This window comes from Chaetodon trifascialis, chromosome 19 (assembly GCF_039877785.1).
Source record: "Chaetodon trifascialis isolate fChaTrf1 chromosome 19, fChaTrf1.hap1, whole genome shotgun sequence".
In the NCBI taxonomy this organism is placed as follows: Eukaryota; Metazoa; Chordata; class Actinopteri; order Chaetodontiformes; family Chaetodontidae; genus Chaetodon; species Chaetodon trifascialis.
The window spans coordinates 11267072-11408763 of NC_092074.1; the positions used below are offsets into that span (position 1 = coordinate 11267072).

A 141692-nucleotide genomic window follows, 5' to 3' on the forward strand; every position below is an offset into this window, starting at 1 on the left:
TCCTAAACGTTTGTGACTGACTGTGATTAAAGCTGCAGATTGCAGTGCAAGGTGCCGCTCTAATCAGTGCTAACACACTGCTGGGTCACATCCAACATCTGCTTTGTTAACTCACCTAGATTGCAAGGTCCCTGTCCCTCGTGGTATCCTCAAATTATCTTTCTCATTGCTCCCAGCATGTCCTCACAGTGTACCCCTCGTTGGTGCAAAGTCTGCACTGATGTGCAGTAAAAAAAAAAAAATATGTCAGGTCATGTCCAGCCTGAGGGACAGCTGTGTGGAAAAAGTAAGAAAATACCTTTTGACTTTAGCCTTTAACTTGCTCTGACTTTCCTGATATGGCCCTGAAAGTTTTGCAGGACTGCACTTCTTTTAAAATATTGAATTTTACGCTTTCCTTTGATCTGAAGCACTTTGAGCAGCATTTGCATGAAAGGTGCGATACAAATAAAGTTTATTATATTGTTAAAAAAGAGCAATCTGTTACATCAAGTATTGTTTCTGTTGGAGTTACTTATTTTCAGAAATAAAATTTTCTTGAGTATTCATTTCGTGTCTGCTGTTCCCAAGATACTCCTCACAGATATTAAAGGAGGCACAAACTGTATTTGACTTTTAATTTTCCAGAAAGAAATAGAGATATTAGACCACACTGATGCTGTTACTGATCCGGAAAGACATCTTAAACTTCTAAATCTATTGGATTTTTGAAAGAATTAGTAGTTAAGAAAAGAAGAGAAATAGCAATATTATTTTTTCTACTCCTTTTGTATAGAATGAACATATACATAGTGGATTTTTTATTTTGTGCTTTCTTTTAATTCCATTAATGTACTGGCTACCAGCAACGGGCTGCATGTTTAATGACATTCCCATCAGCCTCAGCTGTGCTTTTTGTTTAATGCTTATTAGCAAATGTTAGCATGCTAACACGCTAAATAGATGAGATTGTAAACATGTTACCTAAAAAGCATCAGCATGTTAGCGTGGCAACATGTTTACATGCTGATGTTCGCGTTTAGTCAAAGCAGTGCTGTGCATCACTACTGATCTCTCACTGTCAGGGTTATTCTAAGTGTATTTTAATGATCTCTCAGGTTAATTTATTTAAATTGATGGTGAAATTGTAAACACATGAACTGTTATCCTCTGAGCACCAACCATATGCACACTGAAATATTAACTCTTGAATTATTAATTAAAAATCTGATCAAACGTGATCATTCTCAAAAAAAAAGAAAAAAAATTATCGACTTGGGGTGCAATTCATCACAGCTGACTACTTATATGTCAGCATCAGGTTCATTATCATCACCTGCAATTAGGACCATGATTCAAATGAAGACTGGAGGCGGTGGTAGTTGACTTTGAGCTGATGTGTGAAACTTGATTTTGTCAGCAGGTACAAACTGCTCTGCAGAGAGAGACATGAATCAGCAGTCGTGGCTGCCAGAATGACTGACAAAGTCACTCAATAACGCGGCAATAGCTGCTGAAGGTTGACACTCATGTCACATCAGATAAATGTTGGGTGTGAATAGTCATGGAGAAAGTCGGTTCAATCTGGCTGGCGTCACACATTGGCTTTGAATGGTTGGTGTTACGATGTTTTTTTATACATTTAGACTAAAGTGGTGCCAAGATTATGCAAGAATATTCCTTTGTTCTTTCTATACTCTTGTGTTGGAGCATGGAAACAAGAGGAGACTCTTAATTTGCCATATAATCAAGTGGAGAGCCTTTTAAATCAGGCACAGTTCAAATATGTCAGGATGCTTGTCACCTCTGCCATGTGAGGCTATTACTCTCAAACACTAATACATGCATTTAAAATGTGTTTGTCATTTAATAACACTGTGTTTGTTCAGAAGTTAACATGCAGCAGCAATGTCCCGTTTCACCAAAAATGCACCCTTTGTGCACTCAACGACGCACAGGGAGGTGTCACTTTCTCATATCTTTACAGTTCACCTCAGCGGTGGTGATATACTGTACAGTCAGACATAAGAGCAGCGGACCCGCTCATCCACCTGCACTTTAAATCATTTCTGACAGTTTCATGATTAGAGGGGACATCATCTCAGGCACATACTTTCCTCCCTCCTTTTAACCTTACTTCACCGGCTCTCCTTGCATTACTTTACATGTTCCATTAAAGGTAAGAGGCTGTGCAGGTTTATGGTTCTTCGTCTTCCATAAGATGTTGGGGAAAGATTTTGTGCAACAAAATGCGCAGTTTGGGCCTGCTGTAAATAGGTTAAACAAAGCAAGACGACAACAATGGATTTTATAATGAATGGGAAGGGCTCAACCATAAGAAATTATACGAATGATCTGCCTTTATTTTCAGGATTGGGTTTCATTTGTAACCCTTACCTGTCCTGTCGGTTCCAGTTGTGGAAAGCATACATCAGGCTAGAAGCTGTGGATGTTCCCTTTTCCCATTACACTGAATCAGCAGTGTATGAAACAAGCCCATCTGCTGCACCGCCTGCTCCTTTTTGTTGTTACACACACTTCTGCCCCTGAAATGTGGATTCACTTTTGGTATATGTATTGATTGTGAGTGAGAGAGGCAGGCTGCAGGTTGGCAGTCGCACGTCAGCAGAGAAAGGCCGCAAACAGTATTCAAAATAAGAAAGTGATGCCAACACAGGGATTAGAACAAACAAAAGACCTAAGATGACTTGACCCACTCGAGTGCTGCTGGATGCTCCCCTGCTCGTCGCAACAAATTGTCGCTGTAACCTAGCAACACCACGCGGAGTTTAATTAGAGCAACTAGATAGTGAGCAGCCCGCAGTCAGATGGTAATCTCCTTTAGTGCACTCGTGGTTCTGTTGTTGTCTGGACTGTTTCATGAAAATAAATGTTTTGTGTCAATGGCACAGAAATATGGAGGGTTTAATTTGAATCTTTTTTTTTATTTTCACCAAAGAAGTTCTCTGCTTATGAGATATTCTCTGATATTCAGTAATGTATTTTACTGAACAAATGAGCTTTTCAAGTATATTCCTATGTGAAACTAGCTGAACAGCCCCCTGCACTTAAAATATTTTTAAAGGGCCCCTGCCATGTTTTTCAGTGATTATATTGTTAGTGAGCATTAAAACAAATGAATTCAAATTGAATTTTCTCATGCTGTTTGAGGACCCTCAGTTTATTTATGCCTTTCTGATAAAAATAGCAAAAATGAATCTAAATTAGCTGTTTGATTGCTCCTATTGACGTTATAAATGTCTCACTGCTCCCCTGAGGGAACATTTAATATTCCTCAAAGAGTACAGAGCGACTAATTACCCAAATTATCTCATTGGCTCATTAGGTTCAGATGGCAGTTGACACTGCTCAGGCACTCTGCTCCAATGGTAGAAATTATGCTGTCAAAATGTCACTCATGCTGGGAAATAAGTGTGCTACTAATCAGACTTGGAAAATTAAATCAAGACTCATTCAGTGCTTACAGTATGTATGCATCAGCATTTTTTTCCACAATGTCTTCATTATACGTCCACTCACAGCAGGTTTTTTTTTTTTTTAGATTATTCCCATTAAACATGTTCAGAAATTATTTTTAGAATGTCCACAAACGCAGCATAGATTATGGATTATTAAATCATGACTGTCAATGTTAATGAAGCGGGTGATTGGAACAGTAACGGTGTTTACTTCACTGTCCGTCATAGTTCACGATAAACGCGAGCACATTCATGCCGGTGCATTTTTCCAAAATTGACTGGGAGTTTTCTCATTTGCCCTCCATGAATGCATTTACAAAAACAATTTGCAAAAGAAATATCAGATTTTACTTCCTGTCTCAAAATGAAATGACTGAATTTCCCTGGAGTTTCTGTTTCTGAGCCAGTGTCAGGAAACGAGGGTCCACCTGCTGATGATAAGCTGGTGATGTTTACCGTGTTCTCTGTCTTAGTTTAGCATGATAATACGCTGACATTTGCTTCTTAGCACTGAACACAAGGTGCAGCTGAGGCTGATGGGAATGTCATTAGTATTAGTATTGAACAAGTTCTAATTGTGACCTGTTGACGAAGCTAGAGGAAAAGTTATCACAATTCATCCTGAGGGGAAATGAATTTCTGTACAGAATTTTATGCCAATGCAATGTAGATGTTGAGATACTTCAGTCTGGACTAACGTGGTGGACCAGCGGACCCACAGGCATTGCTATCCATATAGCCATGCCGCTAGTGTGGCGAAAAGCTTTCACTTGGGGGCATTTGATGGGAAATTTACTTGCATTCATGTTTAATTTTGGATGCCCCAACAGCTTCCCTGCAGCTCCATTGTCAGGTGTGTTATTTGACATCCAAGGAGAGTTTTAGCAGATATTCATGGTCCTCAAACAAAGGAGACCACTGGTTATGGTGACCTGTTTCCCAGGAATTGTTTCCCACTTAGCCAGATGAATTATACTAATAGACCTCTCAGGCAAGGTAGGTGAGTAAAGGCAAGATCATATGTATTGATTCTTGTGTTCTTGTGGCCTTTAACGCAGATATTATATGATATAACAAGGTTATTGCCATGACATTCAGTGAGTATGTCATTGCTCCCCACAGGAAGTAATGTGACTTATTCTTGGGAAAAATAACAACTTGATACAGTCTCATATTCTACCTCCAAAATCATTCGTGATGTGCAGCCTTCAGCACTGCACTACTTCTTCCTCTAGATAAACTCAGGTCACGGTCTTTTGCCTCCAGTTGTTGCTTTACGAAAGCGTAATTCAATCCATCCAAACTGCTCCCACAGCTTCCTCAGCGTGTTGACCCTCTCCAACAAAAACAAACATATGAGCATCACGCTTACTGCCTCTGAAATCATCTGCCTCCCCACACCCAGACTCTCAGACATGAACACGCCTCGCACTCACAATACCGAATGGCACTGATCACCACCTCAATCGACACTTCATATTACAGCCATCTGGACCTGAGAGCTCCTCAGCAGGAGTTCTTGCCATTGAAGCATGGAACAAACAAACAGTGTTGAATGCTGGGATCAACGCTGGACAGACATTTATGGATTAGTGCGCCCGCTATGTGTCAGTACTACAAACAAGACCTCTCTAAAGCGGACGATCATGCTCTCAGACAGCTGAGAACATCCAAAGACTTTCACGACACCAATGATAGATGTTTCAAGTCACACAGGGAGATAATAATTCAGCATACAGCTTGTGGGCCCTCCATCACCCCTTTGAGTCCAAATTTTGGCTTTATGTCTTTATGCTAGCTCATGGTTTGATGTTTATGTGAGCTCCATCAGAGTTTCCCAAGATAGTTCCCCTAAAACTAAGAGTCTGTCCCAAGAAATTCCATGAATACTAATGCTCTGATCTCTCGCCTCGTAAGCCCCCACTAATGCCCTTTCTGGAATATTCCTTGCCTTTGATAGGATTAGAGTTGTGTGTTTAGCAGGATAAAACGAATGAAGCACATAAAGTGCAAAGGCTGCATTTATGGGCCAGCCCTCACCAGAATTTAAAAGGCGGAAATATCAATTGAAGCCAGAGGAGTGGACTAAAGATCGATTTTAGCACTTCCCTTCATAATGTAAATGACAGTGAGGGAGATGACATAAATCAGTCATGGAGAATGACTTCGTTATGGTGGCAATATTAATCATTTTTAGTTCAAACGTGAATTTATGCTTTAAACATAAACTTGGCATTCAAAGTCTGATTTTTTTGCATCCTCCTCGTGTAATTTAATGAGATAAAAGGATATTTCATCAAGCAAAGATATTAATGTATATGGTCTAAAATTAAGGCTCATTAATGGAAAGGAAGATATATATATACATAATGTTGCTGGGCTAGCAGTTTCTTTTTCCAGCTTCCATTAGAGTCCCATCCTACTTTTTAACAAAAAAATTGAACTGCAAGCAGTGTTTTTTTTATCATTTCTATGACTTTCACCATCAGAGCTTCTTTCAAAGTGGTTATTTGAATCAGCTAGCTGCAAGAAAAAAGAGTCAAGAGAGCGTAGAAACTAAAAATCTTCATTTTCGCTGTATGGCTGCACATTTCTGAGCAGCTCTTCTCGTTCCCCAAGAGCTTAATAAATTTAAGAGCGGTAAAGTCATCCACATCTCATTACCACTTTTGTCTGGTAAATACTATTATGAAAGCCCCCGCTTGCTTATTTGGGCAGTTGTAGAGCCTCTCCTCTGGAGCACTTTGCGCTAATGAAAAGGTGTCATGTTAGCTCAGACCATGATGGATTGAACGAACACAACCTCCTGAGAGATCTCTGGCACGGCTCGTCGTAGGGGGAGATTGCCACTGCCAGTCCGAAGAGAGGAAGCATGTGTCTGCCAGAAAAAAGGCCCAGCGATGTGATTGATGCCGCTGAACCACAACCTCCAGGCAAAGCTCAATCTGGATAAGCCGCTCGTTGTCCCGCTGGAATCTCCAATATCAACAATTTGCTGATGGAATTTGGACGAGTGAACATGATAATGTCTCGGTCTCATTTACAGAGTGTTTTGGATTTTCTCCACGGCGCATGGTGGTGTCGAAATTTTTTTTTGCTTAGAAAATCAAGTGTTTTGGGACAGATGAGACACTGTGGTGTAACAGCAGCAGCCATGCTATCTGACTGTTATTGACAGTCAAACCAGGGATCCTTTGTGATCAGAGACAACTTTTCGCCAAACCCATAGCATCCTAATTAGCTTCCCAGTGCTGTAACCAACTGGCTATCTCACTAAAATCCCAGTGAAAATTTGGATTTGGCCTCTTCGCTGCTGCACATTGGCTCGGTCACTCCCTCCCCGGACAGAGCTTGCCAGAACGAAGCTCTTTTTCCTCCCGCAAAACTTTGCAAATCAATGGAGAGCGCACATGATCCGCTATCAACTTTGACCAGCTGTTAAACATGAAGCAGCGAATGCTGAGGCCAACTGGAAAACAGAGTTTGGTTGAACACACACACACGATATAAAAACGCACGTCTACATGGTGAAAGAAAGAGACCGGGGACACAATGAGCTTGTGTGAATTTTCAGGAACGTGAGCGCCTTCAGGGCTGCACGGTGGCGCAGCAGGTAGTGCGTGTGCCTCACAGCAAGAAGGTCGCAGGTTTGATTCCCAGGTCCCGGGTCGGGCCTTTCTGTGTGAAGTTTGCATGTTCTTCCCGTGCATGCGTGGGTTCTCTCCGGGCACTCCGGCTTCCTCCCACAGACCAAAAACATGCTCATTAGGTTAATTGGTGACTCTAAATTGCCCCTAGGTGTGAGTGTGAGTGTGAATGGTTGTGTGTATGTGCCCTGCGATCGGCTGGCGACCGGTCCAGGGTGTACCCCACCTCTCGCCCATTGACAGCCGAGATAGGCTCCGGCCCCCCCACGACCCCGAAAGGGATAAGCAGCATAGAAAATGGATGGATGGATGGTGAGCGCATTCAATATTTTCTATCACTTAGATGGAAAAACAGCTTATCTTTATATTATTGGCCTTGGTCTCACCTCGCTTTCAAAGTTCAATGTTTAAATGCTGTCATCTAGAAACACATAGAACTTGTATCTTGACCATGACTTCCACCAGAAGATTTAAACTCAGCTCTCATGTGTATCACACACTTTCTCACGCTGAAAAGAAGGTGAATTAAACCTGACGCAAAGTAGAAGTATAATTCAGTGGCGCGCATCCTTGTTTGCAGCAGAAAGCACTGAAAGCTCACCCATGACTCATGCCAGTGTAGCCTTTGGCAGTGCGCCACATTAATCGCCAGGGTAATGGGACATTACATTTATAAGACAGGCCTATTGACCAGTAGTCCAATAGGACAGAGGGGCAGGACATACAAATCAAAGCTGTCCAGCCTCATATTGACCAGACTGTCCACTGGAAGCGAGATTCATTAGCTGGATGAGGGAGGAAGGAGACGTGGGCAGAGCGCAGGAAGTCACGGGGATTGTGTTAAGCTCAGAATCTGCCAGACCTGCACAGAATTATGCTTGAATATGTAAAGGGCAAGACTCCAATTAGAAGATAGTGCTTTTTAATAATCCTTCACGGTGAACCAGATTTCAGTCTACAGATGAGCCGTCTGCGTTTCGGCGCCTTTCATCTCGTGCATGTCTATATAGGGTGGAGGTTCAGTGGCGCAGCAGGCTCCAGTGCCTGATAAGTGATGGAGGTGTCTGCGGTGCTGACCTGTCGACGGCTCGGGAATCAGAGCGCTCCTCTGTCTTTCTTGTCATTCTCCATTACAGACTGTCCAGCACTGACGACGAATGTAATGTCGAGGGCAGAGTTTACACACTGATAATGCTCAAAGCGTCGAGGACCTTCACCGGAGCTCACCATTTATAAATGTTGCGCCTATTTTTTGCGCATCAAGTCTTGGCAATTTGATGCAAAAGAGGCACACTGTACATGCACTCATACACAGTGGCCATCACTAACTGAGCTGGCGTATTCTGTATTCTGCTGCCTGTTAAATCTCTCTCTCAGACTGCCGTGTGACAGGAACAAGTGGCGAGCTTCCCCATTAGCGAATTGATCTTACAGTTGAAGCTCCATTCTTCTTCTGTTTTTGTGTAATGTGCCTAATCGGCAGCTGATACATCAGAAGTAAATGGCCTCCAGTCACGCGAGCAGATTTCTCTTTCGTGGCGCCTGTGTTTTTATTCCCCCTCAACAAAGCAGCACGAGAGACGACGTTTATCGTTTCTGCTGTTCATTGAGGAAATCAGAGAACTGTGATGACTGTGCGCTTCGCTGCCGAGTGAGAAGTTTCACAAGCAATCAGTGAAGTGGAGCTTTAGGAAAGAATCGACCACGACGTGGTGAAGTGAATGTTAGCACAGGAGGACTGCGCTCCATCAGGATGCTCAGCTGCTAATAGGCCGTTTTCACTCAAGACATTTCGACATGCCTCAGAAGGAAAAGCACAGGTGTAAATAAAACATTCACTGGTGGCTGAATTCCATTTAGCTGCTTCAGTTTCAGGGTCCTTGTATTCATTGTTACGGCTTACTGGAGCACTTGAATAGAACAGAGGCATCATTAATGTTATCAGTTACCCCTGTTCATTTGGTACCATGACAAGTCACATTGTCTCCTGTGATGAAAGACACAGGTCAGAAGGTCATTTATTAGTCCTGTGTGTCACACAAACAGTGAGGAAAAACTAACAAAGTTAGATATTTGTGGTTTTGTTTCACACATTTGAAACGTTTTGTCTGCTGTGAAGCCAAACAGCGGAACACAGTTCATTAATTAAACATTAATTTCATTATTTTGCCATATTGTGACATGAAAAATCCAATGATCTGTGTTTTAGGGCTTTCAGGTCCCATGTGAGGTTTTTTTCTGGCTTCTTTTCGCTCTTTGTACACTTAATGAATTGATTGTTTTTGTAAGTTTGCAGGCACTTTTTCCTGTGACATGGGACTGTTCATCTTACTACATGCACCTGAAACTACTGCACCTGAGATCTGGATTAAATTATTTATTTTCTGACACTTACAGATGTACCAAACAAATCATGATTCATTTAAAAATTTACAACATTAACCCTTCCTATAATTAAGAACATGGGAATCACGTTTACCAGCCAAGTTGTTTAAGTACAGGAGTGGGCTGTGACTGTCCCCTTGTGGGCAGAGTAGAGAACATTTTATTGGTGTTTTTGGGCTATATAATCAGGAAGTTACAGGTTCTGCTGTGCCAAAGTGCCTTTGAGCAAGACAGCTGAAAAATACAAGTCTGAAAGTATGTGAAGCAGATCTTATTTCTTGGTTAAATGTCATTGAACGTAAACTTTTTGTATGTAAAACAGCAGAATCAGAATCACTGACCTATATTTATGAAATGCTGAGCATATTAGATTTTTATTTCACATTATTTGCCTGTTTAATTGGCCAAAATGAAGTTTGATTTCAAGCAAAAAGCCATGTGTCAGTGACTGAGCACAAGCAGCGGATCATCATATTAATGTAAAGTTTGCCCCGTACAGACACCTCCTCACCGGCACGACATCAGGCTGACTGATGGAGAATCTGCACCACCTTCTCTCCGGTAAAGAGGATGGGTGGAGGACAGACGGTGTCACCCTCGGGAGCAGCTTCATCACTGACAGCATGTTACAGGTCTGTGAGGCAGACAGCGGGGAGGAGCGCCGGGGCGAGCCGACAGCAGCCCATCACCAGTAAGCATTGATCATCCTTTACCGTTTTCCGTCTCTGCTCTGTGAGGACTAAACGGCGTCGTTGGCGCGTTTTTTACCGCGTGTTTACTGGCGTTTATTTCCCGTTGCTGTTGTGTTGTCGGCCTGTGGCGGTGACAGCGGTGCGTTTACTGCGCCTTCACCGCCGCTTTGACGCTGCGGGGAGGCTGCGCGGTGAATGGTGCCCAGCTGGATCCCCTCGTTTTATGAGACGATTCACTTAAACAAATAAGTAAAGCAGCTGATATAACGATCTACAGGAGGTTTGGCTGTGAACAGCTAATTCAGTGTCAGCGCATCAATACATTGGCAGCGGCTAGTTTAAAGGGAAGCCCGTTGGGCTCGGTTCAATAACTCACACTGACCGGTGATTAAACCGTGGTGAGGCTTCAGACGCAGATCTGACTGTTCTGCAATTGTTCTAGAAGATGTATTGATTAAGAGACAGATAGATAGATCCCACTAAAGAGCCGCTTAATAACCACAAAGCCTGTTGTGTATCAGACAGAGCAAAGCTTTATTTATTGTGTGCCAGGCTAATAAACTGACTTAAGGAAATGTTGAGACACAACATTTCCAGTGTCTCCAGTCTCCCCCTGCCTCTCTTCATGTCTCATAGGTGACCGGAGCTGGTTTGGATGGTGTCCTTCACCCCATCAGAGATGCTGCTTTCAGATGCTCATGGAGAAATGTGAAGGAGACTGAAAACTGACGGTGCCACTCAAACTACTCTGTGAAGGACAGGAGTAATTGGTCTGCATCAAGGCTGTGTGCTGTTCTGCAGGTACAATGTGTCAGTGTTGGATGAGACATCGCCCGGTCAATTGTACAGAATCAAACAGCTCAGTGTTTGTTTTTGGCCTGCAGTTAATGATCATTTTCCTCAGCCAAAACTCAAAAATATACAGTTTACTATCGCATAAGACAGAAAAAGCAGCAAGTTTAGTTTTAGTAGCTTTAATTTTACACCTAATGACTTTGCCAGCTGTAAAACATGTTGAATACAATGTGTTTTCATTATGATCTGTATGTGTGATTGGTGTTGACACGCTTGAGTCAGCCCGACCCCTTCTTACCTGTTCCCACATCCAATTTAGTATATTTTTTGTTAAAGCAGTTGGTCTGGGGTCTACTGTAATAACCCCAAACTTAAGTAATGTGACTATTTAAATGATATAGTGTACATTTTTTGTGTTACATATCATGTATTTGTTCATGAGCGCATCACATGTGACATCTAAAGTGGGGAATATTTAAATTCCAACAAAACACAAGGATTAAATGATTAATCAATTGTCAAAATACTTTCATTTGTTCTGCTTCTAATTCTTTTATATCATTAAGCAGTGGGTGTAATGGAAAGAAGAAAGATGAAATAGTGACCAAATTATCACAGATCTTTCTGTGCAAATTGGAAAAAAAACTGGGTCAGCACACGTTCAGTCCCCTCAGTCAGTCTCACAGCCTCCTCTGATTTAGTCTGGGTTTCTTTTCCCTCTCTGAAGACGCGTCCAGCCGTGAAGTGAGGGAGCCCTGAGGCAGAGCTATGGGCTGCGGGGGGAGCAGGACTGACGCTCTGGAGCCTCGATACCTGGAGAGCTGGACCAAGGAGACGGAGTCGACGTGGCTGACCAGCACGGACACTGAGATCCCCCTGTCGTCCATCCAGAGCATCCCCTCGGAGGGCTCTGAGGCCGGCTTCACCTCTGAGAAAACAGCCAGCCCGGGTAAGAAGAATGAATCACGGCTGAGTGGATCGCTGACTGAACACTTCATCGATCTCCTAACAGGAACAGACAGTAATTTAACAGCCAAACACATGAATGATACATTTATGGTTGTATAGATTAGTGCTTAATTAGATTCCCACTTTGATTTTTTTATCGATCTTTGCACCAAATCCACATCCATCATTTGTAATTGCTGCATTATGAGTGTTGCATTAGCAGAAATTCAGTTTTTTGTTCAGTTTCATACCAGTCTGATATTTGCTTTTATTCACGCTGAGCATGTAGAGTTCAGGCTTTGGGTCATTTGCTGAAAGTAATTTGGCAGGATTAGCAACCTAACATCAGACTGAAGCGTGACAGCTGCAGTGTACAGTATGTGTTGGTACATCTGCTTTTCCCTGTAGGAAAAAAATCCCACAAGTGTTACACATTTTGGAGGCATGATTCAAAGAAGAATCCATTGTGCACAAGGAAAATCAATCTGGAAAATGTGTGACAAGCTCAACGAGTGGGTGCCCTCACGCTGTAGCGACGGATTGTGAATGACATGAGGACACTTTGCTTTGTTCTTCTTCTCGTATGCTGTTAGTCACTACCTGCAGCTCCAAAAACAGACCATAATTCTGCTCTTTGTTAATTTGTCTGTTGCACTGAATTGCGGGTGTGTTTTCTTTGAAGCCGGGAGGCGATGAATCAGGAAATGGGCGTAATAGGCTGCATCAAAAGCCACTGCGCTCAAACGCGACTTGGCTCTCATGGTAACACATGCAGCTCTTTGTGAACGCAGGCCGAGGAGCCTTGATGTCATTGTGAAGACAAACTCAGTGACGCTCTGCTCCGTGGAGATAAAACAGATCCAGAATTGGGCAAGTTAATTAGCAAACATTAGCTCCACCGTAGTGCAGCATGCATGTGTGAGATGTGTTTTTTATCACTACTGTGCAGAATTTTCTTTAAAAAATTTGAGTTCGCATTCACACATGAACAAGGAGGACGCAGTCTGTGCAGCTACTTTATATGTAAATACATTTTAAAGACATCAAGGTACCGTGTGCACAGACTGCAGGTGTGTGGACATCCACGTTGAGGATTCACCCCCACATCCAGCTCTCAGACCTTTTTGCTTTGAGAGCGACAAAGCTGAGCTTTTCTTTTGTTCCAGTTCCAGATTTCTTTGAGGACGGCCTCCCTCTACCCGCTCAGGCTTACCTGAAGGTCTGCTCGGCCGTGTCTGAAGCCAGTCTGAATGACGTGAAGCCCAGCAGTCCCCCTGCAATACTGGGTTCTCCAACCAGGGAGGCGGCGTTATCTTCATCTGGCACCACAGTGCAGCGCACAAGTGTCCTACACACTGAGGAGATTGTAAGAGTCTCTTTAATTAGTCCAGTTTAGAATATCAAAGCACCTTTTCTTTTTCTTTTCTGTTGATTTATTCAAAGTAATGAGTTGTGGGAATCAAACCATCTTTGACATTGCTTTCATATCTTGCTCACACGTTACACTAATTGATTCATGGACCATCCGAAAATTATCAGCATAGAGTTTGTAGGACCCTACTAGACATATTTCCACATTAATGAAGGTATTTTTTTTATTCATTCTTCATCACTATCAGACAAAATGGCAGGACAATCGCATGTCGACCAAGCAGGTGACCATCACGGTGACGCAGAGCATCCATCAGGTGGACAAGAAGGGGAAGGTGAGGAAGTCCCTCACCACCTACGAGGTAATGAAGCCTGTGGAAAGCCTCAAACAGGCGGCCACACAAAACACTTGAGCGCAGGGGAGGCTGGAAGAAGCCAAAGACTAACGAAGACAACTGTGAAATGTCAGCGGGTAAAAGTGAATTATTCCAGTATTACTTCATAAATATTTTAGTTTTGTATGTGACATTGACACAGGACGTGTAGTTGCTGCTGTGCTAGTATGGCTCAGGAAAGTGAACTTGATTGTGATGATTTGCACTCCTTACAGTGAAGCCTGGACATGCAGGGGTTTGTGATGACAATGTAAAGAACTGTCTTAGTACATCGTGTTGTTTTGCGCAATAAAGTGTTCAATTTTCTGATCTAGTCGTTCGTGTTTTCTAATGACTATTAAAAACGTTGATTGTCCTTGTTTTTGATGACTTCATAAAAGCTGCATATCTCACACATCAGGTTCACCAGTTTTAATGGGATCAGTGTGTTGGCACTTTTGAGGAACAAATAAAACTTTTCCGGGATCATCACTCAGTATGTACATCATATGTAGCATGTAGCATCTTCTCTGCTGCAGAGTGACTATGTGCTCCTGGGGGATCGGTGGCTGTAACAGCAGTTCTGAGGTCAGCTTTGCGTTAAAGGCACGTGGATCTGTTTTTGATGGTCGTAATGTATTTGTCCCGATCTGAACGCTGGCTCTTCCTTGTCCATCCACTCCTCCGCACAGAAGTCTGGGAAGAAGAAACGGATTTCTCTTTGTGCCGACTCGGCAGAATCTGGAGGGAGGGGAGATAAAAAACATGATTTAGTACATTTCCTCACTTGTCAGCACACTGAGCCTAAATCTTTAAGCTTGCATGGAATGGGCGACTAAAGTCTGAGGTTTCTAAATTTACGGCTTTGTCTGAAGTCTCCCGTTCACTCATTTCACGCTCAAAAAAAACGGCGCAGCACCAACACAGTGCACAATCCAGTGAAAAGGGAACCGATTGGACACAGCCTAGGTGATCTGTTAATACTGCCTTAATATTTTTCAGCAAATGGACCAAGATTTATTCAAATATTTGCAACACAACTTTCCTAGAGAATAAAGTTTCAAGCTATTTGCCTTTTTGCCCCATAATTACAGTTACAGTGAGAGTTTGCCAAAGCTAAACATGCTAAATCTGCAGCATGTGAGCAGACAGCCCACGTGATAATGTACAGGCTTAAGACACATAGAAATCCACGACACTCAACACGCTGCCTACCTGAGCCATGGGTCGTGTTTCGTGTGTCTGTGAGTCCAAACTGGGCCCTGATGGATGCAGGCGAGGTGTATCTGGCTCTGAACACTTTGGTCGGTCCCATCAGTTCTCTCCAGTGACATATGGCGTCCTCTCTGGCTAAAACGTACGCTCGCATCGGACCACTGAGGGGAAAGAATTCAACAATATAACCAATCAAGCATGTTCTGCTCCGTGTGGCTGTTACAGACATTTCATTTTAAACACGGGACACTTTCTAACACTGAGCTGACAGCTCCGATGAGATGAAAAGTGACTGCAGACACCTTTTGGTAATGCGGTGGGGGCGTGCAGAGCTCTTGTGAGCAGGGTACAAGATAATTTTCAGACAACTGATTCAGGGAGTGCTGTACTAAACATGGCAGACCGCTGACAATTGAGACTCCTGTTGTGAATGTTTCAGAAAATGATTTATTTCAGCAGCAAAGAGGAACGGCAGGTGGGTTACACAGTATGGAAATTTCTCCATTATTCCATTTCAAATCGATCAGAGAGAAAACAGAAAGTATCCGAATGCATCAAAGCATCAGTGGTGGTTTGGGAACATCTGCGCTGGCTTACCTGGACATGAATTCAACAAGCCTTTGGTAGAAGAATCGCCCTAAGAAGCAAAACAAAAGCAGGTTAAACAGAGATTTCAACATTTTGACTCAAAAATAAACATCAGCATTATCAGAAATCATTTCCAGTTATCCTGCTTCTGAGTCACTACAGCAGAACTTTGCTCATTTACATAAATGTGAACAGCAGCTGTGGCCTCACCTGAATGTTCAGCATAAAACCTCTGTGAGTCCTGTCTCGTCCACACGAGATCTTTGCATCTAACAATCGCAAAGTTGTTGTCCAGGATTGTCTGGTGAAGAGTCTGAAAGACAGAAAAACATTGAAATATGTTTGGATCTACACTACGTGTGTGCAGATTTCTTTCAAAATGCAGGAACAAGGTATTTTTATTATTATTATATCATCTACTGTAGTAGACCTGCCTGGAGGGATGATACTTAAAACCAGTATTCTGATAAAAAAAAAAAAAGATCATTCTCCGGCACAGATGGCAACAGAGGTAAACTGCTCCAATTTATTCTGCTGTGAAATGGGACCTTTCACTGATGGAATATTTCATGACTGACACAGCTCTCAGGTCTTTGAGGCCGCGGGGCTTGTAAATCTATCAGGACAGCAAATGGAGCTTCACCTTCACTGTTTGAATTAAAGAGCGAATGCAGCAGGTTTAGGCCCTGTCAGTTAACAGGCCTCTCCTTTATTATTTTATTTCATGCTGAGCTAAAAGTAAAAAAAAAAAAATGAATAAAGACAAAGACAATCAAATGTTTTATGTATTCCACAGTCTAAATCTTATGGCACTACTAAATTGGGACATGATGTGTAATAATGGGACACTGCAGGGAGTATCAGGGACATAATCAGTGAACATTTTGAATTACATTTTGAACATATGTGACTATGGAACTCACCAAGAAGCAACGTGAGATATGAGAAAATAACGATCCCCACCTTGATGTGTATTGTCGGTGGTGTTCAAACTGCTGAAGCAGTGTACTTGAATGTGTTTGGAGACAGACCTAATGTCTATGCTAACTCTCAGCTCACCTCTAACATCACAGGATGAGCCACAGCATCCGGTTTGATGACCGCCAGGGTGAGCTGCAGCACTTTGGACAGACTGCGAGCTGTCAGCAACATCGCCTGCAGAGAAGACACAAATCAAAGGCTGCTCACGCTGTTAGCTGTGGATGTGACAGCTAGCTAACTGCTATTAGCTTTAGCCAACGGTTTGAACGTGAAACTGAAAAAAGCCACATATATACAGTGCAAACATAAGCCGAAAAAATCCGACCTTCGACAATGAAGTAACTAAACTGTTAAAGCTCACAAGTATTTCCTCCAGCTTCAGTTACAGATACAAACCTCAGTTTCTAAGCCCCTGGTCACTTTGAAGAGGAGAGGAGCGCCGCCATACTGCCGCGAATATGAAGCCGTTTCTTTAATATGAAGCCTCCCCTTCGTGTCCGCACGTATATGTCCTTTTTATAGTGGTTTCTGTAACCACACACTGGGATATTCACGTGATTTTACACGTTAAACGGGCGAATATACGCTGAATTACCCTTCGCACAGCTCAGTCCGCTTGTAAATACTGTCCCCAGAAACTGGAGAAGCACATTCAGTTCCCACTGCCGGAGTGACGCCAGGTAAAAACTCATAAACTCGTGACAAAATATTTATGTATTTCACAGCTCGGTTAATATTTGTAAAAGTTAAAACATACATGTGCTGTGCTGTGCGTGTGACTTTATGTTTAAAGTAACTGAATCACCAGGTTAACACACATGTAATGCACTTATAACGCATCAGAAACTACACTAGTTGTGAAGTTTGGTCCAACTCAAATCCTTTGGGACATCGTTTGGGAGTCTCTTTATAGTAGAAATAAAGCGGACTGTGTTTCTGGTTTCCTTGCTCCACAGGGACAAGGTCACTACAAAACAACACAATTGGATCTAACTGGGATTCAGTGAATCGCACAACGGCACTGCAGCAAAGTAGATTCCTTCCATATGAGTGCTTGAATTTCAGTCCTCAATCTGAATGACACTGTACCTCTTCACTGCACTGAGCTGCAGCCCACCTTTGCAATGTCACACTTCATGAAAGAGGTACTCAAATATTTAAAAAAGAAATCTATTTATAATCTGTAAAAAAAAAAAAAGAGTCAGAGAGAGAGAGAGAGAGAGAGAGAGAGAGAGAGAGAGAAAGAAAGTCTATCTACAAATGTTCTTTATTTTTACTATGCCTGTTCAATAAGCAAATAAATTAATCAATTCTTGTGTATTATTCCATCCATGACCAGGCATCCATCATTAACAGGATGCCCCGTGTGTTTGTTCCTTTGACAAACACAGTCACAATGTTCCCATGTATCCCATTGGTTTACACTTTACTATTTGAAAAACATGTCTCGGTTCATGAGCTATGAATCTTGCAAAAACTGTTCTTTGTTCAGTTCTTATATTCTCTTTAAATATCAAATCCTAGAAAAGATACACAATGTTATAGATTGCCTCATTGGGGCTTTAAGGTGAATTTCCCCAGCGCTTCAGAGCTTCATGAAGCATGAAGCTTGTCTAAATGACATCTCTTTAAATCTTGGAACTGTAAAGTTGAGATTATTGAATAGATGCTCATGAGTAGCTGATATGACAGCTACAAGCAGGGACTGGAGCGAGAGAGATTTCTGTCTGTGGAATTTCATCAATGTGGGAGATCAGACATACAGTATGAGTTACAAACACGGAGCACATTCCAGCAATGCAAAATGGCCACACCCTTGAAAAGAGGAGGTTGTGTGTGTGTGTGTGTGTGTGTGTGTGTGTGTGTGTGTGTGTGTGTGTGTGTGTGTGTGTGTGTGTGTGTGTGCACGCGCGTGCGTGCGTGCGCGTGCATTACTGTGGGGTTTGACATTCAGAGAGAATAGGAGGGAAGAAAGGGGGGATGGATGTCCCACATAGGTTTCTCCCACCTGCCCATGTCATGTGACTTGGGGTGACACCACAGCTGTTACCACCCATGAGGGGGATGGAGAGGACAGGAGGAGGTGTTGGGTGGGTGAGGGGTTGAATGGGGCAATTTTTTTTCAGGATATAGCAGAAAAAACCACGTACCTACAGACCATGTAGTAAGTCTTGTATTATTATGTGTTATTATAGGAGGACATACTCAGATCCTTTACTGAAGTACCTAAAATATTCCATTGCAAGTAAAGTCCTGTAGTCAAAATCCTACTCAGTACTGTCAGCTAAATATACTTGAGATAGTAAATCTAACAACTAGTCTTTATGACTTACAATTTAAAAGAAATCACATATTAACACTGGTGCAGCTCTGAGCATGTCAGTGTAGAAGCTGAGGGTTTGTTTTAATGACTGTATATACAGACAGGTCATTAACTTCCTGAAGGGTCACATGAGAAATCTGAAGTGTGCTGCGCAGCCAAAGAAATAGATCTAAATAATGAGACAATCTGGGTAATATTTGCAGTGTATTTAGTGGACTGGTGGTGGTTGTGTATGTGTATATTTTGCTGTTTTGGAGAAAAAAGGTTATTGCAGAGTGCGTGTCTCATATTTATTTTGAGAAGGATGAAGCCAATCTAACATTGTTCTCCTGCAATGAAACCTTTGGCTCTTTCCAACTTCGACTTTCCTCTCATCTTTGCATGTGTTATTTTTAATAAAACAGGAGAAGTGTTGCGAGTAAATGTCTCTTTGGTTGAACTGCTGACAGCTCATACACATCTGAAACAGGACAAGGAGCTTCAATTAGATACTGTGTTTTTGGAAGTGATTGCAAGTCCAACAGGTTGGGATCCGCTGCTTAAATCTACAGTGAATAGTGTTTTCTAAACTTTTTATTTATAATTTAAATCTGAAAAGCAACTACTAACTACTCCTGTCAGAAAAATTTAGCCGAGTAGAAGTATCAATTGACATAAAGTGGAAATACTCTTGGGTAAATGTACTTAGTTACACTCCACCGGTGACTCTGGTTTTATGTAATTTGATGGATGACCTGTGAGAGATGAGGTATGAAGGTGATGGTTTGTTGCTGCTAAGTCAAATCATAAGTGAATGTTGCAGCTCTGTAACGTAGCTCCTATCTACTGATGTACATGAGTGACGGAGGTCAACAGATGGTGGTGAAGATTTTGACTCCAGTTACTCACTGACTGCTTCAGACAGATGCCAATTGTCTTGTCAGAGCCGACTCAGGACATGCGGGATGCAGATGATAACAAGAAAGTTGAATCACAAGATGTAATCGAGCCCAGATTACATTGTGTGTCATCACAGAAGCGATTCTGACTCATCGGCTCAGAGAATTCACAGCAAAATAGAGCAAGTATCAACCTGTGTAGTTCAGGAGATGTTTTTAAAAGTGTTTTAGGATCTGCTTGCCTTAATTAGAGCCGAGAGATGATGGGACTGGAAATATTTAGGAACTCAGATGTTCATTATCTTCTTTGGTGCTCTCTTTCTCTTCTGATGATGTGAATGTCTCTATAGTTTAAAGAATGGTGGAACGCGTCATTTGAATGCATCTGGGAGCTCAGATGATGTGTTGTTTTAACAGAACAAACAGGACTCAGGATGGACGACGGACAAAGCGGCCCACCGTTGTTCTCTGCTGACTCTTCCTTTAAACATCCTCAGCTGGGCGGCTGATTCAGCTGATCCCCCGCTCTCTGCCCACCATGAAGCCCACCGTCACCCCTGTTGCTGCTGCTGCTGCTGTTGCTGCTGCTGCTGCTGCTGCCTCTCCTGCAGTTGTCGTTCCCTTTTGGTGGGGAATCAGGCAGCTGACCAACGACCCCCACGGCCACTTTTAGTGTCCATAGGCCACTCCGCATACATTCATCCACCAGGAGCCACAGCAGAGGATGACATGAAAACATGTTGAACATACATTAATATGTATGTGATGGCAGACAAGCATTTGAGGCGAATAAAACTCAAAAAAGCGTCTCCAACATACATTTGCATGAGCACAAGTAGGTCAAAAAGGCAATGCCCCCTAAACTGGCATTTTAGTTACTGTAGATGAACTATACGTCAGGCACAGACACTCTGAATTTCGACTCCTCATAATCGGTGCCAAACTTAATAATTACTTTCGGGAAACTTTCTTGGAAACTACAGACCTGTGATGATATATTATGTTGCGTAGTGCATTAAAACAGTGTTCTAATTGTAAATTTAAGCTGTTGTCCTCGTTTGTGGGCCTGTGAAGCTCTATGAGAAAGGCTGCTCATGCTGGATTTTTCATCGAACAACCACAGCGCACATTTTATTAAAGAAGTTTTCACCTGATTTGTGAGAAAATAATACATACTCTGTGTTGACCTCTGGTGTGCACCTATCCACCACATCGCAGCTCACCTGTCACCAGGTCACCCAGAGGCCGCCTGACTGTTATAACGGGGCCATTTAAAGGGTGGGGGACACAGGCCCCCGACATAACACCCAGAACCCTTTTATGTCCTGATTGTTTGATTGGTGAGAAAAGTAAGGGATGTGTTTCCTGTCATGACACCTCTTGGGGCTTTAGCAACAAACCACAGCCTAATTAGGGCGCCATATCTCAACCCATATGAATGAAACCTATATGTGATCAAGAGTGACCACCTTTTGTTTGTCTTAATGTGCTGATGTGACCAGTGTGTTTTTTTGAGTTTGGATGATTGTTTTTGGTGAAAACAATGTGAAATTGTGGGTTAGACTGTAACCAAACAGCTAAATCAGCTTCTTAATCATAAGACCTGAACTGTATCCCTGGAATGAGTTCACTCTCTGATCTAATGACCTCAAAGCATCTAAATCCTCCTGCCTCCTCTGTGGATCGCGGGAGCGGTCTGTTTCACCTCTCCATCACCTGTTCTCTCTTTTAGCCTAAATGCCTGTGACCTCTGACCTTCCTGCTCCATTGCTCCACCACACGGGACCAGGCTCTCTGCAACAGCTGTGTCAACCTCAGGCCTGGCAACTGGTGTGCCCAGGGAAGGACACAGAGTGGCATTAATGTCAGACCATGTAATGAGTCAGCAACATGGCACCGTCCGGCCTCCGTCAGGATCAAGCGGTTCACTTTTACATGCTGGTTTCTCATTGAAGCATCCTTCACTGGTTTAAAGATTTTAGGTTTTACTTTCTCATGCTGTGTGATTATTTTTTTTTCTTACATGCTGCATATATTTGCCGCTGTGTTAGTACATATAAACACCTAAAATCTACAGTATCTCTGATATTAGTATATATTTTCATTCACTGTTTGCGAATATGTTGAGCTGTTATTTGTGAACTTTACCCCACTCTCTAACATCTTAAAATACATTTTTAGTCCTGTGTTTGCAGAATAATCTTAAAAAAATCAGACTTAGAATGAATGTAATGTAAATGTAAGGTTAGCTCTCTACCTCCTGCAGAGTTTCCTTTGTAAAACAGGGGGTTAGTCTGTGAGGTTGTCCCATCCCGTGCATGTGCGGGACCTGGTCTGGTGTCAGCTGCCAGTTTATTTATACCAATAGAAATCCATGCTATCCACTGTTAAAGAAACTGCTCTGGGGACTGACCCCAGGCCTATCTTCTACCTGCTGTCCAGAGGGAAATTGTTTCCTCCTGCCAAGAGAAGCATGTTGTGACCTCCCCAGAAGCAGTGGGACACTGGCAGCAGGGTGGATGGGTATGACAGAGGGGAACAAAGTGATTAGCAAACGGGGGCCCCGGTATGTGAACACGGGTTAAAAATAACCTCGCTGACCCAATTTGTAGATAACATGCAACACAAGCGCTGAGCTCCTGCGCTGTCTTCTTCCCATTTTGGCTTAATTGTTCTTCAAAAGTAGTGAAATGTCACACTGAATCTCACTCTCACATCAGATCATGATCATGATTTGTGAGGTTTTTTTTATGGGATTCGTTGAAACTATAAATGATCACCAGAGTGACTGGGATGGATGGGCTGGAACTCAAATAAATCAAACAGAAGAGGGGTTGACAGATAAAAAAAATATGACGGAGTAAGATGAGATCTTTTGCATGATGCGTGACACATGATGAAAGAGAAGCAGATGATTCGGTGAGAGTCTGTTTGCTGGTAAATCCTCGGCCTGTGAGCCAGTATGTGATCAGCTGTCCATTAAGAGGAACAGCAGGATTATGATTTGTGTCTTAACCATTGTGTCCGGTGTGAGCGACCAAGAATCCACTCAACAATGAAAGTTATCTGATATTCCTAGCTCCCAGATATATCTGGCAAGGCCTTGGCGCATAGCTGGCATTAGTGGAAATGTTGCATTTGTGATACACCCTGGCGAGGGGCCATGGGAAATATTGAACAACTGTCGAATTTAGACAACATCCTGTGGCGGAGAAAAACGGGAGCTACAAAGATGCGATGGGGTGGCTATTTGTGGACAGCGAGTGCCTCGAAAATAGCGAGACTATTAGGTTTCAATATAAGCCCCCCTCTCTGAGCTCGAGCTTTCTGTGAATGAGGCCCGGGTTCCTATCACACCCAGCCCCAGCGCTGATTTTAGAACACAGGTGTTGACCTTAGTGGAGCGGCTTGTGCTTGCAGCAGAGGAAAATGAACCCCTGAGCTGGAGCCTCTTCAGTGTTGGCCACTCTGTGATCACACAGATCCTTCAAAATGGTCATATAAGGATCTACAGATTCTATACAATTACTTTGGAGATAATAAGAGCAAGTAAGGTGTCTGATCCTCACCGGCTGATGAGAGCTGAAAAGTTGTTGCAACACTTAAATTGGTTGATTACTCCTTCAGCTCAGCCATTTCTCTTGATTTCTCCATTCCCATAAATGTTACATTCAGTGTTTTGTAAGCGTCATGGTGGCAGGATGGTCACCCTGTGGCCATCCCGGAGAATTTATTGCTTGGTTGTTATGGTGCAGACCCATATAACTTATTCACACTCCTCACATATCATCGACTCCGCTTCATTAACACAGGTTTACCTTACTGTTTGTCAAAGGATTTGCCACATTTGGTTGACCGTGTTTCCTCTCAGGCAGTCACCTCAAGACATCATGTCATCACATAGAAATGGCTTTTGTCAGAGGCTACTAAATGCTTTGACAACAGCGAGCGTCACTTTTTCCAACACTGTAAACGATACAATGAAACTGAAGCGAAGCGCGGAAACCAAACAGGGATGAAACTCAACCTTGGCTTCAGCTGTGGCTCGTGGCTGCTGTAACTGCTGTTCTGACTGTACCCCCAAACCCTATAAAACACGCCCATCGTGCAGTTGCTTCCTTGTTTCTCTGTATCCCTCTCTTTTTCTTTTTTTTTTCCTCCAAAAAGGAGCCATTGACATTCGGTGTAAAATAGAGGCAGGGTGGGGTGGGGGCTGAGCGGAGGAACGGTAGGGGTGTAGGGTGTCTCGAGCCCAGTGTGAACAGCTGAGAGGTGTGATTTCACAGGCTGGCTCCCCCCTGTCAGGGCCCTGATTGGGCCGGACAGGAGGCGCAGGAGAGGCCCGGGCTTCTAAAGGACACCAACAGGTGGGAGGCCGCTTTGGAGGGGGGCGCTCCTGGCGGGATAGAAAAGGCCGATCTGCAAGGCCTGTCGTGGGCACATCCACAGGCCAGATACGGAGGAGGATGGTTGATCGCAGGAGAGCTGAGGCGAGCAGAGGAGAGGGGCAGGATGAGGTTTACAGGAAGCTGAAGGGTAGTTTGAGCTTTGGTTGGTCAGAGTTTGATCTTTTCTGTGGTGACAGAAAGTGTTTTTGGTCATAGTCCTTTTTTACATCTCTGCCTTTTGGCCACTTTTCATGAGAGGCTTTTCTTTTTTCTCGGTTAATGTAAAAGGTTAACTGGGCTAAAATGGGCTTTACAATGACAAGCAGAGGTTGCAGACTTCTAGTCCCTCTGGTTTTCTTTGATTTGTACCACCAAGTGAGTAAACTCAGGTGTCAAACCAGTTGTTCAATGTCTTCTGTAAGTTTTACGATAGACCGAGCACACTGTGGCAGAGGCTGACACCTCCGTCAGGTGAGGGGGAAGCTAAGGTGTGATACAGGAAAGAATCAGGAGCCATCACAGTCTAATCAAAGTAGAAGGGCGAGTCTTTCTAAAGGCCATTTGGTTCGGAGCTGCTTGACACAGCAGTGGTTAGATATACCCAAGGAGGTCACCACCAGACAGTGTAGGAGACGCCGCCTGAACCCAGCGTGGCCTCAGGCTCAACTCCAGCTACGCAAGAAAACCACCAGAGGAGACGCGGCAGGTTCAGTAAAGGTGAGTGGAAACATTTTCAATGCATTCAAGCTCAGTAAAGTTTCAAATGTTTGTCCTTTTAACACTCATTTCTTCACACAGTTGTTAGGGTCCACATAACTTGGCATGGCATAGTGTTTAGCAAAGAGGACAGATTGTGACCTTTGTGTGCTGGACGTCAGAATTCGCCTCGCCCTCCAGAGTTATTTAAACACAACAGCGTTCAGCACATTGGCATCAGCCATCAAAGAGCTGCAGGGGCTGCTGGTCAGCAGTGTTAACGTTAAATTCTCTAATACCTGTTGTGAGGGACATTTTCTTTCAGCACTGGGAGGCCCTACTTTTTGCTTGTACTGGAAGACAGCAGTCGGAAAACACATTAAAATAAAAATCAAACATGAAACTTCCCAATCTGTCAACCCAAACTTTGAATTTCTAACAAGTTTATGGCGCAGATGCCCAAAGCCGCCATCACGTGTCCTTCTTCGCTCGCTCTGTCACAGTTAACCATTGTTAAGCCGGGTTGCTCCCACTACTCTGCAACTGCGACTATGAAAGGGTGCTTTGTGTCTGAGGAGCGGTGAATCCAGTTGTTGCCCCTTGTGAGGACATGCTTCCTTATATCCCCATATTAATACACCACTTATGGAATGTAAGGAAGTGTGTGGTTTCAAGGGGACTTGAGCACCAACCGCACTGGGAAGACACTTCTGAGTTGATTATTTAAGAGCTCTAAAAGATGGAGCTTCACTGAGCGCAATACTGTCTGAGTGTGTCTTTGTTTTATGAGGTGGGTGGGTGGGGGATGTCAGGCTGCGTGTGTGTGTGTGTGTGGCAGGACAACAGGTGAGAGGCCTGTTCCCTCTCCTTCAGCTCAGGCACGTGTGCAGTTAGCATTACTCCCAGGGAGCCGCTGATCGGGTCTCAGGGACTTCTTGAAAAAATTCCTGCCCTGCCCCAACGGCTGACAGTGAAGGAGGATTGACAGACCACAGCTGTCACCCATTATAGCAACCGCAGGACTCTCAAAAAAGGAAGAGGGGAGGGTGGGCAGAGATGTGGAGCTGTCACTGAGGGCAAAGGTTTGCTCCTGTAGGCTGGATTTGGAAGGAAATAGGGCGATGTCGCTGGCTGTCAGGTTTCCCAAACCTCTAAATAGGACCTATCTGCTCGGTAACATGCAGATTTCTGTGCTGTAACTATGCAGATTATGTCAGGAGTGGTGATCATTTTCTCTCTCTGTGTTCCACCAGGTAAGACTGAAGAGGACATGACGGCCTGGCTGTTTGCAGACGATGTCCACCATCTATTTCCGCTCTTTCTCCTCTCTCATTTCTACGTCCTCCAACCCCTGCAACCTTCCCCCTCCACCCTCCTCCTCCTCCTCTTCACTGCATGCCCTCTCCTGCTCTCTCTCGCTCTGCCTCTTGCAGCTGAAGCAACACGCCTTGCTGTGGCTGGTCAAACGGAACCAAGTCAGGTGTTTCTGTGAGGTTTGGTCCCCTTCAACCAGCTACTGCGTCGTGAATTCAGTCAGCAGACACCGGCGTGGAGTCAAAGGCACAGTGGCATGTGCTGCACACTTTAGAGGCGGTCGTCTGTTGATGATGATAGATTATTGCTTTTCTTCAGTGGTTTGGTGTTGGTTGTTTCCTGTATGCCGATGGATGTTAATAAAGGATTTATGGCAACATGGTGGTGGATTAAGCATTTCTTCTAAACATTTAGAGTAAAAAAAAATATATAATTGTAAATTCCTCATACAAGCCCATTTTAAGCTGTTTTATTGTCTTTGTTTAGTCAGAATGGTACAATATGTTTCACCCAATCACCCAAATTACACTATATCTATCATTTGATTAATTAGTGATTCATACATAATAACCATGTTTAACTAAAAATAACTCCACTGAAAAGTCAAACTTGATCCCTTTAAATGGAGATGAGGCTCAGTAAGACTTGTTAACTCTACTAATAATTAGCTTATGATGACTTCTGTCCAGATGTAGCCTGTAGTCTTTGTCATATCTCCTTCAGTATAATCAAAAAGGCAGCAGAGAAAGAAATGATTAGAAAGTATTGTTGCTCAGCATCCATGATTCCTGCAATAATAATAATTATGTTCTGTGATGTTTTGTGTTTTTTATGATAATTTACTACAGGATTTTTGCTGGAGCCCAACAAGACAGTCTGGATGTGTCCATTTAAAGACACTGTCCTGGTGTTATTAAAGTCCTATTTTCAATACCCATATTTCACTCCCATGCACATGTTCGTTTATTCTAAAGGGGGTTGCAGGAATGTCAGCAAATCCCCCAAAATGTAATAAAAAGAGTCTTTAATATGGGTTACGCCTCCATATGTTGGTATGATAAAATGCATGTTACGTAATTTGTACTTTAGGTGGTAGCCTAAAGCAGTCTAGCTCTCAAAATGGTAATCATAACAGAAAAGTGATGGCTGTATATTTAATACTGACATCACACACACACACACACACACACACACACACACACACACACACACACACACACACACACACACACACACACGCACACACAAATGAAATTGTCAGATTTCAATTTGTTGCTGGAGGCTATAAAACATACAGAAGGATTCGATCAACAATGGCGGTGAAAGGGCTTCAGGGGAAATCTATTCTTAAATTATAATGTTACCCTGAATTGCTTGGAGCACAGTGGCAGCGCCGTCACTTGACATCTCTCCAGCTAATGCTTGTCCAGGTCCTGTGTAAGTGTGTGTGTGTGTGTGTGGGTGGGTGGGTGTATTTCAGGCCTATATGTGTAATGAATAATAAATATTTAATTTCCCCAATGAGAGATTTATAAGATACATCTTTTCTTTCCCTCTACACAAAAATGCTATGCAGTGCAGGGAGATTTACTTTTAAATGAATAAATATCATAAAAGAAAATGAGCCTCTATAGATATGGATGAAAGTATAAGGTATTGAAATAAATCTAAGTAAAGATGACCTTAGTGAGAAGAAAGTTGTAATGAAAATGTGTTGAATGGTGTCAAATCAGATTAACATGTAATGTAAAACGAAAGCTTTATAACAAACAGCCGTATATACGAAAATAATTCGTAATAAGATATTAACTGGAGGCTAATTCAATCATTTCCATTTAAAGCCTTTTTAATAGAGGCGATATCAACACTACGTTCTTCCACAAGGGGGCGATATACATTTTCCGGGGCGGTAGTTTCTGCAGCTGCGGAGGAAGTGAAGCGGCATCGTAAACATGGCTGACAGTGGAGAGACAGGTGAGTCCGGGAGTGTGTAACAGCTGGACTTTATCACTTTTGTCAGCTATTTTAATGACTTTACGGTGGAGTACAGCGACAGAGTGGCTTGGTCTTATAATTCGTGTTTTGTGGTCTTTAGCTTTGCCTTGTAGCAAAGTTAATTTCCTTATGCTTGCGTTGCTAACGTTAGCATCTTGAGCAAGTAAACGGTGCCTGTCACTACCGAGTAGTGAAACGGCAGACATCGCGATGTTATTGCATCATATTTTCGAGTAGTCTTTTTAGGTTCACGGAACAAGCAAAATGTGTTTCTTAAGATGCCACAGTGCCGTGCAGATGATGGCAGCCGACCGGTTCTGTGATTGGGATCGTTAGCATGATGCAAGTTCAGTGACATGTAGCTAACAGCATCGCTAAAACCTGAGGAGTGATAAACTGGTTAAATAAAGGCTGTTTCTGTCATCACTTGCCCGTTATACATACAGTGTGTGAACACAATGAACACAAGTGTGCGACAAACTGATGAAATCATATCATCATCTTTTGGTCATTTTACAGAAGAAGGACCTGTCAGGAAAGATGACATTGAACGAGCAAAGGTTCGTATGTTATCGAGTCTTGTCACAGTCTCATATAAGGCTGCTCATTTAAGGCTTGTAGTGTCATGTTTTTCCTGACCTCCCCTTCTTGACCTAACAGAAAGAAGGCAAAGAGCTGACCAAAGAGGAGAAGCAACGACTGAGGAAAGAGAAGAAACAGCAGAAGAAGGGCAAAGACAAAAAAGATGACAAGGCTTCACAGGACAGCGAGAAAGAAAAGAAGCCTGTTGTGTCAGCTTCTCCAGCTCCCCAGCCCCCAACGCAACCCACTACACAGAAAGGTGTGTATTATATGGACAGCATGTTGGATGCATGGAAGTGAATCACATAAGTCACATTTGAAATCATTGCCTGCAGCTTACAGTTACTACACCCAATTTTTGTCAAGGAAAAGTGTCTAAATGTGATCCATGACTGCAGTTAGTTGAGTCTGATGTGTCTCCTCCAGCTCCTCCAGCAGTGCCTGCTCTGGTTCCTGTGCCTGCCTCAGAAAGTCCTGCCTCGGCAGACAAGCCGGCTAAGAGTAAAGCAGAGTTGAAAGCCGAGAGGCGAGCTCGGCAAGAGGCTGAGCGGGCCTCCAAGCAGGGCAAGAAAGGAGAGGTGGGCCAGCAGGCCGCAGTGGGCAAACCTAAAGCACCACCGAGTGAGCTGCAGCCAGGTACTATGGTATCAGCACAAGTCGTGACAATGTGAAATTATTCAATATGCATTCGAGGAGGTCACACTTTTCGTATGTTTTCAGTGGTGAAGAGGCTCCCAGAACATGTTCAGGTGGATAACCCGGAGGTTTTAAAGAAGCTGGCAAAGAAATTGGAAAGACAACAGGTTAGCCACTTTTTATGTACCATCTCTAAAAAACGTGAATGAAGAGAGTGTGCTTTTGTCTGATTCAGTCACAAATGCTGTGAACAGCCTATGTGTTGGTATTTTAGGTTAAATCTTGATCACAGTAAATATGAATTCATTGTAAACACCTTGAAATGAGAAGATAAAAGGTGCAGATTGACATTTAGGTTATGCTTTATCATTCGTCTTTGTCTAATGTTCTGGTATTTACAACAAGGACAGATCTCGAAATGTTGCCAATAGTCCTAAAATACAGAGTGTTATAAGGCAGCAGTGTATTCTGTCTGTCACTGCAACCTCACATAACCGCATGTGATTGTACCTAACGTTTTCTTTCAGACCCCAGATAACAATGCTGCTACAAAGGTCAAGGTCTGACTTCCTTAAATGTGTGCCATTTACATTAATTTGTCTAATTTTGGTCTGTCAGCTAACCTGTAATTGTTACTGTACCGCAACACTGCTCATTAATTGAGAAGTTAAGCGCGTAAACGTCCTGTTTGGTCCATTGAGACGGGAGGTGTGAAGGTGGGATGTGTTTGTCTGAGAAGTTGTTTATTGTTTGTTTTTGTTCTTTGTGTTCGTCGTCAACGCCGAGCTGCTTGCTCTGCGGGTTTATGCTTGCACTCCATACTGCTCTACTTGTGTTTGGAGACAATTTACAACACAATCATACTTGATGAAGTCATGAACATCAGCAAGTCTTTGTGAATTTTGTTGCAGTGAAGCCTTTCGTTAGTGATACAGGACTTTTGGCCCTGTGGTTTTCCTCACAGACGTAACTGTTTATTGAATCATGCCCAGGCTGTGCTGTGCTGTGTGTTTTCCTCATGATTTAACCTCTGAATTACTGTGCTTTGATGACAGTGGACTATAATCTGCTTTGTTTCAGATCCCACTCCGGTCAGACTATGGCTACAAAGTCAGCCTGTTTTCTCATCTCCACCAGTACAGTCGCAAAGCCCCTCTAACGCAGCAGCTGGGGTAAACTGACAAAATATAGTGGTATAGTGGGTCATTTGTGTTGTCTGAAAGTTTGATTTATGTGGTGCCAGTAATTTATCTCCTAAGATGACCTTAAACCTTACTGACTGCCTGTTTTTTGTCTGTTGCAGCATTCCCTCCACCGTGATTCATCCTGCTATTGTTCGACTGGGTCTCCAGTATTCACAGGGCATTGTGGCAGGATCCAATGCTCGCTCTGTTGCCCTGCTGCATGCCTTCAAACAGGTACAGAGTGCAGAGCATTTAGCCTGAGTGCTTTCCACTAACACCGCAACAGAAAAGCAAGGTTTTACTCCTCTGATTCTGTTTTGAATCCAGCACAGTGGAAGTGCAGTGGAACAGATATTGGACACAGCATGCATAGCTTTAAATGTTGTCACAGTGTTCGTGTTCTGTAGTGGCGCCTGGAGCCCTAACAGCACTGATGTAGCATCGCAAGGTGATATGTGATTCTGAAAGTAGTTTGATCAGTTAGCTTCATATGTACTATTAATAGAATTAATTAAATATCCCAGTGGCCGTATTTTGTGGCATTATTATTTGAGATAAAACAGGGCAGGTAGACTGCAGGTATTTTTTTTCCTATGATGGCAAAGGCAAGACCTGTCCTACTGCCCCAGACACTAATGGCGCATTTCCATTACACAGTTCCAGCTCTACTCGACTCGGTTCTACTCTACTCTACTCTACTTGGTTTGGTTGAGTTTCCATTACAATTGAGTACTTCATAGTACCTCCTCAACGTAGGCAGGGTCGTCATACCACGGCTGCGCGAAACTGCCATGACGTCAATTTATACGCAACACAAACAGAGCCGACAAACAATGGAGGACATCGAGGCGATGTTGTATTAGCTGCTCGGTTTGTGGCTTTTTGTCACACACAAAGTCGTCGACGGACCACGGTGATATTTTACGAGCAGCCATTTCCCTCGAGTGAGAATAAAGAATAAAGTCAGCGGTTGCTGTTGCCCGGCGTTACAACGGAGGGGGCGGGATTGTTTTTCCAGTGTTGGACGTCGCAGACCAGTGACGACACTCTTCGGCCAATCAGTGGCCGACAGGCTGTTGACGTCACACATATAGTATCGCTTCTACTCGCTTGGAACCTCGCCAGAGCAGGTACTAAAAATAGTATCGGGTACCAGGTACTATCCCTAATGGAAACACAAAACAACCGGGTAGAGTCGAGTCGAGCCGCGCTAATGGAAATGTGGCATAACAGGAGCTGACCAGGGGGCTCTGAAGTAGGAACAATTTACAACAGCCTAAAGAGGGGCCAGAGAAAGGGCTGGATTTTCAAAATAAATGGTAAAGGGGAGCTTTGTCAACACTGAAGACTTCCAAAATAAAAGTCTGTAACCTCTCTTTCTTTACACATATACTGCTTATAAGGCTTAGACCTCAGCTGATGGTTTCCATTATTCCAAATAAAATGCTTGAATGACATCTCAGCTCCCTCTCTGTACACTGAAGCTCATTTAAGTCTCTACACTATAATTCTCTTTGCAACACCCTTCATTGCCTAAACTATATTTTGCCAGCTTCATCCCTTTACTCTTATTACAACTCTTCATACTGCTTCAGCTGCTCCTTCTTTCAAAGTTAAGACAGCATTGCTGTCCAGCTGCCAGCTACATATACAATCCAGCCTCCAGCTTTTCAGGCATTGAGGTTTAGCTCCCGGCTGTCCGTCCAGTAATGCAGCTCAGTGTCAGCTTTTCAGCTTTGCTTTCTCTTGCGTGAAGTTGTCATCTTTTTTTATTTTATTGTGGACCAATTTAAAGTAAAAAACCTAAAATCCTTTTTTTCCTCTTCAGGTAATAAGGGACTATACTACACCTCCAAATGAGGAGCTATCTAGAGACTTGGTCAACAAGCTGAAACCTTATATCAGGTACAAAAAGTGTTCCAGCTTTCATTGTATATCATCACCAGTTCAGGCTCATCACTTCAAGTTTTAATACTAACTCTTACCCTAAATTGTCACTTCATACATTTAATAAAATGACTGTTAAATTCCACAGTTAAACACACAAAGTGACTCCTTTTGTCTTCTTTTTCTTGCAGTTTTTTGAATCAGTGTCGCCCTCTGTCAGCCAGCATGGGTAATGCAATTAAATACATCAAGAAAGAGATCTCCAATATTCCTAGTCAATGCAAAGAAGAAGAGGTTATTGTTGCACTTGTTTTTCTCACAATGTAGCCAGAGGTCATAAACTTAACGTGCTTAAAATACTTAATGTTACTGATTTTCAGCTTCCATCTTGTTGCCCCCTCGTGCATTCTCTCTTTCTCTGTTTAGGCGAAGAGCAAACTGCTGAACTGCATCGAGTGCTACATTAATGAGAAGATCGTCCTTGCTGCTAAAGCCATTGCCAAGTACTCCATAGAAAAGATCAGTGATGGAGATGTCATCCTAGTTTATGGATGGTAAGCCACGCAAAGCTGACAAGCAAGAAAAAAATCATTGAGCCGTTCCCCCGTTGCCAAGCATTGTTTAAAGTTATTGCTTAATATCATGCAAAATAAATGCAACCCTATCCCACTTATTTTCAAGCTGCTGTGACACTTTCTCTTCCCTTTTTCTTGTCTTGCCCCTTACGCGCCCACCTTCCTTCCACATTCTCTTCGAACATCGCCGCCTCCCATTTTTAGCTCGTCACTGGTCAACCACATCTTGTGCGAGGCCTTCGAGAAGAGCAGGAAGTTCCGCGTGATCGTGGTGGACAGCAGGCCTCGACTGGAGGGCCGGGAGGCCCTGAGGCGCCTGGTCCAGAGAGGCATCAGCTGCACCTACGTCCTCATCTCAGCCGTCTCCTACATCCTTCCAGAGGTAATTACAAAGCATTCACACATTAGGGCTTTAGTAGAAAGAGCAAGACATTCATATTTACCCAAGCAGCAGCCAATGGTTTCCGTTTCAAATGTCTTGTACTTGGACCTCATAGGTGTCGAAGGTGTTCCTTGGTGCTCATGCTCTGCTGGCCAATGGTTACGTCATGTCTCGCGTGGGGACATCACAGATAGCTCTGGTGGCCAAAGCCTTTAACGTGCCTGTGCTGGTGTGTTGTGAGACGTACAAGTTCTGCGACAGGGTGCAGACGGATTCCTTCGTGTCCAATGAACTAGGTATCTTGTTGGATTTGTTGAATTGTGACATAAATATGAGTGTCTGTTTGTTCGGTGTAACTTGATTGATTCTGCTTTTGCTCAATTTGACCTTTTTCTTTAAATTCCTTCCAAACACTCATTATTAAAGATGTCATTATCAGCCTAAATTCATCTTCACCTTTCCTTTCCAGATGACCCCGATGACCTCATTGTGACCCGCACAGGGAAGACCCAGCTGGAGCACTGGCAGGAAGTGCCCTCTCTCGGCCTGCTTAACCTGGTGTATGACGTGACGCCGCCTGATTTCGTGGACCTAGTCATCACAGATCTGGGAATGATCCCGTGCACCTCGGTCCCTGTGGTGCTGCGAGTGAAAAACGTGGACCAGTGAACGACCTCCTGCCCGAGCCCAGAGGCTGTTTCTCTGCATTTTGATGGGGGAGTCTGTGTGCTTGAATGCTTGCACACAACACAAAATATCGTGCTGTTAGCATGCAATAAATATATATCTGAAATGGAATACGCTTTTTAAACAGAGTCCATGTGTGTTTTTTACAGTGGGAATGGAAAATTACAGATTTGATGAGGGTAGGTCTGTCTTTTTTAATACTGGGTATGGGCTCGATGTTTTAATAGATTGGTGTTATGAACTGTTTCTTAACAACAGAACATTTAATTGCCAGTAGTCAGAGCAGAACAATTCCACTGTGGTTCACAATGCACTCCCATATTCAACCACAGCATGCAATTTTAAACTAGCCAGAAATGGTTCCCTAATTACAGTTCAAGCTGCAGGATCTCAGGAGGAATATTCTGGCCTGCATAAATTCTTCAGACTGTTTTTAATGAGCTGATCGATTGAACAGGAAAAAGAGGAGTGAGACATTAAACAGGTAGTAAAACTTTTTTTTTTTGACAAAGGAGCATTTGTTACATGGTTCTCACATGCTTCAAATTTCACATTGTCAGAAATGATAGTTTTTAACAGAAAGGGAAAACAAAACTTAGAATGAGCAACAGTTTATCCACACGTTCTCATTGTCCCCCACAGTATTCCTTTATTAATTCAGGCAACAGTTGATAATCAGTTTTAATATGCAACCTGTCAGGACTGCTTATGGCTGTATGTCAAATGCATGTATGTGTATAACTCAACCAAAGCAATGCATGTATTGTTTTCTAATACTTTATAATAACCCTGAAGAAACATGAGAACAACTTGCCCATCAACATCTAGACATTTACAAAATCACCACATATGACAGACGAACAAAGACACAAACTTCAGCAGATTCTGAAGTGCAGCTCGACAGTATGCACTGAACATTTTGAGCTTCATCTTGGACTCAAAACGTGCAAGATGAGGTAACAGCAGGTGACAACAAAACATACTGTAGTATTCATGTATTCTACTAGATGAATACTTCCATGTAGCAGTCAGTGTAACTTAACTCTATTAAAAGATCTTTAATAAAGATTTAATGAATCTTAAAGCAACAAGCTCAGTTAAACTTAAAGTTTGAAAGATTCACATGATTCATACAATGAACTCAGCAGCTTTTTGCTCTGAATAAACTACATGTTAAACATGCAAAGAACCAATAGCCAAACGCTACACATCTCTTCAAATATGCTTGAGGATATGTAAACAGACAGTCAGTGCATGTTCGACAGCAAACAGCAAACAAATCTTCAGAAATTTTCTGAAACACACTTTCTTCATTAATATCTTGTGTCAGTTGGCTTCTTTCAAAAATATAATTAAAGTGTCTACAGTGGGATTCTTGTGAGAAATTTAGAACAGGGAGCGACATGGGTTCAAATTCATTTTCTCACTAAAATCCCTGTTGTTGCATAAGAAAAAGAGTCAGTATCAATTAAAATGCAGCTACCTCACAGGTGTAAAAGAAAACAAAGCATAATGTTTAAAAGAAGCCTGGGGCAACCTCAGACTTTGTGTCAGCATTTTCCCTTTCCAGTCAGTTTCAGCTCAGCAGATCGCTGTCGATGAAGAGGTCTTCTGCAGTCCAGCCTCAGAGTGACTTTGCCTTACGTCTCTGTGTGACCCACAGCAGGAACGAGACCACAACTGTAGAGGCTCCAAGAGGCCCGAACACCTGCAGAGCTGGGAACTCTCCCTGTTGACAATGAAAATAAATGCATCACTTCAAATAATCAGAGGACTCACGTGCACTAGTATTAAACTTAGTAAAGAAGTACATAAATAAATAATGATCCAGATAAAGCCGCTGACCTCCCGAAGACACTTGTACCCATGATAGTTGTCAGCACAGCTGCATTCAAAGAAGCCGGGGCCATAGGGGGCGCAGAGGGAGTTCTCTGGGCAGTTGATGGCTGAGGATTGTCAATTATTATGAGAACAGATGTCATGCATTGCACCAGAAGGCTGCTGCAGTTTTGGATTTTATGCGTCACAGTGGAAGATTAGCAGAGGGGAACTTACACAGCTGTCCAGTCTGGTTGCACATGTCTTTCTGGCCCTCACAAAGACGACTTCCCTGTTTGACCTCCACCTTTTCCCAAGAAATGTTGCCTCCTGGACAAACTATGTCCTGTGGCAGAATCCTACAGAGACACAAAGACAGAGCTAGAAAGAAATAAAACTGACTTCATATTCACGAGCAGCTGTCACAGCTTAGGCTCAGTGTACTTACATGTAATTTAACTGAATAAATCCTTGAAACGCTGTGTCACTGATGTTGACGATGGGATTGAGTGAGAGGTCTCTGCGAAGCAAAAATATATAAAGTAAAAAACTTTTGGAAGGACAAAGATAAGTGGTTCCATACTGATATTATGAATGAGATGTGTATAGATTCCTTCCACTGAATGCTCTAATTATATACTTGTGTGGAGTTCATTTGCTCCCAGAGTTTTGGTCTCATTTGCTGCTAAAGATAGAACCTTTTCCAAAGCTGCTGCTGCCTCTGAATGTTAGCACTGATCTTATCAACCCTAAGATTATTCCGAGGCATCGCCCACACACGTTTCCCTGAATGCAACAGTCCAAAACAAGTTATCATATGAAAAAGACACATATAATCGTGCAGAGAAGTGATGAGCACACGTCTTCTTCTTTGACTTAAAAATAACTCACAGCCACTAAGACAGGATCGTGTGGTATTTTGTCTGTACTCTGTGTGTTTTGTAAATGGTATAAAACTGTATTTATTGTGCGTTACATACATCATTAAAGCTGTTGATGCTCCCTGGAGATTGTCCACGTGAGTTAGTGAACAGTTGGACAGATCCAACCTGACACAAACAAAAGACCATGTTGAAACATTAACAAAACAAACTTAACATTATGTAGATCTTTCTTTAAAAAGTTGCTGAGGCATGCACATTGTAATTGGTATTAAATAGGTCAAATGCTACATTATTAGCACTGTACTATATGAAGATAAAATTCTTGAAAAAATAAATACTGAAATAAATCATTACTAGAAATAAAAAAAAAACATACAGAAATATTTTTTTTCACACTTTATTTAATATTTACTTTCTTGCTCAGTATCTTTTTATGCTAATGTTCTGTACGGTATATGTTAACTTCAACTTTTACCACATCTTATTGTTCACAGGTCATTTATAAAGTGTAACGCCTATATTTCCGGTAGACCTTGAAGGTAACATTAAAGTCTCACCCGATGATGTGTTCAGGGTCGCTTGTGTTATCATTTCTCAAGCAGCAGCGTCCGTCTATCCGACCAGCGGATGAGGAGCAAAACTGACCCACTGCGGTGCCATTTCGGACTGCACCGCCGCAGAGCTCACATACCTGTGATTACAAATCATTACGAAGGAAAAAAGGGTTATAAACTACAATATTCCTACTCATCGTCGCGGGCACCAACAGCCGCTGTACGTCGATCAAAACAAGCTGCTTTTCAATGATATGTGGATGCGATGTGTCATTAACTGACTCGAGTAAGGCCTACACCTATTATATTGCCACGTCTAAGTCTTACCTGGAGCTCAGTCAGTTGATAACTTGCGTAAAAACATAAATGAAATATCAAAACAAGCACTACAGGTTTCAGCTGGCTGCACCCAGCTTTCATTTTCATCGACTGAGGTCATATGATCGTACTGTAGCGGACACGTGACAGGAAGCTGGACACAATTCAGATGTTTAATTTAATTCAGCACTGCAATTATACGTACATTGAATTTGTAGCTTTTAATGTAATATCAACTGCTTATGCAGTGAAAATAATAAACAACAGCACGTAAGTACATACAGTAAGCATTTGACTTTGACTTTATATGTCCAAGTAATTCATTTCGCAGCTCATAAAAAAAAAAAGCTTTGGGTTAATTTATTGTTTTAATTCAATGAATAAATTATTTATGTAAAACCTCCGAAGCATTAGAACATTTTTTCCTAATTCAAAACATATTTTATCCGCCGAAAACCGCCAATGAAAGTAGGCTGTAATATTATACATATATTATATATATGTATAATATAATATATCATATTTTCCTATTGAATTACATTTCTGAAATTGTTGACAAAATCGACGCATTCTTCTTCGTCTTCTTTTTTTTTTGATCATAATGAATTCTGACTGCGCTTTCACTGTCAGTTTGGGCTGCACCAACTAAAGTGTGGACTTCAAGTTAGACAATTTTACGAGATTCAAAATATGGAGGATAACCATGCTTGTGGCATATTTGTAGAAATATATAATTGTTCTTTGTCTTTAACTGTAAACGGTGTGACAAAGTTTATGCTAGTACTCTCTTTTTATTATCATCCGTGAAGAGTGGTACACACCTGGCTGAAAATGAGATGGTTTAGCCCAGAAGAATCGTTGCAATGCCTCTTGATGGGCAACTAGATACACAGAACACAGAATGGCTTGACGGCCCAGACACATCTTCCATCTCTGCCGTTTCTATCACATTTTATCTATGAGTTTCCTCCGTCGCCGTCTAGATTTTTCTTCAGCAAATGTTGGAGGCAGGAAGAAACAAGTAAAACCACAACAAGTGCATCTACCAACCCTCATATTTCGAAACGTTTGCCAACGGCTCTGCGACGCTGTGCTGTTTGCAGGAACCAACAGCACCTTTTATCCGGAAACTTCATCTGGTTACTGCTAATGAACAGAGTTGGCTATATACGTTGAAACTCAAATTTTACAGTAGGTAGTTTTAAGTTGTCTCAAATTACCCAAAAGTAGGTGAAAGGGACATTTTAACGCCAATAGCGACTGTGTAATTACTTAACACTTGCAACATGGCTGCTGCGGGAATGGCAGTGAGAAAAGTTTGACACTGACGTGGGAGAAGTTTTATGCGAATGCTAGTTGGCACATGAGTCATTGGCTAGATAAGAAAGTCGTCAGTGGTCTCCTCCAGCCTGGCACCGCTTTCCCCGGACTTCCAAACCAGTGGCTGAACCGTGAGAGAGCCCCCTCCTCCTCTGGAGTCGCCGCCGACACTCACTGCAGTGGACTTTGTGGGGGAAACCGTCTTCTTCTCCATCGCAAGCCGTGGTGGCGTGTTAAGGACTGGTCGTCGGTCAGCGGGCTGTGTTCCGAGCTAAAATGCATTTTTCCATACCCGAAACGGAGGTTCGTTCGGGAGAAAATGGATCGACGTATGTGGTGAGTGTACTAATTTGCCTTTTTGTGTTATCCGCTTTCACTTTAGCCCGTGTTAAACGCAGGCTTCAGCTGGCCACAGGTCGGGCTAATGTCAACGCAGCACGAGCTGCTGTGTTTACCGTTAGAAACGATCTGATGGCACGAGCTGTGATGTGTCACCAGCCTGCCATAGAAACCAATGCAATGAAAAGAGTCAGCTATGCCACCAGTTTACCACAGAATGCTTATATTACCGTGTTTAAAATGACACCGTGTAGATAGGTGATTAAACTTGAATCAAAAGTAGAGCTTTTTTGTAAGAAAAAAAGTCAACATTCTCTGATTGCAGCTTCTTAAATGTGAATATTTTCCAGTTCTTTGCTCCTCTATGATAGTAAACTGAATATCTTTGGGTTGTAGACAAAACAAGACATTTGAGGACATTTTGGCTTTAGGATCAGATCAAGCAACTAATCGCAACAACGACTGACAGATAAATCAACAATGAAAGTAATCGGTAGTTGCAGCCCGAATTTAGGGAATTAAACCAGGAGGAAGTTGGGTGAAAGTGTTTTTGACTTTCAGTGCATCTGGCATAGACAAGCTGTGGACTGAACCAGCAGGGATATAACCTCCGTTTTTCATCATGATCAACATTATATTTGGCATTGGACTTAATTTGGTTGATGTTGTTATGTGGCTGAAAAATGTTGCATGGTCATGTTGTCACTTACTGTCAAAGCCACCTGAGGAGAATTAAGTGGGGCCCAGTCCCTGATTCTCCACCTCAGGCACAACAGAGTCCCATTTGTTTTAAAGGTTTGACTCAGCACTTAAATTCTTTCAGAGATTTGCCACCGTGATATCACAATACTCCTTGTTATGTTGAGAAAAATACAGCCAGCATAATTGCTTTAACTTCACTGTCAAGTCCCTGAACTAACAGTTAAATAGAGTCTAAAATATAGCAGTCTTGACAGCACAGCAAGAGCTGCAGTAATTTGCAGCTCCATCATTTTGCTTGGTTGTTGTACTGCAGGCTCCCATAGCCTAACTGCATGTTTATTTTCTTTGATTCTATTCTGTTTCTGTGTGTTTCTGAATTGCCATTGTGTTTGAGAGGTGCTACGCCTTGTTTTGCCTTGACACAGTGGCAGACATGCTCTGTAGAGCTCGGAGAGGATACTTCATGGAGGTTGGTCAAGGACAGCTGTAGTGAAGCATCATCAATATGAAGCATTTTAAGCTTTTGTGGATGTTGCGCACCGTTTTCCTTGTAAACCATGAACAACAGTCATGGACACAGTTGAGACCCGTGCTAATGGGTGGCAGAGGCAGTATTTTTTTAAAAAAAATTTACTGACATCTCTAAATGTTTTCTCCTTTTCTCATGTCGCTTGATGATTTGGACAAGGGCATTGGTGTGAATGTGTGTCTAAACCAGACCTGTCTGTGAACACACAAGTTGTTACGTTGCTAGGGAACAGCTTGGGTTCAAGCTTATTTCCTGTCAGTTTTGGATATGATATGAACAAACATGGGTGACGACAAACAATCTTGGATCCTTTTAGAAAATACAGTCTATAGTTTTCATTAATAAACAAGATTTAGTATCGGATGTTTTTCAGAAGAATGCAGCCTCTCTCATATTCACCAGATGCTTTGAAATAACATCTGCAACATCTGACTTCCATGTGACATCACACTGGCAGTTCTCAGTGTCACACACCTGTGAATAACTATTCTCCATCTTGACTCCATGTGCTCCACAGAGGAGGAGGGGGGGACCCCTTGGAATAAGTTTCATTAATATTTAAGCATGTCAGTGATGTCAGTGTGTTCACTGTCCATGCTGCCTCAAGAAGCACACAATTTGCTGGAGAAGTCGGTATTAGATATGCAGGAATCTGATTTTGATCTAATCTAGTTTATTTCCCGTCCACATTGTTTTGCTTAAACCTTCTCTTGCAGTTGAAAGTCAACACGTTTCTAAATTGAGCATTCAGATGCCACCTCTGGCTCCTTTCCACCTGGCTGAGCACATTTCTAGCATGCACTGCAGTGGGAAGTCGAAAGTGACGGGTTTTCACCTCTCAGCCAGCAGTCCTGTGACTGTCATTGTGACCTTCCTGTTACCAGCCCACAGGAAGGGACTTTGCTTGATTATAATGCTGAGAGATGGGCTGTGTACCTTCGAAGCAGTAGGCCACAGAATCTGCAGAGTTTGCACATGGCTTTTTAGAATAACAAGGCCTGCATTTTTTCTTTTTTTGATATGGTGCGACTCCTGTGCAAGCATGGACAAATCGAGTGCTCACAGAGAGAGAGAGAGAGAGAGAGAGAGAGAGAGAGAGAGAGAGAGAGAGAGAGAGAGAGAGAGAGAGAGAGAGAGAGAGAGAGAGAGAGAGAGAGAGAGAGAGATATGTTGGTGCTACTGTAACTAATGGTGACTCATTTACTTCCAATGAGGAACAGGTTAGGACTTAGACATGAGCAAATTCATCTGTTCCTGTTTATAGTTTTGCAAAACATGGAAGTCATTCTCAACAGCATGCCTTTATCAGCCTGCATCTGACAGTGAGCAATATGTAAATAAACTTAGAGGCACAGAGATTATTCTTAGATGTCTTCAAATAAACACCTATCTGAGAGTTCCTCAGATTGAATCTGATTTCGTCCTACACATACATCATATTATGTGAAAGTAGGGAGAGTAAATATGCACATCCCACTTAGGTGCAGGGGTGTTGGAACTGGGCAGTGATAAAAACAGTAACCCCTGCACACTAATTGCAAATTACAAATTTATTTAAATAGATTTGTTTGCAGTTGGATCTCAGTCAGGTCTTCATCAAGTCAAGATGTTGTTTGACCTGATGAAGATCCAAGCCGGATCAAAATGTACTATATTTAAATAGATTTTTGGTTTGGAGTTGGTGTGCAGAAAAGAGCAATAGATCATCGTTGTTATATTTAAGGCAGTGCCCTGTTGAACTGTCCCTGAGTTGAACTGCTTACAATTCACAAAAAGATGAGGATCATTTTTGTGTGTTATCAAGCTTAGCCAAGACATTCTGCATACTCATTCTTCCTTCCTGCCTGGACACTGCCTACATACACATCTTTGAGTTCTTTTGTTGGCCTTCCCCCAAATTCTTTAGCCTTCTTCTTTCCCTGTGGTACTATGGTTTTGTACTTGCTTTGTTTTCCTATTGATTGGTAGTGTAGGTCAGCAATAGCATGTGCAACTGCATGCAAGTGTGATCAGAGGCCTGTACCATAAAGCTGGATTACGGCTTAGCGAGATAACTTCAGGCTTAACCCTGGCTTTTCGGTACCATAAAGGTGGCTTACTTTCTATCGGGCTACGTTGCCGTGGTAACCTATGCTGAACACCTAACCTGCTCCGGAGCAGGATCAGTTCAGGATAAGAGCTCAGCAGGTATAAAAGCCCCACCTACTGACCAATCAGTTCTCTTGGAAAATGGCCTGTCCGTTTTATGAGAACCCGGTGGATCTTGGTGCACAGCTTGTGCGAAGAGCACTCAGGCGCGAGAGAATATTTAGAGATCGCTGTAATTGGTTCAAATTGTCTGAACAATCACTGTACGAAAGGTACAGGTTTTCGGGAGAGGGGTTACAATACATCTGTCAGCTGCTGGAGCCTTACATCAGTAATGTAACGCACCGCAACCACGCGCTGACAGTCCCACAGACAGTGTGCATTGCACTGAGGTTTTTTGCCACAGGTAATATATTTCTTAGTGATGTTTGTAATTATTATGATGTCTTTAAATCCCTCGTTGGATGGGTTACAAGCAAGCCACAGATAAAATGCCATTAATCAATTATTTGTTTAAGTAAATCATGGATTGATTGATTCATTCATAGGTACTTTTATGTATTCTGTTGGCGATGCCGAAAACCTCGGGAAAAACACAGTATGTAGAGCTATTCATAAAATCGCGGGGGCCCTGACTGAGCTTGTCGATGCATTCGTGGTGTTTCCCGGCCACCTGCCCACGCAATGCATCAAAGAGGGCTTTTATGACATCGCAGGTAAGCAAGGTTGATGTGTAATTTGCATAATGTAGACTAAGCCCTGGGATGTTTGCCGTTGTATATTGTATTGTATATAGCCTCCAACATGTAGGCCTACATATACATATGCTACATGTATAAGATAAAGTAAGCGTACTGACCACTTTGAAGTATATTTTTATACTTATGTTTGATTTGCTCCCATGTTCTCTTTGCTCCACTCGGGCTGCATCTGAAATAATAAGGCTACAATCACATGCCATAACGAAAAATTTCATACACACATACATTTATGGAACACACAGATGTTACTGTAGTCAGATATACAAGTGCAGTCATAGTGGGGAAGTAATATTATAATGACACTAACTTACGCATTGACACAGTCGGCGATTTTTTGCCAGCAATCCTTGCGCCGTTTGGCAGCTGCAACTGTGTTGCTTTTTGCCTGGATTATTGATTTGTATTCCTCGTATTTATTAATTATTATTGTTTGCTCCTCTGTAGTGAAATATGCGGCTCGGGCTGATTTTTCCATGTTTGCGATTGGTCGCATGCAGCAAACTCCGCCCTTTTTATGTGAGCGCGCACAGATCTAGATTGGACAAGCCTGAATTGAATTAGTGAGTTGATAGCCGGCTTTATGGTACCGAAAATCCGGAGGGCGGATGTCTCGTTAAGTGAAGCCCGATAAGTAAGAGGAAGCCCGGCTAGGTTAATCAAGCTTTATGGTACAGGCTTCAAGACTCTTCAGAACTTTTTGTTGTAGTTGTTTTGACAGATGACCCACCATGTTGGCTATAAATATTCACTGTGACAGAAGGGGAAGGTGATCAATGCACGGATAGTTTGTGCTTTGACACCCAAATGGGAAATCACTTTGGCAAGCATATAGAACGCACTTCCTGGTGCAGACATAGTCATTAGTCAGTTTCTTTAGAGATTTAGGTAACAAGCAAGAGTAAGGAAAGGAGATCAGTCATGTGCATATGTTGAACAATTATATTTATGATGTGACAGCAGCCACTGATTGTTTTTAATCCCACAATTAGCCAAACCTTGAGTAATTGTCAATAGATGCTGTTGTGGAAATGTTCCTGTAAAGAATGAAGGCAATTTTAGTGTTTTTGGCTGAGCTGGCTGGTGGTTCAGTAGACTTGTGTTATCTGAGAAAAACAGTAAATTCTTTGAACAGTTCAATGGTGCTGTTCTGTAAGTGAGCCGGAGTTTGGGCAAACTTCAAATATTTTTGACTTTCTTGAGGATATAACTAGAGTATCACTTTGCTATTCTTGTGGTTTAGCATCACTCCCAATGCTTAATGAGGCATCTGACATGAGAAGTAGATTTGCTTTCTGGGATTGGCTGCAAACTTGACGGCAAGCAGATATTTGGATTGCTGATTCCAAATGATGGTTCTGTGAAGGAGTATCCAGACACGTCTCCTTTTCTGTCTGTCAAAACAAACAAGGGCTGTCTCTGAGAAAGAATTAAAGATCCCTCCTGTGATTGTGGTTTCTGGTGGCTTCTGCATTATGCAGGGAGAAGCTGTTTTGATTGGAAAGGCAGGTTCTGTTTTCCCCCTTGGAAGTCAGTGGGCTTTGATTGAATCCAATTCACACTTCATTTGTTTGGTCCTCCTAATGAAAACAAAGCGAGGAAACACTCAGTGGCAACATGAGATGAGATGGAAATTGAGGTTGTTTTGAGGGAAATCTGCATTGAAACTTGTGTTCAGGGTACAGGATGTTAATTGTTATTGCTTCCGTGTCTTTGTGGTTTTATTTCTGCACTGAATGTATTACCCGGCACCTGCTTTGGACTGATGCACTGAAAAGTCCTTCATTAAATTAAGCTTGTGTTCCGAGATTATCTTTCCGTATATTTGTCTATGTTTTCTTCTAAATATCTGCATACGTATATTTAATTATTTTATTGGGGCATTTTCAGGCAGACACATCAATACAAGCATCTACACAATGTCAGACCTTCACACAGTCTTTCTCCTCACATTTTAATTGGTGGCCATTCTTTCTCACAGGCCTACAACATCCATGTCAATGGCGTGCTGCATTGTCGGGTACGCTACAGTCAGCTTCTTGGCCTCCACGAACAGGTAAGTCTTCAGCCATCACAGTATAGCCATCGCTGTCAGCTTTGGACCAGAAGTGACTGGTCTGCATGTGTGGCACACTGAAAGCTGTTTAAATGCCACTACATCCACCCAGTGTGACCTTTCTCTCGTCTTTGTGTCACACGGTCGATGAGCCAGCCTCCCATCACTTTGAATCACGAGCACGGCGGCTTGAAGTCTTGCGCTGTTATTCCTCCAAGAGTTCAAACTATCGCATGTAAATAGGCAGCATTGTGGAGGAGGTTGGAGGGGGTGGGCGACGTGGAAAGAATGTTCTTGGCCTTTCTTTCACTTCACCTGCTGGGAAAAGGAACTTCATCTGAAAAAGAAATGTTGTTGGAAAGTGTTGAGTTGCCTGATTTTAAGACATTTTTTGGCCTCTGCCTCGGTGAAGCTTTACACAAGAGCCACAGCTATTTGTTAGAGCTGTCATTAGGCAATTAGTGTATTCAGCACCTACTTGTTTTTCTGTAGTGCTGTTTTTAAAATGAATTTACTTGAGAAAGAGCCAAACATACATTTTGTTGGAAACAACAAAGATGTTGCAGAGATATAGATGCATTGTTTGTTTGTTAGAGATGGACTCATACTGGGTTTCTACCTGCAAGCTCTTTGTGCTATAAAAACTACGCCACAGCATGTAGCACTGTGTTACAGAAGTGCCCAGTCTCCTGTTTTCACATATTAATAAATAAACAAGCAAGGGCCAAACTTTGCTATCTCCATCCTCACTCTGACAGTTGCCGTTGCCAGGCAACAGGGTGTGGGGTAGACACACTAGAATCTTTAAGAACCAATCCCACATGGCCTCCTGTGGCACACGCATGACCCCAAAACACCGGTGATTCCGGGGGCTCACACGCTCCACTCAGTTGTGGCTGAGAAAATTTGAATGTTAATTGTTTCTCTTGTTTTGTCGTCTATAAAGACTTGTAATAAGGTCACACTTCCGCAACATCCGGAGCTTATTTAAAGCCGTCAGTGAAAACAGCATGAGCTTTGCTTGGAACGAAGCTGTATGAGCTCAGATCAACGCTGATGCATCGGTTATGTGCTTGAAGTGTATGGCTATGAGAGCTGATTTGTATGTGTAACCAGTGCTCGCTCTGATGTACTGAAAATACCAAAGAGCAATGTGTTGAGGTGACAATCACCTCTCCTCCTCTGGTACCCTCTGGGGCCTACCTTCATCGTGCCATATGTGCAGGACCTGAGTGTTTTATAACGAAAAAAAAATGTGTCAGTGAATTCCTAATGACGAGTGTGATTCACAGCTTTTGCCTACAGCAGCATACAGGTTCAAATTAAGCAAATGTGATGTGTGGTTCTTAGACCTGTGAGAGCTTAGTTTAAGACTTTCACGGTTCAAACCTACCAACCCTCAGATGATAGAAAATGGGAAGAAATGAGTCAAGAAGCTGGAAGACAAAGTAAACTTGGAATGACTAGACATTCAGGGTCCAGATGTGTGTGTGTGTGTGTGTGTGTGTGTGTGTGTGTGTGTGTGTGTGTGTGTGTGTGTGTGTGTGTGTGTGTGTCTGTCTGTGTGTGTCTGTGTGTGTCTGTGTGTGTCTGTCTGTGTGTGTGTGTGTGTGTGTGTGTCTGTGTGTGTGTCTGTGTGTGTCTGTGTCTGTGTCTGTGTGTGTGTGTGTGTGTTATGCACGGAAACTCCTCTAGCTAGTCGTTGAAACAGGGCTTAAAATAAACCTGTGATTCATCTCAAACAGCATGAATGTACCTCTTAGAAAAATGAATCCACATCTCTTTAATTTAACAGAGTGCTACTCTGTGCTGAAGGATATTGGTTAAGTCATTAAAATATGTATATATCTGGTTTCACAGATGTTCTAAATATGAATAAAAAAGTGAACGTTAGCCATCTGCCCCTCGTCAGATTCCTTTAATTGTCTAAAGAAGTGTAATACAGGTTGCATTGTCTGCTGTTCAGCAGCCTCAGCTTCATCTTGTGGGTTATATCAACAGATAAAGAAGGAATATGGCAGCAATGTGGTGCCTGCATTCCCTCCAAAGAAGATCTTCACACTGACTCCTGCTGAGGTCGAACAGAGACGAGAACAGCTGGAGAAATACATGCAGGCTGGTAAGTTATTCATGCTGAATGGACTTTTTACAGAGGGCTTGTATTGCATTTCACCTCATTTCTGTCTGAATTTAAATTCCAGCGACAATGCGGTAGTTTTGTCAGGTTCTAAATTGGATACTCTCCTTCTCTGAATTGCACTACACATATCCCTGACAATTTGTTTTCCCCTTTTAACTATGTTGGGTGGGGTGGGGGGTACATTGTGAAAGGGGAAAAAAAGCAGAACAAACTAAGACTAAAACGTTCCTTGAAATGTTTGCTTCTCCACAACAATCACAAGAATGGGTAGGCTTAGTGTCTGTGGGGAGTCGAGCCATACACTGGTCTCTTCATGCCACATAAAAGCATATTAGTGTTTTACTGAAGAACTGATGATCCGAGCACAGAGTGAGCTGGGACACTGAGCCAAAGCCTCACTAGACAGAGTTGTGCTGACACACTTGATGAAAAAATAAACCCTTAGTCAGGATTTCAGGTTTTTTTTTAAAAGTTTTATGGTTTTGAATCCTCTAGTGATGATGTGTCACCTCTCGGGGAAAAATACTTCTCTCTGAATTAAAAACTGAATGCCATAAAGTTATATTTTTCTGGTGAAGAGACACACTAATTATTTCCTCAGTAAATATGACTCATGATTGTTTTAAATCATGTTTGTCAATCCAATTGGAGTTTCATGTCCCAATTTGGGAGGTTTTCAGCATATTGCCCAAATTTTTGTTAACAGGTCAAGGGTGAACCTTTTACACACACACACACACGGATAAGACTGGCAGCAGTGCAGTGGGTTTGTTTTAATCCTCTCAGGCACTGGCAGTTACAGCAGAACAAGGAAGCGTTGTTCAAGTGTGTATTTGCTCATAGTCTGGGAGCATACGCACACAGGGTGTTCTTGGCTACACGTTCGCTTGGTTACATCATGGCTTTTTACATAGTTATGGAAAATGAACCACCACAAACACAATCTGTTCTGACGCAGATGGCTCAACCTTGTCATTTTGTCAAAGGGTTAGACTCATTTGTAAGAGGACAATAATACACAGGCTGACACACACGGACGCACACTTATCATATTGTAATCATACACGGTTATCATGTGGATTAAATGTACAGCTCTGCATCTGAAAACTGCAGTTGTTCATCTCAGCTGTTATTTACCAAATCTGGGGCCAACAACATGATGAAACTGGTTTGTAGTCATTTACAGTTTTAATTGAGCCTCTGCCAGATAACAAGTTAATAAATTCTTTTACGGGCCTTCCTTCATAAAGTGCAGGGTGTTTTTTTGCATGCAAAGCTAAATTGCCTTGACAAATGTCTTGAAAGGTCAAACCCATTCACAGGAACAAAATAAAACTGTGTGATGAACTGTGTGATGAGAGGAAAATGGAGAAGAATTGAGAAATGGTTGTGCCTAAGGAGGTTTGTGTTTACATAAGTGTAAGACCCGAAACTAATTGCCGAGTTATCATTTTAAAACCAGACATATCTCTTCTTGACTTCCGCCACTCCTTACATTTCACTCATCAAAGAGATGACTCATTTTGAACTCATACTGCCATTTTGGTTTCGCTAAATTCTTTTTCTGATTTTTTTTTTTTTTCTTTTTTTACAGTGCGTCAGGATCCCTTGCTTGGAGCCAGTGAGATGTTCAATAGCTTCTTAAGGAAAGCACAGCAGGTTGGTAATACAGATAGCACTATGCTGTTTTCTTTTGCACCAACATGGTCACCAAGCCCTTGAGGACGCAGGGCGTGCTCCTCCAACCAAAAGGCTGATGCAGTAATTTCTCAGTTAGTAATTACTTCAGGCGATGTGGTCGAGTGAGGTAGCTGTGTTTTTAACAGTTTGTCGCAGTTTGCAGCAGCGTTTGCTCTTATCCTCGGTTGTGTCATCTCTGCTTGTAAAGTAGTCGGTCAGATAAGGATTGACTCGCATGCAGAAATGTGTAAAGTGGTTACATCAGACTTGAAGCTAAATAACAACATGGTTGTACAGTGTGTGGGAGCTGGATCCATCTGAACCATTGTGTCATAAAAAATGAAAAGTGAGCCTAATGATTCATCCCACCAGATTTGCTCTTTCTGTGGGACTAAAAATGCTAACGAGTGTGAGCTGAAGTGCACAGTGCTGGTCGCACAAACCCTTGGTGTGTTGCTGCTGCCTGACAGAAAAGGCTATTTCAAAATGACTTATTCAGAACAGGTAGCGAGGTTTGATTCGTCATCCTTCAAGCCATGACCTGCATTGCCAGGAGGGCTGTAAATCCAATAACCTTCATGGACAGATTCATTGGTCTGCAGCCACGTCACACCCATTCTGCTTCTCCTCCTCTGCCTTCCTGTCTCATTATAGTCTGTGCCCCCCCCCAAGTGCCTTTATGTATGGTGAGGACAGCAGGTGCAGAATAGGAGATGAGTTGCCACCTGCCGTTGTCATTTCATCTGCACCTTTAGTGGTGGGGATGTGCTTGGAGACCCCCTGCTGAGGGAACAGGCAAGATGAGAGATGATATTGCAGAAGTGGTGAGAGACTGTCTGACAGACAGGAGAAGCTGGGGATATCCAGTTTAAGATTTCATACTTCTTGATATCAGCTCAGAAGCTATTAATTAGACTTTTGAAATATTCATAGGCTTTAGCAGTTCAGTTTTCTTTCCTTTACTTGCTGTTCATTGATTTCTGAGGGTTTTTTTCCATCATTTTGTTCAGTTAAGGAATGAAGAGCAGCACAAGCACAACAGTCCTAATAAACACGGTTTTTTTCATGCCTGAGAGCGGCGAAATGAATGGATGGGACTGCTAGAGCTGCAACAATTAATCGATCAGTGGAAAATAAATCTGCAATCGTTTTGGCTCCTTTTTTAAGAAAAAAATGACCAGCTCCTCAAAAGGGAATATTTGATTGTATGCTAAATATCTTTGACTGTTGGTTGGACAAAACAAGACAGCACTTTGGACACTATGTAGATGATAAATAAATGAATGTTGGAAACAATAATCTGCAGAATAATGGATAATGGAAGTTAGCTCCAGTGCCGGCATCCCCACTACAAGTTAGTCAATATGAAATTTTCGATTGCAGACGGCTAAACATTAACTTCTGTTCCCTTTGTTAAGGAATTTAGAGTTCCTTTAAATTTCAAATTAGGAGTTTTCATGCTGCACTTTTGTTTTTGACATGCCTATGTTTTTGTTTTGCTTTAAATCAGACCCCCATGTCTGCCTAATCTGTCTAATCTTAACATGCTTTTATCATAAAATTGCCTTTCCTAGGCTTTATGTCTTGTTTGATTCCAATCTCGACAATTCAGCTGCACTCGCAATATCTTTCCTAATGTCAAAAGTTGAACAGACTCACTGGATCAAACTACAAGAGGAATATTTTTCCTGCCCATGTGACTCGGTGTGATGTTGTATCTGACTGACAGGAATGAAAATGCGTAGCTTACCCATGAAGCTGAAGAAAAGCCTGTTATGTTTTGTGTCCTTCCCTCAGGAGACGCAGCAGATTCCCACAGAAGAAGTCGCTCTAGACATCTGCCTCTCCAACGGTCAGAAGGTTACCGTCAACATTCTGACCTCGGATCAGACGGAGGATGTCCTTGATGTAAGTACGGGAGTGCATTTTGTTCTTGTTCTAACATTTCTAAGGGAAATGGGAAAAAAAGTGTGTTCAGGGTGCTGCCCAAAAGTGCAGCATGGCTGAATGTTTCAACCCAGTGACTAATGCTACAGTACATACAGAATAAGGCCTGAAATCTTGGTAAAGTTTACATCATTTGAGGTCTTTTATGGTTGGTTATCAACCTTCACGCTGTTTGTGTATGTTTAACTAGAGGCACTTGATGTCTGCAGCTCATAACAGAGCTGACAGATAACTTGGTTTTCCTTCAGGCAAGCAGTTCTGATGCAGACTCTTCTGTAAGCTCTGATGTTTTAGACACGACATACACTGTAGCAAAGCAAATTAAGTCACACAATAATTTATATAGACCCACTTTGCCAAAGCAGAGATCAAAGGACTTCATGAAGTCACGGTGGATTCAATCTAACTTATGAAAAATCACAAAACACAATCAGAAGAAAGGAAAGGAAAGGAAGCACACACACAAAAACAGACACCTTGACTAATTTCTAGCCTTTTTTTGTAGTAACCAGACCTTTTAGTACCATAACCATGCACACTCTAAACTAACTTATCACTGTAAACATGCTGATGTTTCATCATGATGTCCTCTGTTCCTCTTGGCTATAAATCAAGCTTGTTAGAGTGCTCTTAAAGTGCTCTAATGAAAGTTTAACCACAGCAGGTCTCAGAGCACATCACAGTCAGAGTGCATGTGTGCGTGCGTGTGTGTGTGTGTGTGTGTGTGTTGGCTTGACAACAGTTGCACTCACACTTGTAGCATTTGTTTGTTTAAACAGCAGCTCAAAGAAGAAATGGCAGTGCTGAACACACATAAGCAAACATTGATTTTTATCACAGAGAAAGCCATTGTTCTGTGTCAGAATGTAACAATAACGCAACAATAATTACAGCAGAATTTGTTTTTGTTTTCTAATCAGAAAACAGTCAAGCTGCTCGGATGAATTTCGTTCTTCATGGATAAAAACACAAAGTCAGCATCAGCGTACTAAAAACCAAATAAAGTCAGTCAGTTTTTTTGTTCTATTATTCTATTTGGCAAACAAAAGGCTCTTGATAAGTGGAATCAGACAAAGCCCATCCATCTTCTTAAACCTAAAGGAGTCAATATTGATCCTGTTTTAGAGGACAAGACATTATTGTGGCGTTTTAAAGTTGGTTGTGTGTAAAATATGATTGTGGTAATATCCCAGTTTTTGATCTAATTCCAATCTTCCGTTACCTCATACTGAGCTGCTTTTTCATCCTGTCTGTCTTCAATTTTAGCTTCATTTGTCATAGCGTAGAAAAAAAAAAAAAAATCAGATGACGTTATGAATGAATTGAATTCGAGCGTGAAAACCTCTCTCTCTCTCTCTCTCTCTCTCTCTCTCTCTCTCTCTCTCTCTCTCTCTCTCTCTCTCTCTCTCTCTCTCTCTCATATCTTTGTGCAGGCTGTTGCAACAAAGCTTGACCTTCCAGATGACCTTGTTGGTTACTTCAGTCTCTTCCTTGTCCGTGAGGGTGTGGATGGAGGGTTAACATGTAAGTCTCAACACCACTTTCCAAAAGAATCAGAGGAATGCAAGGAATGAAAACTTCTCAACTTTCCCTGACATTACTAAGAGAAAATATTCTGTATAATGTCCCATTTATGTGATTAATTATTGGTTAATAAAAGTGGGAGAGAGAAAGAAATCCATAATTCATGACTGCTGGAATGTATTTTCAGAAATTTCTGCATCATAAAGGCTTGTTTTTGTGAAACACTGCAGCTGTAAACCATCTGATAACCAGCCTTGTTTTATCAAGGCAAACTAAATGTGCTGCACACTTGGCACTTTGATAAGATAATGTAAATTTAAAATACTTTGTCAGGTCAGCCAAGGGCCTTTCTCAGAAACACACCAACCACACAGCTGCGCGGACAAATGACGATCTTCCAAACAGATAAAGAAAAGGAAGTCTGAGTTGGAACTGGGAGCTGTAATGTTTGTGATGTTGCACTGAACATTAACTTTCTGAGCAAACAAAGGAAATTATGTCTGCAATCTCACGCTTTTGATTTTAATTTTGTTTTTACTCTAAATTCCTGATAATGAAGTGCACAGGCTAGGCTCTGGCCACAGTTGAGCAGCTCCGTTAATCTGCCTCAGCGTTTGGAGATTTACTGTAGTTTAATTAGAAAAGAAGACCTGCGCCGCCACATGAGGGTTGCATCTTGTATCGTTCCTGCTGTATCTCTGGCTTGAATGCGTAATTCAGTTATTAGGTGCTCAGAAGCTGAGAGCCAGGCTTTTGTGTGTTTTTTGGCTGGTTCGGCTGCACGCAGTGTTTTCAGGTCAAGTATTTGTTGTGGCTCCATAATCACTTGTGTCACGTGTCAGCTGCAAAATGACATTCACTGGCCAGCTTCTGATTAGTGAAGTCATTTTTCCATAAAGACTGCAGGGAGGGTTTCATTACTCTTTCAGCAGACTATCCAATTTGGAAGATTTAAGCAAACATACATTGTTATGGCTTGAGGCGAACGTATTTGTTTGGGCTAGCCTAATTAATTGTGCTTATATCTGGAAAACATGATTTTGTTACATCTTTATATTTATTGGGCACATTTTGTGCCTCAAGTAAACTATTATTTCTCTTTTTTCCAACAACATTGTGCCATCATAGCCCTTCACTCTGAATGCATGAAGTTTTAAAAGTCAAGATAGAGGAGGAAGACAACGTGGAATAGATAAATACTTAATAGATATTTTATGAATCCAGATGCCAAACTGCAGTGTTACAGCAGCAAAATCACACACAGGAACCACAAACTGTGCTGTGGGATGTGACTAAAATCTCATATCCAGGTAAATAAAAGGTGATGACTGATATTTGGTTATTTCTCCTTTTATTTAAAACCTTTGTGCAAATTTTTTAATGAAGCATGTAACAAAACATGACATATGGATGGTTTTTATTAAAGGTAAATAAGGATAATGGTGCTTCAGGCTGTTATGGGGACCAGTGCACGGCATAACCAGCAAAGTGCACTTTTCTCGTCCACGTCAGACTTTTCATGTCCAAAGCTCGTCCACGTGACAGAAGGTAGCCCCTCTTTTATGTACAAGCCCCTCGTTTTGTCCTGGCTGATCTGAGTCCTCCTGTTTGCAATTACCCCTTTCTGTGTCGCATTCACTCTCCTCCATGTTTGTTTGTGTTGCCTTCAGCAAATTTCCTGCCTGGATCAGTGCCATGCAGAAGAATGCAAAGCATTGTCCGAATGATGAAGAAAAGAGTGTGATTTGCGACACAGCTAAACAAACGATAAAGCATAGTATGAAATGAAGTGAATCCTCATATACACGCATATCTGTAGATGCGTGTGTAAACACAGGATCTCCGAAGTGACTCCTGATTGGTGCATGTCAGTTAGATGCTTTGGTTAATCCTTAAAATGTATGGAAACGCCCATCATGTCTGTTAGTGTGAAGCAGTTTGTTTTCGGTAGCGCAGCTCAGTTTGCTTTATGTTACCATGATTCTGTGCCTGTTCCTCATTTTCCTCATTTAGTCAACAGCGTCACAGTTTTTCTTACCAGTGGCCCAGCAATTTAGCCACAGATCATTTGCTGGCTTTCAAGCTCTCAGTTGTCTCATGTTTCTTTGAAAACATGTTTTTTTAAGTGTAGTAGCAGTAACAGCACACCAGCACTCAGCGGTGGCCGACACATTTGTTTGTGAGTAACAGTTCGAATGCAAATCACAGCAGAGTATTTGCATCTGCATGTGTTGTCACAAGGAACACCACAGTGGCACAGGCATAAAGCTTTCCACATCAAGACGTTTCAGTTTTCCAATCCCCTTTTTTCCATTTCATCACAGCCCTGTCGGGTCAAATCCCTCCTCGGTCCCAAAGATTCTCTTCTCTCGCCTTCCACCTGCCAAATAACCCCCCCCCCCGCGCCAAATCCATTCCAGGCTGAAAATGGTGCCAGGTGAACTTGGAGGAAACTGTAAATATTACAGACATGTTGTATATTCTTGGCACAGTTAAAGTCTGAAAATCTGTGTGGTATGAAAGAGAAGGGCCCGTGTGTTAAATATGACTCAACTACTAGAATAAATCCGATGCAGCAGGCTTCGGATCAAACAAAACTGGTGGGAGTATTGATGCAACAGGACAGCTAGAAAAATTCAATTCCTCTCTGACAGGCATTAAGTTTCCCAGAAGTCTGTGTAAATCAATATATGCTGTAAAATATGCAAAGACGTGTCAAGAAAAACCAGCATGAATAGCAGTGCTGGTTGTCTTAACCACATTTCTTTTTTTTTTTCTTGTGAAGTTTCCTTGTGATGACTCAGTTCGCATGCCGTTTCAAAAATGTTCCAAAACATTTTAAGCATTCACTTCGTATCTGTTTTTTTTAATTCCTGCAGAGATCACCAGGGTGTGTGTCTACCTCCTGCACACAACATCACTGCCCATTAAGGAGTAAACGCGCTTTTAACAAACCTAATGGCAAACTAAAGCGCCGTTCAGTCGTCTGATTTGTAGTCTCGTGCACGTTCACTGGTGCCTGAAAACCAGCAGCAGCAGCAGCATCAGCAAGCACCTGAAATCTCCTTCACTCTCCTTAGGGAATGGGCCGTGATGAAGCAGCTGCAGATTAGGGACAAACACACAGCCATGAAGCCCATTATCTTTTTTTCACATTTGAATATTTGCATAGACACACAAAAACTCTACTGGGACCTGCCCAGATGGAGATCTCCCATCCCTGGTTGTCTGATGTTACCACCATTATCCAAACGTCCTTGGGACTTAACTGGAGCTATGCTTGTTCCTTACTCTCTCTCTCTCTGTATTTCTCTGTGTCTCTCTCAGTTGTGAGGAAGCTGCAGGAGTTTGAGCTGCCTTATGTGTCCATTACCAGCTTGCGGAGCTCTGAATTTCACATACTCCTACGGAAAAGGTACCCACCACCTGCCCACATCATGACTTTGAATTTCATCACGTCCTTCCCAAAGCACTCTCCTACACATGTAATTATAGCTGTGATTCATTGGCCAGAGTATTCATGTGTTATTTATCTAATCCTGTAAAGAAGCAGGTCAGATATTTGCTTTTTGGTGAGCAATATGTGATGCTGTAATGCTGTAAAGCGTTCTGCTTTCTTTTTGCGTTCTGGCTGTCGCTCCTTTCACTCCCTATCTGCAGTGAAGCACTTGTTCTTAATGTGTCAGAGCAGCAGTTAGCCTAACCACAGGCTGCTTATCCGACTTCACCATCTCCTGCAAAGTGGCAGTTAATTTGGAAAAGAGACCTGAGTCATTTGTTCGCCGAGGACGATAGTTATCGTGACCAGACAGGTGGTGCATTTAGCGTCATGTCGAAAAAGTCAGGGATTAGACGGGGACAAGAATCTGATGCTGGTGAAGCGAAGCACTGGATAAGAAACAGATTGCATCAAATTACATTGTTAATCTCCTCACTTCCTAAAATGACTGATGTTGCAGTTTTCATTTACTGTCTATAAACTGAAGTTTTCAAAGTTAAAAGGTAACTTTTACAGCCCAGTATCTTCAACTGGTCATACTGTCAACAAACAGAACAAAGAGGAGCCAGACCGAAGCCAGAGGATGATAAAGGAAATACGGAAATGTGATTATTTATCTTGCCATAGGTTCGAGGTCATGTCATTCAGCCCTGCTTCATGCCTCATGCTGCTCTTCCTAAGTAGGGCTGTACCAAACTAATTTATTTTTTCACATTCAAAGCTCCTAATGAGGTTTTCCAATGAAGCAGCTTCAAATGTCTGTTGTCATGGTTTATGATGTCACCACCCATAAAAGGAACTCCTTGAACAAAATCCCTCAGTATGAATAAATCATCTTTCTCTGATGAATATAACTCCTCAGTTGCTTCAACATAAATTATTTAGGCAGCAGGTTAATCCAATAAAGGCATAAAATAATACAGGTGCGTGCCTCAGACACTTTTTTGACAGCAGTGAAAATGTTTTTGAAAGGCTAAACAGCAACAAATATAGACAGGAGCAGAATATTTCCTGAGATAAAAAGGTGAATTTTGGAATTCTTTTTTTCAATGAATCATCAGCATTGGTCAAAAACGATCCTGTTATTATATGTAAACTGGACTGTTGGACTGTGTGGATGCTTAGTGTTTCCCCGCAGTTAGAGAATTTACTCGAAGGTGGTTGGCGCTGGTTGTTTTTCACACACCAAGCATCCCCAGCTGCTTGAAACAAGACTCCTTCTGTAAACAGTAACCGATAGCGTATCCTTAAACTTAACTGGGCGTCCCACAGCAGAGCTCCTGTGGTGTATTCGAGCAACAGTTTAATAAAACAGTTTAAAGTTAAAAATTGCCCAACTGTAGCTCTGAGAGAGAACGGGGTCAGCGCTGCTTTGTGCGGCATCTGTCATCAAGTGCTGCGTGAAAAATCTTCCTGGGTGGGCCACCCAAACAAATTCTATCCATGGAAAATAATGATGTTGCTTCCATATCAAGCCTGAAGTTGGACTGCTCCCCTCCTCAACATAACATTTTTCTGCTTCCTCATGTGCCTGCTCTTTGGTCACCCTGCCTCCCGCTGACTGAGGTACACAGGATGTTTACTTTCTTTCTGCCTCAAGGAAAGTCTTAGTCCTCCTGACCTAGTTTCACTGTGGAGTGTAGAGCAGCGAGGGAAGAATGAATGTACAACTCACAAGTGGAGGTGGAGGAAAAACAGACCCCCAGTGTATGAGATCCAGAGGAAGGATCAGGTCAAAATGAATGGAAAAGCTCCGGTTCATTTTGTTTGTGTCCAGTGAAAACATTGAATCCACATAATGCCGCTGTAATGCTGACATTTCTAAACTGTTAATGCGTCAAGAGAATTCAACCGCATGTCTCAGCTTCCAGCGCACTTTTAATCGAAGCCAAAGCAGCAAAATGAAAGCAATCACCTCGCGCACACATCTTGATTCCGCTGCTCGTTTTCTCTCGTTACTCCTCCTTTCACCATCCCTTAATCTTCTTCTCCCTTGTTACCTGCTTTGAGTTGCTGATGCAGCCAGACAGCATGCTTCACATCTGCTCGAACGACTCTCTCCATCCACTAACACCCCCTGTGTCGTGCAATTACAACACGTTACATTTCACGCCCGTGCTAAAGTGCTGTGAGGCATGAATGCGATCTGAATTTTCGCCGAAGAGCGAAAGAGGATAAAACATTCTGCGCTCTGCTAAATCAGACACTTCTAATTCTAAACTGAGGTATGAAACCATTGTCAGTTAAATAAAAACTTTTCACATCCAGGGGATGAGATATACAAGCAAGCGAAGTATCTCAAATCACACTGAATATTTTTCACACGCTGAAAATTATTTACCACTTAAATCTTTTTTTTTTTTCTCCATCGAGTAAGACTGATCGTTTTGCCAGCTGTGACCTTTTCTTCTCTTCCTTCACTCTTTTCTGTACTCAGATTTGGATCATTTTTCTGTGTAAACCCAGATCCGACCCCTCTCCGTAAACTGAATTCATGCATTTTGTTAACGTCACGCTCCACTCCTCAGGCTGCCCTCAGGCACCCACACATCATCTCTCTGCATCCAAGCACCAGCCGTAGCCTCCAATCTGACTACGCCGTCTCTCTCTCGCAGCTGTCCTTCAACCTCGACTGAAAGTAGTGCTTGAGTTGAATGCTTCCACCTGCTCTCTCACTGACATTGAGTTGAGAAATTTATTTTATTACTAGCTCTCATTTAACAAAGCGTCAACGCAGGTGCATATTTAACGTAACGATATCCAAGTTTGTGCAGCTGTGTCACTTTGCTCACTCTACTTTAAGTCCACATATAGATTAGTAAAGACTGACCGAGCCTTTTCTTTCTGCAGCTACTGGGACATGGCGTACGATAGCGACGTCATGGACAACAGAGTTGGCCTGAATTTGCTATACGCCCAGGTAAGGTTTCATTACTTTGGTTAACTAGACTCTGTCATTTATTTTCAGCAGCAACACGGTGTTAAAAACCAGCTTTTTTTAAGTTAAATTCACCTTGAGCTGTGGAACCGAGCAGAAAATTAGATGAGATTGTGTCTGTTACGTCTTTCGTCTGCTGTGTTTTATTGAGCTCTCCTGGCGCCTGCATCACATCTGGGAAACTAAATCCAGCGCCACTTCATCCCTGGCCTTCCAAATGCTTTGTCGGTCCCCCGGGCCCCTCCATTATCTGATAGCGATGTCAGCTTGTTTTGACTTTGCAACACCTTGACTCCTGTACCTCCTTTGTGTTCCTCTGATCTTATTAGTAGCGGATTCCCTTTGCAGCGACAACCGTCATCTGTTGTATGAAGCATTTGTGGGGCTGCAAGTTAAATTAGAATCTGCTGAGTGTTACCTCTGAGAAGCAGAGAGAGGGTATAAAAAAATGATATCAAAGAAAAAGCATGTGCATTTGTGCATGTTTCTGTGTAATTATCTGCTGGCTTACACTATTTACATGAAAAGCTCAGGGAGTGATTTGTCCCACATGTACCAAAGGAAATGCGAGAGCATGCTTTGTTTTGTTCGTCTGTGCGCATAGATGAACTCAAGTTCTTGTTTTTGCTTCACCAGACAGTGTCTGACATTGAGCGAGGCTGGATTCTTGTCAACAAAGACCAGCACAGGCAGCTCAAATCACTGCAGGAAAAAGGCTCCAAGAAAGAAGTAAGCAAAGGCATCTCCTACTTCTATGGCATCTCACACGAACCCAGCTGATACTCTGAAATGTCTGTGTCCGAGGATAAATCTGTAGACCACAGAGAATACTGCCTCCGGTGCATTCTCTGCTGCAATTAGCCTACTTTTTCCCATGATATGAATTTTTAATCACACAAATCCAGTAGAGAATTCAAACAGATTTTCTTCAGGGATTAGACAAAGACAGATTTATTTATTAATTTGTTTATGAAAAACTAGTCATCTAATAAATGATTTTGTATCCTATTATTTTCCCAGTTCATCCATCTAGGTCAGACTCTCAAATATTATGGCTATATCAAGTTTGACCCTTGCATCACCGACTTCCCCGAGAAGGGCTGCCAAGTCATCGTCAGTGCCGGCAACAACGAGCTCAACTTCCACGTCAAGCTGCCCAACGAACAGATGAAGGAGGGGAGCTTCAAGGTCACGCGCATGAGGTGTTGGCGAGTCACGTCTTCTGTAAGTGGAGAGAGAGGACAAGTGAATTCATCGTCAAGTGTGCCTGTATCTCTGAAGCTTTGTAATAATCAGATTGGGATCGCTCCACATTGTTAGGCGACCGTGAGCTGGCAGAGGTAGAGCTGCAGCAGCTTTGGCTCAGAGTCCATCTCATACCAACACGAGCTTCCTGCGCTTCCATGTCGCCTGCTTACAAACCTCCTCGCACCACTGCACCAGAAACAAATGGCATTAGTTTTTACTCCTGCTGCTCGCTAAAAGTGCTGACCTCCACCCCATCCATCTTCATCAGTCCAATTATCCAAACATGCAGCCCACACAAGGATGGTGCTTTATCGATCTGGCAGCCTCACACATAGAGCAGCATCCTTTCTTTGAACTGACAATTGGCTATTGGCAAGGAGGGAATGTGATGGCATGCAGTTCATGGATGCACCTACAAAGCTCGCTCTATATGCGTCCATACAGTGCTGACAGCTCCTATAATACAATAAGAAATGAACAGACTTTCAAAAGTAAAATCCCACAGACTTTCAGGGAAAGGTAAGTTGCACTGTTTCACACAGACCATATGCTTAAAGCACGATTTAGACTGTTGCCTAGCAACTGAATTGATCAGTAAACATGAGATGCTGTCAGGATCTGTCAGTCCGCTCAGCAGATGACAGCGATTGATTGATCGGGCCTCGGTTCGATTCACTGCGATTAATCAATTCAGTGTGTTGCACTGTCACAGGGAGAAAAAAAAAAGAAGGGAAAATGTCTCCTTTTTGTATTTTGCTGCAAATATTGGAGGCAGATGACTCAATCAGTCACAGTCAGATGGGCATTTCTGTAAAAAAAAAAAACAAGAACTAATTACCACATGCATAAACAGTCCTGCTGCCAAACCGATGAGATGTAAAATGAAAGGATAAACAATAGACTGGAACAACAAAATCATAATACAACAGATTCTTAAAGGGAACCTGTGAAAAGTGCTTTACAATGTCCTGGACGAGCTCTTTCAAGTGTCAAATAAAATAACCCTGATGATGTCATCAGGGTTATCTCGGCTTGTGCTCGCAGCTTTAAATTTTTAACAGAAAGTCAGTGTTCTAAACTGGTGCTGTAGGGTTTGAAAGAAGCATGCATTTAGGAGGCAAAGAGGGTCTTATGAAGAGTCAGGTCCAGTTGTATTATGGGAAATGTAGTACCCAGTGCTTGTGGGTGGCTGTGACTCAGGAGTAGAGGTCGGTGGTTCGATATCCGGCTCCTCCTGCATGTCAAAGTGTCCTTGGGCAAGAAACTGAAGCACAGTTGCGTGTGTGCGTGCGTGCATGTGTGTGAATGTGGTGTGTGTTGTTAAGCGCTTTCAAATTGACCAGACTAAATTTATCCCCCTGTAGCTGGCAAGAAATCCAGAACAAATTCCTTGTCTAAAGGATAAAAAATCTCCATAATTGTCTCCCAGAATCTGCATAAATTCAAACCATCCTGCACCACGCAGCTGCCTTGAATCTGCATTTTCTTCTGCTTCCACCCAGTCGGTCGTCTTGAAAAGAGACAGCTCGACGATCTATTTTCACCTCTGTGAATGGCTGAGAAAAGCACTACATGCAGCTCTACCCTCATACAGTCATTTTCAGACTCAATGCAAGACCTCATTTAAATGGAGATGGGGGGAAACAGTTCACTTTTTTCGCATCGCATTAGTGTTGGAGCAGCACAGTCATTATGTGTATCACAGAAGCTTTTATGAGTCTCCCAAAGTTAATTTGCACAGAGATCTGGACACATGGCAGCACATCTAAAATTAAAATGCATCTTGGGCCGTCTGATTACAGACCGAGCCCCCACGCTGTCCAGCAGGGTGGTTAATTCCTGAGCTCGTTCTCAGAGGTCAAAGTCATTTTAATGAGCCCTTTCCTTTCCAGCAAACTATTCAAAACATCTCATTTGGTGCAGTGCTGCAACCCCCCTCGTAGTCGCATCTCAAATTACATCCGGAAGAACATTTCTAAATAGTGTATGTGTATGTGTCAGAGCTTTGTTTTTGCCTGTATTTCTTTATGTTACATTTGCGTGTGTGTGGTGTTAGCATGGGAGCTCCAGCTCGTTTGTGGCCCACAGGAAATCGTCTCAGTGAAGAGCACAGGCTCCATTAAAGAGGAATGAGGGCTCGTCTCCAGGGAGCTGTGTCTGAGCTTCACAAATTCTTGAAGGCATTTGAAATTCTGTATTTGTTCGCACTTCTTTCTGTCTGGGCACCCGTGTTAATCTTTTAGCATGTGTCTTCTGAAGAGTTGGCTGCCTGTCAATGGTGATGCAGCAGCTCAAGAATCAACAGAAAAATGCTGCTTACATGACCCTCCAGTCATGAAGTACAATTGCAAGCTGGAAGTGTGTGAAGAAATATGGAAATGTTTCTTTTCCATGCACTTAGAACACCAGAAGACAGACTTGAGTCCACAATAGAATAAACCTAGTTTTTAATTGGACGATAACAGCTCAGACAGTCCAAATCAGAACTCTCCACATCTCTGTCCGACTCTGCAGCAAGTCCCGATAGCCAACGGCACCACCAATCCCTGCAGCTCATCCAAATGCGAGGTCAAGCTGGAGCTGGCCTTCGAGTATCTCATGAGCAAAGACCGCCTGCAGTGGGTCACCATCACCAGTCAGCAGGTGAGAAGTAGCTGACGGGGGTCACTGTCAAGCATCCAGATCAGCAGAGCGTTGAGTAATGATTGTATTCCACATTTTATTGACTCTCATTGTGTGATTTCAGGCCATCATGATGAGTATCTGCCTGCAGTCTATGGTGGATGAATTGATGGTGAAGAAGTCGGGTGGCAGCATAAAAAAGGTTTGTGACAAGAAAAATGAAATCCTTCATAAGCTCAATGGCGTCCTCAACAAAATAACCACAACCTCACTCAGATTTGCAGAATTCATTCAATCATTCATTGATTTTCTCTCACAATTTGAGACAAAAGCCCATAATTTACAGGATTCCTCCTTAATAATATCCTCTTCTTCATTTCCTCTGCTGTCCTCCTCCCTCTAGATGCTGAGGAAACGACACAACGGCTCCATCCACCGCCCTGACAGTCAGCAAGCTGTGAAATCGCCCCCTCTACTGGTGAGGAATGGGACAGCGTGCCCTCAGTTTGAATCAGATTCTGTGTGTGGAAATCAGGATTCATTTGACCGTGCATGTTGTTTTTGGCTGCAGGACTCCCCCGACCCGAACCGTGAACAGATCGTCAAACTCTCGGTGAGTGTATTTCATACTGTGAGGTCTAAAAATAGCAAAGCAGCACGCAGCTGAATGATGGGTAGTAATATCACGTGCTCCCAGAGCCTTAAACACGCACTCATGAATCAGTGTCAGTGCAGAGTTAAGCATAATATTGATTGTTCCATTCAGACCAAGCTGAGCTCCGTGTCCCTCCGAGGGATCAGCGCCTCCAACTCGGCCAACGACATCAGCGGCAATGATTTCCATGGCAACTATGCTTTCGAGGGAATCGGGGACGATGACCTGTAACCGCCGCCACGCCCTCCCCTCCCTCTTCATTCCACTGTCAACGACTGGGACAACAAAGATTACAAGCTGAGCTGAGCCGAGCCGAGCGGACCACACACGACGTCCGATTCTGCAAGATTGTAGCTTCTTCCTGGAGAATATCGCTGCCTTAAGCTCTCATTTGATCTTTGACGGTGTCCTTTCTTTTAGACTCTTACAAACTCATCTTGTTTAGTTTTTTTTAGTTAAAATCATCACATTCAATTGAAACTTTGTCCCCTATCTTATTAAACTTGTGGCAGTGTTACAGTAAAATAGCACGTGAAGCTGCAGGTACTCAAACAGGGAGGCTTTCTGTATGTAACTTCAGTTTCATCCACAGCATAAGTGAAGTTCTTTGATGCAGTTAAATCCTTGAGGTACAAAGTAAATGAATATATTGTGAACAACATGAAGAAAACCTGCTAGATCCTGGATTCCTCCCTCAGTGGCTGCATGTTCCTTCCCAAGCAGAGAGCCAAATGTTTAGTTAGACCTGGCACTAGTGATAACACAGCACAACTGGACGTGGGCGGTTCTCCAAAACGACCCTGGGTCCAGCGAATGCGTCGAAATCGATCTCAAAACTGTAGACTATCCAGAGCAACCGCTTGCTTCTGTGGGTGATCAATGTTTGGCTTGGCTACATACCAAAATGTCATGTTTTTCTACTGTTAGTGGACCTCTGTGTGTCATGCGACTCATGTGCCACGTCCGTAAATATCTTAGCAAAGGTGCCGGTGGTGTTTTCAGCTTCATGTGAGGCACAGTCACTCATACTGCCTTCAGAAATAGTCTGATGCCTTAACTTTTACTTTTTAGCCTCGCGGGTTGCCATTGTACAGGATGTCGGTTGAAGCCTAAACGCCAGCCGGTGTTAACTAGAATCTTGCAGAACTTGATAGATGGTTGCTTGGGCCGAGCTGCTTGCACTTGCTGCACCCATCATTTTGCACAGTATTACAGGTGGAGATGAATGTTTGAGTGGAAGCTTGAGCGTGATTTTTAACATTGTGTGGAGATTTTTTTTTTTTTTTTTTTTGGTTCCCAATGGGCTCTTGTAAATCCATCTATGATTTTTTTAAAACCAATTTTTTAAAGGTTTCTCATAAATGCCAAATTATAGTTTACTAAAGCATTTTGCACAAAATAAACATAAAAATTATGACAAGGTCACTTTTTATATTATGTACATGCAATTAAGTATTCTGAACATTTACTAATATCTTTATCATCAATAGCTTATTGTAATCAAATAGATCAAATGTAATCTACGCTGTATAGAACAAAAAGTTTAAATGGACTAACATTTATCATTGTTTACATAATGTTTATAGGGACTTTATTAGTTAAAATGGAAAGTGTTTACAAATTTTGCATCTGATTTTCTTCGTCTTTGTTCTTTGTGGGGCGAGCGGCGGTGTCGTGGGGAGCATTCTTCGGGGCTTCAGTTCATTGTAATTTGTATGTGCACTGTGCCAATCATCTCAGAGGATTCAGCTGAAAAGGTGCTTTGGTGAAGTGGCCAATGCGATCACGGTTGCTGGAAGTGGAGAGAAGGCAACAAAATGAACATATCCCGCTATTTTTGAAGACATGTCATTCCATTTTTATCGCCGTGTCAGCGCGTTTCGAAGCCTCTTAACGTAAATCAGTGCCAGCCTATCGACAGCTTTACTCTCATTGGTAGCCAGAACTGTAAACAAAATGTTCTCAATATAAATGTCTTGTTCTTTCACTGCTGTGCTTCTTCTTCTGTCTTCTGTTGCATTTCCAGTAGGGCGATGTGGACGGCGTCATTCATGTCTGTTTTCTCTTATCTGTGTCGGTAAAAAGTACGTGGAAGCTGCAAGGTCCTGGATGTTAATTCGTGTGTCGGTGTCAAATGACACTTTAAAGTGCATTTATCATCAGCATCACTTTTACAGAGAATATCAGATTTCATGAAGATTGAATTGATTCATTCCACTACTTTTCCTTTTGATTTTTAGTGGTAAGGTCAGTGACAACTGTCATGATGCTACAATAAACTCTGAAATTAGGTGAATCTGTGGGTCTTGGCTGTCAGTTAATGGTCCGCTTCAGTCATGTTTGCACCACTATGACGTGTTCTGTCAGCGGCAGCTCTGGGTCTCAATTGGAAAGTCATTTTAAGTTTGTTTGAAACAGGAAAGCTTTGATTCTTCATCACTCTATATCCAATATGTGCCTGATCACAATGTATCAGCTAATATTTAGTTTTCACATACACCGACAACATGTGCTGTGTCCCACACTGCACAGCTCACAAACGCTCATCAGCGCCCTCTGCTGGACAAACTATGTGATGGCATCACAGTTTCTAAAAGACCTCAAATAGAACTTTGGCATTTCTCCACGACATTTTCTTCCCATTGAGCGACATATACGTTGATTTATTGGCCTGACCGCTTCATCAGTCAGGCTCTACATACCTGCATTTGCTCCAAAAACACCTGTTTGGAACATTCTACAGGTAAACAGGTTCATTGGAAACAGGTGACAGTATCATGACTGGGTATGAAAGGGGCGTCCTGGGAGCTGAGGCTGAGGGAAAGACCAGGGTTGTAGGTTATTTGGTCATAAAAGTATAGGTACCAGCCCTGCCAAGTATAAAAATGAGATGTATTATGTGAAATGCAAGTCAGAGGTTTAAGGAAAAAAAGAGATCCAGTCTGTTGTCTGACATTCAATGAAATGAATTCCATGTGTTTATTTCAAAATCCTCATTTAAGGCATTTATGAGACACTGCATAAAGACAAAAATGGACACTTGGGGGATGTCGGTACGAATCAATGGGTTCAATGCTCCATTGTGTCATGGCAAGTTGGCAACCTGAAAAATATCTCACTTGCATATAATAGTAATTCAAAAAGAGTCAACTTCAAATCACAGTCCCTATTATTTTTCCCATGGTAACTAAAGCACATCACACATCCAAAATAAAAAAACAACTCTATATATTAAAGTATGCACTTCTAGCAGTTGTGTTACAGCCACGTTAGAAAAATAAAACAACTATTACACACTCACATGCTTACTAATAGTGTCATCTTTTTTTTTTTTTCAAGTAAAAAAACACAAGAATGGGCTAATTTCACAGTCGTTAGGAAACAGTAATCAATAGGTGGTTCAACAGTCTCCATCAGAAAACATGACACGTTTTCCCCTTCATAACCTGAACCTTCCAAATGCAACTGTGTGTATGTGTGTGTGTGTGTCATTGTGCTTTTTCTTTACCGTAATCGCCAAGTCAGGGCCTCAGAGCGCCTTTTGATATGCTTGTGCATGCACTTTTAGTGTTAAAATAGCTAGAAATCAATTTGTTGCCAACACCTCCGTCTTCCAAATGACGTTTCATAATCCTGAGGGGTTTGGGAAAAAAAATGACAACACCGTTCAAGACACTAGAGATTATTCAGTTAGGTTAACACAACCTAATTCATCAATGCAGTTTATCAAGGGTAGAATGATTCCAGTACTATTAAACCGCACTTTGCTAGTAGTACATACATTAGTAAATTAATGTGAAGGCATGCTGTTACCAGAGCGTACGCCCAAATGCAAACAAAGCACAATATTGGCCCTTACAAGGACCCATCTCTATTTAAAGCTGCACTGTGTCGTCTAAGAATACACTTAAACCTTATTCCTTGTTAAAATAACCTCATGAAGGCAAGTCAGGTCAACGTGATGGCAGGACAGGGAAGAAAACTGACACATTCAAGTTATTTCATGAGATTTTTGGTACAAAACAAAAAAAGTTTGACCAAAATTTCAACCAAAACAACTCTGCAATCGTCCCCTAATCTAAAGAAGTGAGTGTGGACGACACAGCGCAGCTCGACAGCCTACGCAAACAGTTCCATGTACTGAGGAGTATTTGGTCGTGTTCTCTGTCCGTCGATGAAGAACCAGATATGTGTTGTGATATGAGGGGGAGACGTCAGGACGTGGTCCATGAGACGGTCCATTCGTCCGGACACAAACGAGAGGAGAAGACAAACTGAGCACACTCATCCGCCTTACGTCATCCAAAAAAGGGATCAAAGTATGTAGAATAATAGTTTATCATAACTGTGCGAGATTCTACGAAGAAACAATTAGCAGCCTCTGAAGACATCCGACGAAACACTAAAAGACCGATACACACTGAAACAATATAAAGGCTCTGTGAACAAAAAACTGCTGGTAGCTTAGTTTTGCTGAGTTATATTTTATACAATCTCAAGTTTGTAGCATGAGTGTATTGTCTGACCTCCCTCCCTGGACATATACTGCATATCAACCCCTGTTTCCTTCCTGTGAGTCTGACCGCTGACGCCCAACCCTTTCCTCACTTCCTCCTCTTCGTCGTTTCCAGTCATTGGAACTTTGACCCAGCCGTCTGTGGCCAGGCCGTGCTTCTTCTGATGTCTCTTGTAATTGTCCCAGTGGCCGGTGGTGTAGCCGCACTCCTGACACTTGTACGGCTTCTCCCCTGTGTGCCGAAGCATGTGCCGCTTCAGGTTCATGCTCTGGTTGCAGCTGTAGCTGCACACGGCGCACTGGAAGGGCTTGGCGCCCGAGTGCACCCGCTGGTGGCGCTTCAGGTTGGCCAGGTTCCCGCAGGCGTAATCGCACAAATGGCACTTGTAAGGTTTCTCGCCTGTGTGCACTCTGTGGTGGCGCTTGAGGTTGTCGAAGTGTGCTGAGGCGTAGTCGCACTGTGGGCACTTGTATGGTTTCTCGCCGCTGTGAGTTTTCATGTGGCGTGCCAAGTGGTTTGGGTAGTGTGTGAGGAAAGGGCAGGCGGCGCAGGTGTACACCTTGTCACTGCGCTCGCCAGGGCTGTTGGGAGATGATGAAGTGTCTTTAGTCAGCATTTCAAGGGTACACTTGGCACAAATCTGGGCTGAGGAACCGTCCTCGTCCTCCAGGATGATGCCACACAACCGGCAGGTGTAAGGGAACAGTGAAGGGGGGAGGGCGGCGCTGTCTGCTACGCCCCCTCTGGTCACCCTGCTGCCACCGACGCCTGGGGTCTCCAGCAGAGGTGGAGGCTGGTGGCCAGGAGCTGGGTTAGAGGCTGGAATGGGTGGTGGTGACGCCCCCTTTAAGCTGGCAAATGCCGACAGGTAGTCATTGTTCTGAGCTCCCAAACTCAGGTTTGAAGTGGGCCGAGCAACTTCTGAAACTTGACAAAAACATGAGAGAGACACCTGATCAAAGAGTGTTATCACGCTTCAAGATCGCCTCATTCAAAAATGAAAGAAAAACAGGGATGATGAAACAATTCAGAAAGGAAGTGATACATACCCTTGGCTGAAGCACCAGACACTTCCTCATTGGGCCTCTGCCCAGTCACATGCCTCTTCAGGCTGTTTTGGCCGCTGGCAGGTCGTGGCGGGGCGTCCTGTAGCGCCCCTGCAGAGGGCACGTGCATGCGCTGGTGCCTCTTGAGGTTGCCGAGGGAACTGCAGGCGAAAGAGCAGCTGTCGCATTTGTACGGTTTTTCCCCCGTGTGAATGCGCAGGTGTCTCTGCAGGTTCACCAGCTGGGCTGAGGCGTAAGTGCACAGGGGGCAGTTGAAGGGCTTCTCTCCGTTGTGCGTCTTCATGTGACGCTTCACGTGGTTGGCGTAACGCGAGGAGAAGCCACAGAGGTGACACGAGTGCAGCTTGGGCAGTTTGTCCTCGGCTGTCAGTGCTTTGTCACCCATCCCATTTCCCAACCCTTCGCCGTCAAGCGGCACGTGGGAACCTGAGCGAATCCCGCCGATGCTTCCAAAAGGTGAGCAGAAGTCCGTACTTTTGGCTTCCCTGGAGGCTTTGCAGCACCTGAGGCAGTATGGACCAACTAGGTCTATGCCAGGCCCCAGAGGTTCATCGCGGAGCTGACCGCAGCCCCTGCAGGACAGGTAGGGGGGAAAGCTGGGCTCCGACTGGGCCGCTCTGCCCTCGTCTTCCCTCCCGTTGTCAGTTGTGCTGTGCGAGTTGTCTGTTTCACTTTCCATGCTGAGCTGGCTGTAGGCAGGGCTCTCCTCATCACCCAGAGGATACACAGAGAAACCGATCTCAGCAGCTACTTCTGAACAGGGAAGACAAACAGGGAGAAAAGCTTCTTAGCACTGCGAACGTTTTCAGCACAGCAGCTTCACAATGCTCTCTCCTCTGTACTGCTCTCATTAAAACTACATTTCACACCGAGACAAAGAGCCAGTCACACATGAACACAAAACACTGTTATGATGCCACATTCAAATCAAACCACATCTCAGAAATCTCACTGAATGACTCACAACTGTCAGACAAACGCTAAAGAACGTACCCTCGGCCCCTCCACCACACTGCCTGACTACACTTCAGGACGCAGAGAATCTCTCTTCTCTGCTGGAAAAGTCGATTTCAGACAAACGTCGGATACTCACACGGCTACCGCCGAGGTCAACTGCGTTTGAGCTGTTGTTACGCCGTCTGAGGTTTTCAGACAAAAATGAAACAAAAGACACATTCCCCAGAAGGTAGGAAGGAAAGCTTCACGGCGCTCTTCGGCCTTAAACGTGCGCTTCCGAGAGGCAAAAAGAAAAGCAGCTTCCTCCTGAGACGTGGGGCAGGATGTGAGGAAGGCGAGCGTGCGGGCTGCCCTTTTATCCTGCCCCATGGAACCCCCTCCTGGATGATTACCGAGCCTAATGATAATGATGATGACTATAATGGTGAAGCTGCTGCTGCTGCTGCTGATGATGATGATAATGATGATGAGGGTAGATGATGTAGATGATGATGATGATGATGATGATGATGATGATGATGATGATGAGGGGGAAACGATAATGGCAGTGGGGTAGTGGGAGCAGAGGCAGATGATGATGATGATGATGATGATGATGATGATGATGATAAATAAATGCCCTCTTGTAATGGTGTCCTTGATGGTAATGGTCCTATTTTTATGACCATTATATAATAATGGTGTCTCAGCTCCTACTTTTCCATTTTTCTGATCACTCTCTCTGACAAAGAGCCGTGCTGGGAAATATGGGCTGGTACTTCCATTTCTCTTATTGTCGCACAGAGGGGCAACACCTCACGCCTGCGAAACAAACCGAAAACCCACCCATCCTCTCTCTCTCTCTGAACCCGTTCCCTTTGGTTGTGAAACCATTAAAATAATTTACATGGCGGACTCATTCAATGTTTTCACAGCGCTGACAGGAAGTGAAAATGAGGGTTTGTACAAAACATAATGATACTATCATCCGTTCACCAGGCTGATGTAGTTCAAACTGTGGAGTAAATTGAAATGCGCTGCGATGGCCAGGCTGTGATTCTCCCGTTCCCTTTACTGTGTGGCCAACAGACACATTTTCACCACGTGGGATGGACTCATATAAGGGGGATATAGCATTGTGGGATATACTAATAAAGAACAAACACAAGCAAGAGGAGGCGCATGCAACGTTTGAAAACCGCTAGACACTAAAACACCTGGTTGACCGACAGACTTAGCCTACTTACAAGTGAGAGGACGGATGCAGTAACCAGACAGGCAGACAGACAGGCAGGCAGACAGACAGACAGGCAGACAGCAGCAGCATGGCCCGCCTTTTAAAGCTGCAATGTTGAACACTTTCATCAAATTAAAAGCCTGTTTTATGGCCAGTGTTTCTCTGCAGAAGCTGGTCAGTGTATTTCCATTGCTTAGGTATCTCACTATATGGCACTTTTCACTGTTGGTGGCGGGGTCCGCCATTCCTGCGCCAGATTCTGATTGCTTACCTGCACACAGGGGATTCACAGGAAGCAGGGAAGCGTGTATTCCTGCATTACTGTTTTTGATTTAATCCAACTGATATCAGCCTAACAACGCATCACAGCTCTTTTAAACTACACGCTAAAACCTTCGGCGCAACCAAGCATATTTCGTCAACCAGGATTCTGACTTTAAACACTTGATAGAAAGAGAAAAAAAGGTGGATCACGAACCTGAGAACTTTTCCAGGCCTAGAATCTTGCCGTCATGATCGGGATCACCAAACTCAAGGTCTTGTCCCAGAAGGAAGTCCGTGTCTAAGCTGAGGTTTCCTGGAGCTTCAATGGCTACATCATCTTCAGAATCCACTGCAGTCACAGAACGGAGCACATCAGCCACACCTGAAGCCTAATATTTCACCGAGGGGTTCTTTTTTTATTTTTAATCATTTTTGCATGGATATTTCACTTTTATTGGCAAACCCTAAAGGCGCTGCCACATAAAGCAGAGAGCAACATTTCAGAGAAACTCCACAGCCCTGAAGCGACGTGAGTTTCACAGCTTCAACTCAAATCACTGGCAGCCTGATGGAGAAATCATAAAAGCAAATAGCTGTTTTATTGCCTTTAAATATTAATGGTTACAATGACTGCCAAGTCAGCGGCAAAATATAATTGACTTAATTACATTTTATGTACAGATGGTCTACTTAGAAATAGAAACCGACGTCTTGAGGTCTAAAATAAGACAAATTATTACAGATGATTCATTATCAACACTGAGGTCGGCTGAACAACGCAGATGGTATTCAGTATACATGTTCAGGGCTCTATGAAATGCATTGTAATTTTTTCCAGATTTCTTTCTAATTTCTTCTGAATTCTGTGTTTTATGAGTTCAGCACATAAAATTTCAAATATGAATATCACCGAATTTCATGTAACACAACACTGAACTATTTTTCATCATGCAGATCTTGCAGCCCGAACACACCGAGTCAGAGCGTCTGACAGAGGCGACTCTCACGTTCGGGTAACACTCCTTATTTACGATGCTTGATAAGAAACTGCCGAAGCTTTTTCATTTTTTCCAACAGAATATCTGACTCCTCGCAAACGGTCTTCAATAAACTCGCCTCTTGCATCTGCAGATGTGGCTGCACTTCTGAGAGTTTGCTGAGGTGATGAAGCTGCACATGACTCTGTGTGCGTGACACCAAACGTGGCAGCATAGTTGGCAGTGAAAAGCCTCTGATTTGTATAAACTACATCCACATTGTGGCATTTTCCATGTTTCACATTTGATTCTGTCTTTACTCCATCTGTGTTTTCTGCATCGTGGAAATCATAGGGCCCAACGTGTTGGTTGTAAGGATTTAAGAAATCTGCATGCAATAATAGATTATGCGGAAAAAAAAAAAAAAAAAAAATCACATGAGAATTTGACAGATATGCCAAAAACAAAATGTTATTAGCTCTTCTCATTTGGCAACTAAAGCTGTTGGCATCCCTTATCGAGCCATATCATCTATTACGTGCAATTGTTTCCTTCACCCCACTAATTTTAAATGGAGCAGAATTACACATGAATTAATCTGGATTAGTCAAGCATTCAAATATGGGGTGTATGAAAACACAATTAACCAGGTCATCAGTAATTGGTTTGTATTTCTGCTGCTGAAAGTCCTTTCAGTCCTGCCACAATGCCATTCGTTTAACTAAAAGGAAAAAGTTGGATATGATCAAGGAGGAAAAGTTAATTTACTACCAGACAGTGCACAAACAGCAGCTTATGACCAAAAAAAACGATCCGCTGACAGTTGACAGATGGAGGTCTTTTGCTGCAGTTACGGCTAATGATCCCTGAAATTCTAACTTGGTCTCTAAAGCTCGATGGCATCCAAACAACGATCACACAGCTGCCGCTATTCACAAAACTTCTACCAGGCCGATTCAAGGGCATCGCGCTCGGCAGCCCTTTCTGGCAAATCCTTCGGAAAACAGCATCGCGCTACCAGCCGGCGCTCGTTTGAGTGTTTAACATAACGACAAGAATCAATCAAGATTGTGTGAGACATCTCAAAATCAGATGGCTATTAAATAAGTGGAAACAAAAGCTAGCTGGTCATGTGAATGGAAAAAAGCCACAGTGCAGCAAACCCTCGGATGACTGAAAGACAGTAACATTATTTTGGTGGCTTAAGCACACACTGATCAATAACAAGTGATGAGAATGTTCTATATGTAACAGCTGATAACATCAATTAGTGACAGACTTCAGCTGTGTGTGTCGTAACGATTACATTTAGTGTGTGGGCGCAAGAAACGATCCATCTGCTAATTAGCAACATTAAAATCCAGCTACACTGAGACGTGCACAGATTGAGAAGGTCGTTTAGCGTGCACGGGATGGCAGCACATGCGCTGTGCACCGAACAGCTTCAACTCTGTGTGAAGCAGCTAATTACTAACATGCTATCAATCACTGTAAATCACCTGCTACACAGCAACACTGAAGAAAAGAGCAATTTGCTCATGCAGTCCACGCTCATCGGAATGAGCGCAGAATGCGACATTAGGTTTAACTGCATTACTAATTAGAGCACGGTGAGTCAGTGCGATTGACGTGAAATGTTTCAAGTCCTCCAGCAGCGACGCCTGGCGGCTGGATGTGAGCTGAGAAATGGGACACACCTTGTAAATGACCAATGCAAAAACTCACAGGGACTTATTATGAAACCGAACCGTCAATCCACAGATACTGTCTGTAGTTAACGTGCATCAAATTTCCCACATTCAGAAGACCTCTGAGTACCTACACTTGACTGGCTGTGGATTCTGTTGTTTTTTCCTGGGCATCTTCCGGTCAGCCTCTCTCTTTGATGCAACGTCTTCTTGCAGACTTCCACGACCATCAGCTCATTCTCATCAGCTTGGAAGATATTCTTCAGTATTTCTACAGACGCATGACAGATCAAATCAATCAGTATGCAATCATTTTTCATGATTAATGGTTTAACAGACTGATACATTTCATCAAGTATTCACATTCAGGAAGCTAAATTGATAATTAGTTTTAGTTTATTTTCTGTTCATCTAATAACCTTTTAATCAACAAAGGCTCTGAAATCTGTCTACACACAGAAGATCACAGATTTTTGTAACTGCATATGATCAAGTCCCTCCCTGAGCTGAACAGAATGACAGTGTGCAGTCAGCAGTGATGGTATCATTACAACAAATGCTAACACTGCTCATGCACAGCACATACATGCTATCTTCGTCATGTGAGTTTTCCCTGCATTTCACGTCTGTTTTCACCTGCTTCTATCATTTACAGCAGATCTATTCTGTCCAAATGAACGCAGGTGGAGAATATTACAGTGTAGTTAACAAGCTAGCAGTTTATTCGTAAATAATGACATGATCACTCTTGAAGGTAACTACCTTTGCAGGACACACATGTCATTTGCTTCATCTGGACGTGAGCTTGAGTATTCAAACACAAGGTCCGCTGTTCAGCAGTAGCCATCAAGCTTCTTTAGCAAAATGGCTAACACATTAGCTCTGTTACTGCCATCCGACAGAGAGCAATCAAGCGAGTCAGCTAGCAATCTTAACTAACATGTCCTCATGTAGCATACAGCTAGCTAACGTGCCTTTACAACAAAAAATACAAGCAATGTTTGGGAAAACTGACTGCACGAAACCTAGAGAGAGGCTGAACAAAACACGTCCTCATCAGCACGTCGTAATGACTGACAAGTGTCATCTTCAGTAAATATTAGCCACGGGTAAACATGTTAACCTATAGCTAAATTAGCCGAGTAGCCATCAAGCTAACTTACCTAGAAAACGTAAATATTCCTGGCGATTGAGGCGTTTTTTATCGTCTGTATATACGCCATGAGCCGTTACGTGTGTTTTCTCAAATGTACAACGTCTGGAGATCCGCCATTTCTTCATGAGCTGCGGTGACAAAGAAAGGCAATTAATGGTATTTTTCATAACTTAATTGATTTTCTGATTCGCCTGTGATCTAAAGGCAGCAACAACATTAAGACTTCCGGCTGGAGTCCTTCAGAATAAAAGCGACATCTGCACTAACCGTAACCTAAAACTTAAGTTACTACAATATTGCGCACATTAAACTGTTAATATTAATGAGATCTTTCTTTATTCTTACGGGGTCACTTAATCTGTTGACGTCTAAGTAGAAAAACATACAAATTCAGGCTTATGCTGTACTGTATAATGGAGTGAATTTCATACAAGATAATTGGACTCTGCTTGCATTTTTTCTTTTTAATTTTGGGTGCCATTGATATTTCATTTTTCGGTGGTCTAAAAGAATTTGATGAAAAATATAATAATCAAATATATAGTGTACTGCAAAGACACAAGGTGTAGTAGAAAAGCAGCTGTACAGCTGAGCAGTTCCTGGTGAAGATTTCTGCTCTTTACATGTGCAAACTTTAATGCCACCTTTTGCTTTTTGTGACAATATATTTTGGGAGACAAGAAAGAAACAACTTTCATATTATTTTAACAGTTACTAGTAATATGAGCTTTGATTTAATTGTTATGATTATTAATACCAAAATGAGAGTATTGTTGAAGGTCTTCTATGTCTGCTGAGCTGTTGAGCTCTGGGTACACCTGGAGTCAACGTGACTCAGGTGACGTCAATCTGCCCTTTGCTCTGTTTGTTCTGCCACTATTCAGACCTGAGTTCCCTTCTGCTTGTTAAGTGTGCCAACAAGTGAGATATTCTTTAGTATTTGTCCATGTGATAATGCCAAGTATCTGTTTAGATCCATTTAAAAGCACATATGCACACATTTAAAACTCCAGTGTTTACCTGATGTACTCTTTGTGTTTGAACATTGAACTTTGTTCGAGGCCAATGAGAATTTGAGTGACATCTTTCTCTAGCTGTTTAACTATTACAGACCTACCACCTGACAATGTTAAAGAGGAAGTTCATGTCATGTGTTTCTGTCAAATCTGTGGCCTTGCTCTCCATTATTCCGATGCTTCGTATTTATTGTCCCGGGCTTTTTAGAAATTGTTTGAAGTCTTAGCTTTTATTCTGAAGGCCTGGGGCGCATAACGGACGTGTTATTCTTGGTGGCGGGACGCATCTTGATTCCATTGTACGCAGCTGCCTTCCGTCTAGTGAGGTGTTTCCGTTTCCGAAAATAATTTCCGGTTTGAATACCGCAATGTATCACTGTAGTTGTAGTTCTTATTAATATAGAATCTGAAATATCCATATTATGACGATTCTTTTAAAGTTCTGGTCCTGTGAGGCTGTTTAAAACACAAGTTTGTTACTCAATTACAATTACTCCTACAAAAGAGATTAGCAAAATTAGGGGGGAGAGGGAAATAGACAATTTTCTGGAGTATTTACACAGCAAAATATAAAACACATCCACTTCCATTAATGTCAGTTAAAGATTCACTGTAGTGCAATGCCTCAAATATAACAACATTATCAATATGCATGAAAAATATTTTCAAAAATGCAAATGTTGCATTTTTTTTTACCCGTCTTGTGATATTTTAGGTCACTCTGCCCTTTACAAAAGAATAAAAAGTTATAATGAGGGAGAAGACTTTCATCTGTCCCACCTTTGCTTAAAATAAACAGGTTTCTTTTCATTGTGAATCCACAGAATGGATGAATGCAGGGCAGACCCACAAATTAGAGTGCTCTGTTTGAAAATGATATTTATACAGCTTCTTAATAATATGCAATTGTACAGTGTATGCAGAAAGGCCTCCCAGAGACTCTCCTCCAGCACATTATGGGGACAGCATAAAACATCATAAGCTCCCTTTACACTTCCTGTTCAGTAACACAGACCTAGTCTCAATAGGGCCTTTAAACTAGGCTACCCTAAAAGATATAGGCTGTCCCCATAAAAAGTTAAACTCACGGGGAATTTAAATAGATATCACACGTTTGATGCGTTATGTATGAGTGTGTGTTATTTTTTAACCCTTCAGATAATAATTACCTTTTTATTTTTCTGGACTTAATCTCATGAAAAAGTTCAGTAACATGCGCAGTAACATGCGCATTTTTATATCAGATTAAAAAAACATATTCTGCCACCTCCTGCTTGGGACCAAAAATAAAAAAAAAAAAGTTATTTGAGCACACATTTGCCATCTTTTCTTTTTTGAAAAATGGGATTGGGTATTTATGAATAGGAGATCCTGGGATTCTGCGTCATCCCATTGGTTCATGTCACCGCAGTGTGCCTCCCCTCAGGCCGCCACAGCAGAGCCGTCGGTCTCGCTGCTGTGCCGGCGGAAGGCATCGCCTCCTCACCGCGGATCTCCTCTCCTCGGCTCCCCCCCCCCCGCCCGCCTCCTCTCTTTGCGCCGGACCGGACCTGGCCATCACACCCAGCCTCTCTGCAGCCATTGACATGCTTTCAGATGTTTTCAGTGTGCAGCAGTAAAGAGGAGGAGACGGCAGGAGGAGGGGAGGGGGAGATTTCTCTGCTCCTGTTTGGTCCTCAAGGGGAGGAGCCAGTTGTTGATTCTACGCTGCAAAGACAAGGCGCCGTGCAGAGAGGTAAGAGACCGTTTACGTAATAGAAATTATTATGCGTTTTATCTGCAGACTTGTCTAAGGCGCAGTTATTCCGCCGCGCTTTTCTCGCTGTCACTCCTGTCTGTGAGGGATATCTGGAGGTGGAGGTGAATGCGAATACGCAGCCTATTACACATGCCACTCCCTGCAATAGCATACTGATGCCCTGGACAGACCTCTTTAAATGATTAAAAATGGAAGCGTGGAAATGATTATTTTTTTATTTCATGTGGAGGTTAGTGCAAGGCTGCCTTTGCTTCGTCCGCTTTTGTAACATCTTAAATTTGCATTTGCATCCCAATATGTAGCCTACAGGCCTGCTCTTATGGTTTATTTGGATATATGGAGAAATGACTTTTCTCATTTGATCTGCAGAGTTAAATCAGTGAGTTAAAATGCACTAAGACATACAGCACTGTTATGACATACCGCACCATAGGCTGCTGTGATATCATGTAAAACCTAATCCTTGAACTTAGCCTATATTGTGGTTATTCAATAACATAAGCCTACAGGCTGCCTGAGGTCACTGAGACTCAGTGTGGAGCATCACATGGTGCAGAAACAGAGGACTTTGGTCAGGGATGCCGCTCTGTGTGTGTGTGTGTGTGTGTGTGGGCAGGCAGGCAGGCTGAGGTCACTCTCATGCCTCTGAAACCCGCATTGCTGATGTGGGCTTGTGTCCAGTGAAGAGACATTTAAGAAGGTGGATCATCAGGTTTCCCTCGGCTCGCAGCACAGCTCCACATCAGGCTGACCTCTGTTCAGCGAACGCAGAGCAACAGCTTGTTAACAAGTGTCCTCCACAAACGCCGCCAACACTGAGGAGATGATACGCCTGTGATAACACGGTTCATTCAAAGGACAGAATCCAGAAAAGAAAAAAAAAAAGGTGTCCTGTTTGCTCCCTGCTTTGGCGTTTCAGAGGAGGGGGGCAACGCTCCGGGGCAGATGCTGGTTGTGTAATAATCCCATCTGTCATTGTCATTTTTGTCTGTCATGAAGAGGCAGGGTGACTCACTACAGGCTCTAACCTATAGGCAGGTTATCAGGAAGGTTGTAATCATGCGTATACATGTGTAGGATTGTACTTACTTGCATACTTAAAGAAAAATCAGTGTGCTTCATTATAAATAGTGACTTGAACATCCTAGATGGGCAACCTGAAGGGCTGCTTCAGCAATTTAAGAATCGCACTTGCACAATGTCGCGTGAGTCACAAGAGATGGGTTTAAATAAAAAACGAGTGGTCAAAATCAGAGCCAGAGAGGCCACGCTGACATGACTGTTTGTCCCCGTGTGTGGGTCAAGCTGCACAAACACTGGATTTTAGGTTTCCACAATGCAACATCAGTTTCTTTGACCTTTCCTGCCTGCTCTTTCAAACTTCATGCATTCACTTTGTAACATGTTTGAGAGCGATCCAGCCACCGGGACACTTGATGGTGACATCGTCAGGGTTAACCTGTTAACAATGGGTGAAACTGGTGGAATTGCCCTTTAAAACCTTAACGCACTAACTTCTCATCTGTATATTTTCTGTCGAGGTGTGTTTGAGCGCACGCTGCGTTTGTTGTCAGATTGAAACTGCTGTGAATCAGCGTGCTGAATCATGTCAGTAGGTAAGAAAACGAGACTCCAGCCAAAACCTGTGCACATTATGTAACGATGTCCGGTGATGCCGTTTGCCAAGGGGCTCGGTTTTCTTTTGCCTGTTGGAGCTAAATTAAAAATGAGACTGAGGCACATGGCTGGAGCTGTTGGTTTGTTGTGCACTGGTGTAGCTCCATGGGACAGGTGTCACTCACCCTAAAGGTGCTTGAACAGGTCACAAGGTCAAACAGTCGTCTTGTTAAAGTCCTCCTCACACGCTGTTGAGACGTTCGTGATTTATAGTTCCGTCCCCTCTTACGTTGTGAACGATAGGCTCAACAATGATAACTAGTCCATAACATTATCTATAAATTATTATCACATTGTTAATTCAGTGTGCAAATTAAGAAGAAATGGTGTGGATCTCTATGTCTTTTAATCCATTTGTGTGTTAAAAATGACACCCCCCGACAGTCACTGCAGAGATGGAGAGGATTTCTCTCTCAGGGCTACAGTGGCTTCTTTTTCTCCCATAGGATTTCTACCCTCTTCAGTGGTGTGGCTGCTTAACTCTCAGAAGGACTACGTGTTCCCCAAACATGCAGCAGCAGGTTGTAGAATGACACATAACTTCATGAATAACTTAGCTTTATCGCAGTTATTCAGAGTCATTAAATCTGATGTTTTAGGCGAGTCTCGCATGGATGGAGGGTGAAAAAACCTGTTAGAATTGCTGATTAAGTTCTTTGTGCTGTGGCAGGAAAAGAAAAAAAAAGTTCTAGGACAGATTTTGTATTTGTCCTTTAATTCTCTGTAATCCCCCTGAGGCGCCTTAAGAATCTGAATTCTTGTACAGTCTGTGTTCGTTCTGTGGCCAAGAGCTCTCGAGAAAAGTGAGCGAAGCATCAAAGCGTCCTATATAGTAAAGAGAGCAGGTCAAATCTTTAAGTGTGTCTTTGGCCTCAGGAGCAGTTTACTGTATATGCAGCACGCACACACACACACACACACACACACACACACACACACACACACACACACACACACACACACACACACACACACACACACACACTCACTGAAGAGGAAAGAAAACCATTAAGCTGTAAACTGAAGATGTGCTCGCTCTCTTTCCGAGCAGCATCTGTGTCCATCCATGGAGTGGTTAACTGTGCTGTCCCTGGAGCCTTCAGCGTGTTGACATTAAAGACAGTAGGGCTTCTCTTTGTCTTACTCCCCCACTGTCTCATCGCTGAATGTGTTTAGCCACGTGAACGGCGTTAGCTCGGATATTAGCCTGGATGCTTTTTTGGCGGGAAATTCTTGGCTTTGACATCAGAAACCAGAGATGGATGCCACAATGTGGACTTTTTTGAACATTCTGTCTCAATGTAGTTGCACTTTGTTCAGCAGTTAATGACCCTTTGGGTATATTAACCAGTGGTCCTAGAGGACAGACAGCATCTTATCATCAAGAAGTTCCTCGGTCCATTTCCATGTCTGTATCCACATAATTCAAATGAGCATGTGCATAATAACATTTGTGCCTGTGTGGTCTTTGTGTGTGCCGTTTCTGATGGATGGGAGATCTAATGTGAGATGATCACGATGATCTCTAACAATGCAAGGATGCTGCGCACAGATTGGGAGCAGGATGACTGGAGCGAAAGAACATTATCAGTGATCAACGAAGGATTCGGTCAGACGTTGAAGAGAAAACAAAAGGACAACTTTCGTCAGCCCGGGAAGCAAAAAAGTGCACGGCCCGGCATTTAGCCTCAAATTGACTTGCCAGAATACTTTTCCAGATTTCTAAGGGCCATAACTGACCCCAGAACTAGTCTGCTAACTGGAGCCAATTCTCCCAAATCGGCCCAAGTCTGAGCCCGTAAATCCCCGTCAAAGCTGGCAGCCGTGCACACACCAGAGCCAGCGCACATTTGGTCCTTTGCTGCCAAAATGCAATGTTTGTACAATGTCTATAGCAATGATTTTTGCCTTAAAATGAATTAATTGTACATATTTTTCTGTGAAATTTGGCCTTCAAAGCATCAAAGTTTGGATTAACTCACTGCAAAGTTCTCGTGTGTGTTTGATCAGTTAGGCTTGAAGATGTTTTATTTCATGTTTTATATGATCTGATTTGAACCGCCTGCACAAGGTTACTGCCCGCTTCCCTCTTTGTGCAGCAGAACAGTCGTTTTCATTCAGAACACACTGATGGAAAACTTTCCCTCACAGTGACAGCTTATCTAAGTTGTTAGGCGGCGAATTGTGTTGTCTAATTACTCGGCTCTCCGTCTTGTCAGCGTGGAGCAATAAGCCCTGGCTGGAGCCCACTGAGCTGTAATTTAAAAACACTCAATTCTGTGTTTGTCTATTCGTACGTGTCTCGGTGTGCCTGTGTGTGTTCGAGCGTGTCTGCATGAACGTGTGGAGACAGCGTGGGGAGGTCTTTTGAGTGTGTCCCGTGTGTGCTTTTGATGTCTTCATATGTGGGGATTAGTTCTATAAATACAGCACAGCGATGCGTTCACGGCAGAGGTCGGCGCTTTAGATCCCGTGCTTGTGCTGAGAAAGTCAGTCCCCGTGGAGTCCGCGGGGGAGGGAGATTCAAGCGGATGCACGACGCGGAATTGGATCCAGAAAAGCTCCAAAAAAGACATGCGGAGGGAGGACTGAACGTTTTCAAATCATTGCTGGGGAGTAGTTTTGTTATTAGGGATGACTTAGCTCAACACGGAGTGCCTCCACTGCTTTGTTTTCTATTCTCAAATCTGCAAACAGAGGAGTGATCTGAGCCTGAACTACCGGAGAAGACTTTTCATTCACTGAATGGTGGAAAAAGTGAGTTAGCAGTGGACCAAATGCTTGTAACTGATGGTCAGGTGATAGAGAAGATACCGTTAAAGGGATGAGGACGTGCACTTCACCTCACTGAAGAATTTTAAAGAGCTGAAACTGTCACTGTTCGTTTCTCAGTGTAGAAAACAGGTTGTAAGAGCTGTATGGATGCTGTGGCAGTGACTTTGACCTTGTATCTGTGTCGTCTGCCTTCACAAACACCTCTCCTCTCAGTGGTTCAGATTGCTCTGGTGTTCTGGCAAATCACCAGTGTGTTATTTTATTTCTCATTTATCAGGAATCTTTGTTTCACTTCTAAAGATGTTGATGGGGTGCTAATCTCGTCTTTTAAGGCTTTATTTTTTTGCGAGCTAAAAATGCTTTTTAAGTATGTAGGATCCCTATTTAGTGATTAGTGACACTTTGCGCATCAAGTCAGTCAATTAAGGGAATTTGGGAGGTGTTCAGGTGTTTGCTTTTGGCTTTCGCTTTTTCAGTTTTGGCACTCCAAAAGGAAAAAGTTTGGACACCCCTGGTTCAAATGTTTCATTTGTTAACTTTGGTTTTTAAAGAAGTTTCCTATCAGATCATTTCTTGGAAGATGTTTAAATTTCACTGCCACAAATATTAAGTCTGCTTTAACAATAATTCCAGCATGAAATGCAAAAAAAAAAAGTTTGCGGTGCATGTTGCGTTTTAGTACTTTTTTTATTTTATGGGGCACTTGCCAAATTGTATCTCAACAGAAAAATGCAGCGCTCCAGTAGTTCCAGCAGTGCTCCAGTGGAAAGAATATCTTGCATCGAAAATATCAACACTAATCATCAGTTTATGGTGCCAGCTTTTCAAAGGGCAAGAGTGTCTTTTCTTCACTCTTAAATTATCATATATAATGATGTGCTGCTGCAAGAGGAGCCTGCTATTCATGTCGATTTTAACATATCCACAGGACTAGACGTAAATACAGCTCTAACTCTCACTCTCAGTCGGGCTCGGCAGGCTCTGCAGTGTTACATAAATCCAGAGTCTTTGTGCATCCCTGTTAAAAGAGTGATGAAGTATATAGCTCCTGTAGCCTTATCCTGCCTCTGTGGTTGATTTGATGCATTAAAAAAAAAACAAAAAAACACCGGTTTGGCTTTTTCTTCGATTCCAGAATTACAGAACACAAAACAGTTCTTTAAATAGACGCTGATCTGTAATCATATCATATTTCATGGCGTGTTCCATGGTCTCATTTGACGTAGTGGCAATATGGAGACACATTTTAATTGGTCTGGGCTTGCATGAATCACCTCTTGCTCTCTTTGCTCTCTGGTCCTGATTATGAAAGCTCACTGCTGCCTAATGGAGACAGAATGAGTTGTCTGTGCTGTCTATCACTGCCCGTCCCCTGCCTCACCCTCCATCTCCCCCAGTCCTTTCTGTCAAACCAGTCACAACTCTCTCATCCGCCTGCTCTTTGTGTCTCATGACTGTGACCTTATTGCTCATGCTAAGGCCGTATGACGGGCAGGCCGAGGCTGCAGAGAGGCCGCGGGTGGGGATTTTAAATACAGATTCAGGAGTTAAATGGCACAGCTTGTTTTTGAAGTGACTGGTTTTGTGACCATATTGAAAGGTCAGATTTTAAAGTTAGCTCCTGGTATTGTGTCCACTCACGATTTAAGAGGAGGTTCAGAGGCATCTATTGGCAGAATACAATGTACAGTAGCCCAGAATGGACAAAGCAAATACAATACAACCTTGGAAAAAGAGTGGTGAGGCAAGGGGCATTCAGTTGCTTGCAATCTGCAACCTCACCACTAGATGCCACAAAATCCTGCACACTGGACATTTAATACATAATATATAATTTTATGTGGAGCAAATGCTAACTGGTTGCTAATGATGATGAAGATATAACAGGTGAAGTATGAAAGTCCTGTTTTCTGTTGTTGCTCTGCATAACATAGATAACATTTATATTCATGTGAATGAGAATTCAGAAAGGAACCAGGCTGCAAATTATGGTTAAAACTGAAGTAAGCTGCTGCCACTTAAGAGGAAAAGGCCAATTGTTTTTAGTATTTTATTACATTTTGTTACCCAGTTGTAAATTTGGCTTGTGACCCCTTAAAACAAAGAAATGTCTTCTTGAAACCCCTCATCACCACATGTCTAACTGCTGTGACCAGTTCAACCAAAGTGGGAATGTCCTTGCTGTTGCTATATTTGAATAATTTAAATAGGAATAAGTGAAAGGTAAGTTAAATCACTCAGAAATAGGCTTTTCTTGGGACCTGACCCCAGGTAGGGAACCGCTGGTGTAGATCAGCATCCCAAGATTGAATTAATGTGCAATTCCAAAATGATTTAAAATATATATTCTTTTTAATATAAAACTGTTTTGGGATTATAATATATATCACAATGTGGAAGTGTGTAATTATATTTCAAATATGGTAATTAAATTGATGTTGAATGCAATAAATTGTGTTCCATTGTAATCCTTTGCATTGTGCGTCGGATTTAGTGGCATCTAGTGGTGAGGTTGCAGATTGCAACCAACTGATATACCCCTCCTCTCACCCCTCTTTTTCACAGCATGTAGGAGATAATACGGTGGCTACAAAAAATCCGAAAGGCACCATCTAGAGTCAGTGGGTCTACACTAATGAAAACATATGTTAAGGATATTACATTTATTTATTACGTGATATTACATTTCTTCCAATAGAACTTCCTAAATCCTAAAGAGTGGACCTTTAAAACTTCACTAACCAATTTTTCCATTTCACTTTCACATTTTTCTCATTTGGACAAAAGAAATGTGTGCGACTGCAACACATTATAATCAAATCATCTCAATGCCATCCCACTGAAAGCTGACGATTATACTGAATTATCGCCTCTGATGCGTTCAGCAGCTCCACTTTTCATCTACGGACTTTTTTGTACAACAACATGTTTTCTGACAAAATGGCAGAATGCACATCCCATTATTTCTGATTCACTGTCATTTAGTCATGACTGCGATGTTTGTCTCCAGGCTGAGGGACTGCTCGTGGTGAAGACGAGGCCTTAAATGATGAAGGACTGTGGGCCAGTTCAGGACTAGCTCAGACCGAAGGAACTGCGGCGGAGGTGGAGAGGAGGAAGAGGAGGAGGGAACGCGGACTGAAGAGACAAAGCAAGATCACATGACCAGGTCTCGGAAAGGCTCCAAATTAGTGATGCTCCCCTCAGGCGGGGATTACCTCCTCCCTGTCGTCTACCTCTCCATCTCTCCTCCCGCTCTTCCTCCCACATACAGTGGAGCAGCCGTCCAGCTTCAAGACTCTGAGCCGTGAGAGCTCACTGCGCTCACCCACCCACGTACACGTGCACACACACACACACACACACACACACACACACACACACACACACACACACACATACACATACACCCCCCTCACTCTCTCTCCCTCACACACACACACACACACACACACACACACACACACACACACTCTCTTCTTGCATCCCGCTCATGGTCGTTGGCCTGACCTCCTCAGCTGCTGCTCCCACTCTAGTCCCAGACCATGAAGAGGCCCAAGCAGCAGACGGGGCCGCTGAGCTTCCTCAGCTTCTTCAGCAGGAAGCCCAAGTCGGAGCCACGGCCCGAGAGGCCCGTGGAGCCCTGGCCCAAGGAGGAGGTGGCCATCACTCTGACCCCGAGCGAGCACCCAGAGCAGGTGAGGCTGAGGCATCCAGCGCTGTTACTGTTGTCTGGGAGCGAGCGAAAGTGAGGAAGTGATCGCATTATTTCTTCTTGTTTGTTTTGGCTTCAGGTAGACATGGTGAGTTTAGTTAAGCTTTTTCCATAAAATGTTTCATTTTGGTTTTTGTATGTTCCAGTTTCAGCACTAGTTTTACATGTTTCGGTTCAGTTTTTCTTTATATTTTCTTCCTGGCTTGAAGGGAACCTGCTACTTAAAACCAGGAAAATGTTAAAATAGTACTGTGACTGTCTACTTAGCTAAAACAGAGTTTAAATGATAGTATACCGGTTATTTTAAGAGCAATCATGATAAAAAGTCCTATTCATAATAATGCATTGGCTCATTGCTAGTCTTTTATCCCGCTATACGTATAGTGAGGAGATTTAACTGAAATTTTTGACCTTGAAACATAAGACTGAAACATGTCAGATGTCTGGTTTTGTGGCCAAAAATCTGAATGTCTCACTCGTTGTTGCGTAAGAAAGACAAACCTGAAGTGAGGCTGTAGATCATTAACTCTGGATGGATTAGCTTCTGCTTGCTGCCTCCCTCTCCCATTCTGTTATAGCCCAAATCCATTAGAGTGTTTATTTAATTAATTGGCAATTTCAAGAAATGATGTTGCCAAGATACCAAGTACACCAAATACAAAAAGTATCCACCTGCATACACTCTCAGAGTCCTTTTCACAAGAAATGTGAGGATGTTTCATTAGCTTCCATTTGAAATAAAACAAAAAAATCCTCATCATCAATGTTTTTAATGTATGTGATTGGATTTTGGCGAATCAGCAGCTGTGAACCTGTTCACAGGACCTCAACCTCACAGCAGAAGAGGCAGGAGAGTCAAGAGTTCCTGGAGGAGAAAGAGGAGAAGGAGGAGGTCCACCAGCAGCGGCTGAGGCAGGCGACGACGGTGCCGCCACGGCCGAGTGCGTGGGCGGGGTCAGCAGCGGCTCCACCGGCGTCCTGTCCCTCTCCTCCTCCAGCCAGGAGCAGCTTTTGGACGAACACCTGGAGGAGTGCCCACTGTGCCTGCTCAGTCAACCGCGTTGCCACTTCCCACGACTCTCCTCCTGCTCCCACCGAACGTGCTCTGACTGCCTCCGCCAGTACCTGCGCATTGAGATCTCAGAGAGCCGGGTGGGCATCGCGTGCCCGCAGTGCCCCGAGACTCTGGCGCCGCTGGATGTTCGTGCCATCCTGGATGACCGGGCGCTGCTGGAGCGGTTTGAGGAGTACCAGCTGAGACGTTTCCTGGCTGCTGATCCAGACACACGTTGGTGCCCTGCGCCTGACTGCAGGTGAGAATCAGACCACCAGAAAATCGTAAAAGCTTTGTCCTGCATGTTTTTTACGCTGGAAAAAGTCTCTTTTCAAAATCAGGATAATATAATTTAGTTCAATAGATTTTGAATGCACGACTTTTTCTTGCAACTTTGTATTTTTCACTGTTGTATAGCTACTTCAACTCAACTTCCACCACCATCGTTAACTAACTTTGAGAAAAGCAGATTGAATAAAGGAGAGGAAAAGGTGGAAGTAATGAAAACAGCGTCTTCTCGAGATTGCCTAAACTTGTAGAAAAATGTACTTTTTTATTGACATCTTGAGTCAGACAGTAGCGACTCACTGTAATTACAGAAAAAAGAAAAAAGAAATCAGTGTTCAATATGGCAGCTCTTGTCAAACCCCTGTCATCCCACCACCAGCCTTATGTAAAACACAAGACTGGAGCAGTGTCAGAGTGATTGACTGAGCTTTGAAAAGATGAACTGACAGCATGTGAAAGCTCACTTTGAGCTTTACATGCATCCCAAGGCTGTTTAAAATTTTGATGCAGCCAAGATATTTCACAGATCCTGAAGCAGAACAGACTGATTGTGAATGATGAAGTAAGCTTCTTTGCTTTGGTAGCTTCAACTCTTCAAGAATCCAGTCCAAATGAGGGACTACACACAGCAGCACAAACACAGTGCATGGTGCAGTGGGAGTGAACGGAAGAATCTGAGAAGATCTGAGACTGTTTTACTGTTTTTAGGATGACGCGTCGCGTAGAGATGTTTAAAACACAGCTACTGTGATTCAGTGCGGAATCACAACAATCATATATCACACAGGGAGACATTCACTGTGGGAGAGACAGATGTGTTTTTCCCATTGAATGCAGCCTCCATAGACCACAATGCAATGCAACCACAAGTTTCGCACTGAGTTTACGCTCATGTTTTCTTTGTAACACACGCATGCACTGATCCGTTGATGTATCGCCTCCATGCTCATGGATGGGTAACAAGATATGGCTGCTGATGAGAAATCATAATGTGTGTGTGTGTGTGTGTGTGTGTGTGTGTGTGTGTACATGTTGTGTGTGGGTGTCGGGTGAATATTTGTGGTCAAAAGCACGTATGCACCAGAGTTCAGTGGTAGACTGTCTGTCTCCCCGGCTGTCAGAGCTCACAGTCTGCTCATGATGAATGAGTGCAGCAAAAATCAATATGCCAACCTGTCTGATGCTGTGGTGAATTAAATAGAACAGAGAAACAAGAGATCGGATTAATCTGCAACAGATCTGCAGAATTTTGAGCTTCACATATTGAAAAAAAATGTTTACAAGTGGTGGTCTGCAGTGTTATGAATTTTCGATGATTAATAGCTTCCACATTAGAGATTCTTTGAAGTGTCGACCCGTTATGTAAACTGGTCAGTCACAGTTATGGTTTGTGTATTCCCATGTTCCCAATATATACACATTCCTGGAGGTCTTAGGGACAGGAGCTTAGCTGGAGATTATGTTGGCTCTGAGACAGCGTGCTCTGTGTGTCCACACGCTCGGATCAATCGATGCGTGCACATTTTGTCATGTTTTTGCTGCATATGTGAGTCTGCTGGAGGTGGTTTCAAATGAGGAGCTTAGCATATGCAGACAGGATCTGCAGCACAAGGATTTCATGTGGAAATCTTTCTGGGCCTACGTTGATGTCAAAGACCGGGACTTTTATCCAGCATTGCTGTAGTTTGACATTTGCGGAAGGATTTTGGTATTTTCCCCAAAAAGAAGCTTGTTGAACTCCCCTGACTAACATGACTGACTTGAACTTATGTCAGTTAAAACACATAACCTGTACTATTTTCAGTTTAAAGTATTAAATATCCAATAAGTTTAAAAATGTATGTGCAAGCAGGATTTTGTTGACATCACGACTACAACCCTGATTCCAAAAAAGTTGGGATGCTGATTTATTTATGTTTTACCCAGCAACCCATAACTTTTGGGTCGTAGTATGGAAGCCAGTCACGGTCCAGTTTGCAACTTGCACAAGTGTGTTGAGGAAACTTTGAAGCCTCCAGTGCGCACACGCTGAGAATGACCTCTTCAGTCATGCAGGAGACATCTTGTCTCTGGCAGTTGAACTTCTGAAAGGAAAATCATTTGCATATTCAAAGATAAAGGATTTGTCAATGATGAAGAAGGAGTAGATTGAGCTTTTAAAGATGTTAATTGATATTTTCTGTGGACAACCATATAAGAGAAATTATTATTCAAAGCAGAGTATTTTTAGATGCCTTGAAACTTGTTGGAGTGGGATTGTGTGTGTGTGTGTGTGTGTGTGTGTGTGTGTGTGTGTGTGTGTGTGTGTGTGTGTGTGTGTGTATGTGTGTGTGTGTGTGTGTGTGTGCGTGTGTGTTTGTGTGTGTGTAAGGGTGTTTAAGAACTAAATAATCTAATTATTGCTGGTTTGTTTGACAAAGATAGATATCCGCTGATACCTGGAAATTCATAAGCAGGTCCGCGCCGGCTTTGTTGTTCAGCCAAAAGGGCCTGACTTGAAAATCAGACGCAGCCAGTTTAAATGCAGTCTGACACCAAAGTGGGACCCAGGCAGCAGTCTAATTATCGTCTGATGTGTGTGTGGCCTTCAGCCTGTCTGATTCATCTGCCTTTGTGACAAAGCTGCAAACCACATCAGGCTGGAGGTGCCAAAGGAAAACGCCTGGAGGAGCATTTCAAAAAACTTCACAACACAGCAGCTCTGCCTGGATCCTCGAGCCCCCTGTGAATCACTCACAGTTACTTTCACTTGTATTTGATCATTAATCACATGATCTTTTGAATATTGAAATTTATGTTAATGTCCCCTCTGAGGAGCGAGATTAGGTCCACAGACGCCAAGCTCCTTCTTATAATCATAATGACTGCTCAAGATCTGAGGATGGTATATTTCTGGTTCAGGTGCTGAACTCTGGAAACCAGTCCCACAGACAGTTGTATCTCTCTTTGAGTTGTGATTCACTGAGGCACACAGTCAACAGATGTAGCTGCTGTGTGCGAGCAAAACCAACAATGAACAATTCATTGTGTTTCACCAGGCTGAACACATGAACAATGCAAGGATCAAGCAATGGATTCGACTCCCTGCAGCATTTTAATAGAGACTCCAGACAAGCAAACAAAGCTGTGATCTTTAAATGAAACTGTGAGTCTCAGCTGAGCACGTTAGGACAACAGGATGGAGTAGTGAGTGGAGAGAACACCTGGATTTAAACCTCCATGATGCCTCAATTAACATACTAATGATGTCCATTTTTTACCTGCAGTTTCTCTCTCTCTTCAGCTATGCAGTGATAGCTTACGGCTGTGCGGAGTGTCCCAAGCTGAGCTGTGGCCGTGAGGGATGCGACACGGAGTTCTGCTACCACTGTCGGCAGTTGTGGCACCCCAACCAGACGTGCGACCAGGCCCGGCGCCAGCGAGCCCGCCACACCTCAGGCGGCAACGATGCCTCCACGCTGTACGTCTTCAATGAAGAACCCGGAGGAGGTGAGACCTTCTTTTGTGGCGGAAATCGGAGGACCTTTGAGGTTATTTCATCCTTATCACAAGTGCCAGATGAATATTGCAGAGCGCGTGGCCGCCCCCTAACACTTTGACTCTGTTGCTGAAGATGCAGAGGAGATCAAAGCGTGCCCTCGCTGTGGTGCCTACATCATGAAGACCAATGACGGCAGCTGTAACCGTATGAACTGCACTGTGTGTGCCTGTCAGTTCTGCTGGCTGTGTATGCAGGAGATCACCGACGTGCACTACCTCAGGTACTCGGCTCATGAACACATTATCATACCAAAGCAAATGCCAACATCTAAAAACCATGTAGTTTTATTTACCTGGGGAACCGGCAGTGAAACAAGTAGCTGATTAGTTGTTAAATTGAATAACTGCTAATAAAAATAATCACTATTTGCTTTCCTACAATGAACTTTCTTGGTGTTTGGGACATATGCAGTGAGAGCCCTGCACAAAAATACAAGAGAAAGAGCAGCAGAATTTGATCCTTGTCTCACAGCAGCATGAGGTGAGAAAAATGCTTGGTGGCACAAGTCCAACTCCAGCAAATATAAGATACTGAACAGCTTCTTCAGAGGCCAAAGACTCTATAACTAGCCCCACTGAAATGAGCATACCCGTGTTCACACCTCTATTCCATCTGTACATTTGAAAGCAGTATCCAGTCACAGACAAAAACCGGGCCCGTCAGCAAGGCACAGACAGTATGTCATTGTTGAGAGGCTGCGCTGCTTTAAACTGTTCGTCTGGGCTTCCATTGATTTTTCCAGTCCTGGAAGGGAGTCGCTGCTGACTTGTCATCAATTAATCAGCCCTATCTGCCTCCATATTTCCATGCGGCAGAATATGTAACTCAAGCTACAAGACTAGCTAGAGGCTGATTAGGTAAATTTGAAGTTCATCTGTCTGCCGGTCCAGGTCTGTTTTCTAACTACAGTGTGTGAAAGGTGCATATATGCAAGAATTTTTGATGTATTGATCATTTTTATGTCTTCAGTTCTGTCGCCTGAAGCATGAATCACACACACACACACACACACACACACACACACACACACACACACAGGCAGAGTTTCTCTCTGTGTGAGCTGCATTGTCTTTCGACCTCCATCCTCCCTGTCTGTTCACAATGTTTCACAATGCAAAATCGCAGTGAACGTCCTCTTGAAGGGCAAAACTTTTAGCATCTCACTGCAAATCTGCCAGTGCAGAGCAACAGAGCACAGTCCTAATATCTCATCATAATTCCTCCCACACAGGCTTTTACAACCTCAGAGTGACATTTGCTACTGTGATTCAAACGCTTGCTTGGAGAAAAAGCATGGCCCTCAGGAACTGTTTGTGTTGCTTATATTGTCACTGCTGCTTTAATTTCTGCTTCATTAAGACCAAACAGCATTAGTCAGTGTTCTACTGCTTTCCCTGGCAGGAAGAGTAACGCCGCAACAGCAAAGGCTCATACAAGATTAACGGAGCACTTTAAGGCAACGCTTATTGCACCTAATGTCACATCCAGAGACAGAAAATGTGACTTCTCGTAAGCGGACTTTTCCATTTATCTAACAGCAGTATGTCAGATAAATGAGTCTATGAATGGTAGCTGTAAATGGTGGTAATTGAGGGAGAAAGTTATAAGTAAGAGACAAATGCAGATGAGGTCATTCAGTCGGGGTAATGATGTAATGACAGCAGTGAGACAGACAGTTAATGTTGTCACACTGTTGCATCAGCGCTTATTCATGCCACTTTGGTAAAAACTAATCATTCAAAATGGTTTTGTGTTTGCGTCAAAGTTGGATGAGGCTGCATGAAAGGTCATGTCCTGATGGAGGGGGTTATTATGAGTCTTTGGAAGTTTGCACATAACCTTTTTTGTATATTTTGAGAATAAAGTTGGGATAAGACCAAATATCTAACTGAGGGTGATGGGAATTTCATGAATTTTGCTGCTATTTGTATTGGCAAGTAGTAAATGTAAATACAGCACACTAGATGGAAAGTCAGGTAATCAAGGTTATGAGAAATGATTGTGTAGGAACCTTGAAAATCTGTAGCAAATTTCACAGCAATCCACCGAATAGCTTACAAGATATTTCACTGAAAGCCAAAAATGTCAACCTCATGGTGGCGTCTGGAGAAGTCTGGAGATCATTAAAATCAGTAGCATTCATCCTCAGGTCAGTACAAAACGTCATGGCAGTCCACCCACAAACTGACAGAATTACATTTCCACCCACAGAGCCATGACGCTCACATGGCTAAAAATAAAAATCTGATCTCCCCTGTTGTGTCTCTTGTGTGTCTCAGTCCCTCAGGATGTACATTCTGGGGGAAGAAGCCATGGTCTCAAACCCGCAAGGTTCTGTGGCAGGTGGGCATGTTGCTCGGAGCACCGGTGGTCATCTCCCTTATAGCAGGCATCGCCATCCCAGTCATCATTGTGGGCATACCAATCTACATGGGCCGCAAGGTGCAGACCAGTCAATACATCTTGTGTCACGTCAAATCAAGGTTTGAATGACTGGTTGAGGTTCTGTATGATTCCTATTACCTGACATATGTGGTATTTCTTCCCCTCCAGGTCCATGGTCGCTGTAAGAAAAACAATATCTCAGGAAGTAAGCACTACTTGACGGTGGCGAGTGGGGTGATGATGTCAGTGTTTGTGTCGCCGGTCATAGCAGCAGTCACTGTGGGTAAGGAGCAAACAGCAACATGGCCGCCCTCTGTCCTGCACGCTGAGACGAGCCACTGAAGTTTGGCGTCAGCTCGTCTCTGCAAAATTAGTTGTGAATTAGTTATAGAACTGTATTTTTTAAGAAAGTTGATAAAATCACCACAATATCCTCACATAGCACTTTAGGTCAGAGACTGAAGAGACCTCGTATGCTAAATATGCTAAGTTATATAATAAAAATATAATAAAACTGTAGTTTTATCAAAATTTCTAATATCTGGGGAACAGTATTTATGTGGATCAAAAAGTCATTAAAGATAAAGATGATCCACATGGCTGCTAGCTGGGAAGCGTCTCCCATAATCCCCTCCATAATAATGAGTAAGGACTGGAGGATCAAGAGCGAGAAGCCCCCCCTCTTTTCACATGCTGCGCTCACAATTATAGACCTAAAATTAAAGAATTGCTTTGACATTTTGGGAAATATGCACATTTGCAGAGAAAAATGACACCACTCTCATATGATGCTACCACCAAAAAGCCCGCCTACCAGCACCTGTAAGGCTAACTGATTAACACTTTGTCTCATTTGTATCTGTGCAAAAGCTGAAGTGTAAAAATTGTGCATTTTACCTTCCATAAAACCACAGCGTGACATTTTTACACTTAGTTTTTGAATAGATGATCTGCCAGTTTCCCCATGTTTCTAGTCTTTATGCTACGCTAAGCTAACCAGCTGCTGGCGGGAGCTTCATATTTACTTTACAGGAATGAAAGTGGTGATCTTCTCTGTAAGAAAACAGATGAGCGTATTTCCCAAACAGTCAAACTATCCCTTCGATAAAATCATGAGTATTCAATGTATGCAAACATGCCGCTTGATGTCATCACCACGCTCACATAAATGAGCATTTTGATGACTCATGCAACTTCCTGCTGTAGGTAACATTTGCGGCTGTGCCAGAACCCCTTAAGGCTTCAGCAGCCTCTCAGCTTCCCTCTGCAGTGTCAACCATCACTGTACTACACATTGACAGGCCCTGCCTTTGCACACACACACTCAGACACATTCAGCTGCACTGTACTCTTCACCCTCACCTCCTACCCCTGCACATCCGACCCCTCCCACTTGCACCGCTGCCTCTGGTTCATTTCATCTCATCTGTTTTGAGCTTTCACCGTACTACAATTGATCTTTAGTTTCTCATATTTCATTCACAGCTCCCTGTCCTGTCATTTCTCTCTTTTTCCTCTCTCTCACACACACACACAGCCTCTCGCGCTCACTCCTCTCTTTCCGTCAACTGTTAGGCTGGCAGGCTCATCCTCTTGCCCTGGTTTCACCCTGTCGCTGAGTCAATAGCGCGCCAGCGTTCCCGCTGTGTTAATGATGTCCCTTTGTTTGGTCGGCACTCTGCTTTGTGCTCCCGAATTCCTATCTCAATCACAGGTTGCATAATCACACAGACCCTCCCTGCGCTGTGTGATCGCTGCTCATCGAGTTTGAGGGCTTGTTAAAAGTGCTTTTGTGAAGGTTATGAAGGAGAGTGGGGCGAAATCGAATTTTTTTAGGGTTGAAATGGCTTTTTTAGAGGAGTTACGCACTGCTCTCTTCTCAATATCTTTCCATCTCTCACCATAACAAATGCTTCCAATTTCTTTTACAAGACTGTCCTGGACAACATAGCAGCACCACACGGAACAAAAAACATACAGTATATTATAGACTTACAATGAATTAGATAAAATAGAAGCTTGATCGCAATGCACATAAGATCAAAGGGATGAAATAGCTAGAAATACGTCATAGAAAAGCAGATATGCAGGAAATTAAAATTCTTAAAAATGAAAAAACAGAAAATGGATGAATAATGCTGGATCGGCTCGTCTCCAATTAACAGAGACTTGGTTTAAAAGCCTGCAACGAAAGAGGTTCCTGAAAGAGGGTGATCTTGGAGCATAAGCACTAGGTCTGAGTATTATTTAGAACAACAGAACTGCTTAAATGTAGAGGTCAAGATGCCAGCAATAGCGTCATCCTGTCACTGTTTCAGCAACTTAATTCTGTGTGCAGTGGACAGGGAAGCAGGAGGGGCTCCCCCCTGTGTTTGATTTTGGGTATTGCAGGAATAATGGTAAGGTAAAAACTGTGTAAAAGGGCGCTCCACCAGCTAAACATGTCCTAAAACTTACATCCAAACAGAAATCAGTGCACAAACTGTAGACAGATGATTGGGAGAAATAGACATGTTTTTGTTTTTCACACTTTTCTGTTTTCCTGCAGGTGTGGGTGTGCCACTGATGCTGACATACGTCTACGGGGTCGTCCCCATGTCGCTCTGTCGGAACGGTTGGTGTCGACCGCAGAGTGAACCCCCTGAAACACATAAAATCCAACTGGAGGACTTGGCCAGCTGTGAGTACAGGATTTACACATTCTTGGACACACACTCATTTGCTTTCTTGCCAGATGATTGGCAGTTAGCTTAGCTTAACATAAAGACTGGAAGCAGAGGGAACCAGCTAGCCTGGCTGTGTCCAAAGCTCGAAAGCGCCACTCTAGGCGTGCCTCTTATTAATGTGTTGCATCTTGTTTGTCTTGTCCGTACACAGAGTCATATAAACTGACAAGCTGTGGTTTAAGGGGATTATTTCTTAGTGAGCAGCAGCAGGACTTCCTGTCAGGCACAACAAGAAGACAGTGACTGTTACTGTTTGTGTGGTTCGACAAACTGACAGTATCTGTCAGTAAGCTTTAGAGTGCTGGTAGGCGATGAAAGCCAGAATAGCTGTTTTCCCACATTTCTAATCTTTATGCTCAGTATAGCTCATCTCCAGGCTGGAGCTTCATATAGGCCTAATAAACAAAATGTCAAAGCAAATGAGATGATATGACTGTGTAGTTAACTTAGGTTAAGGACTCTTAAGTCTGCATAAGTACTAGGTGCATTGTGATGTTTGCTCCAAAGTGCGGCCTGATCTGATGAAGTTTCAACTTCTCTTATAGATCTTCTATTCTCTCATGTAGTCAGTGACCACTGGACAGGTCAGAACAACCCAACGCTCAGCGACACCAGCGTCCAGGAAGTCAGAGTCAGTGTACAGGAAGTGGGCGTCCTCCCCAGTACAAGCACCACGCCCCCGGAGCTAGATAGCTACGAGGAATTGGACGAAGCCACAAAACACCACGGATACACCCAGCAGGACAGCCGCTCAGACTGCGAGGTGGTTATTGTGCCTGACAGCAAGGTCGATGACACACAAGCGCTTCCTGTGAGGTAAATGCTGCGTCTGCCTCCTGTTCTCATCCACAACTTCAGTCCCGACTGAAATGTTTCAACCAGTATTGGATGGATTGCCATGCTGCTACCATGGCTGTAGGCTCTTAGTCCTGCTCTTTAATTGTTTTTTGGGAACTTTTATGAATGTAATACATTAGTTTAAGCATATAATTCTCAAATCAGACTCATTTTGATTGCCTGGCTGCCTTTTATTGATTTTTTTATGTGTTTCTACTGTCACCACAGGGATGGAACCAATTTTGAGGTCCGTGTGGAAATTGAGACCCATCCCAGAGGCGCCCGCCAGTCCAGCCTAAGTAGCATCCTGTCTAGCCGAAGCTTGTCGGTGGAGTCCCTGGGACACTCGCAGTCCCAGTCCCACGACTACCTGTGTGCCTCAGAACTAGAAGAAAGACGAGAGGGGGGAGGAGGAGAAGGAGAGGAGCAGGAGGGAAGAGAGAAACCAGGAGGGGAAGCAGGAGGAGACGAAGGGACAGTTTACCCAGTCTTTGAGATAGACGGTGTATGAGGTCCTCCAGTGCAGGCTTTGTACTTGATTGAAGATTAGTCAGGTTGTATGGAAAGAAACACGTGCTGACGTGTCACCGGACTGACCTGAAAATCTCTGTCCAAGACCACCTCCTGCTTCTAAGACGGGCCCTCCCACCAGTTGCCTTCTAGCTCCAGCCTCTAAGGAAGACGCGGGTTTAGAGAGAGCAAATGAAAAATGCGAGTGTGTGTGAGAGTTTGTGTATGAGACAAATAGCATGAGACCATGACATAAAAATCGGAGGGGGATAAACTGTAAATCAGACGGGATCCAACAATGAATCAAAAACACACGTGACTGAGAGCATGTTAGCTGACCCGTTCAGTCTGTCTTTTTCTACGTTGTCCTTTCTGGAAGAGACTACCTTACTCCCCCTCTATCTTAAATCTATTTCATGAAGCCCTCTATCTGTCTCGCTGTACTCTCACACTTCTTTTAGTGACCTCACCTCCCTCCTCCCTCTCCCCGTACAAATAAAGAGACCCCACACAAGCATGATCTGTTTTATGGGTAATTAAGAATCTAACAACTGTTGTGCCACCAAGTAAATATCAAATGCTTCTCAGGCTAAGTTGTAAAACAGTAGGAGGGGATTTTTTCCCCCCTTAAAGAAAATCTCCAGTACTTTTTTGGTCACATGTGAATTGGGCAACTTTAAACAGACGACGCATGCTTCACTGTTATTCTTTTGTGAAAGAAGGCCATTTGGAAATGACATCTGAAATCTACTGAAGCCTGCAACTGTTGTTCTTGATTGGAGTAAAAAGTGCTCTGTGACATTATGGCAGTGATTGAATTGACCGGGCGGCTTTAAATACCATTTATCACAACTATTAATCTCAAATCCACAGTCTTCCATGGAAGGGGGACAGGGCAGCGGTGTCACTTTTGCTCTGTTTTAGTGCAGCTTTTAGCCTTCAAGAGGCTATTTCCTTTTAAACTGTGGAGGGAGACGTTGCTTTAGTTTGTAAAAATGCTCATTCTGAGGCAGATGCTGTACGTATGCGTTAGTGACGACGACCACGTGGCAGCGACACTGCAGTCTTTTTCTGAAGACACTTGGATTTTAAAGTAGCTGCATGATTCTACTACTTGCTGTGTATCCAGGATAACACATGAACACACACGAGTGGATTCACACATGCACACTCACACACACACACACACATATGCCCACACACACCGCAGTAAAGTGTAGTTGCAGTAGTGTGCGCTGCTGAGAGCATAAAATATAATCTAAAGACCCTCTGAAATGATCACAGAGCACCAAAATTACAACAGCAGCATGCCACCTCAGGCTAAACTCTAATAGCCCCTTCTAGAAGATTTATGAGAATTACATGACTATACATGCTCTGCTTAGCTTCCTGAGTGTGAAATACTTGTGAGAGATGAACTCGGACACGACGTGATAACCTGTGCTGGGTTGTGGAGAGAAACTGAATAAAGATTTCACCATGAAGGACACAATGCATGTTTTGTATCTGTCACACGTTGAGTTTTCATCAGGGAAAGTTCAAGAGGAGAGTCGTTACCTGTTTCCTGATGTGGTGTTTTGCCTTTACTATATTACAGGAGAAGCGCAGACAGGAAAATGGCAAGTTATAGTAATCATCTGAGGCCAGTGGTTCCCAACATTTTTGGCTTGTGACTGTTTAAATGTCTAGTTCAACTACACTTTTTTTGGGGTGTGTGCAAATATTTTCAGACGTAAATTCATCCAGAAAAAAGCAAAGGTTAGAGGAAAGTCTGAGAAAAATGAAAATTGTGCATCTGAAATGTGTGTGTTTTTTTTCCTGCTTTCCTTTACTGTTAATCGTCTTGTGACCTTCGGATACATGGCACAACCTCAGTCCCCAGCACCACAGTCTTAGACCACTAGGTCTCCAGGACCCCCTTTTTTTTGACATGGAAAACTAATCCAGATATTAGCCTAGTTAATTTTGTTACAACAAAACAACAAAAACTGGTAGTACTACTGATATCCCCAGATATTACTATGCCTGTGCAATATGCAGTGGGTAACATCAATGCTGTAATAAGTGGTTGTGATCAATAGAGGGCGCCAACATACAAAAAAGAAAACTTCAAGCTTGGTAGTTAGTTGCTCATTTGTAGTCAGTGGTGTTAGAAGTAATCAGATCTTTTACTTAAGTAAAAATAATAATGCCAGTGTAGAAATATTCTGTTACAAGTAAAAGTCAATCATTCATAATTTTAGTTGAGTAAGTAAAAGTACAAGAGTAAAAGTCCTTATTATGCAGAAAGTCCCATTTCAGAGTAGTGTGTGTATTATTGCTGGATGATAATTATCGGATGCATTAATGTGTACATCACTTCAGTGTTGCAGCTGGTAAAGGTGTTGCTTATTTTAATTACTTGATGCTGCAGAGCCCTTGTGATCAGGTCTTATCCTATAATAATACATCATAATTTATTTGTTGGTTATATTTTGTATTATTATATGTATTATGTATATATATGTATTAATACTCAAAGTGCAAGAGTAAACGCACTTACTTAGAATAAAAAACAGGGAATGATCGGAAAAATAGCATTAAAGAGGCTTTTACTATTATTACTATTATTAATTAAAAACATGAAGAGTGCGTTGTGTCCGATGCAGGTTAAACATATTTAACACGGTAAAGGCATAGCAGCCTCTTTTAGAACAAAACAGTGCACAGTTTGAATAAACCACAGAGAGAAAAAGCTCATTAGCATAAACTCATTAGTGAGTGTAAGTTCTGTTCACTGCCTCACTCCACTAATGATTTTCATTAAGGATCCTCCGTCAGACCAACAGGAGCCTCCTCGTGCTCATCAAGGTTGGGAGGACACGCCCTAAAGTTTGGAGCGGTGCAGTAGGTGCACGTGCGGGTCCTCAGTCTCTGTGGACAGCGCAAACGGGAGACACTCAGGGTGGGAACTTGTACCAGTGAGGTCTTCCTTCGCCTTTTCCTCCTCTCTGGCGCATCCGCCGTCGAGCTCAGCCTGCCGTATTTACCGCCCTGTGGTCCCGGAGACTGGGGGAATCCACCTGCCGGAGAGCAGACACACCTCGGGATGGATGCCCTCAAATCCGCCGGCAGAGCGATTATCAAGAGCCCCGGAGTCCCGCGGCACACATGGGGAACTTCAAAGCACGAAAGTGAGTGAGGCAGTGTGTGTGTTTTAATGTTTGGATGTGGTACAGTGCTGGAAAGGTTTGGGCGATGTAGCAAAGGCGGTAAAATGTACCAGGAGAGGGTTAAGAGGGACAATATGTGCCTGTGGCGGTTCGTGGTAAGCTAACGGAGTGTTGACGGAGCTTTTGTTTGTCTTGTTGTCAAATGCAGCTGAGCTGGATGTGCTGTGCTGTGAAAAGCACAATTACAAGCTGAAGCCTCTCACATAGTTCAGTCAGCTGTAATTTCTTTACTTCACTTCCTCCTGAGTGATGGCGTGTCCCAATGCCAGCTGTACCAAAACAACTGCAGCATAAATTAAAACTAGCTAGCTAATTCGAAGTGGTGCCGAAAAATAGTCGAGCAAAGAGCAGTCGAACTTTTTCCCAATCGATTACTCGTTCTAATTGTTTAATCAAGCAAAACCTGCCAAATATTTCCCCTTTCTATCTTCTTAAATTTAGTGTTTTTTGTGTTTTATATCGTTTTCAATCGTAGATCAGCGGGTTTAGGACTGTTGGACAAAGACATTTTAGGATGGCATCCTTAAGTGTAATTTTTTAGAGTAAATGGTTAATTGAGTCATCAATAAAATAATAAACGCAGAAATTGATAATGAAAACAGTCATTTGTTGCAGCCCCAGTTTGTGCAATCAAATCCTACAGCTGCAGATAAATATAATGAAGTAGGGTAGTTCTCGACCCAATGCTGAATACTTTAAGGAATATGAATTGGGACATACACTAAGTCTATAAATCCAAAGTAAGTAATAGATGAATTGATAAACTGCAACCAAATAACAATCAGTGAAGTACTTGAATATTCAGAATTATTTGCTGGTAGTTTTTCACATTCTTCAGAAAATATTATACCTAGTGTGCCAGGATGCTCCTCGGGTCGACAGTGTGAAGTGATTTAAGGGTCAGAGCAGCAAACCTTGTCACACCATCAGTGACGAGCAGAGCGAGGGGCTGCTCTGCTGCCCGCAGCTGTGCTGTCTCGCCCGAGTGTGAAGTGTCGTCTTGAATGCTCCCTCCCTGCAGCTACAACGCCTGCAAGCTTCTCGCTGCCCTAAATGCTAGCATGCTGCTTTTGCCTCATCCTGGATTCCTGCTTAGCGAATAATCAGCTGCCCATGCCAGCTTCCATTAAGCACGACACGCCATGGTTTCTCCACTCTCTCTGGGACATGTTCTACATAGATTATTGAATATTGAGTGTGGGATTTAAAAGTTTTCTCATTGGATTAGGGCTTTAACGAGTGTCTCAGATGGCTTTGCATGCACTACCTTTCTGAATTTGAGCACAGGATGTCAACGTTAAGTGACAGGTTGTTTTAGATGGTTGACGCTGTTGATGGCTGCTGGGAAACATTTGATCTTGGCTTTTTGTGCCAACATTGATGGATGGGAGTCGTTATTATTTTCCTCGACCCATCATCACCATGGTAACTTTAAAAATGATAAAAGCTGACAAACAAACCAACTACACATTCTGTTGAAAGGCATTGTCTGTGTCACATTGTTAGCAGGAGCCTCTGCATTGTGCTTTTCTTCTCTTTCTGCTGCGGGCCTCAGGAAGAGAGGGAAGAAAGCGCAGAATAATATTGTCAGAGGAGAATCCAGCTGGATTTCAGCGCCTGATGACAGAAGCAGTTAGTGTCTTGGAGCCACCAGAGGAATCAGGCTGGAAAAATGTGAACACAGCAGCCACAAACTGCACAGTACAGACAGGGTGACTGCTGATGTCCAGAAGGTACTTAGCAGGCAATTTGGAGAGAGGACAGCCTCTGTATACCAGCATGTGGCAATGCGTCAAAGCCGGCAATGCAAATAAGGCAACGTTGCAGCTGTTTGGCACATTCATACAAATTAGGTGTGAATAAAGTTGGGAAAAAAAGAGATGACTGATCTGTGTCCTGTGACTTGAGGGAGTTTCATGCAGCGTGTGGACATTAAGCTAAAGAAATGACTATATAAAGTTCATGCGTGGACAAATTCTGTGCATTAACCGTGCCTTGTCAAGTTGTTTGATAGTGATATTATGTAGAGAAGTAATGTAAGGACTTGGCCATTGGCAAATCAATATCACAGTGAATTTTAACTACCTTCATGGCACTTACATGCCTGTTGAAAGATCATGTGTTAAATATCAGCATTAAATGCTTTGTTGTAAATGAGGCTGAAGCATTTGAGTGGATAATGACCTTGGTGTTAGTTTTAGGGCCACTCTAAAGCACAATTGGAAAAGCTTTTACTAAACACACTGGCATGATTGATTTGGGTCTAACCTGACCTTTCTGCTGAAGCCACCGTGAGGTCAAACTTTCCCCTTGAGAAGCACCAATGTGTCTTAAAAGCCCCTTTCAGACATGAACCTTGTTACATCGATGGAAATGTTACATGTCGTCTAAGATCTGAATTATGTCTGAATGAGCACCTGAGTCACTTACATGTAAAAGTCATGACAGTCATCTGAAGTCAGACCAAGTGACATTTCAGTAACATATCCAACACAGCACAAATCTGGATTGAGTGTTGTTAGATTAACATCGAGGCTGCAGCTGCAAGTTAAATGCATGGATATTGCCTTTCAGTGTAATAAATCCACCCAATAACTACCACTTCACATGCACAAGGAAACTGAAAATGGGTTGGTAAGTGGAAAAACTGTGAATGAGCCATTTTAAAGTTGTTGAGGGGGTTCTTCTCAAGTCAAATCAGTCTAAAAAATGATTACTTTTCCCTTGTGAAGCAGCACAAAAGAGGCTTCCACGACAGGAATAATCAGACCAGCACTCTCTGGTCTGATTTTTTGATTTTTGCGTACATATTAAACACACATATTACACAGAGTCCCAACTCATTCTAGGCTTGGTTATTGTTGGACATTATGAAATAGGCAACAGAATGTGCAGTCTAATAAATTCTGAAATTGGTGAGAAAATGTGGTCAGGAATTGACTGTGAGAAGAGGGGGTGCGTGTCCCTCTCACACACACACACACACACACACACACACACACACACACACACACACACACACACACACACACACACACACAGTAGTTATTATTTGAGGCTTTAATGGTAAAACAACTTGTCTCTGAGTAACATTGAGCCTATGTCATTGATACAATCATGTGTTCAAAAAGTGGTGAACCTCGCTCCATCCTTGCTTGTGAGCGACTGAGCCTCCCCAGGATCCCCCTTTCACACCCAAACATGATTCCCTATCCAATAAACTATAAATATATTGTTTTTGTACTGTTTTCAATCGAGTATATGTCAAAAAGGATTAGAAAATTACATTCTTTGCGAATATGTTGGCAGTCGCTGGTTGTTGGACTGATGGTGGTTGGTTGGAAAATTTCAACACATCCCTTAACCCTATTCTGAAGTACTTAACTGTGGTTTCACCATGGCTGTGGCATTCCTAATGTCCATTTTGAATACTACACTGACTGATCCTGAGTCTGTGACACGTATTTATTACAACCAAATCTCTTCTTTTGTGTTTGTTGAACCTTGGGATGAGACACACAGTCGGCATGATAAATTAGTAAAGCCCAGGATGTTTGGTTGTTGTGTTAAGTTCTACTAGCCATGTGAAGAGATACTCAGGCAGAATAATTTCATTTTCACTCTACCTTACAAACAAAAAAAACATGATTAAAGATGCATTTCTGCACATGTATGAAGCCAGCCTTTAGTTCTTTGGCCAGCAGAAAACTGACAGCAAGCACTTCCCCACCGCCCCTCGTGGCCATGCGTTGTCATCTGTTGAGGTCAAAGCCACTGGCAGGACGGAAGAGGACGCAGCATGTGCCTGGAGTACAAGCCTTCCCTTTGGATCTCGTCACATACAGTAGAAGCAGTATGGACCTCCCTGTGTCTCAGAAGTCACACTCACTTGCCCTTGGCACCAAGGACACCCAGGCTGTAGTGTCTGCATCAGTTTTAAATCCTGTAGCTTTGAGACAGACTCAGTTGAATCCATTAAGACTGTGTCCTTGGCTTTAGGATTATTTTTTGTAATTGTTTTAGTGTAGTTCTTCTGTTAGATTCTCAAGCTTTATTGCTTTGAGGGAAATGTCAGAATATGTGGTTTGTATTGCTGTGCTTTGCAGTCCAGAGATGGGCTTGATCTGAAATTAATGGACTCAAACCTCATTAGGCTGGACTGGTTGGAAACTCTGGCAGTGAATATAGCCTGCAGTTATATTACAGCTGACCAGGACTTGACTGAATGACATGCAGAGGCACTGGTGTCAGTTAGCGCTGACCCCAGGGGAGCAATTATCTCTCAATGGCTCGTTAAGACTCGGGGAGCGATGAATCAGGGACGTACCAGTGCGGTAGGAGGAAGGGCAGCAGCAGTGAGGGTGCATGGTGGGAATACACATGATAACAATGAAGGGAATGTCAAACCCAATATTCAGTTTACGGTTTCTTGAAACAAAGAAAATGTAAGGCTTTGGTTTTGTTCACTACTTTTGCTCGAAAAAACAACAGAAACGATTTATCAGTTATCAAGTATCAGTTATCAGTTTCAGCTCTAGTTGATTAAATCGCTGATTTCTTCTTAAAAATTCAGTGTCCTGGTTCGTTCTGAATAATCCTCAACATTCTCTACGAAAAAGTTTTCAGTGGAAAGCTGCTTTGCATCACATTTGCATTGCCTGAATGCCTTCAGTGATGAGGCCCTGGATTTATTTAACATGATGTCCACAGGAAAGGTTGAATTTGCATGCTGTGCGTGACCTTTTACAGTAAGGCCCTGTTTACAGTACACACACACATACACACAAGTTATGTACCAAGAACTGACAAACCGAAGAGAGTAAGAAACAAAAAGGAGGGTTGAAGCTTGTGTGTGTGTGTGTGTGTGTGTGTGTGTGTGTGTGTGTGTGTGTGTGTGTGTGTGTGTGTGTGTGTGTGTGTGTGTGTGTGTGTGTGTGTGTGTGTGTGTGTGTGTGTGTATGTGTTTTTGTTTGTTCTAAGGTGGCTTTGCAGAATATTCCATGCAACAATTTTGTGTTGAGTGATTGCTGATATATTCACGCAGGTGGGTGCATGGCTGGGTACCAAACTCTGATGCTTTCATGTCACGACAGATTGCTTCATTACTATTGAGAAACAAGAAATGTCCTGTAATTTGAGGATGTTGATGGCTGCCATGCCTGGGGATGCCCTTAGGGACCTTGGACAAGTCATCATTAAGCTGGGCTTCTCTACATTTGTTATGCCAATAAGTGCCATAGCCCCAGATGTGCTCACATGACTGCTTATGTGTTATTTAGTGCATGTTTTTATGTGTAATGTTACTGTTTAAACAAAGTAGCTTCATCACGACGACTGGACAACAGACACTGGTTATAACCTACGTTTGTTAGCTAGTGTGGTCTCACTTTTTTACAAACAAAAACTTACTATTGACATCATTCAGGTTTTTTCTTTCCGTGCTTGCTGTGCCGCTGTGGTAGGCCAGTTTCAAACTGCATACTTGGCACTCTGCCTTAAAGTGTTCCCTCACAGCTGAGGTCCTCAACATTTTGTCTTCCCTTTAACAGCCACGGTGAACTGAAGCATGTACTCACTGCTGCGAGTGAGAGGGATGTCAGGCGCCCAAGTGGTATTTCCACATTTTAACTGCACTTAAAAGTATAAATATAGTACAAGAATGTGCTGGCAAAATGTATTTTTCAGGTGGTAACCTACATTTAGGGGGGAAAAGAAAGAATATCCAAGTCACAAAATTGAAATATCTACCCAATGAAAGAATATGTGAATGGTTGAATATTTGAGTCTGTCTGGCTCTACACACTGTTTTCCCTGCTGCTGCTCTCGGCTGTAGCTGGTCGTTTTGTGCTACTGGGTTAGCTTGCTGTATCACAGGCTGTCACTGAGCTGCAGTCCTCACTCGTTCTTCAGAGGCAGACCATTAAATTGGCACATAAAATGACAAACCACCCACACCCAAAAAACAAACAAACTGGTGATGAACTCAGCTGGTAGCCAATAGCTGAAATAGCCATCCAGTTGCCCAACCTTACACCCAGTGTGCTAGAACAGTCGAATCCCATATCATTCTTCCTATATTAGTTTTGAGTCCAGGGTTTCTGAAGCGTCAGAGGGGACTCTCACACACTTGTCTGTCTGATAAATAGCTCTGGCACCAGTTCCAGGCATCACTTCCAAAGTCAACACGGGATAATCTTTGTAAAACTTTATTGTAAATCCATTAAATTAATGGCATAATGTGCTTTTCAAACCATAAATTAGATCATTTAAAAGGTAACAACTGAGAGTCTTTTTTTTTTTACTTGGTGTTCGAGCATTTCCAGTTACACTTCCAGAAAAAACACTTGGTTAGTGCATGTTGCTCTCATCAGGGTCTGTAGGGAATATACACAGTTATTTTCAGGCCTGGTTACGCCAATATGTGCTTTTAGCTGGGCTTCAGTCTATCAGACAGTGATTTAACTGGGCAGATTTCCCACCTATACACTGCATAATTCATGCTCACACACTCATCAGTCTCTCCGGTCGCAGACTGAGGATAGATTAGATGATCAAGTGCTGCTAATGAGTTTTCATGGAACGTGCTTTTAGTAACCTGTCTGATGGATTTCTCGTTTCAAAGATCAGCAGCGGCTAACATTGTGAGGTTTTGCTTTCATCAAATTGATGATATAAGTTATTTAAACCCATTGCGTACCTCAGTGTCCTTTCAATGCATGACTCAATAAGCTCACATTTATTATATAATGAGGATTTCTACCTTCTAGAGGTACAATGTTAATGTTAACGATATAGTCTATTAATAGTGAATTTGCCTTAAAGTGTATTTTTCCCCTCAAAAAGCACTTCATAGCTGCAGCCGTTCCCCTTTTAGCGCATGTTTATCGCAATGACTCAGTGAGCATGATGTTCAGCTGCAGTTTACTTCAGCTGTATGGATAGTAGTGGAGAGGATTTTGTGGGAGTGAATAACCTTTTGACTCCACTCTGGCCAGAGGAGAACTACATGAGCTAAATCCCTCCAACAGTCTGATTAGTTGGATTATTGTCAAAAGCACTGCTACCTCAGTGACAGCCCCGCATAGACTTTGTGTTTTTCTGCTTCCTGCTTGGTTTTCGCACTTAGTTTTTCAATTCTGTGGAACTTGATGCACATTTTCAGCAGCAGTCTTTTTTCATTATATCCTTTTTTGTGCCTCTGACATTCGATTGATTACTATCGTGCTCTTCTATTACCACACCGCTCAGTGTGAGACTGTCTGTCGGTCATCTCCCTGCTGCGGTCCAGACTGAAATATCTCAACAGCTATGAGATGGATTATTGTTAGATTTGGTGTAGACATTGATGTCCCTCTCAGGATGAATTATAGGCCTCATAACTTTTAAAACTGCATTGTCAGGTCAATGTTTCACTTTTGTCCAGTAGCTGTACTGCTAATTAACAAAAATTAGCATGCTAATTCGCTATGCACGCTATACTGAGATGGCGGACGTGGTAAACATTATACCTGCCAAACATGAGCATGTTAGCATTGCTATTGCTAGCATTTAGCTCAGTGGTGCTGATGTACAGCCTCACAGAGCTGCTAAGTTTGGCTGTAGTCTCTTAGTTTTGCTCGCCTTTATTTTTATTTCTTCCTGGTCTGTAGCCTACTGATAGCTTTTATTTTCTACTAAAGCTTATATTTTATATTTTGTCATTATGAATCTGTTATCTGCTTTCAGTCATCCTCTTGTGAATCCAAGTTGTTGTTGTGGGTTGCATTTTCCTCAGTCAAGAGGACACACAGTATTAAATGGATTTAGGATATTCTCACACTAAACATGTTTGGAGCAGGTTAAATGAAACTGCAGCATTTTGTGGTTTGTTTGGGCAGGTGAGAAGAACAACGCTTTTCAACCTCTCGCTGTGTTGACAAGTGCTTCACTACGCTAAACGCTCCTCTTGTCATACTTGTCGGCTTTTGTTTTAATCCTGTGGTCGCTATGGGTGTTTTGAAATTCAATAATGCCTCATTCTTTTTCTGTCATAGGTCTCGGTTTAGTCAAAGCTTAGCGGGAGCCCTTCTGTCCTTTATCCCACAACTGTCGTGTCTGTATTCATGCCTTAAACTCCCCAGCGTGCCAGGGGGATTCACCTTAATTCTTCTTCGATAACAGAGGACGTTTTAGCTGGTTATACACTGAACAGCGGGGATCTTTGCTTCCTCTGTAGTCAAAACAAAAGGGTTAGCGTGAATACACTGGAGTAAGGATGTGTGAACTGGAGGTCGACTGATAGTGGATTCTGAAAGGTCTATATAATAACTATGGTTTGGAGCAGGAAAAAGCCGAGAGTGATACTGTCAGAAATGAACAATCTTTGGATTTTATCATAAATTGGATAGCTGTTGAACTGAATATCTAAGTCAAATAAATACCTGAATAAATGAGTACATAGTCATTAGTATCTGTCAAACTCATTAATTCTTTAAATTGCGCTTTAAAGTGGGAAAAAAAATAGTTTGCAGTTGTTTTCTTAAGATTGCTGTAAGAATAAAACCTCTCAGACGAGTTTCCTAAAGTTGGAAACAAATAATTATCATCACAGAAGATTTCCAGGTAATTAGGCTGATATTTTGGGAAAAATGAAAGAAAAAAAAAAAAAGCTATAATTCAGCAGACACAACTCAAGCAGCATCAAAGAACTACCATGATAATCTTATTTATAAAGTAAATTACCTTTTCATTACCGCACCAGTCTGTGGTGTTTTCATGCATGACGTGCTTCACTTCTGCAGCAGCTTCATTGGCTATTTAAGCATTCACTGTCTTAATAAACCACTTTTTTGACACAAATCATTAGTAAGAGAATATTCTGAAGTGTGATTTCATGGATTACATCGTTGGTAACAGAACATCCTGAAGTGTCATTTGGTGGATTATAATCCTTGAAATTTGTCGTATCTATTTATAATGGGCAATAGGATTATGTCTGTTGTGCCTCTGGATACATTGTACGTTGAAGATCTGAAAGTCTGTGAGTTCATTTCATGAATTTATAGTCACATAGCTGGATTATTTGGTGGAGAGAATGCCAAATTGGTAAATAGAGGAACAGTTGAATGATTTCTTTTCCTCCCAGTCTGTCTGTCTTGTGTCACGGACAAAGAGCTGATAGTGTTGCGTTATATTTGTCAGAGATAACAGCAGGCTTGCTGTAAAATCAGCTGTTCCCTGGGACCTCAAAGGTTTAGCCCACATTTTCTAACCGTGTCGCCAGAGTAATGCATTGAAGGTTTTTTCTGGAGTGGAGAATTGCTGTCTAAAAAAACGATCTCTGATGTCGTCTGCTTTGAAAAATTAAATTTGAAAGTCTGTTTTATGCATGAAGTGCACTGGCTGCCAGTGCCCAAGAGTCATAAACACCGCCAACAGTCATAGCTTTTAAATCGGCCAAACTGATTACTTGGTCTAGTGTGAAGGATCTAACAAGATGAAGTTAATGCTGCTGAGACATGACTGTGAGTATGTATCTGGAGGTTTGGTTCAATCTGTTAAAAACTATTTATTTTGTCAGAAACATTACTACAAATGTTTGAGGTTCCCTCTAGGAACAACAGCTAACTTCTGTGTTGATTTTGTTGTTTCCTGCGCTGGAAGGTATCCTCCAATAACTCAATTACAGATTTTTCACTCTTTCACATGCTGTCTTGTGGCTGTTAAATTTAAAGCTGCGAGTATATTTTCTTCACTGTTGCAACTCCACAAATATTGATTTTGAAACCTTGGCCCCACGTTATTAAAATCTGCTCCACATCATATTTTTTATTGATTTTCTTTGTGAGACCTTTGGGACTTGTGTTATGGCAACATGGCTTGCAGTGTATGTATATATAGCATGTGCTGTGAGTGGATATGTTTGGTAACTCATATGTTCTTTTAAAGCCTTCTAGATTATATAAGCTTACATTTGATCACTTTTAGCCAGGTTAGCCTTGATCATGGGCATCTTTCACTCCTATAGGCTAAGACTGACGAAATACACGTCTGGCTGCCAGTTTCACATCAGTTAACAGTAACGCATGTATTCAAATCACATCATTGGCATCTTACATGCAGCTCATTATTATGCTGTTCCATGCAGCCTCTCTGGAGTGTTTTTAGCACCAACAAGGTTCCCCTGCCTGAAGTAAAGTGAATTATGCAACACAAGGAAACTGAGAGATGCTATCTTGGGAGAGTTGTCTGCTGACACACACACACACACACACACACACACACACACACACACACACACACACACACACACACACACACACACACACACACACAATCCAGGTTCCTGTTTAGTGTGTACAGTGAAGTCCTAACATCTGAGTCCTCTTTCTATGTGATGTGTGTGACAGCTGTCTGTGAAATGGGATATGCTGTCAGTCTGGTGTGAGAGTCCTTTTGAGCATGTTTTCAGCTGTTATTCTGTGTGTGTGTGCGTGTGTGTGAGATAGAGATTAAGTACTGCAGATGCCTGTGTCTGCATGCGTGTGTGTGTGCATGTGTGCATATCAGCTGAACCTGCTCCTCCACTGGAGAGCTAAATCCCATCTCCGTGTTCTGTACCTCTGAAAAATTCAAACTCCCCTCACCATTTCTGACACTTCATGTCGCTATATGAGCACAGCGCCAAGAGCCGAGGAACCCACTCCCAAAAATAACCGTACCGTCGGAGTGAAAATGGGAAAACTCCTGTAGCTCAGTGCTGTGTAGAAACACAGACTTCACACTTTTACGGTTAACACAAAGCAAAAAAGCCCAGGAGAAGTTTTCTCATAAGATAAGTTATCTCTATGTTGTGGCTGTCAAATGGATTAAGATGAGGTGTTGACGTCCAAGCCATCTGAGATTAGTGAATTAGCTTTTAACAGTTTTCTCTGATCATCTTGATCGTGATTATGAAGCCTGATGGTGATGATAGACTTTAAAAGCACATGAAAAATGTTAGAAAATTGCTGCTACTCTTGATTAATTTTCAATTCTTTTTTGTTTTTCACTTAAAATATTCACATCTGTTTTGCATAAAAATGATTTTAGATGCCCTTGGTTAACATTGGATAAGGTCATACCATTAATACAAGGGCCTAATTTCCACTGGGAATGTGGGGGACATGTTCGCCTCACTTTTCAAAATCCTATTTTTGTCTCATAGTTTCTGTTTGATTTATGCACTAAAATCTCTCTAAACAGAGTCTTCTTACAATCCAGCTGCTAAAGCAGGCAAGCAACAACCATTAAGTGCAGCAGTGAGTTATTTTAAGGCTTTTTTTGCCCTGGTATCATCTGTCAGGCAGTCTCTGACAGGCTGAAAAGAGCACTTCTGCCTCTAAAGATGCTAGAAATAGCACAATGCTCCTTGTAAGCAAGATGGAAAAATAACAGTAACACAAAGTATCAAGTCCTTGTCAGAGAAATTAAAAATGAATTTGCGTGATTTATCGCATTTTTCATTTTTAGCCACGCTGGCAACATGGCTCTGTGATTGGCAATGTAAGTTTGTCGGTGTGTCCACCACTATGGACTGAATGTCTCAACAACTGTCAAATGACATTCCTGGTCCTCACATGAGGAAGTCTACTCCCTGTGGTGATCCTCTGACTTTCCTCTAGCAGCACTGAGGCTTTGTGTGAAATGACTTGAGGACCAGTGGATGGGTTGGCATAAAATTTGGTAAATACATTCATTCTGGATGATCCAACTTTTCATCATCATCATCAGATCAAAATATTAATTTGTCCAATGCTTTGGTTTATGAGCAAATCCCTGCAAAAACAATGACATTCCCCGAGTAAACATGGTAAACGTTATATGATTTAAACATTGGCATGCAGGCTTTGTCATTGCAAGCATGTTAGCATGCTGATGTTGAGCAGCTGTGCTTTGATCTAAATGCTAAGAAAAGCCCGACAAAGCCGGTGGCACAGCTATAGTCTTGTTTTTGTCTTACCTCCATTATTATGGAAAGCATACTAACCAATTTCATCATGTCATTACATTGATATAAATGCGTGTAAGTGAAGACACTCACTTCTTTGTCTTTGACTTCATTGTGAAGTCGTTTCACTTCTGAAACCAAACCCTTGTATGTACCGTACCTGCAACCTTCTGTAGCCAAATACCGCCCAGGATCTCTTAACTCACATACTGATATTAAGCAACAATAAAGATACACCAAGAAAAAAAAATGTATACTTTAGTTTGAATGAGTCATTTCTAAACTGCACAGCACAGCCCAGGCACTCACATTGATTAGCCTTTTAATACCCTCTGATACTCCAGAGACATGAGACCTGAGAAGCTGAGGTATCCGGCTGTGTCAGACTTGCATCCATCACTCAGCTGGAAGGGTCTAAAGTGTTCTATCACATTAGAGGGGATTCCTGTGGGATGTCCTCGTCTATTAACGGGGCGCAGAGATACACTGTCTCAAATGAGATCAGCAGGTCTCAGAGGTGGCTTGTTTTGCTTTGGTGCAATAATGGATGGGAAAGCTAATGATTGCTCAAGCAAAGGCTTGTTTTCCTAGCGCTCGCACTGAGATGGGGATTGGGAAAGCCTCGGATTCTGTTTGTTTTTTTTTTCTTTTACCCTTGAATAGAAAACAAAATATTAAATATAAACCTATTATTCCATGAATGGATTTCTGTTGACGTAGCTATTTATAGTTAATGAAGATGTTGCAGTGGGAGCCAGCGTACTCCAGGGGGAAAAGATCGGTATCAGCAAAGGGAAAATCATGCCCTGTTTGAATTGCTAATGAAAACAATCCTTCCACGGTGCTGAGCGATTATGCGTGATGAATAAATAGCCGCGAGGAAAGATTTCCTTCAGTGTGGAGCTGTCTGCGTTGTTAATGTGGTTATGTTATTTTGGCATGTGCTCTTTCTCAAAGTGAACGATACTGCACCTCGAAATATCAGTGTTGATAGAGCCCTTGTTTTCAAAATGTTTAAGCAATGATTGTAGAATGAAACTGTAGGATGCATATTGGTCAATGGGTAGAAGATTGGACGCTGGTGTTTATATAACCTACGTGGAAATCTCAAAAGTGTTAATTTAACAGACAGCAGCGGTCTGCATGTCAGGCCTAGACGAACAGTGGCTGCTGAGGTGCTCAATAAAAATGATACAAGGCACTTTCAGTGGACATTTACTGTGCAAGTCACCTCCATATTTAATGGCCTTTAGTCAATGATAAACTATAACTGTCAGGAGATTGTAAACAGCCTGCGTAACGAACAATCTCTCCTCTCGCAGTGTTGTGTTTGATTAATTAGCACATAGTGAAGCAGATAAATGAGCGTTTAAACGGCTTAACACAAGCTTTTCTGAATAAAGCTGGTATTTAACAAAGGACAACAATCCTCATACCCAAACAGAAACATAGGCTGTGTGTCGCCGTCCTCCCCTGACCCACATGATCGCTGCAAAAATTAACCATATTCATAAGGTTTAAGGCAACTAAAACTACTTGGTTATGGTGAGGAAATGATAGTGACGGTTGAGACACCTTGCACAACTGGAAGGACACAGGCTGCTATTTCTGGTCTCCAGTGCCAAAGTCAGACGGTTTGTATGCCCACCCACTTACCCCAACCCCAGTAAAGCAGTGGCATGCAACTCATGCTCTTGTTTCTATGTAATAACAGGCATTATTTTTACAAGAGGCCACTTAATTAGTTGGCCATGTGGGGGCACCACAATAAGCTGTAAACAGTGACATGTTATCATCTTATGAAGTTGTTATGGCTTATAACATGTTGCCTAACAGTTGCCTATTCACACATCTGGCAGATCCGGAGCGTCACTGGACTTAGATTTACCAGGCGACCTGGTTAATCTAAGTCCAGTATTCATCCTCCTCTCCCCTGTTTTGGTTTGGGGATTTTTCGAGCTTTATTAGCTGAAAACAGTTGGGAAGGAGGTTGACGAGAGAGGCGACTGAACCAGTAAATCTGCTGAAATAATCTGAAAGCTAAAAAGCTAAATGCTCAGTAAAGCTGTGAGGATCTACAGAGTCTGGTGATAATTCTGTGTGGGCTTGTCAATACAAGGCACATTTCACACACACACATTGTCATTTGAGCCATTGTTCAGGGAAAAAACGTAGATAATACAGCTCCTTTAAACATTTGAATAAACAACCAGGGTTGCTGTTTTTCTGCTGAGGACAGTCTTGGATTGGCCTGAATATGTTATATAAGGGTCTGGGTATAATTGCTCAAGAAAGAATAAAAGCAAATTTAATATGCATAATGTGGACATATTGGCCACTTTGTGAATTAGTTCTAGCTTTTCCACCTGTGCTTACTTGCAAATAGTAACATCCCGACTGAGCAGGAAGATATATAGGGTGTTCGTCTCATCCACTATCATGGGAAAGTGCTGCTGCAGTGACATCCCAGTCCACTTCAGATATCATTTGACATCAACCAGATATACAGCACACACCGGCACTGTTTTATTGTCTTTACTGTCTTTGTCTTCTGGGGAAAAACATTGTTACTGGGTTGTAGTAAATGTAATTTTCTGTTGTTGTGGTGCCACTATACACAATGAATGCTGCGTCCAGGAAATGTTGCTTTAAAAAAAAAAAAAAAAAAAAAAAGTCAGTGTGTGCTTATCTGGCTCAGTCCTCCTGCACAGCATCATGCCAACCAACTGTCACTGTCTGCAGAGCAAATATTAGCACAATTTTCACAGTGGGACTGCAGCTATAAATAGAGTACAGGAAGTCATTCAGGAACAAAACGCAAACGTCTGTGTTGACTTCTAATTTTGAAGCATGTAATAATGCCTGCCCGCAGAATAACCCCAGCGCTAATCCCATTTCATTCTCTGGACACTTCTGAGGACAAAACATGCTTCTTAGAGTGGAGAAGATAAGGCTGTTTTACAGCTGTATGTGAAATCGTCGGTTTGATCCTTTCTAATTAATGATTCACAGAGCCTTTGGAGAACAGTTCCTGATTCGGGGTGGGGTGGGGGGGGGGGTTGAAGCCTTTGTTTTTCATTATATCTGCGTGTCATGCTACCAGGCACATTTAACATCTGAAAGCTGAAAGCTTTTTTTTTTTTCATAATTTTTCAGTTCTTCTTTTTTACTATAAAGTCATACGTGTTTTACCTCCACTCCCTGTATATTAGTACTGCGCCACCTCCTAAGCTACAGACAGCAGCCGCTTAACTCTATTTAGCAAAAACTGGAAACAGAGAAACGGCTAGTCCGGCTCTGTTTGGACCCCCTGTAGAACCACAGCTTGTCATTTGTGAAATTAAATATTACATGTTAATGAGTGAGATTTAGAGGTGCTGGTGGACATACTGTTGACAGAGCCGAGCTAGCTGTTTCTGTCCATTTCCAGTCTTTGTGCTAAACTAAGCAAAGCTTCCTACATACTGTATGTGCCTTTTTTTTGACGTTGAGATAATGTTTATTTCCTCTTATAATGATTAAACAGTGAGTTATTTATGCTACGTCATGCTTTAAATATCCTCTTTTTTTCAGTTTCTGCTGTAAAAGTACAAAGCTACACGATGTCAGTCACTCGATAAATTCACATTTCTTCTTTCGTATTCCCAGACTGTCCGTAAGAGCTCCCACTTTGCTAGAGCTCTGTTTGCTCAGCCGTGCATGGACGAGATAACTCACACCATCATTATGATTAACAACAGATATGGTGTTTGAAGTGAAAGCAATTAATGACGGCTTTTGGTGAAAAGGGGATTATGTTGAAAGATCCACACCAGCACTGATTCATTCAAGGACCTCCAGGGCAAATTGTTGATTCATAAACCAGAATTATTTCACTCCAGAGATGCTTTTCCTTTCAGTGAAACTTCAATAAAAGCTGAAAGGAAATTGTTTTTCTAAGTACTGAAGCTTGATGACCCCACGGTGGTAGAAAATATATTGTTTTCCAAGTAGACACGAGCCAAGTTAAATCATTATCTTCAAGGACTTCAGTCATTCATTTTATTGGTTTTGCTTCCTTCTGTCTTTCTCTGACAGTTTGTCAGCAGAAAATGAAAACCATCAGACTGAAATAAGAGTTCAGTGATCAGACTGTCTAAGAAACTCGCAAGAAAGTTGTAATTAAACTGTGATGTAGCAGCAAATAAAAAGGTGGCTGCACTCAATACAGCTGTACTGAATGTCATTTTGTTTTATGTTCAAAGCCTTTATCAAGGTTTTCAAATGAAGCTTCAAATGTCTTATTATGATATATAATACATAATACACAGATAAATAAATACAGGTAGGTATTCAGTACATTTTGACTTGAACTAGACAACACTCTGGAGTTTTTTGGAAATTGGATCACACAAGTTAGAAGCAGTCGTACACAGCCAGCGCTGGAATTCAGTTATACAAATAGAAGAAGAGACTTAATATTAGGGGAGCGTCATCTTTATCTGCAGCTTGAATAAATATACCCGCTCCAGACTGAATGAATAGACCTTTAAAAAACAAACAAAGGAGTTTCGGTGTCTGCCTCTCGCTCTAAAAGCCGTACTGTCATATGATTTCCATCAGTTTGATACTAATCATGAGGAATACACCACGGAGTAAACCCAGTTTGTAAAAATGCATCCTATTTCTGTCTGTTAAGAAAAAAAAAAACACTTTGTCAACAGCAGCTCTTGTCACCTCACAGCTAGAAGGTCCCGGTTTCATTTCCCTCCTTGGTTGCTGTGGGTGCTGGGGGCATGTCCTCCACCATGCCTTTGGTGCCCACTAAAAACATGCAAGAAGATCACCTCCTGACCAATGGTGACAAGAAGAAACTGGGTCCCCGGGCGCCACTGTCAGCTGGCAGACCACCGCTCCTGGTCTGCCGTGGAGGAAGGCCTGACCAGGATGGGTCAAACGCGGAAGAAATAATTTCACGGATGCATGGCGTGTGCATGTTGTGTAGTTGTGTGTGTTCACCGAAGCATGGCATGTGCATGTGATGTTGTTGTGATTAATAAAGTAAAGTGTCTTATATTATCTTATCATATTAAGTGTAATACCCCCAAACATACAGGAAATGAAATGATTAGCAGTTTAATCAATCTGTTGATTATCGGGAAATTAATTGGCAGCTATTTTGATTAGTTATTGTTATTTTCGATGTTCCTTTGTCTAGTTGTCTAGGTGATAATAAATTGGAAAACTGAAAAACAAGCAATATGAAGATGCAACCTTTGGCTTTAGGAGGACCATTTGTCACATTTTATAGAGGTGCTGCTGTTTTTATCTGTAGTAAAACATGCCCCTTAATCTTTTGAAACACGGTCTTAAGGCAGCAGGTGCTCTGTAGCGTTCCTGTTTTGTCAGCTCTCCGTCCGTGCAGAGACAGGAGAGTGAAGGTAATGTCGAGCCGGCTGCATGAAATATCATAACATGAGGTTTTGTGGTGGGGCCCTTCGGATGTGCAGTTTGCTTCCAGAGGTGGGAGTATGCTGCTACAGTTCAGAGCGCAGGCTAATCCCACTGTTATCTGAGCACTTTATGTGGTTTGTACACTTCTTTTGATGCCTAGCCAAGGTGTTCAGCAATGTAATTTGCAGGTACCACCTCCTTGCTGCTGCTGGGATTTTAGTTAATCTGCAGTTGCTTGGCAACATAGGCTGTTTGATCACATGACTCTGTCTTTGTTGATGCTGTCAACGTTTGAGGAGTAGCTTGTACTGTCGCTCTGATTGAGTGGTACCTAATATCCCCAAGCCCCTCTGATAAGCTAGTCTCTACGATGTATGTGAGGAGGGGGAATTCATTTTGAATTGGGGGGTTCAATCAGAGAAGGTGATGGTACAGGAGGTGAGAGAGGTGAGTGGAGAAACAGAAGAGTGAAAGCTTGAAAGGAAGGACTTAGCTGTACTTGGTTCCCCCTCAAGGCAGAATCAGGAAACCAGTTACACCCCCCCTCCCACACACACATACAGCCCACCATCCTCCCTGAATGTGCGGCCTATTTTCCCTGTCAAGGTGGTGTCCTAGATTCAAACTTCCATCGGATGAGTAAAACAGTAAAGCAAAGCGATTATATCAAGCAAGATGTGGAGGATGGGGGTGTCAGCTGGGTCTAGAAAGCAAGCTTCCTTACTCATATACTGATGTTGTGCTTATTCCATTGGATTTGGACCAAGATGGCGTGTGAAACCTCCTCAGAAAAAAATGGCCTACTTTCTGACCTGTAGGGAAATTGAAAACAGGGATTGCCTTTGTTATTTTGACCCCAGAGCGTACTAATTCCAACAGTATTTGCAATTAACTCGGATGATGATATCTTGGGAAAATGATGTGATGTGTGTGTGTGTGTGTGTGTGTGTGTGTGTGTGTGTGTGTGTGTGTGTGTGTGTGTGTGTGTGTGTGTGTGTGTGTGTGTGTGTGTGTGTGTGCCTCTGCATGCCTGTGCATTTGCCCTTTCCTGCTATGTTGTGCCTGTGTGCATATCTGTGCACTCCTGTTTGCGTTATTAATTAACCGTCAGTGGAGGTGTTCATCCAGAGCAGAATTCACTGGGGTACGATTTTGACTTCTCCGTGTAAATTAAATTACTGAGCGCGGAGCTCAAAGAGACAGCTGGTGATCACGGCATGTAGCTGAAGGCGTGCAGAGCACATGGTGCCCATTATGCCACAACAGTCAACTCAGCTACTGTGAAATTCTACACTTGTCAGTAGTTCGTTCAACAGAGTGTTGAATATTTTACTGAGCTCAACATCTCAGGGCAATGATATTTTAACTTATAGCTCAAGGCCCAGTGTAGCAAAATGTCATCAAATCTCTCTGTGCCTTCATTGTAATGCATTGATTCTTTTAGTGTGTGTCCCAACTGTGAGGCTTTTGTGTGAGCGTAATGGAGTCCGTGCACTTGCTGCAACAGCCTGGCTGTGAAAGTGTTGCCAGGCATCAGTTTAATAAAGATGCAAACGTCATCAGTGCGCCACCACCGCCCTCTCTTATCTTGTTTTGCCCTCCTTTAAATTAGATCACCTTGACACACACACAGATGACAAATGTACAGCATATGGAAACAATGGAAGTTCAGATTTTTAGTCTTCCTCAGTATTTTCTTCAACGTGGTAAAATCTAGTTAGCCTCTCTGTGCTTGTTCCTGTCACTCTTATCAGTCCCACTCCCTCTGTAGACTCACAGGATTTATTAAAAATTGAAGCGCTCCTCTTTTAGGGGGATAATATGTTGGAAACCCTGCAGCATCAACATGAAGCTCTTTAATAATTCATGTGTGTAGCCTGGTGATGGCACAGTGTGGACCCTAGCACTTAAGCTTTGTAGTGCTGTGACATTTTAAAGGATGCAACCACCCAATAAACATTTGACCAGGAGTTTATGTGTCTGAGCTTGGGATGGCCCAAACTATACTGAGGGATTGGTACTGGACATGATCAAGGTCAAGTGTTTGGAGTTGACCCCTTGCTAAGCTGCATCACCCTTATGTACCGTGCCAGTCAAGCTTTTCGTCCTAGCATGGTGCATGTGCAGTTTACAGTTATAACAGTGACAGATATGCTGCTAAATAAAATTTTGGAATAATGAATGGGTCAATTTCACACATTAGGCTGCTCATTTCTAGGCAATGGCCATCAATTATGTGTCTTGAAATGATGACTTTTGTTATCAGCTGCAGCTAGCAGCTTTTTAATGTTTCCAGCTGACTCTTTTTGAAACTATTGCCTTATAAAAGGGTCTTAAATACTATATGCACATGGTGGCTGCATAGATATAATGCTGAAAGACAGAGGCTAAAACTACATGTCCCAGACAAAAAGTAAGCAATCCCTATAAGTCATGATGAGGAACAACCAATGAGTTTTGCACTTCTGGTGACGAGTGATTGCAAGCATTAAACTTCCCTAAACCAAACAAAGAGCAGGACAAAACAACTATTGTTACTCCAAACTCTGATTGTAGTAGCATGTTGACTCCCACACTGCGTCTGTTCCAGTCCCACACAGAGTTTTCCAACAGAACCAGTAATCCCAAATTCTAATTTAGTTTGATTATTCTAACTCAGTATACAAAATGTAGTCAGTAACCTTGTTAGCGGAGCTTCTTTGCAGTTTATGTCAATCAGATAAACAGTGTTTAATCTGTTCAGTACAGTTTTGCTCTAAACTGCTCTGTAGCGCCTTGTTGCGTTTGCTAGCTTACATTTATATGAACAGTTGCTGTTGTGGGATGGGTTTAGGGGAAGGTCAATTTGTGATACCAATTCTTAGATTTCTTTCCACAGCTTTTAGTCACGTGCTACTGGTTGTATGCTCAAATCTTCTAAGTTTTTTTTTTTTTTTGCTTAGATTGTCAAATATCCACTGCTGAGAATTTCGCTGCCACCCCAATACAATGGAAGTGGAGTCAGTAATGCTTGTTTGTGATGTTTAAAGCATTCAAAAAAATCATTTTTTTAAACTCAACAGTGAAATCCCTTAATGTATTATACCTTTATGTTGTTAGAGGATGAAATCCTTTGTGCTATTGGTGAGCTGGACCTCTAACCTCCTGTGGGGAGAGGAAAGAAAAAGGATGAATTTCTCCCTCATGGATCAATAGAGCATTAAGGAGCCATTCTTAAATGGTAGTGACCCTGCTGGCTCACAACAGCAAACATATTACATTTACTGTTTGAATTGCTTTAAATATTAAAGGCACGGGAGACAAAATATGAGACTTGCAATCATCACACACTTCTCATCCAGAACGGTCAGAAGCAACAAACCATGTCGACCGTCCACCATGTGCCCCGAGCGTTCGCACTTAATAACATAAAATGTGCTCTCTGGTTTTAAAGCAGCCCCCATAGTGTGAGTGAAGATTAGTTAATAATTCAGAGTTGTTGGAAGCGTTGTAAGGGGATGGTGTTCTCTGCTGTTCGCCTTCACAGCTGCATGGGGCCTGCCAGTGACAGATGGCTCAGCCCATGTGGAGGATCTGATGCCAGTATAGCCCAGCAGAGTGATTGTGTGTGTGTGTGTGTGTGTGTGTGTGTGTGTGTGTGTGTGTGTGTGTGTGTGTGTTTCTCTCTCTTTCTACATGCTCTTCTTGTTCTTACTCTGTCAATCTCACACTCTCATTTCAGTGCATGTTATGAGCAGAATTACCTCTGTTTGGAGAGTGGAAACAAAGGAATTTTCAGGTCTTTGCTGTGGTTGGTTGCGTGTGTGTTCTGTGGTCGTATTCATCACTGCTGCTTTAGTGTTAAGAGAATGCTTGGAAATGCTGTGAGGTAATTGATCGTGTCTCAGTTATAGGCCCTTTAGGTTTAGCACAGAATGTGGCCTGTTGCTTAATTTTGTAAGTCGTTCCTCACCTGATGCTCTACTGCAGGGTGTCCAGGTGTTGCTGAGAGATATTTTAAGTTCTCTGCATGAGCACAGTCCCCCTCCCTGCCCACAGTAGTCAGCTAGAGGACAGCTTGGTGCTACCTGTTGGAAATCACAGCAACAGCAGGCCACTGCAGCCGTTCTGTGCAGTCTATTCGAGTCCAGCTGATCCTTTTTTTGTGGGGCCTGTGCATTCTGTTTGCTACTATAGAAACCTACTATAGAAACCTTTGCTTACTATCCAGTAAGAGATGATAACAGATCTCATTCGAATAGGATGTAAGATGTCTTCAAAGCAGTGTGGAACAATTTAACCCTGTGTTTATTTTCTTAGTAGAGTTGATGTTTTCATTTTATCCTTATCTTCCAATAGACACCATTTTCTACTTCTCTTATTACAGTAGCACAGTGAAAAACATATTGCAGACTCCGACAGAGAGACATTTCAAGCACTCCGACAGAAAATAATTTGATAATAAAAATTCTGTGTGATCATTATATCCCACATAATTTGTGCAAAGTACGACCGCATATCCACAGCAGTGTCTGCTCAGCTGTGATGTTACTCTGCCAGCTCTCATGCTGTCTGTGCTGAGTATTGTAAACAGTCTGCTCAACAAACTATGCAGTGAAGACAGCGACTTGAAACAGTCTCTGACAGACTTTGAAAGTTGTATTTTATGAGTTGGGCCACATTCTTTCAAGGTGATCTTTCCTAACATATGAATCCCTTTCAAAACAACTTCTCATACCTGGAGTGACATGAATGTTTAAGTGGATTAGGCTATGTGACCTTTTATCTGTCATTTGCAGACATCGATCCACAATAGAAATGTATAAATTTAAAGTGCAACAAAAGCCAGCTAAAAACCAAACAATCATAGCTATATAGCTAAAGCAAGAGAGCCAAATCCTTAAATCTAGCTAGAGATGGCCAGCCTTGACTAAAGCCCCTTAACTGTTATAAATGTATAAATTTCAGTGAATTAACATTTTATTAATTTAGTTTGTTATCTGACATAAGTAATGCAGAAGCTAAATCCACTGAGGGAATAATAAAACAGCTACATTAATCCTGCTAAAAAGGTAACTAGCCTGATGTTAGCTTAGCAGAGTAGCGGTAACTATTTTTTGACTGAAATTCATAGTTGGTGTGCAGTCAAGCTTCTTTTAAATCACTTATTGAAATGCATTAAGGTGTAAATGAAAGTATGATATTAATTTCCAGGAAATTGTGAAAAAAATAGATGGAAAGCTAAGAGAACACATTGCATTTGGTGACACTCTGGTTTCCCTCTGATCATATTCCCTGTAGTTTTTTCAAAGCTTTACTTCAGTGATTTTTTTTTGTGGCAGTGTAGCACGTCAATGCTAAATTCTTCTAATGCCCTTGTTCAGTCACATCAGAGCGTTTTGGTGATGTCTTGTCTCTTTGTCCAACCAGAGCTGCCAGAGAACTGGACAGACACCAAGGAGACTCTGCTGGAGGGGATGGTGTTCAACGTGAAGTACCTGGGTATGACTCTGGTGGGCCAGCCCAAAGGAGAGGACATGGCCTCCGCTGCCATTCGCAGAATTGTTGCCACGGTGAGTCACTGGTGCCGCTCTGACTCATATAACCTTACAATGTAAGTTAAATTGACTCTGACATTTCATAGTCACTGCTTGACAAATCTTGCCTACTATACCTGAATTTCATTGTAAGTACCGAATGCAGTACATGTGATTGTACAGTTTGCATCAAATTCTGTAGACAAGGTCAACCTTCAGCAGTGATGGGAAATTTCAAGAGTGACATTGTGAAGATTTCAATTACAGCGATGCTTATTATAGAAATTCTCTTGTGGATTTGTGAAATTACAGCCTCAAACTGCAGTGCGCGTTATCTGAATGACTAATAGAGGAGTGCTTGTCAACTTTAGTTTTAATCCATCTTATTCTGATGACCCAGGACAGCTTTTTGTCAGGATTGTCATTTATGATAAATGTGTACATTGTTGCACCTTATCTACAATATAGTAAACTTTGAGTACCTCTGCAAACAATGAAAGGGAGACAGAATTTGAAGATGTTTTTGTTGTCCATAACTCAATCAGTCAGAGCTCAGCAAACAATCTATTCTAGGGTAAAAAAGTTACCACCAGAAGTGCTTTTAGACGGAGTGATCCGTGTCCTTCACCCTCACCTCTGTCTAATTCTCTTGGCGTGTGGTTATTCTTGGGTCATGTTTATATCAAGGTCAGCGCGGCTGCATGGAAACAGCTGCTATTGCAGGATTATCGAGGGTTGCACATGTGCAGCAGTCAAATGAGTGATGTGATGTTTGCTTCACAACACTGAGCCACACAGGGGATTTCTGAGCACGGCTTTCCACATCAATTCAGAATCCTGTCAGTTTCCACAAGACCGTTTTGAAAACTGTTGCATTTGAACCAGTGAGTTCATAGACATAGAAAAACCCCAATTACCCGCATGTTTTTATCCACACAAACGTCTTCATTATATTCACAGCTCTCTCAATTTTTATTTCGTCCTCGCACACGTGCACACCTTTTCCCCACCAATAAGAACATCTAATCTGTTGGAGGGGCCTTCTCTGCAGAAAGACAGACAGCACAGACAGCCTAATCATAAACCACCCACCTCTCAATTAGAGACTGAACTGAACCTAATGGCAGGATTAAGATTCAATTGATGTGCATCAGGATAGAGGAAGCAACTCAGTTGTCTCCGTCTGTTCCCTTGGAAACCAATCAACCTGAATGGGATTACGGAATACATTTGCAACATTTCCATTTGCTAAATGCTCCAGTCGCACGTGATAAGACAAGAACGAGGGACCAAACGTATAGAGAGAGGCTGAACTTGGCGTATCTCAAGCTGACAGATTGGTTTTTGCCTCGTGGCACGACATGAGTAACATGACAGAAGAAATTGTGGTTGTTAGCACTTCCTACATGAATGAGCTGCCACAGCCAGCCCCAGCACCCTCTCCCTCCCTATTATAATGTCAGTTTTCCACATTGTAAGTGCTGTGGTTTTAAGCAGAATGTGCTGTTCGTAGTCACCATCTCCAGGGCATTTAGCGTCCCTACAGTAAGCCACGGCATCGTCGCCGTCGTCCTTCAGGAGTCCTTGTTTTTGTTTAAGCACAGATCCCCCTCCTTCTCATCCTCGGCCTCTCTTCACTGTTGGGCTTTATTTCATCTCCTGTAAAAATGAAAGAGTCCTCGTGCAGGGTGAATGTAGAAATGTGCAGTAAATGATGAAATTTAATTTTCCTTCTTTCTTCTTTCCCCTCTGTACTCCATCTCAGTCACTCCACTGATTTTTAACCTGATATCATTTGGGTGTGAAACTAAACTGCTCTCATTTGCTAGCTAATTGCATGGCGAGGAGGTCATTGTCTTCGTCAACAGGCGCTCCCACAGACCGCAAGCTCAGCACTATGGCCGTATTTTCTGAAACTCCAGATGGAGCAGAGCGGCAGGGGGAGTCTGTGGCTGCCAGCCCGACCTCGAGTGCTCATTCTGGGCTCCACATTGCGGCGTTCCTCCCCCTGTTCTGTCACCATTTATAAATTCCCCACGTTTCTGGGACAACACATGCAGGCTGCTGAATTTTGCTCAGCGGCTTCTGTCGCATTTGAGGGTTCTTGCTGCTTAATCAGCAATAAGATGATCTCATATTCGTGCAAGAGTGGCAGGCTCACTCAGCATACCAGTGGCAAGATTTTCTCTGTCTGATTTTCATGTGTTCGTGTGTTTTTATTTTTCATATCCACAGGCCAGAGCCAGTGCTAAGAAGTTTCGGAAAGTAACACTGACAATCTCACCGAAAGGCATCATCATCACAGACACAGAGACTACAGACCTTGTAGAAAATGTCTCCATATACAGGTAAACGAAGAAAACTGATGTCAAGTAGATTTTAAAGATTCGTAGTTCAGCTAATTGAAACAAGCACATTTCTACCAGACTTCCCATTGGATGCAGGTTTTTTTTTTTTTAGCCATACAAGCTGCATGGCTTCATCTGTTCTTCTGCCTGTCTGTCCATCACCCCCCATCCTTTTAGTCCAGCCTGAAACATCAACTACAGATGCTCATGGTTGGATGAAACCTAATGACTTTGCTGATCCCCTGACTTTTACTCTAGCCCCACTGTGAGGCTGATATTTGGGGTTTTGTGTGAAATATTTTGACAGCTGTTTTATTATATGCCATAGAATTCTTATCCAATACTTTAGTTTAAGACTAATTCAAACTAGACTACATTCAAATCTTTATGCAAACAATTGAAACATCATTCAAATCATTAAGAAATGTGACCATAAATGTTCATATAGTTACCTCACAGAGTCAATGCCTGACTTTATACGGATGGATGAGCAATTTGACACGATACATCACTTACATTATTAAATGGATGGTTCATGAGCTAAATTACTGCTATTTCATTTATTTCATCTTATTAAACGGTTCGTCAGCTATGCCCAACAATGCTGGTAATCCTTCACGCAGAAGGCCTGAAAACAAAGACTTGGCTTCATCTGGCACACCAAGAAACTGATATCCTCTATGTAGGTCACTTTCCCCTCTGTCCATTGCAAGGGCTGCTTTTGCAGGACTGAACCGAGCAGTTTTCTGCTCAGAGCTGTCGTGAGTCTCATGTTTGATCAATTCACCCAGAGGCCAGTATTTGGAGGGCAGGAGGGGGGGTCGCAGGGGGTTGTCTGTTACTGTCTCTCTGTGTCAATGAAAGCTAACCTTTCCAGCACCATTCCAGGTTTTGCTCTAACAAATCAGTGATGTGCGTGAGTGCGTGTATGTGTGTGTGTGTGTGTGTGTGTGTGTGTGTGTGTGTGTGTGTGTGTGTGTGTGTGTGTGTGTGTGTGTGTGTGTGTGTGTGTGTGTGTGTGTGTGGACTGTGATATGTTTGGCTGACTTCCCCTCTCTGGATAGCATCCTGTAATATAGACCGGGTCTCGTGTCATTGAGGATTACAGTATAAATATCATATGGCTGGACGGTGATTACAGAACAGGCTGTGATAAAGACAGGAGCTCTGTGTGTGAGAGGATACTAGAGGTTGGTGTGTGTGTCTGTGTGTGTGTATATGTGTGCGCACAGGTCCGCATCGCATCCCCTCCTGATCCACCTTATCAGCGGCAACAGACCACAGGCCAGGGGAATCAGCCTTGCCTTTGATCTCCTTCTCTTCTGGCCTTATCTTCCCCTCCTCTCCCTCCCCTTTTCCTTTTCACTGTCGAGAGAGAAATCTTTCTTTTCTGCTCATATTAACATAAACAGAGCTCTGGACGCAGGAATATGCACGACTAATTGCCCACTTTGAAACTCACGCTGCCATCTTTGCCAATACTCCTGAGTAATGATGCAGGAGAGATTGAGGGCCCACATGCAGAGCTTGGGTTGACTGAGGATTGATTTATCCCCTTAAGGAGACCCCACCCCCACCTCCACCTCCTTACAACCCCTTTCCCCTCTTGCCTCTCCTTTCTTGTGTCTTATTTTAGATGCACATAATCCATTTATTGGCCGGGAAAGCTAGTGAAGGATGAAAGAAAGTGGAGTGTAGATGTAAGAGAATGCATCCAATCAGACTGTTTATTGTGCATAACAAATAAAGGAGACAAGAGTTGGACGCACAAAGTGTATGTGTGGACATACTGTATGTCTTTTGCAGGGATGGACATGTGAGCATTTAGGTATGCACCTCACACAGTAAGGTGAGTGTGTATGTAAATGTGTGTGTTTCTGGAGTTAATTGTGTATTCACACGTAGTGGAAGTGGGGCTGTTTCCCTCAGGGAAAGCTTAGTGGAGGATAGAAAACAGACAGGAAGACGTTGTGTATCACATTGGAAACAGGATCCTTGCAGCCATGACCCTCCCACCCCATCCACCCACACATACCCACCCTCACACACACACAACCCATGCAGTATCATCCTACATCATCGACATTTAAGCTGTTTTACAACCTGATGTTGAATTCAGCCTTCACAGCGCAATTTACAGTGCATCCAGTTTGCAGCATCAGAGGCTTCAATTATATCCAGGTCTGCTTTGTGGCGCTGCTATAGGTCTGACTGCTTGTCGGGGTCAGGTCAAGGACTAAAGCACACAAGAGCTTAGATGGTATTCTACAACAATAATAAAGCTGCATCGTTTTGGCTTTTTTAAACCAAACTGGATATCAAAATGTAAATATGGTAGTATTTTATCAATGGCCATTTGAGCTTCAGCATAACGTTCATATGACGATTCAACCTGCATTTACTGTTCATTTCAATGGAACAGTCAATCACAGAAGAGCAGGAGGGCTCTGTAGCGGGTGATTAAAACCGCCCAGAACATCACAGGTACCTGTCTACTGAGCATGAGTGATGATGGTGAGGTGAGGTGCTGCACAGAGCCCAAAGTATTTTAAAAGAGTATTAAAAATACCCATCCCAGCCACAGCCTGGCAAGCAATACAGAAGTTTCTGCTGCCGCACTACGAGACCTTCAGGGCAGCTTCTTTCCTCAGGCTGAGACTCCTCAGCTTCACACATCCTTCACACTCCACCATGAATAATAGCTCCTCTAGTGTAGTGTAAAGTGTTGATAACGTGCATTTGTGCAACTCTGTGTTGCAGAATGACACATGACTGAACCTTGAAGTGATGGTACATTTGCATCGCAAAGTCCCCTGTGATATCTAATCTCATGTAATGATGGTGAGAACTTTGTTATTGTATGTACAATGCTGTATATTTGTGATCTCCAAAATGAATAATCTTCCTTATGTGTCTCTGGTATTTCCATTTCTAAATAACAAAAAAACATACAGCGGTGCTTGCACCTCCCAATGGGCAGCACATTGTGAGGTGTTCAGCTTCCACCTCGGCTGGTGTTACTGATTCATATTCTGTCAAGAGCTCTCAGAGAGCGAGCAGCATATCAATCACCATAAACATGCAGGTCAGAAAAGGAGAACTGGAACGATCACTGACACCCTGCCTGGTAATGGCGCTTGTTGCTCTGACATGTCATTAGATTTGTGAGAGATGTCTGCAGGATCACTGAACAGCGCGAGTGTTTATTTTGACATTTTGTGTTTCATTATTGCACATATGTCGGGTAAAAAGTTGACCAAAAAAAGTTCATTGTTGCATTAGAGAGCATACCTGCTTTATTCAGTGTATATAGAGAATTTGAGGCTTTGATGTATGAAGTTCTATTGAAGCTTTGTATTGTAAATATTTAAATATTTCCAATGATATTCCCTCTCTGCCTCACAAACACCGGTGCTCGACACAGTGAGGAGATCAAAGGCTGGCGGTCCACAGAGCCCCTTTGGAGATATGATGCAGACTGACAGCTCAGCTTCTGTTGTTCAAGCTGAGCGAAAACTCTGCGATGCTGTCAATTATTTATTTTTTTTTCTGTTGTCGTTTCAAGCTGAAGGCGTGTTTTGTGAATACGGTGCATTGTGTGGCACATTGGCGGCAGCAATTAAAATCCTTTAAAAAAAACCAAAACAGTTGTCTTATAATGAGCGAACTCTGCATGCCCAAGGATTTTTCAGAAACCTTTGCACACACACACGTTCATCACACTCCATATGTTAATCAAAGCTTAAATGTGTACTCACTCCAATGAGATGCCTTTGTTTAGCGAATCATATTACTGCCACATGGATGTCATATTATAATGAACAGTTCTCTGTTACCCATACTGTATAATACATTTGTATTTGTGAAACTATAGCTGTTGATAACAGGAGATGAAAAGTTCAGAACATCCATGCTGTTCACTGTCATTGTGTAAGTAATTGTGCAGTTCACTGTTAAAATTACAGTCCTCTAGATTCTTGCTGATACTTACCAGCGAGCAGAGGCTGCTCAGAGAGGCGCTGTGGGTACACTGGCCTATTTGCTCATTTTGCTTATGCTTCCAGCTCAATGTTCAGGGAAATATAACAACATACTGTGAACAATGAACAGCTTTTCGTGTTGAAACGTGTTTGTAAAACAGTCTCAGAACTTCTGGGTATCTCTCTACTGCAATATGTAAAAAGAGAGGAGAGTCTGCAGGCTTTGTGTCTTCAGGCAGCAGCCTTCATCTGACTGTCAGTGGTTATTTCAAGCCTTTGTGGAACCTTTATTTAACTTTGCTCAGAGTGGGACCTTTTATTAAACAACTTTCATGCAAAGGCCTTTTTCACTGTGTTATTGTGTGTACGTGTGTGTGTGCATTTTAACAACAAAACCACAGCTGTTACTGATTTCATTACTATTGATTGTGCTGCTCCTGTGATTGTGTTGCCAATGCAGCAGTATGAATCATTGTATAATGTATGACTTCATCATCGTTAATAATTAATACAGTTATTAATAATATTGGAAAACAAATTAAAAGTCAGAGAACGCACACACAGCGAGATGCAGATCTGTGGGGCCTGAAACAGTCCACATAAGAAAGAAGTGAAATTGAGGTTGTGCAAAATTTAACAGGGAGAAAGTAGATAACATGTCAATAAGATGATAATTAAGTTTATATATCGAGCAGTTGGAGTGCTTTAGTTACATCACACTTGTTTTCCAAACTTAAAATAGGTCAACCTTTTCAACATATTCTCCGCTCGTATTTCTGCAATTAAGGCCCAAATGTAAGTTGAAGCACTGGGGGAGAGGGGGAATATGCAGAGCTGGGTGTCCAGGGCATTGCAATATGGGTCATGCATCATGGGCGTGAGCCAGCAAACAATCTGAGGCTGGTGATTTTCTGCTTGTTGGTTGATCGAATAAGTTACTTAATTATTCGTGGCCCTCTTGAAGAGCAGCAGCAAAGGAGTGGCTGCCAGCTGCAGATCCCTCTTGTATACAGTGTGCAAGTTAGTGTAATGACTGCAGATTATGTCCACACATCGCGTCCTGCAGTCTTTCCTTCTGGTGATGATGACATGCATGCAGAGAAGCTTGCAGAGTTTCTGAAGTCGTAATTGAGATACGATGATTTGATAGTCAGAGAAAAACAGCCTCGGCTGTTCCTTCCCTTGCATAATGAGAGTAAAAACACCCAATCTTGTCCTTGTGCTGCTTCTAATTAAGGTGTCTGTTTACTTATGGCGACAAAGGTCAAGAGCATCACTCACTGTGGCTCATTTACACATCTATTTAAAGCAACAAACATGACGCACACTGCTGGTTCAGGGAACAACCTCAGACAGACATGCGAGGTGACTTCAGATCGATACTGCTTCTAATAGCCTGCATAAAACCCAGCAAAACAAATGCATCGGTTTTGGGCGCTCCGCTTCAGTGAACCCATGTGGGCTGTTGTCGGGGAGCAAAATGGCTTGGTGGACTTTGTCTAGATTGGTTTTAGATAACCATTGAAAATAATAGGCCACGGCTGTCAGTGGATTTGCAGACATTCGGATTTCTCCAGCAGATATTAGATCCAGGAGAGATTGGGCCTGACTGTTGGGAATGAGGTCTCAAGTGCAATAGAGTCACAGCAGAGATAATTTCGTAATCCAGGGCTTTCCATTTCCCACTGACAGCAGAAATTCAGATATTTCAAGAGAAGTCGCACTTTGTTATGTAACCGTAAGGGTGAGGCCGTTTTCTACATCTACATTTCCCTCGGCTTCACTACCCTTCGGTAGTGGTTCGTGTTTTCAAGAGATAAATAAGACACAACTCTGAGGAACAACACCCAACTTATCTGAATACAGTGAATTCAACATAAACTCATACTTTTTAAGCTGGTGTGTTGGCGTAGCCCAGCCAAAAATCTGTAGAAGTTGTCCCTGTACCTATTATCATAACACTTATCACTGACTCGTCTGAGCTTTGCACAGAAAACCTTGAATCCACAAAGCAACATAATATCAGCATTTGAGTTGCTACAGTATTTGCATAAAACACGCTTTATCTGAAAATATGAAGCAGCGAAGAGCTCAGTCGCAGCTTCAAGCATCTCTCATGGATCTCCCTGCTCTTCATTCGTCTGCTGCTCCAGCTGTGGGATTTAAGTCAGCATAATATTCAGAACCACCGCTCTCATCCGGCTATGATTGCTTTGCTTATGCATATGCAAAAAGGTCGAGCGCAAAAGCCAAATTATGGCCTAAATTGACATCTATGCAGTGTACCTTTGATCAAGAGCGCAGACCTGCAGCTCGTGCATCGTCCATGTCGTCCTTTGTTCTGCATGTGTCCTGTGATTAAAAAGGATGTTTGCCTCAAGACATTCATGTCACAGATTGGTTCATCGTAACAGGTGGATTGACAGTGTTGCTAAATTGCATGCTGATTATTGTGTCTCTTTTATTGCAGAATCTCGTACTGCACAGCGGATAAAACTCAGGATAAGGTCTTTGCTTATGTCTCTCAGAGTCAGTTCAGTGAGACTCTGGAGTGCCATGCATTTCTCTGCCAAAAGAAGAAGATAGTAAGTGTGCAGCTCTTGTGATTTCGCTGTATATATATCTGTGCTTATCTTGTTATATGGAACACATGCTGGTGGACTTCAGCAGGTCACAGGGTCAGTTTGTTTGAGGACTGAGTCCAAGTAATGAACTGCACTTGAAGCAGCAAGTCGCATAAATGTAGACGGTGTGTGGCTCCATCTTGTGGCAGTTCTCCTCACAGCTCACTAGTGTCTGCTTTTTCCATTCAGTTCAGCTGAATGGTTTAGTTTATAGAATAAATGTTTAACACGTTAAAATCTAATTATGGCAGCAGATTGATTAATAATCAGGCTAAAAATGTTAAAGCAGAACATTTTCTTGACCACCAGATCACAGCTGTTGATTATGATTTCATTCTTCATGCTTCACTCCTGTGTTTTTCTTCCTGTCTTGTTTTCTCTCCAGGCTCAGGCTGTGACATTAACAGTAGCCCAGGCCTTTAAAGTAGCCCTCGATCTTTGGGAGATTGCTCAGGAAGGTGAGTTCACTGAACAAAGGGAGTGGAGACAGTTCAATAAAAGGCTCTCCTCTTGAACCGTTTAGACAAAAGGATGGAAAGGCAGAAAATTCTTCGACCACAATCTCCATTGCACTATATGAGCACACACGCATCAATGTATGTGCTGCATTTGAAATCACTGTAAAACCTGAATTGCTAACATCCAAAGTTTGAAATGCTGACACATCTCAACCATCGATGGATGCTGTGGCTTTCTTCACGTTTAGATCTGACAGCTGTTTTTTTTCTGTCTGCAGACAAAAGCAAGAAGGCCAGGACCTGCTGTTCCTGCGCGGCAAGCAACGGTCAGACAGAGACAGCAAACACCCAGTGTGTTCCAGCAGGTAGGTTCATCTGATTGTGTCCTCATCCAGTCTGCAGCAGTGACAAGAGTCGTGATTTTCTTACTAAGAGGCTGCAGAATTGATCTCCACACAGCAGAATATCTTTCTGCTAATTACTGCAGGACAGTTGGGTTAATCTTTATCTTCAGTCTAAGGTCAATGGTGACTGTTGCGTGAACCTTATCAATGTTTAGGTGAATTGAGGGGAAACAACATTGGGAAATATGCTTTATTACAGAGCTATAGATGAGAAACCAGTCTCACACCTGTCCCTGAAATCTAAAGTTAGAGCCAGCATGTGATTAGCTTACTTTAGCATAAAGAGTGGAAACAGGTGCAAACATCTAGCCTGACTCAATCTGAAATTTAAAATATCCATCCATCCTACCAGCAGCTCTAAAGCTCACTAATTACCATGTCATATTGTTTAATCCATACAGCAGAGTGACATGTTTTACAGGCTTACTGCGCGCTGCCAAGAAACAGCCTGGCATGTGAAGCCACAATGTGCCGTTTCTACGCTTCAGTCTTTATTTACTGTACAGACAAGACAGACAGTGGTATCAAACTTCTCATCTAATGCGCACCAGGAAGTGAGTGTATTCCTTTAAACTCTTAGTAAATAGATGGGAAGGAATGCACATGCAGCAGTGCAGTAGAAAACCCATCACCACAATAGTTCATTTTAGTATTTTAGAAGATGAAGAACAGAGATGAATTTGTATGCAGCACGTGTTTCGTTTTATTAAACCACACATCACACTCAATAGACACTAGATAAGCGTCTTTATTCTGCTAGCTAATGTGGCACATGGCTAGCAAACACTGCGCAAATAGCTGCTGTTTGACTGCTGCGCAGGTTAAGAGCACCTGCCCACACTCTGGTTATTTGTAAAATTTGCATAATTTGAAAATCCTGCTTTTTCCTCAAAATATACTGGACACTCAAAAACTTACTGCAGTGTGTACAGGCACAGCTTCACTCACGAGAAACTCACGTCAGTACAGGACTTATTTATCAGCCACAGAGGATCCTTAAAACACACTTGTTTTTTCTCCCTTCTGTAAGATTATCAGCTTAACCCTGTGATGCGTTGTCCAACAAAAGGCATTCGTTTGTGTAGCTGTCAAACACGCCTGAAACTGATCACCAAAGATTGATAACAGGAATGTTCACACATTCATGTAGCAGCTCTAAAGTGTGGGATAATGTGAGGTGTCTGACTTGAAAGCGAGGGTTTTCTTCCTCACGTGTTCTGTGGAGAACGCTCCTTCACCCTCCAGCACTTTACAACATATAAAATCCACGGCACTTATCATATGATGAGCTGACAGCTGACACACTGACCTCACCTGGTGATAATGGACATTTTGCACACATTACTTTGGTGGTGTGTGCAGTTTAAGGTCCAAAAACAGCTTCACATTGAACTCCCCACAACATTCAGGTCATTCAGGACTCGTGCTGTACTTCCAGCAGGACGAGGACAAAGATTATGCAGTCCCAATTTTGTATAAAAGGCTGGAGAGAAAGAAACTGTCACTGATGAGATTACAATGATGTGATTAGTCCGAAAAAATGACAGCTGCAGTCACTGAAATGAGACAGTAATTAGATGGAGATTTAGAGTACTTGCACCCTTACTGGACCCAACAGTTTCCAGTCAATACGATTAGTAAATGCTACTGTAGTCAGCTGCATAATGACTTTATAATGACCTTCTAGACAACAGTGAGACTTTTGTAGATTGGTGCTGCTCCCTCTCATGCACGACTTTAACTGACGTCAATCACTCCTCACGCAAAGGTATACTAAGGACAGATCACCTAATTATACTCCACTCATTAGTCAGTGAGGGGAGCAGCAGATTTGAAGCGCTTTCCAATGGGCGTGACATTTATAGGTCAAAATGTTTTCCGCTCCTCGGGGGGTCAGAGGGTCTGCAAAATGAGACTTCATCATCCATTCGGTTTGTGGTTAGTTAAGAACCGGCTTTTCCAGCTTCTTTCAATTAAAATGTGCTCCGCTTCCAGCAGTAGTGGCCCGAGGACAGAGAGAAAATGTGATGTGAAAGCCTGGAGGATCTCAGGAGGAGCTCGGGCGCAGACAGACGTATGAAAGTTTCGCAGAGATGATTTAAATTCCGCCTGTTGCAGAGAAAGCTGCTGGTGCCACAGGCTGCAGTTCATGTTTCACGTCTGTGCTCCGGAGTTAGAGAGACAAGAACACTGACTCGACGTGCCCCTTCCTTTTCCTCTTCTCTGTCTCACCTCCTGTGCCCTCCTTGTTTACTTCTCTCCGCTCTTCCTCCTCATTTCCCTGTCGACGTCTTGTCCACACCTGCCACCCCCCTCAGATCCGGAGGCACACAAGCCCGTTGAGGTGGAGGAGAAGCTCCGGAGGCCCTTCTTCTCTGCCTCGCTCAGCTCGCCCTCACCTCGCAGTAACCCCACTCGACGGCGACCCATCAAGCATGATTCTTGGGTAGGTCACACCCTCTGCCTCCAAACTGCTGATTGCTCTGATTGTGCTAAAAATAATGGCTATATCAGTTTTGTGATTAGGTGGCACATGATCGGCTGTATGTTTTAGGGATGCACTGAGCCAGTCTTAACCCTTGTCAAGGGTGGTGTTCACTTGCAGTTTCTTAACACTAGGTGTCGCCATGTTCATTAGAATATCTCTCCTCCAGACTGATCTCACACAGATTCATCATTGTACATATTTTCTCTGGATTAGGGAAGGATTTCTCCCTCGTTGGGAGAAATGATGCGTTAATGGAGTCAGATTTCATCAGCTAGTCCAACATTTAATGCTCTCTTCCTGTTGAATCAGATGTGTAGTGTGTAATCCTTCCACTTTTGCTTCAGATCAGGTTAAATGTAATATGGTTTTCAGTGTCGATTGCACAGAATGATACTGATTTTAGCATATCTCATAAATGAAAACAATTCAAGGTGATTGAAATTGGTTGGATCACCTGCTTTCCCAAAAACTAGTGCAGAGAAAGAGTAACACTGCATGGTATTACTTATCCATACGTTTCCATACTTAAGTCATGCAGTATTGCCAGAGGAAGCACCCATGAAACATGTGTGTCGTGCTGATTTTGAATCTTTAGCTCAGTAATTCATTTGTGTGTCATTTCGATAAAATAAGTTATGACAGGCAGCTGACTCAGTGAAGAGGCACAGGAGCTGAAAGCACAGAAGCAGCGGGATAGTAATATGAAGTAATTTATGTGTATATTGATTCATATTGTTTATGTCCCACCAGGATGTGGAGGATGGACTCGATGATGCGTTCTCAAGGTAACCTTTGCATGTGACTGCAAGTCTGCTGAACACTGGGGATCCTTCTTTAATTTATGAAAGGAGATGGGACAGAGAAACTAATTTATGAAACCAGTTTTACGTTGGTCCTTTTGAATACTGTCAAGCAAAATTTAGAGGATGACAGCTGAACAGAGGGTGATAGTCAGCTGTCAGACTCTTTGAGATAAGAAAACCTTCATTTGACACATTGATTGACGCAGATTTTTACTGGAATTCACACACATGCACGGACAGGCAGGATGATGCAATAATCTCCTTTACGCAGGTAACTCCATGCAGAAAGATGACATTACCTCCATGCCAATGACCTGGTGTAGAGAGGACAAGTGTCTCAAGGCAGGGCCGTGTCGACTGTGTGTACTCACTAACTGGTGTGGTGTTAAAAGTGATCACGTCTATTAGAGATTTAGAAAGCAAGCACTAAGTTGGCCTGGAGTGCTCCCCTCTAACCTAACACAACAAATGACTGTTAATGTGGGTGTTGCAAAGCGCGGGTGTCTTATTAAACCTGAGCTGAATGAAACGAGACAGCTTTAGAGTCAAGCAGCTGTCAGCTCTAATTAAAGCAAAATAAATGGCCATTTGAAGAAGTTGGATGTGACTTGATCCAATACCTTGTGCAACACTAGGGTTATATTGGAGTACTTAAATAAAATAGGCTAGTTTTCACTCCTAAAACCCAATAATTATTTGTAGTTTTTCAGCCATGGCTTTCCTGAGCTGAAAAGTGATTATATTGTGAATGGGGATTTGGCTGAAAGGTCTAATTAATTCGACTGCAGAGACAGTGAGTGCTTTTAACATGGCAAACATTACAGGAAGGGATATATGAATATTCTGTACGTTTCATAACCAAACAAACAATGAAATACAAACTTCAAAAGAAAAGGAAAAGGCTCCAGGTGTTAGACAGGTACAGGACGTCAAAATTAAAAGGGGATTAAAGTTCTGAGTACGTCGTCTAAAGTCTGCAGCGTACTCCTCCAAGACCAGAATATATGGTACTGTAATCATATGCATTATTCTTCTAGCATTGCCTCCAACGATCAGAATTAGTTGTTCTGTGTCTCCTCTGCAGAGATGTGATGAAAACAAAACTCTGTCTAACTAAGGGAACTTGCAGTCTTGACTGACCTTATGCAACTCCTCCACAGGGAGAACTCCATTATTTTCGCCGTCCTTTTTCTCCTATGTGAAGTGCTTCCTCTGATTTTCTTTTTCAAAAACAGGTGCATGTCTTATATATATAGACTATATTCAGAGTTAGAGGCATATATGAAAATTTTCATTATACCTGCATCTCAAATGAATGTCGTTAGAGATTGTTCTAAAATAGTGCTGCATTTGGAGGAATCTGTAGAAAGCTTGCTGTTTCCTTGCTCATATATTCAATCTGTTGTCCATCAGATAAGTGGAGAATTCACTATCAAAGACACACAAACTTAACCTTTTGGCTATTTCTCCGTGAGATATTGCATGCTTATTAGCTTTGTAATTAAAAATAGGTCCTTGTGCCTCAGATATGTGAGTAATAGAAGTGAATGCACTCACTGGTCTTAAGTGATCACATTCTTGTCTGTTTTTGTCCTTATGACTAAGGGAAATAACTGCCCCTCTCCATGAGGGAGGCATAGTTTAAGACCCAATTATAGAGCTTCATTAATATTGCTGCTAATTTATCCCTCCTCACCTTGTACCATTCGGAAGTGAAGCCAGGGGAGCTGCTGTCAGACGTGTAATAGCCAAATTAATTTCTTCGAGTCACCTCAGCCCTAACAATATTATTTGGGGTTTCTGTAATAGTCGGTAGGTGTATTGAGTGTCACAACTCATCTGTGTGTCCGTCAGCTGCCTGGTTCTGGCTGAGGATGGGAAAATGATAGCTGGCACTGTTGAAGCGTGTTCAGTTTCTGTAGTGACAGGGCTTTTATTTTGTAGGGAGACTTGTCTGCCTGTTACATGTGTAATATGCCACCAGTTTTTAGACAGTTTTAGTGTTCCCAAAACATGAGCCACACCTAAATGACAAATAATGATAATCACTGGTGTTATTTTTGCTTCTTTGGTAAATGACATTCAATTGACTGACTGTAGGCCAAAGACCCATTGCACACATGAAAGCTAACTGTATCAACTGCTGTTGTTTCCTGTATTACAAATGTTAAAATAACTAGCGTTATCAGCATTTGTGGGAGATGCTGAATGAAAAGCCCTGAAATCTAACTCACCATCTGTTGTTTGAACTCGCGCCTGCAGGGCAATGTTTCTCTTATGTCTCTTGAAAACAGCTTCACACTTGACATGATGCAGCAATGCACAAGTGTGAAGTCAATCAGATGAACTGTTGAGAAAAGAGAAGAGCAGACGCACAATAATGATTCAAAAAAAAAAAAAAAAGAATGATTGTATGAAGGATATCACCACATGGGCTCAGGGACACTTCGTAAAACTAGTGTTCGTTAACACTTTGTTTGCAGATGATTGCATTGTGTTTTTCTTTACATTTTACGCAGCGTTTTATTTGGATAGAAACAGAAATGACTATTGCTTATCCTTTCCTGCCAAGACAATGACCACCTCTCCAGACAGCAGCACCGTGACTAAAGCCAGGAAGTGCACTCCACAGTTCATCAGCACTTTATCTCTTGAACTAGGATAACAATGCAACACTATTTATTTCCCCTGAAAGTGTGACAGTCTGTGAAATTGTCATTTCATGGCCGTGAGGTGCCTAGAGAAACAGTGAAATGTGAATCTCACGGGTGAAACGTGAGACTTTGTATGAAAAACTCACACACAGACATGCTCACGACCATGTGAAGACGTGATGGAAGTGACCTTTACTCTGCGCCATCACTGCATACACAGACTCAGGGTTCCTTTTAAGACAATGTGCTTTTACAACAACATCGTGCACTGACTCAAACTCAAAACCCATCAAACATTGTTGGAAAAACAAATGTAGGCCAAACAGTCCTGTGTGTCTGAGAACATTCATTGCTTTTCATTACCTCATGCAACCCACTGATATGTGTGTGCGTGCCCTGCAGTGCTGTCGTAAAGAGAGAGGAGCAGCTCATTAAGCCTTGTTGCCTGCGGCTAATAGATCTGTTGTTGTGTTGGAGCATGAGACGCTTTGGTTAAAACAAATGCGTAAATGAGAGGCAGAGAAGCTGGCTGGGCACAGAGGGAGATCAGAGGACCAAGGCAGATCATCACTGAGGCTGCTCTCGGCAGGGAAGAGGAAGTACTGACCTCAGGTTGTCAAGTGGAGGAAGGTCGAATGCTTAGGGAAGCGTCTAGATCTGACGTCCGAGAACAAATGCTACGGGATTTTGGAGTGTCAGAGCCGACCTCGTCTCTGCAGAGGTCAGCAGGCATGTCAAGCTCTGCTGTGGTGGTGCACGAATGGTCAGGCAGATGTGTCCTGAAACAGGGAAGACTGGATCACGGTGAGCCGTCATGGCCGTCGCACTGCTTCACTGTTACATGTGACTTTGGGAGTGCTTGTAGATCGGCAGAGGAGGGTCGTGGTCTCTGTCTCCGCAGATGTTCAGGGGTGACACAGTTGACTACGGAGCCCCCAGAGGCTCACTGCACTGCAAATAGAACAAACACACATGAGCAGGATTAGAAATGAGTGAGAAAACTACATTCTACATTTTCTCTGGCCTCAGCCGAGAACTGTTCGGTCCTCAACCACTCGGCCTTTTAAGAGCTCTTTGTAGCTTATAAGATAAAATGTTTGAACAGGAGTTAGTATATTATCCTTTAGGTTTAGCGTTTGCAGGCTATCGCTCCTGTCCAGACGACCTCTAGCTAATTTTCTGCTTAGTTTAGCCTCTTTGACAAGAGTGTGTTTAAGACGACATGCAGTCAGTTTGCTGGTCTCTGGGTTGTTGGTTCGCTTTAAACCACTTTATCCCACTTGTGTCTAAGATGAGCACAGCCGAACCAACTTCAGCAGAATCATTTTTAATTAACTGTATCAGTGAAGGTCAGAGTTTAAGCTTCTGTAGAAATGTAATTGTTGAAATAGCAGATAGCCATTCAAGTGGAGGCTCAGTGCTTACAATCACGGCAGCTGCTGCTGACAGCTGTTGACATTAATTTTACTTCAAATGGGTTTAATTAAATGGTTTAATTTGTGTTTAAAATGTCTTAAATGAATGCTGACCTTGGAGTTAAAATGACTATTATGTAACTGCTGCCTTGCTACCAAGGCTCTTGAATGATTTAATCTTATCTAAATGTGAGGAGTTCTTTCTTTTTTTAAATTTTAAGCTTCTTTGAGTGTTTTTCTTTCATGCATGATGGAGCAGGAGCAGCACAAGTCATTCACAGTGTTTTTACAAATCTGAACCTTCCCGATTGATTCACATAGTGATGATCTCCACTGTCTTCTACCTGACATGCAGCAATCTGGAAGTTGAGGAGATGGACACTGGTAAGTGATGTGACCAGCTTGCTTTTTACATGTGTGCTGCTGCTTACATTCAGAATCCCACCATTCCATTTTTGCACTGTCCAGACAAATCATCTAAATCCTTGGACCGTTTTGCAATGAGCTGTCTCAGGAATCTGTCCACATCTGCTCATTTAAGACTCCACCTGTGCATAGAAAGCCACATTTAAGTTATTTAGCTTGTTGAACACATCTAAATATAAACCAGACCAGATACTGCAGCTGTAGCTGCAAACTTCAACTATTGATAAGCTGTTTTTAG

General features: G+C 42.6%; 8 protein-coding genes across 13 annotated transcripts in view; 5 read left to right on the plus strand and 3 right to left on the minus strand.

Moving 5' to 3' along the window:
* The first annotated feature begins 10053 nt into the window (after positions 1-10053).
* baalcb (BAALC binder of MAP3K1 and KLF4 b) lies at positions 10054-14046 on the plus strand. 2 transcript variants are annotated; one of them, XM_070987277.1, is made up of 5 exons: positions 10054-10181; positions 10819-10983; positions 11705-11926; positions 13092-13291; positions 13545-14046. In XM_070987277.1, the coding sequence occupies exons 3-5, from the start codon at positions 11746-11748 to the stop codon at positions 13707-13709; spliced, it is 546 nt and encodes a 181-aa protein (XP_070843378.1). In that variant the 5' UTR covers positions 10054-10181; positions 10819-10983; positions 11705-11745; the 3' UTR covers positions 13710-14046. The 2 variants fall into 2 exon arrangements, with proteins under 2 accessions (XP_070843378.1, XP_070843379.1); XM_070987278.1 differs by lacking the exon at positions 10054-10181 and having other exon boundaries at positions 10841-10979.
* On the minus strand, positions 14018-17102 carry nme6 (NME/NM23 nucleoside diphosphate kinase 6). The gene is made up of 6 exons (XM_070987276.1): positions 16851-17102; positions 16533-16628; positions 15684-15786; positions 15483-15522; positions 14886-15046; positions 14018-14411 (listed from the first exon to the last, which is right to left on the minus strand). The coding sequence occupies exons 2-6, from the start codon at positions 16623-16625 to the stop codon at positions 14260-14262; spliced, it is 549 nt and encodes a 182-aa protein (XP_070843377.1). The 5' UTR covers positions 16626-16628; positions 16851-17102; the 3' UTR covers positions 14018-14259.
* Positions 17103-27945: 10843 nt separating this feature from the next.
* Positions 27946-34102, plus strand: eif2b4 (eukaryotic translation initiation factor 2B, subunit 4 delta). The gene is made up of 13 exons (XM_070988062.1): positions 27946-28027; positions 28568-28608; positions 28709-28889; positions 29057-29266; positions 29351-29433; positions 30347-30438; positions 30570-30684; positions 32279-32355; positions 32529-32631; positions 32764-32891; positions 33117-33294; positions 33410-33590; positions 33764-34102. Exons 1-13 carry the CDS (start codon positions 28006-28008, stop codon positions 33961-33963), a joined length of 1611 nt encoding a protein of 536 aa, XP_070844163.1. The 5' UTR covers positions 27946-28005; the 3' UTR covers positions 33964-34102.
* A 360-nt stretch (positions 34103-34462) lies between these two features.
* On the minus strand, positions 34463-37682 carry atraid (all-trans retinoic acid-induced differentiation factor). The gene is made up of 7 exons (XM_070987221.1): positions 37565-37682; positions 37241-37374; positions 36780-36848; positions 36248-36319; positions 36037-36158; positions 35827-35927; positions 34463-35710 (listed from the first exon to the last, which is right to left on the minus strand). Exons 1-7 carry the CDS (start codon positions 37661-37663, stop codon positions 35606-35608), a joined length of 702 nt encoding a protein of 233 aa, XP_070843322.1. The 5' UTR covers positions 37664-37682; the 3' UTR covers positions 34463-35605.
* A 738-nt stretch (positions 37683-38420) lies between these two features.
* snx17 (sorting nexin 17) lies at positions 38421-65894 on the plus strand. The gene is made up of 15 exons (XM_070986853.1): positions 38421-39211; positions 45273-45347; positions 47349-47466; positions 49082-49146; positions 50965-51075; positions 52548-52638; positions 55966-56053; positions 58988-59057; positions 59712-59804; positions 60096-60299; positions 62838-62966; positions 63070-63147; positions 63349-63423; positions 63517-63558; positions 63712-65894. Exons 1-15 carry the CDS (start codon positions 39152-39154, stop codon positions 63829-63831), a joined length of 1419 nt encoding a protein of 472 aa, XP_070842954.1. The 5' UTR covers positions 38421-39151; the 3' UTR covers positions 63832-65894.
* A 659-nt stretch (positions 65895-66553) lies between these two features.
* znf513a (zinc finger protein 513a) lies at positions 66554-75680 on the minus strand. 2 transcript variants are annotated; one of them, XM_070986851.1, is made up of 5 exons: positions 75450-75680; positions 74421-74557; positions 71836-71970; positions 69167-69937; positions 66554-69044 (listed from the first exon to the last, which is right to left on the minus strand). In XM_070986851.1, the coding sequence occupies exons 2-5, from the start codon at positions 74458-74460 to the stop codon at positions 68086-68088; spliced, it is 1905 nt and encodes a 634-aa protein (XP_070842952.1). In that variant the 5' UTR covers positions 74461-74557; positions 75450-75680; the 3' UTR covers positions 66554-68085. The 2 variants fall into 2 exon arrangements, with proteins under 2 accessions (XP_070842952.1, XP_070842951.1); XM_070986850.1 differs by lacking the exon at positions 74421-74557 and having other exon boundaries at positions 75450-75628.
* Positions 75681-77870: 2190 nt separating this feature from the next.
* Positions 77871-99209, plus strand: LOC139347302 (E3 ubiquitin-protein ligase RNF19B). 3 transcript variants are annotated; one of them, XM_070986775.1, is made up of 10 exons: positions 77871-78193; positions 85680-86367; positions 87207-87697; positions 91010-91215; positions 91340-91487; positions 93547-93709; positions 93821-93935; positions 96201-96332; positions 96924-97194; positions 97444-99209. In XM_070986775.1, exons 2-10 carry the CDS (start codon positions 86215-86217, stop codon positions 97724-97726), a joined length of 1962 nt encoding a protein of 653 aa, XP_070842876.1. In that variant the 5' UTR covers positions 77871-78193; positions 85680-86214; the 3' UTR covers positions 97727-99209. The 3 variants fall into 3 exon arrangements, with proteins under 3 accessions (XP_070842876.1, XP_070842878.1, XP_070842877.1); XM_070986777.1 differs by having other exon boundaries at positions 77896-78193; positions 96945-97194; XM_070986776.1 differs by having other exon boundaries at positions 77896-78193; positions 91346-91487.
* A 1228-nt stretch (positions 99210-100437) lies between these two features.
* The window catches only part of LOC139347701 (low density lipoprotein receptor adapter protein 1), a 44598-nt gene continuing 3343 nt past the window's right edge, over positions 100438-141692 (plus strand). The window contains exons 1-9 of one of the 2 annotated variants that reach the window (XR_011603347.1): positions 100438-100898; positions 123748-123890; positions 126090-126202; positions 132653-132767; positions 133192-133264; positions 133543-133629; positions 135987-136114; positions 136907-136941; positions 141384-141412. Coding sequence is in view for 1 of the 2 variants with exons in the window: in XM_070987446.1 (XP_070843547.1) it covers positions 100814-100898; positions 123748-123890; positions 126090-126202; positions 132653-132767; positions 133192-133264; positions 133543-133629; positions 135987-136114; positions 136907-136941 (779 nt within the window). In the remaining variant the exon portion in view is untranslated. The remainder of the gene's footprint in view (positions 100899-123747; positions 123891-126089; positions 126203-132652; positions 132768-133191; positions 133265-133542; positions 133630-135986; positions 136115-136906; positions 136942-141383; positions 141413-141692) is intronic. The other variant, XM_070987446.1, reaches the window with a different exon arrangement.

Bases quoted from the DNA above. Each gene is read 5' to 3' on its own strand.
- baalcb (XM_070987277.1), top strand. From the start codon at position 11,746: ATGGGCTGCGGGGGGAGCAGGACTGACGCTCTGGAGCCTCGATACCTG. The intron at 11,927-13,091 runs GTAAGAAGAATG...CTTTTGTTCCAG, and splicing joins TGAGAAAACAGCCAGCCCGG to TTCCAGATTTCTTTGAGGAC. The intron at 13,292-13,544 runs GTAAGAGTCTCT...CATCACTATCAG, and splicing joins TCCTACACACTGAGGAGATT to ACAAAATGGCAGGACAATCG.
- nme6 (XM_070987276.1), bottom strand. From the start codon at position 16,625: ATGTTGCTGACAGCTCGCAGTCTGTCCAAAGTGCTGCAGCTCACCCTG. The intron at 15,047-15,482 runs GTAAGCCAGCGC...CTTTCCCCTCAG, and splicing joins CTTGTTGAATTCATGTCCAG to TGGTCCGATGCGAGCGTACG. The intron at 14,412-14,885 runs GTAGGCAGCGTG...CCCTCCCTCCAG, and splicing joins AAACACGACCCATGGCTCAG to ATTCTGCCGAGTCGGCACAA.
- eif2b4 (XM_070988062.1), top strand. From the start codon at position 28,006: ATGGCTGACAGTGGAGAGACAG. The intron at 30,439-30,569 runs GTAAACTGACAA...TGTCTGTTGCAG, and splicing joins CCTCTAACGCAGCAGCTGGG to CATTCCCTCCACCGTGATTC. The intron at 30,685-32,278 runs GTACAGAGTGCA...TTTCCTCTTCAG, and splicing joins TGCTGCATGCCTTCAAACAG to GTAATAAGGGACTATACTAC.
- atraid (XM_070987221.1), bottom strand. From the start codon at position 37,663: ATGAAAATGAAAGCTGGGTGCAGCCAGCTGAAACCTGTAGTGCTTGTT. The intron at 36,849-37,240 runs GTGAGACTTTAA...TGTTTGTGTCAG, and splicing joins GACCCTGAACACATCATCGG to GTTGGATCTGTCCAACTGTT. The intron at 35,711-35,826 runs GTCAGCGGCTTT...CATTGTCAACAG, and splicing joins GGTACAAGTGTCTTCGGGAG to GGAGAGTTCCCAGCTCTGCA.
- snx17 (XM_070986853.1), top strand. From the start codon at position 39,152: ATGCATTTTTCCATACCCGAAACGGAGGTTCGTTCGGGAGAAAATGGA. The intron at 59,805-60,095 runs GTAAGCAAAGGC...TTATTTTCCCAG, and splicing joins AAAAAGGCTCCAAGAAAGAA to TTCATCCATCTAGGTCAGAC. The intron at 62,967-63,069 runs GTGAGAAGTAGC...GTGTGATTTCAG, and splicing joins TCACCATCACCAGTCAGCAG to GCCATCATGATGAGTATCTG.
- znf513a (XM_070986850.1), bottom strand. From the start codon at position 75,609: ATGAAAAATACCATTAATTGCCTTTCTTTGTCACCGCAGCTCATGAAG. The intron at 69,938-71,835 runs GTTCGTGATCCA...TTCCCTGTTCAG, and splicing joins AGGCCTGGAAAAGTTCTCAG to AAGTAGCTGCTGAGATCGGT. The intron at 69,045-69,166 runs GTATGTATCACT...GTTTTTGTCAAG, and splicing joins GTCTGGTGCTTCAGCCAAGG to TTTCAGAAGTTGCTCGGCCC.
- LOC139347302 (XM_070986775.1), top strand. From the start codon at position 86,215: ATGAAGAGGCCCAAGCAGCAGACGGGGCCGCTGAGCTTCCTCAGCTTC. The intron at 86,368-87,206 runs GTGAGGCTGAGG...ACCTGTTCACAG, and splicing joins CGAGCGAGCACCCAGAGCAG to GACCTCAACCTCACAGCAGA. The intron at 91,216-91,339 runs GTGAGACCTTCT...CTGTTGCTGAAG, and splicing joins CAATGAAGAACCCGGAGGAG to ATGCAGAGGAGATCAAAGCG.